Source organism: Populus alba, chromosome 1, assembly GCF_005239225.2.
Source record: "Populus alba chromosome 1, ASM523922v2, whole genome shotgun sequence".
NCBI lineage: Eukaryota > Viridiplantae > Streptophyta > Magnoliopsida > Malpighiales > Salicaceae > Populus > Populus alba.
The window spans coordinates 836,665-965,094 of record NC_133284.1 but is presented as its reverse complement, the minus strand read 5'-3'; the positions used below and the strand labels follow the sequence as shown (position 1 = coordinate 965,094).

The window sequence follows — 128,430 nt, the reverse complement described above, 5'->3', positions numbered from 1 at the left end:
ATGCATGAGATTGAACCAAATCCTATATAAAAACTTTACTTTAATTTATTAATATTTGTATTAGAGACAATTACTTTAAGTTATTAATATTTGTATTAGAGACAATAATGATTTTATTTAAATTATATTTTTATCTTATCATTCTTTATAGAATAATATTGTTTCCGTTTAATGTAATCTATAATATTATGTCCACCTACAATCGAACACATACCCTAGAAAAGTGATCTAATAAACCACGCTGGGAAATCAAGAGGATGAAAATTAATGAAAATAAAGTTCGAATTGTTCCTTTTTTATTATTGATTAATCAATTATAACAAAATTACAGGCAGATGATGCATAGAATGAAGGCAGATCCTGCTAAAGTTTTTTTTTTTTTTGGTAACTCGGGGTGTCCGGCCAGCTTACGCTCACCACAACTATTCATCGGGCTCACTGAACATCCTGCAAGCCCAGTAGGCAGGTAAGACACCGCGGGGGTGACAAGCTGGTACTCTTGAGGATCGAACTCGGGACAGTCGTAAAGCAAGCCTTGCAGTTGACCACTGAGCTATACCTTCAAGTGCGTGTAACTGCTAAAGTTTTGTTTCATATAAAAGAAACATAATAAATAAATGGTGTTATTAATCTGTGTCTTGAATATTTTATTCATGCATGTCCTGTCAAGCTTATCTCTACAAAATTAAGGTGAGATCATTGATGATCTAATCATTTTTAGTATTAGTATTGTAATAATTATTATTTTTAAAATATTTTTTATTTAGAAATATATTAGGAAGTTTATAAGTGAAATACAAAAAGGTAATTTTTGAACAAATTAATTCCACTGAGATTTTTTTCCCCGAAAATTAACTTGGGTAGAAGCCATTCATAAAAAAAAAAAAATCTTATTAACCAAGTTTTGGACCTAAATTAATAGCCTCATTAATTATTTAAAGTATTAAATTACTTCAACGTTTTTATAATAAAATCATAAGCACCATGATTAGGAAATCCCTTTTGTTTATCAAGTTCAGCAACAAATTGAAAAATCCATAATTTTTTCCTATACATAATTTTTTGTGCTCCCTTTTGGTATGTCTCTTTCAAGAGTTCATGCTTTTGGCAAGTTCAACTTCCATATTTTTTTACTTTTTTATGCTTTTATTTTATATGGGAGTTTCTTCTGCATACGTGTTGGGTATAGATTGTGTGCTAATCCAAGAAGAAAAGGCAAAAACAAATTAGTTTTTGTATAGTGCATGTGAAATTAATAAATAAGCTGGAAATTGACCACCAATTTGACCATGGAACGTTTAATGGACGAAAGTGCCCTTTTAACACACACATATATATAAAATAGTTTTTTATTAATTGAATCATGCATGGATAAATTAAGGAGTCAACTTCAGGTTTCATCATGACCAAGAATTTACTTGAGAGGATAATTGTTAAAGATTAGCCCTTTTTATGGAGTAATTAATTATCTTGACATTCAATCAATTAGTATTTAATTAGCAAGATGATATCCATCTAAGTCAATCTATTAATTTATATACTCCAATTTTCTAGACATTGAGTATAATGGTATGTCATGTAAGCTGTATAGTTCCTTAACATTCAAGATATGTATAATTTCGTGGCAAATTTCTTGACATGATTTTCTTGCTAATTAATTTATAGCACGATAACGATGTAATTAAGTGTCCTTTCGAGAATCATTAATTTAATTACGACTATGATTTGTGAATGTGGCTTTTAAATATTTAATTTTAACGGTGTTAATGAACTATATAGTTTAACTACAAATTTAATTGAGTTTAGAGCTAGGATTTTTTGAATTTTCAGGTTAATTAACTCATCATAGGTTTAACAAGTATTATTCAGATTAACCAAAGTATAAACTCGTGAGATTTTTTTTTTCCTTCAAGTTTTCATTCATTTATTATCGCATCTTCCACTCTTTATAGCTTTAAGTACTTGTTTGGATGCTCTCATGGCATCTCTTCCTCGATGCACTTTTTTTTTACGAGTTACAGGCATAATGTTTCGTGCAAGGAATTAAAAACAAACCATCAAATTAATGCTTGTGACCTGTGAGAGGAAACAAAAGGCATTCTTAATTATTTTAAAAAATAAAATAAAAGTTAATATATGCTTGAATGGATGCCATAATAGTATATTTCTCCTATTTTAAATGATCAAGAGGTAGCTGGACGTCCTGGAATTAATATGTGCTTGAATGTTGAGGTACCTATCTTTTCCTAAATGGATGCCTTAAAATTTGGGCATTAATTAATCTCAATGGTAATTAAGTTCATGGATGTGACATTTTAGACTTAATAAAAGGGGTTAATTTGCCATTGGATTAGGGAAGGGATTATAATTCTAGAAGAAAGGCTGCTAGCTCATCTCAGCGATAGCGCAGCCAATGAACCATGACGGTCAACCATGGATTCAAACCTTCTTCCCCAAGCCATGACAGTATTCAAAGCTTAACCCTTGTAGAACCCTCCAGGCCTTTTAAAATTTCGACCATAAAACTCCCTTTTAAATTGCACTCCTTTCTCCCCCAATTCTAGCAGGCCGCTTCTCTTTCTCCTCTCCCTTTCTCTCTATCAAAAAACAACGACGACAGCACTTGTTTTTCTTTCTTCTTTCCCTCAGGAAAAAACATACCAAGAAGGAGGAAATAGTTGTGTACTACTACTTGTGTCATAAAAACATACAATGGGTACTTTAGTTGGTCATGTGGCACCGGGCTTCGCCTTCCTTGCTCTTGGTTTATGGCACCTCTTTAGCCATACCAAACTCCATGCTCAACAACCAAACTCCTACACGTCTTCACCATGGTTCCCAGCTTCAAAATTTAGGTACTTGGAGCTCTTTCTCATCATGTTAAGCAGCTCTCTGTCTATATCCATGGAACTCTTTATTGGTCCTGAAAGGCATCAACCATTTGACTCTGATGGAACCATAGCATCAAACCACCTTCACAACTTTGAACACTCCTCGATATCAATTACTTTCTTTGTTTATGCAGCGTTCGCTATTCTTCTCGATAGAATTGGGCCTAAAGCTCAATATGGTCTCACTCAGCTTCTTGGAGCATTAGCCTTTGGCCAACAACTTTTACTCTTCCACCTTCACTCAGCTGATCACATGGGAGTTGAAGGGCAATACCACTTGCTTCTACAAATTATCATAGTTGTTTCTCTAGCCACCACTCTCATGGGAATTGGCCTCCCTAAAAGTTTCATGGTTAGCTTTGTTAGGTCCGCTAGTATCATGTTCCAAGGTGTTTGGTTCATAGTCATGGGCTATGCATTATGGACCCCTTCTTTGATACCTAAAGGTTGCTTCCTCGACTTAGAAGAAGGACACCTGGTGGTTAGATGTCATGATAACGAGGCCTTGCATCGTGCTAAATCACTGGTGAATATTCAATTTAGCTGGTTGTTGATTGCAATCACCATTTTTGTGATGCTCTTTTATTTGGTCTTGGTCAAGTTTTATGGGGACAAAGCTGAGTACTCAACATTGACAAGGGAAGAAGACCTTCCAGATGACGACTTGGATGATGTAGAATCACAAAAGAGTAAGAAAGTTGGTGACAAGAAGAGTTTTATGGATATTGGAAAAGGCTCTGCACCAATTGACATGGAAAGGTAAGGAAAAGATAGGAGGAATCAAAATTGATGGGCTAAATGTGATTATTAGGTATGTGTACAAAAAATTAATAATTTAGGTTTGTGGTGTCCCATTTTGTTCAATTCAAGCCCTCAACAATGTCTGCTTGACGAAAAACAATGACATGGGAAGAAAAGGTTGTATTGTGTTATTGAGAGGGAATTGGTGTGAAAATTGCTTGGCTTGGATTAATTCAAGGTTTTTAGCTTATAGGTGAGTGGTTAATTTGTGCTTGATTGTTTGTAAAGTGAAAAAAACAAATCGATCGAAATTGAGATGTTATTTTACTTATATCATCCTCAATCCGCCCAGAAATCTTCATTTAATTTGGCCCTACAAATCTCCTTATTTTTAATCAATTTTTAATTTGAGTATTAGACTTCGGATCATGATCGGTTGAAAAATTAGCTTAAAACAGTAGCTTTCACTGACATTTTTGTAGTAATAGAAGTAGAACTATAAAACCCCCTTGTATTTCAGAAAGGTGGCTGTTCCTACCACCTTGCCGTGGACTCAAACATATATACTTATTATACTAAGCAATGTGTATCTTGAAAATGACATGCACTGGCTACTGGAACACACCAAACCCTAAATCCTATATATATATTGCGAATAGACGCTCGCCTTAAGGTGAATGAAGACCTCGAGTAAAATGAGATCTTTTAAAATATTTTTAAAAGTATTTTTTATTATTTTTGAACTTTTTATCAAATAAAAACACCTTTTATTTTATAAAGTATAGTTAATAAATATTTCTTATTTATTTTTACAACTTTTATTAAATAGGGGCTTTGGTTCATTTTCCAAATAGCCCGTGGCCTTTACCTTGAGCCTATAACTTCATTTTGCTAGTATAAGATATATGTACTTAGAGGGAGGGCACATTTATTCTCTTGCATGTATTCCACCATGCTATAGCTTTTTATAAAGGTGATATAGCTAGCCTTATAGGATGTTGATTGCTGGAAGAAATGAACTCTAAAAAAGTAAATAGATGACTAGATTAATTATCTATTTAAAAATATAGTTGTGATTATTTTTCAAAATAATTTTTGTGTTTAAATATATTAAAATGATATTTTTTTAATTTTTAAAAAATTATTTTTAAGATTAATACATCAAAACAATCCAAAACATATAAAAAAATTATTTTTAACAAAAATAAATTAAATTTTTTGAGAACACGGCCGGCTTATAATAGTCTTTAAAATTATGTTTTTTTTTATATATATAGAAAATCTTTAAAAATTATTTGCAAGGTCATTTGTTTCATGTTCAATTACGTATTCTGTACGGTCCTTGACTTGTTTATGAAAATTGTTAGGATCAAGGGACGATGAATGTAGATCCCTTTTTGTCGAAATCATGGATTGGGAAGAAAGAAAGTATTAAATAAAAGATTTATTTAAATGCATGTTGAACATTTATATATAATGCTTCAATGTTCCAGCAATACAATAAGAGCGTTGTTTTAGTTAATTTTATCAGAGGGTCTTCAGATTCTTAGCAATTAAAATGAATTAATCCAATATTTACTTACTGGCTATGTTAATTCCTCAATTATATTAATTATATTAATCATCACTGTAATTATACAAAAAAAAAATGTAAAACTACCCGAAATCATATTATTTTTACAGTATTTTATTGAAATGATTATTTAAGATGGTATCAGAGTCTTAATAATTAAATAATTACAAGATGTAATCTCATTTTTTTTATTTTTTTAATTAAAATTAATTAATAATATAAGATAATAGATGTTTTTTTTTAGTATAATTTAATGGATCTAAAAAAGAATTTAAAACTATCAACAATGTTAATTAACATTCAATTTCTTTCCCAATAACATAGCCACAATGACCCAAATTAACAAAAACTCTTGATTAAGAAAATCTAAAACCTCATTTACCCAAATAAAAAATAAACAGGAAGACATCTTGAATGACACATGAGATATCTTAGCTACCTTTATACGATCACTTGTTAGATTTTCTTTTTTTTTAAGTGTTGTTTTGAAATTTTAATTTTAATTTTTTAAAAAATAAATAGTTAATAAGTTAGTAATTAATTAAGAGTTTTGATGGATCAAATTTAAATTAACTTGAATTTTTAGCTGGATGAACAATTTTTTTTTTTTTTCAAATCAATATAAATTCCAAATCAACTTTGCCGAGCCGGTTATGGTTTTCAAACAACGCTTTTAGGAATTTCTCCAGCAATGATTAAAGGTAACATGACAGGGGCAAAGCTTAACTTCCTTTGCATAAAGATTGACATATTTTATGTTTTTTTTTTCTATTTTTATATGAACCTTTCATTTTTGTATTTTGATTATACAATGGCTACTAATTGTCATCATCTAAACTTCCAATATCCTTCTTATTTTTTAAGTTATTAAATCCATTCCAGTTCATGTCCCAGTCTAAAATCTTAGTCACGTGCTAAACAAGTTGATTCCTAATCCTTCTATAATAGTATCTTATCAAAAAAACTTAAAAGTAAAATAATGCTATGTTAAAAAAAACAACAAAAAGTTATATTAGGTTTTAACTAGATTATGGATTGATTAGGTCGCATTGAGTTAGTATAGAGATGATCATTTTCGGTTTGGTTCGGTTTTTATATATATAAAAAAACCGAATTAAAAAAAAAAAACCGAATCGAAACTGGTTCAAACCGGCCGGTTTCGGTTCGTTTTTTAAGAATAAAAACCACTTCAAACTGGTTTGGCTCAGTTCTAACTTGGTTTTTTTTCTGTTTGGGTTCGGTTTGGTTTTTTTGGTTTCAGGCTTATAAAACCAAAATCGAACCGAACCGAACTAGTCAATTTTTTCAAAATTTTAATCGGTTTTTTTCACGGTTCGGTTTTTTTTGTTTTTTTTTTTCTGGTTTTTCAATTTTTTTACGCACTTCTAAATTAGTGTATAATTTAATTGAGAATCTAATTAAAGTCAGATTTCAAGTTGATAAGTTATCAAGCTAACATACCAGGCTGATTTAATAACATTGTTTCTATCCATTCCATAATTTAGACTTTAAGTTTTAGATTCCCAAATTGAAATTTTTGAGAGTTTTTTTTTTTTGTTAGTCAGTCTTATCCTTCCACAAGTACCATGAAAAAAAGTGAAGGGTAGCTAGGAAATGGAAACACGAGATTGAATGGTCAAAAATTCAATAATAGTGTAGAAGATGTTGCCTGAGAAATGACCAAGATTTACATTAATTCTTTCTTCTCCATAGAGATAAATATCAAGGAAGCTTCTTCCATTATAAATGATCTTTTCCTAAATCAACATCAATGTTAATTGAAAAACATCTATCGGTTCAGGGCCTTATGGTTTTGTTAAGAGAATATCTGGTTGCACTTAATTAATGTCTTATGACATAATTAAGAAATGCAAGAGGGATAAAAAATAATTTTGTTGGGTTAACTTGAGTTTTTGCCTTTCTTTATTTTCTTTTTAAATTTGGTTCGGTTTCAGCCCCGGATCAAGTTGGATTTTAAAACTATGCTCGTAACCATTTGGTTAGTAACACTTTGATACTATATCAAATGATCATCTCAAATTAAAAATTCAAGTTGTTACATGAGATTTCAAGATATAATTTATATTATTCTTTAATACATACTTCTCAAGTAAAAGTTTTTTGAACTTAAAACTTATACAAGCTCATACTACTTTGTAAAGAGAATAAAGGTAATGAGATTCGAACTCTTCAAGACTTTGATATCATGATAAAAAACCACTTTAAATCTAAAAATTTAAGTTGTTATATGAGGTTATAATATATGATTTATATTATTTTATAATAGTAAATTTATGTTTTTTTTCAAAATAAAAAATACAAAAAATATGTTTTCTATATCTCTATAATCTTTGTTTTTTTCTATTATAATCTCTGTTTTTTTCTATTTTAAGTCTTCAATTAAACACAAACACATCTAAGGCTTAATTTTTTTTGGCGGAAGTGGTTTCTTGAAAATCACTTTCCAAACTTTCACGTATTTGTTTTCCATTAGAAAAATGGATCAACAGAAAACACTTTATAGTCAAAGAAAAATTTAACTTGATTTTCATGAAAGTGTTTTTCTTTTATTTTGGGTGGAAAACACTTTTTAAAATTTGTGAAAAATTTAGAAATATCATATTATTTGCTAATTATAACAAATTTGGTCCTCAAACTTTTGATTGCTATATATTTTGTTTTGAATCTTTTTTTTTTTAATTTCACCTCTTAGAATTTGATTTAATTTGATTTTTATATCAACCTTAGTCTTCATTTTTATAATTTTTATTTGCTTTTATCTTATCATTTTTTTAATTGAAAATTTTTATCTATCGAATTTGGTCTTTATTCTTTTGATTATTACTTATTTTATTTGAAATAATTTATAAAATTTTAATTATTGTTGTTTTAATTTCATTATCTTTTAATTTTTTTATCTGTTAGATTTGATCTCTATTATTTTGATTGTTATTTATTTTATTTGAAATAATTTATGAAATTATATTTTTTTTTCAATTTCATTCTCATTCAACTTTTTTAATTTGTAAGGTTTGTTTCTCATTATTTTAATAAACTTTAAAAAAATATTAATACGTTATTTTCTAACTTGTTTTTCATGACATAACCAAACACTAAAAAATATTTTTTAATTTATTTTTCATGACACTACCAAACATCAGAAAATAAACCACTTACCCCAATGTTTATATTTTTCTTAAAATGGGCATGAGGAACACCATCTAATCTCTTAAATGAGGGAGGGGAGGCCTTAAAGTTTCAATTTTGGGCTGCCTCTGGCGTGTAAACAAGACAACCCTATTGCCTCAAATAAAAAATCCTTTACAAATTCAGGCATTCCAGCTCTCCAGAGCCCACAATTGCCCATATCTCTAGGCCTAAAATGGCCTCTCTCTCAGTATTCATTAATGTCTTCTAGCGAATAAACAAATGCTTCTCGTTTGAGCTCTGTTGTTCACCTCGAAAGCTCACTACAAGCGTGAGCTTGATCTGGAAATTGTACTTGAGCTCAAACAAGAGGATGGGGCCCAAGTTTAATAAGTTTGCATTGTGAAAGTTTTTGCTGATGCGATTGGAAAAAAAAAAAAAAACAAGTTTATGAAAAGTTATAAATTGTATTTTTTTTTTAAATCCAAGTTTTTTGCATAATTTAACATGAAAAATAAATTTAAACAATAAAAACCAATCAATTTTTAAAGTTGTGGTTAGTTTAAAAACTACATTGCATTACAATACTAAATGGAACGAACTCGTGCATGATCTGTTTTTTAGACAAGCATGAGACAATTTGGACATGAACAAATAGTTATAAGACTTGATTTGAGGATTCATTAGATCCAAGATTAAAATTGTGGATTAAACGAGTATATTGTAAGTTAGTAGTTTAATTCAAATTTATATTTTTTAAATTCATGAAACATTCAAGTTTATTTTATATTTTAAAAAAATAAAAAAAAAAAAACAATTTTATTTTATAATGAAGTTGAACATGCCTTTTGTTTTTTTATTTTTTTTTATTTTAAATTGATTTGTTTTAGTGTTTTTGGATTGTTTTGATATATTGATATGAAAAGTATAATTTAAAAAATAAAAAAAATATTATTTTAATATTTTATCATGTAAACATTATTTTTTTTTAAAAAAAAACCTTTATTACATTTTTAAATATTATCTTGACATGTTAAATTAGGCTTGTTGATAGAATCATTGAGTTTATATACCAAACCATATTTAATTTTAAGGGTATTTAAAAGTGTAATAGTAATTGATTTTTCAAAATATTTTGCTCATAAATATATCAAATAATTTTTTTTTTTAAAAAAAAAAATTAGTTTAGATATTTATACATTCAAATAATCTAAACACACTAAAAAATATTAACTCAATACAAAGAAAATAAATCGGTCAAGATTCAGGTTTCTTCCAAACCGGTCAAGCCAAGTTACTGCCGGGTTGGTCTCAATAGCCTCCACCTTAGCTTTATCTCTTAGAATTTCGCTGTTCCTCTAGGGTTTGTGTTCTTGCAGTTTGTTTCTTCACAAAAGAAAAAAATGGAATCATACAGTAATTCTCAGGCTGCTTAAATATTCATATAGTAATTTAGTAAACGAAGAAACCCTTAAATGGAAAGCTCAGAATCAGAAGAGCCAGAGAAGAAGAGAACTCACTTGAATTCCCCGCTTTCGCCTACTATGGCTCGTAACTCTACCACTTCTCCTCCCGATAACAAATCGGTAAAAATCTCTCCCCCTTTCTCCATTTCTGTTTCTATTGATGATTGCTTGCTAATTTCAGTTTGTTCAATAAATTTCTTGTACTTGTGATAAATTTTGCTGCTTGTGTGTTTAGAATTTTTGAAGTAATTGGGATTGGTCATGTCAGGGCATGATCATGAATGAAACCCATGATTTTTAGATGATTTAGAGCTTATGAATGAAACCCATTATTTGAAATAATCGCTGTGAATGGTGCAAAAGGATGCTTATAGCTGAACCCTACTGGGGTTGAGCTTTGTTGTTGTTGTGATGGTGATTGATCATCACGTGATAGATTATTGAGGAAATTCGGAGCTTACTCTAAGCTGAGCTGTTGAAGTAATATCGGGATTGGTTTTCTTAGGGTAGATTTTATGAAACTATTGATGAAATCCCTTTAGCTTGTCAAGCACTTATGGTGGAAAAAGGAGTCTTGAAGTGGTTTGTAGATGGATTGTTTGGAAAGATAGAAAATGGAAGGACATTACATGTGAGTAATTGGAAAGGATTTTGAATTATGGGTTTTGAAATGGAAGTCTTTTTTGTCAGTTGGCACCGTTGTTTGTGCTCTCTCATTTTTATGATATGTCAAAGGCTGTCAGATAATTTAATTTAAAAGCTTTGGTTTTTTTTTTTGCTTCCATCCAGGTTGATGTTACAGTTCTTCAATGCCAGAATCAAAAGCTTGTTCAGCAATTAGATGTTCAGAAACATGAATTCCATGGTCTTGAAGCCAAAATTAAAGAACTAAAAGACAAACAAGCTTCATATGATGGCATGTTGATCACAGTGAACAAACTATGGAATCAGGTTTGAAGAGCAATTTTACACCTGTACATTTGCTAATGATTCACTCCATTTTGTTACTGTTGTATTTAATTCTCCTGGTTCTGTTGTATAGTTGGTTGATGATTTAGTACTACTTGGCATACGAGCTGGAGGAGGCCAAGATTTTTTGCAAATCTTGGATCATGCAGATCATTCAGGAGGTATTAATCAGCATTTTTGGTTCTCTTTATGAGATTGTATTTTTGGTCTTTGTCACATCTATACAATCACTAGACTTGAATGTGGGTTTTTAGTTATTTATTTTGCTTGTTATCATATTTTTTATTTTGCATGTTATCATATGTTATATTAACTTGAGACAATCTCTAGGTTCAACTCCACCATGCCCTGCTGAGCAGATATTTCTCTGCAGACTGCTACAGACTGATTCTATTCAAAGCAATGGAAATGACGGAATTGTTAGATCTGTAGAAGAAGCCCTTGCCTCACGACACTCTTCTACTATGGAGCTGATGAAATTTCTTGAAGATACTATTGATGCTCAGAGGGCAAAAACTGAGAGCATAGTAGAGAATTTGAATGGAAAGCTATATACAGAAGGTCAGAAGAAATCTTGATGTGGAGTCCAATTGTTACTTGATCATTCTTCATATTTATTTCATATATTAGGTTAGTCTTTTTCTTCATTGATTTTTTAGTTCTTTCATCAGGAGTTTTAAATTTTTACTTTGTTGCATCTTTGCGATTTTCAGATGCCATCATCCAGTTGTCCAAGATTGATGATATGATGAAAGATGAGGCTAAGAATCTGCGTGAGGTGATTGATGTTCTCCACTCAAAGCATAAGGAATATTCTGATGAGATTCAGACTTGTATAAGCAACCATTCTACAGATCAATCTGAGATTAAACGAGTTACAGGTCTCTGAGATAGGTTTTCAAATCAATTTGTATAAATTTTAAGAATTTTATCAAATGCATGCAATTAAACACAAATACAACTCTAGGATGTAAACTAACTTATTGTTGGTCAGTAACCCATTTCTCCATCTTCTATATTATGGCACATGATGAATATCTGTTGAATGTGCATATGTTTTTCTTATGCTTAAAGGTGATTTGGAAGAGATCATGGCTGAACTTGAAGAAAGTAGAAGAAAACTAGTCAATTTGAAAATGCAAAAGGATGCAGCGGTTGGGATTCATATACCGGCCCCAAGTGCAGTAAATGGAAACTTGTCACCTGAAAAGACTGCAGATAGGTCGAAGCGTTTAAGGGAACTGAGGGATTCCCTTGACGAGACGAAGGTACTAGTTAAACCATCTGTTCATTCATCTCTCGCTCTCTCTCTCTCTCTCTCTCACACACACACACAACACACCAACACTAACTAACTAACTGATCGGATATGCTTTTGAGGAAATGCTGCAGATTCTGGCAGCTGACCGCCTTTCCGAGCTTGAAGATGCACGAGATGAAAATCAGACCTTATCAAAAGAATTGGAAGATCTTGAAGTCTGTAAATATGATTTGATAGGATAAATGATGTACTTGTTTTGCAAAGTAGCTGTTGTTTCGGTGGACCTAACTCATGATATTATTTCTGCACAGAATGAACTCAAGGATGACAAACATATATATTCATCTCGTCTCTACAGTTTAGTAGATGATCAGCTCCAGCATTGGAATGATGAAGTGGAACGATACAAAACACTGACAGATTCTTTGCAGGTTATTTACCTTGTTTTTCCTTTTTCTTCCATATGATTTCGTCACATGTGCTTCTCTTTTAAAAGTATGATTTCAGGCCGACAGGTCTTTTGTTGTGAGAAGGGAGAAAGAAGTGAAAGCAAAAGTAGAGTCAGCAGATGCTGCAAGAAATACCATGGATACTGCAGTGCCTAGGATTGAAGAGCTCGAGCTTAAGCTGCGCAAGTGTATTATTGAAAAAAATGATCTTGAAATTAAAATGGAAGAAGCTGTTCAGGATTCAGGTGATTTTAATATCTACATTTGTTCCCATGGAAGATGTAATTTAAGGGACATCTGGTTTATTAAGATGTTACCTGCTGCAGGGAGAAATGATATTAAAGAAGAGTTTCGTGTTATGGCCTCAGCCTTGTCTAAGGAAATGGGCATGATGGAAGCACAGTTGAACCGATGGAAACAGACTGCACATGAAGCAGTTTCCTTGCGTGAAGAATCTAAATCACTAAAAGCATTGTTAGATGAAAAGGTTCCCTGCTATTTTTTGTATTGGCCATATCCTTTTCAATTATTACAACACAAAAAATGAGAGAAATGACTTGATTTAAATTTCTTCTATTTGCCCTTCGTTTTCTGTACTTCATTCTAAAGGTGGCTTTATAGTTATCTTATTTTGAAGACGGTGGAACATTCACATGAGCCCTTGAAAATGTCTCATGATGAATGCCATTTACTTGGTCAGCCATTTCCTTCAATTGTTTTTTGATTACTTAGTGCATCTATCTTCATTTATTTGTTCAGTTGAGTGGTTGAGCATTCTACATGTGAACTTTCTTTAAGAGAAGATGTGAATGGGGTTTTTGTGTTTCCAGGCAATTTCCTTGTTAGTTGATCTGATGAGCTTGATGAGGAGACTGCCAAGTCACGAGGAGTTTCTATATAAGTGTGTTGTAAATGATTATTGAAAAAGAAGGAACTGCCTACATATTTTTAATGGAAAATAATCTATTAAAAGTGAGCTGTTTTCCTATGGATAAGTCAATACTTGATCCACAGTCTACTAAATATTTATAAAATAAAGCCTGTCTTGTTTTCCTTTACTGTTTTTAGCTAAAACTATTGCTTGTCTGTTACCTTCTACTATCAGTCTCGATTTAATGGGCGTCTTTGAAATTTATGATTTTCATTTCATTGTTGATGCAGACAAATGAACAAAAATGCTTAGCGGGCAAATGTGCTGAACAGGTGGCAAACATAAAATCTCTCAAGACTTTGGTTAGTACTTTATTTTGAACATGATTCCTCTTCATTTCTAATTTACAAAGGCTTATGGTTCTCTCATGAACCTAAACAAATACCTTTGCTTTTCATACCCTTTGTATGAATCAACCAATTCAGGGAATCATATAATTGAGTGCACATGCAAATTTGCGTACTTCTAGACCATGAAGATATAGTTAAGATGAATGCAATATTCAAAGCTTAGGGCAATAATGTTAAAAACATTCATGTGTTATGATACTCATGACTGGATTGACAACAGTTACTGAAGGGTATTAATGTTTCAGATTGAGAAGTTGCAGAAGGAGAAACAGGAACTGCAAATAGTCTTGGACATGTATGGACAGGAGGGCTATGACAACAGGTACATTCTTTTGAGAGTGTGATATCATGCAACCTATTCAACAAGCTAATGGCCTTTGGGTTCTGTATAGTTTAAGCTGAAAATTAGCAAGACATTATTTTCGGTTCTAGCCAATGAAGGCTAAAACACTTAAATTTGACGGACATGTATGGTACAATTTTTTAGTGTCATCATTTAAAAAGGATATTAAAGCCCTTTTAAACAACGGATAATTGTTGCTAAACAGTTTGTTCCCTTCCCAATTTACCTTAGTGACATTATTAATTTGCACTATAGTCCATTAAAGAAACAGAGCATAACTTTCTATTTTTTCACAATTATGTTTACCTGGCAATTCATCTGAATTGGTGAATTAAAAGAGTACCTCTTTACGTGTTTGCTTGTTTGGATTTTTAATTTTTGCAAAATTAAATGGATAAAACCACTTGAGTAACTGCATAAATAAGAAGTTCAGAAATATGATGGTAGCTCAAATATTAATTTGGCTAGTTTAGGATTTTTTTTTTTTCCTGTTTCTTTTGACACATGCCTGATCTTGTTTGTGCTTCACTGAGTCCTTTAAATCTCGTGATTTTAATTTTTGAATTTTGTTGTTTGTAGAAATCTTAATGAAATAAAAGAATCAGAACGTAGAGCTCGTACCCAAGCTGAAGTTCTGAAAAGCGCATTGGATGAACACAGTCTAGAGTTGAGAGTCAAAGCTGCTAATGAAGCTGAGGCTGCTTGCCAACAAAGGCTTTCTGCTACTGAAGCTGAAATAGCTGAATTAAGAGCCAAATTGGATGCTTCTGAGCGGTTGGTTGCTATTGCATCATGAATCTTTTGATTGGCAGGAAGATCTATTTTTTCATTTAGTTATGGTCAAATTTCGCATTAAGTTTACATATAAATTCTCAGTCCCTCATTTTTTGTTCCTGGAGTATTTGCTCATACATCTACTTTTCTTTTTTAAAATAAAATTTGACCCTCTTCTTTTTATAGAGATCCACTAGGAATTGCCTTGCCTGTACCTGACAATGTTCTGCAAACTATTACATGCAGAGATGTTTCAGAGCTTAAAGAAGCCATCAAAAGTAAGGACAGGGAGGCTGAGGCATACATTTCCGAAATCGAGGTATGTTGCTAATGTCTTGTTTGTTTCCCATGAAGCCAAAAGTTCTTGTTACTTCCAGCAATTTTGGTTCCTTAGTACTTTCCACTATTATTTCCCCTTCTAATCTCCGTACTCACCTATCTCACCACCCTGATACTTAATTCTCTACTCATCCAGAACATTGGCCAAGCTTATGAAGATATGCAGACGCAAAACCAACACTTATTGCAGCAAGTTGGCGAGAGGGACGACTACAATATCAAGGTTTGTCTTATAGTTATCTGTCTTTATTATTGATTATCAAAACATTGCTTATTACTTTGTTAATTGGCTGGGGAAAAAATAGACGACCTTCTAGGCAAAGTGGTAGTGAAATTTGCAGTATGTCATGTTCAGCCTTTCTTTGTCACATGCCAGAGGTGGCCAAGCTAGCCCTTCAGTTTGCTGTGGTGGTCGGTTTGGTCCCTCCCATGGCAATATAAGCCTGTCACACCCCTATGCATGCCCTGCCAACTACTGTGAACTGCTAATGCTAACTGCTAGCTTTGTTGAAAAAACAAAGTAGTTTAGTTGAAATGTTGACTTCTGATCTCTAATTAGACTGAGGTTCAAAAATGCAGCTGGTATCTGAGAGTGTGAAGACAAAGCAAACTCAAAACTTTCTACTCTCCGAGAAGCAGGCACTGGCAAAGCACCTTCAACAAGTTAATGTGTCAGTGGAATCATTAAAATTGAGGATTGCTCAAAGTGAAGAGCAGGTAATTTTTGTTTGAAAACATTCTGCAGGATTTGTCTTTTTGTTAATTTCTCTTATCAATTAGATGTTGAATCTTGCAGATGAAGCATTGTTTGATAGAGGCAGTTAGATCTACTGAAGAAGACAGACGTCTTGCAATCAATCTTGAAAGTGCACGGTGGGAATTGATGGATGCTGAGAAGGAGTTGAAGTGGCTTAAGTATGCTGTTTCTTCTTCTGAAAAGGAGTATGAGCAGGTCCAGAAGAAGATAAATGAAATCCAAACGGAACTAGACAGTGAAAGGTGAGGTGCCTTTCTTTTTGACAGTTAGATATGAAACTTCTGTGCATTGCAGAGTACCATGGTGTTTTATACGTTGGATAGAAGACAAGGGCTGTATAGTTTTTGCTCTAGAATGTGATTTTTTTTTTTTTGGAACAACTTTGCCCTGTGCTCATGTAGGTAATTATACTTTGCATTGCATATGGATTATAGTTTTGGTTAAGCCGAATTTTTTGTGGTCTAGTTGATGCTGTATTGGGCTTTTTAAGTAATTGTTTTGCACTTCTTACACTTCACAAGAGTATGTTGTAGTTTATGATTGAAGTTTAATGGTCGGTGAAGGTGTGGTAGGTTCTGTTAATTGTGAGGAGAAAAAATGCACATTAAGCATTTGGTACTGTAACATATTAACTGTATTTGTATTTTTACTTGGCTTTTCTGTGCCTTCTTGCTTTTCTTTGTCTTCTCTTCCCTTTATATTTTTTAGAAAAAGAACTTTCTGCGAACCTAATATCTACCTGACAAGGTAATTTTGCTATGCCAGGAGTGAAAGGAGAAGGCTTGAGGAAGAGCTCATGGAGGTGAACAATAAAGTTGCTGAGCTGACTTCTGAAACTGGTGCGGCTGCAATACAGAGACTTCAAGATGAGATAAAAGATTGTAAAAGTATTCTCAAGTGTAGTGTGTGTTCCGACCGGCCTAAGGAGGTGAGTGAACTTTCTGGCTGTTTTTTATCACCAGATGACCTTGTCATTGTTCTTATAGATGATTTGAAAGGCTGACTTTTTTGGATGCGCTTTATATGCGGCAGGTTGTGATTGTGAAATGCTATCATCTGTTCTGCAATCCATGTATCCAAAGGAATTTAGAGATCCGCCATCGGAAATGCCCGGGATGTGGAACTGCATTCGGTCAGAATGATGTTCGGTTTGTTAAGATATGAACAAGCCTCTTATTTTGTTGTTGAAGTTAGGTTTAGCATTTATTGCTTGTCATAGAAGCTTGATGTCCAGAGTTAATTATCTGATGTGAGAACTAATGGTCTCATGTAACAAGATTGGAGATGAATTTATGTTCCGATGTAATTATTTGACCGATCGTGTGTCTGTAAATATATAACACGAAAAAGAAAGCCCTGGGTGCTTTTCTTCAATAGTTGACTTGTAAATGCTAGATGCCGGGCCTCGGTTTGTTTTGTTCTCATGGCTTTGTAGAGGCATTCCTTGTATACGACATAGATGGTCTAACCATGAGATCAGCTCTTTTATCTCCCACTGTCCAGTCATCAGAACTACGCATGAAATTGTTCAATCTATTGCCCTTTCGAACATTAGATGAAAAGAAATGCATTTATAAATTTGTCGAAGTCAGAGGGAGGGGGGGGGGGGGGTGCCAACTTTATCTATTTCAATGAAGAAGAAACTAAGATCGGCGGTCACACGATCTTCTTTAAGCTGACGTGACATGATTTCCTCGCGTGTTCTCCTAGGACATCCTGTAAGGTACGCAAAATTACAGTGGATCATTCTCTGGCTTTCTTCCCTCTCCTAGATTACCTCCTTGCCATTGAGACGCAGCTGACACAGAAGTTGGAGAAAATGGATCATAAACATGCTGACCTCCGTGGAATGAAGCTGGTCTAGCAGATGCCAAGGAGATGAAAGACTGCTGATTCGGAGCAAATGATTGTCCTCGAGGAGCTATTGGAACTGGATAGTTCTGCTGAAGTTGCAAGGGGTTTCCCGGTCTGGGAGGTAAAGGACCTGTTAAATAGGGTATGTGGGGAGTTGAACTTAAGTTCCTCGACACCATCTGCATGACTGGTTGTCCAAATGAATTTGCATTTGAAAATGCTGGAAGGCTGGGGGGAGGCGAGGGACCAGTAGGGTTTCCAACAAAGGGAACTTGACCCATTTGGTTGCTGACCTGTGGTCTAGGAAACATCTGCCTGCCAGGTAGAGGAGTTGAATTAGGGACCTCAAAGTGGTAAGGTGGTCCTTGAGGTGCTGGCGATTGCATCATGGGTCTAGGAAGTGGACCGTTTTGAGTAGCTTGATGACTGCTAAGCCAGGGAGCTATTTGGGGAGCTGGATTCTGCAGATGATGTGGTTGGAAAGTAAAATCACCAGGACCAGAGTGCTGTATTTTTGCATCTGTTATTGTGGGTGATCTCATGGGAGCAAAATTTGAGGTAGTTCCAGAAAAAGCTCCTACAACTCCTGAAATTGGCGTGGAACCAAGTGCCGGGCTTATGGATGAAATTGGCAAAGGTGCAACCAGTGAAGATTGGATTAGGGTAGGACGATTCATAGAAACACCGTGTGATTGCAGAGAGGATGGTCCCGGTGGGAAGGTTACAGGAGAAACCATATTAGCTGCATTCGGAGGTGGTGCATTGGATGGAAAACCTAGCTGTGGAGCAGTAGGCCATGGACCGGGTGAGGGAACTATAGGAGTTGTTGTTTGTCCCATGTTGACAAAACCTAATGATGCCGGAACACTTGCAGGAGATCCAGGCCACCCAGAAGGGACTAATAGCCCATCATGTGAACCACTTGACGAGGGTTGAAGTAATGGCGGCCTTGCAACAGAGTACAGCCCTGTTGGGTGGGGCTGGCTACCAGTAAAAGATTGAGGCTGTGGAGCAGGCATGGGAAAATTTCTAGGCTGATATGGATTTGAAAAGGCCTGTGCCAGTCTAGGCCCGAATAATGAAGGCATGGTTGAAGAATTGAAAGATGCTGACTGTAAAGGTATAGGATTGTTTAAAACTGGTGCTGAAGAAGTCTGAGGGGAAATTAAGCCCGGAGGTGGATGTAGCGGTGTGGCAGCAGGGAGCCATGAATTTTGATATTGGAACTGGCCTTGTTGAGGAGTAAAAGATAGCACCACTCCTTGGTTTACAGCAGTAGAGACCATAAAAGCAGTAGAGGCCGCCTGATTCTGACTAACATTTGCATTATCCCCAGCCACTAAATTTCCCTACAAAAAAGGTGATGATAGTTAGTCTAAGACCAAATCGGCTGCAGAAGTTAAAAAGGAAAAAAGCATGTACAATCCAGCTGTAAGATGCAAATGGACAACAATAAACAAACAAACAAGTAGTTTTCCGTGATCTTCAGTTCAGTGAAACTCACTGATACTGAGGTGATTAGCAATTCAATCAGGACAACAGCTGCGTCAACTTTCTCAAATGTGTCGGCTGTTACAAGAACACTCAACTCCTCATAAGCAACCTGAGTCTCATTGCCATCAGATGGAGAAATCTCAACCTGGAAAAAAAGTTCAAAATTATGTATACAAATGCCGAACACATTACACTTTTAAGGAAGATATTTTGATACAGATGTTTCAGCAGTTAGATAAGAGTAAAAATCTTATTCGCAAAAAGGAGACTAAAATGAACAGACATTTAGAGGGGGAGCAAGAAGAGCAAGTTTATGGCCAATTATCCTAGGAAGATAACTTCATACTAAGAGGATGTGTTACCTTCTCTCCTGCATGCGCGTTGGAACCATGTACTTGTATTTTGGCTCCAGTTTCCTATTCACAAAATCAGCAATTGAACATGGATAACTCAAACGCACAACTAATATCGAAGAGGCCACCCCACCCTCAAAAGGATATACCTTTTCTAATCGCTTCTGAGTCTCGCTTCCAAGCCCAAATATTAGACCAATAAAATTATATCCAGGATACTCCTTGACCTGCAAAGGCAATATACCATAACCTTACACTTGTCATGATGTAGCAATATTACTCTCAAAATAAGTGATTGTGGCAACAGCTTGGTTATGAAATAAAAGAACACATAGCAGATGGGCGGCATTCACTTGGTGGCTTTAAACAATAATAGCACACAGATTGACCAAAATAAAGAACAAACATGATGGAAGCTCAGTCCAGCTACTGGCGTCCAGCATATCTAGTGCATGTACCCATTCAAAATTTGAAGTAATTTTCTCTTAATATCCGTAGGTTTATAACTTAAAGTCTTACACCCTAGCTGGTACATATGTTATGTCCAAAAAATAGGTAGCAACACTAGCTATAAATAGGAAAGCAAGCAATCATGACAGGTAATAATAAACAAAAATAACAAAAAATACCTACTGCTATACCATAGCAAAGAAATTCCTGCTAATCCAAACTCCTTACCTTATCTTCATTCTATGATAAAATATATATAGGATAAAGCAAGTGTTCATGGTTATTCTCAGGAAAGTTTACAAATTTGTCATAAAACTGCTCTTAGGAAAGCAAAAGGTATGTTTTCATGTGGAGTATGGAAAAGGAGAGACAGGAAACCAAACCATCTAAACATGACTTACAGGGATGGGAACTGTGGTCTCTTTTAGCAAAGGCTTATAATTGGGCGGAGCCTTGTAGCTTGGATTCAATATAAGTATCTCACCTGGAAAATCAAGAAAGATAGAATCAAGCCAGACAAAACAAAATGGAAAAAGTAACATGATTTGATAAGAAACATCAAACATGCCTATAGCTTCCTGTTTTTCAAGTTCCAAGATCTCAGAGTTCTACACACAATAAGTCCGACAATAAGTTCTTGATGTCAAACAAAAGGTAATTGAAGTACTAATAAGGTCAATAGAAGATAAGCATCAATGCAAAACCAAAAGCAACTTTACCTTAGTATGGATTTGTGGAATCGAAGATTTGGGATCTTCATGCTCATTGGAGTCATGTGAGTCTCCATCCCTCCCAGGTTCTGGAATTCCCAATTCCAGTTGTTGCACAATTTGATCCACTCGAATCTGCCCAAAATTTTTATATCACTTAGTGGCACCTGGAATGGGAAGCTTCCATGTCAGCCATTCACACAGAGAAGACTGACATTTTAGCACCCAATGGGAAAAAGGGAAATCTTCAATTGCCTCCAACTGAGCAATATATTCTCCCACAAACTGAGGCGATAAATGCCTTGAAGCCATTTTAAATTTAAGAGATTAAATATTTCAAAAAATGAAAATCCAGGCAGCTAAAAATTGGAAATTAAAAGCTCAAATGAGGGGGTTATAGTCTTCAAAAGAATAGGATAAAAATGAACATATTACATGCGATGAATTCCAAAAGTTTACCTGGTATGCCAAGGCTCTTCCCCTTTTAACAGAAGCATCTTGTGTTAAATCAGGACCCCATTTGGTTTTCCTCTGAACCTGTTCCTGATTGGTACTTTCTCCATTCACTGCATCTTTACTACCCGGCTTTTTACCTCCTTTGACGATGGAAACTAATGAACCCAAAAGTTTATTTTTAGGGATAACAAACCCTGACTTGGCTGCAAATAAAGACACCTTCGGACCACTAGTTGTCAATCCACTGGATGAAGAACTTGTTGCAGTCATCTTAATACTTTGAAGTTCAACTGCAGATGTCTGGTCTACCTTCACACTCATTCCATTCTCTGGATACCTTTGCACCACGAACTAAACATGGCTGCCACAAATATACGAACTGATTATAGTCAAACAACAATATACTCCGGGACATGAGCAACACGTTGTCTATCAATTCTAAATTAAAACACTAAAAAGGATAAAACATCAAATTCACAAGCAAGTCAATTCATTTCTTAAGACACTATAACCTTACAGATTCTAAACTAAATCCTTACCATATATCCACAAAGTTAATAACTATACAGACTATACTCAACTAAAAATTGTTAGATTTGTGTAAGTTACACTTGTTTCAATCAATGGAACTACAAAAAAATAAAAAGATTATCTTGAAAAAAAAAAATCCTTCATGATTCTACAATACAGCATCAAGAAAATATCCAGGTTTCCAAGAAATTCCACATTTTCACAATCCGGGTTTTCTTTCTTGATGTAAAAGGAGAGGTTCAAAAGAGCAAGTAGGAAAATACCAAAAATAAATAAGCATCTCATAATATATATTTAATTAAATTTCGTTTTCTTAATAGAAAAGAAAAAAGCAGAAATTTTGTTAAACTATTTAGCTAACAACAATATTATACCGTTTATTTGCAAAATTTAGAGCCAAAAACCTTCTTCCTTCACTGCTTAATTACTATTTGATTTTCTCAAGGAAAAAAAAAAACCTTGTTTTCCATAGCCCTGAGAAAATATCCACACAGAGTCAAAGGGTACCTTGAAATGGAAGAGATGATTCCAAAAAGGCGGATTACTTGAGAGAGACTATACAGTCTGAGTCACACTGATAAAGCTCGATGCAGAGCTGAACAGACGCACAAGGGTTTTTATAGGTGCAAACTCGAGCTACATCTTCATTTCGTTGGAGACTTTGGGCTTGGACTATGTGAATCATTCTTGATTGGGACAAACTATGGGCCTACAATAATCTTCTTTCCTTAAAACTTTCGGCCCTGTTACTGAAAATGTACCATTAGATGAGAGGTGCGATAATGTGTCATGCATGTCCGGCCCGGCCCATTTTATGGTCCAAAAATAGTTATTGGATCACCAACTCAGCCAATATTAATTATTTCTTTATCGGAACGATTTTGTTTCGTTCTTTTTTTAGAAAAACAAATATTAGAAATTGACCTTATTAAGTTTTTTTTCTGGATTTAACTAGATGTTAAGTATCAAACTCGACAGTTGAATTGAATCTAACCAAATCAATATTTGTTTTGGTTAAATTATAACCCGACCTGAGTAAACTTACTTCAGGTAGAAAATTTTCCGAGTTAACTCGGTTCGGATTTAATAATTATGGTTTCTTGTCAAATGTTTCATGCTATGCTATCTCCTCCATTATATGGTTCAAGACCTAATAAACTGCTCTCATCAACGTAGGAAAATTGAATCCAGGACACTTGCAAGTTAAATCACATTGCTGCGGTGAACCAAAAAGAGAATATTTTACCACATGAACTCGATTTTCATGGACACTGGCAATTTTTAAGGGGAGAAAATGAGCACTGATTTACAATTCGGCTTGTTTTTATGGTTTCTTCGATTACAAAAGCTCTGGATTCCATGATGGTGACAGAGAAACACAAATTCTCAGTTCATCAACTAAATCTGAACCCATGAAACTTCTGATCAACACTGTTCTATCAGCAACTCTCTTCAAGTCACACTAGCACTGGCAAAAGTTGCTCTCGCCCACAAAAAAGGTAAAAAATCCCACGCCAGAGCTCTATTCAAAACTGCTCGTGATTCATGCATCTCACAGCATGGTTTTACAAGAAAAGCAGAAAAAGAACCGTGGGGAGTTTTGCAGCTGCCATTTTCGAGAACTTGATCGATGGTTTATGGGCACTTCCATTCCACTGTGGTTTTGCACCCAGAGAATCAAATGGGCAAGTAAAATGGAAAAAATTCTAGTCAGAGAAGCTTTCATCTGGCTAAACAGGAACACTCCATTCAAGCTTTAAGTGAAAGGGTAGAAGTTTGAAAAGAGCAAACTGCCAACAAGGACGTACGCTGTTGAATACGCCCAGATCACGTATCCCGGCCATGTCTTACAAACCAGTAGAGAGGAGGACTGGCTGACAAAAAACGAGTGGAAACCTGTTATTTATCAAGCAACAGGAACAAAAAGACTCCCAGTTACATTAGAAAACTTGATCCATTTGTCAGAGGCCACAAATTATGCTAGACATGGTGAGTTTGGGTCAGTCTAGCCTGTTCATGCATGACAAAAATTGCTGTGGCTACCTTGAACACCAAGCGCAGAGTACATGGGAGGATGAAGGCAGACAAGCTTAGCTTATTTAATGGATCGTATTCATTCAGGACAGGAGTACATCATCATCATCCCCTTTGATCTTCTGCCTCCTCTGCCTAACATTATTTTATCTTGTTACAAGCATGATCTTTCAAAATATTGTTAATTCATGGACAAAAAACTCAACAGAGCTTACATTATGATACTTGATTCTTTATTCAACAGAGAAACACTGTTATTAGAACCCATGGTACCAAGCTTTGAGATTTGAAAATCGTTGTCTATGATTCTATCATTTGCCAACAAGGGGCAACCAACTCTGCGTATGGATGCAATGATGGCATCTAATGCAATGGGACAACATTAAATTTATAATAAGGAGATAACATAATCAGTAAATTCAAACTGTCATGATTCTTTCACCATACATACAGTACAGCAAGGTGCAGACAAATGGCACCATCATCCTTTGGAAACTCTTGGCTGCGTTGTTGAGTTTTAATTGCTCAAATTGTGCGCTGCTTGCCATCAAGTCTTTGATGATAAAGTTGATGTGAGGCTGCATTGAAAAGGGGCTCTCATATTTCCTTGAAATCTCGAGTTGGCATGGCTGCATTCCCCATGCTTCATCAAGGGGCAATGGTCCCATCGCCAGCTTTTGTCCCATTGGAAGTGTCCATCTGCTTGGGATTATGATAATGATAAGAACATCTTTAATGGGAAATACTATATGTTAAAGAGCCAAATAAAAAAATTGATTTTTTAAATAGTATAAATATAATTTTTTTAATTATATGCATTCCAATGATAAAAAAAGATTTTTTTTAGAAAAGCAATTATATTTTAATATATTTCATGTTAAATTAATTTTAATATAATTATATAACTAATTTAGATATTTTATATATAATATAATTATGATGTTATTAATTATATAAGTTAATATAAGTAATTTATAAAAGTAATATAAATTTAATGAAGTAATATGAAAGTTAAAAGATATAATTTAAAATTTATTTATATGAAATAAAAATTATCACAAATATTAAATTAACAATAAAAAATCTAAAAAATCAAGAGATATAAAAGAGAAAATAGAAAAAGCTTTTAAACAAGTATATCTTTTAATTTCAACTGATTAACACAACCGATGTTATTAATTAACCAGAGAATAATTAATTCTTGTTTTTTTAAATTTGAGAGAAGGGTGAGGCATAATACAAAATTTTAAAACTACAAGTTCTTTCTTCTTGCATTTAAAGAAAATTTCTCCTGTATTTAAAGAAAAAAAAAGTTGTTGGCCAACAGTTATAAAAATAGTTGTTTGCCATCAATTATTTATTTTGACCATTTCTACAATGAAATGTAAAAATGGCTGGCCAGAAAACAAATAGCTAAAATAGCTATTTGTTTGGGTGCTGCGTTGGAATGAAAAAACTAAAAGAATAAAATTTAAAGTACAATATTTAGCATTTGGCTCTTTATTTGCCTCATACGTTAGGAGATGCTCTTAATAGTTTTAAAGTATTTTTTGTTTATAAATATATTAAAATAATTTATTTATTTATTTTTTAAAAATTATTTTTAATATAGTACATTAAAATGTTCTAAAAATTTTAAAAATATATATTTTAAATGAAAAAATAAAATTTCAAAATTTTTAAAAAATATTATTTACACTTTATTTTCATACATGCTTCTAATAATCACTGTTATGGATGTTCTTAGTGCATTTCCAAACATGCTCCTAAATAGTCACTGTTATGGATGTTCTAATGGATGTTTGTGGCCGGTGGCTTTTAATATTTTACTATTATTTTTAGTAGCTATAATTTATAGGTTTTTAAAAACTCGTAATCACACAGCAGTCATAGCTTTTATATTTTTTTTTTTATCAAAATAATATTAAAATAATAAAAACTGAATTTAGATAGATCATGGATCAACCTCCTTGGTCATCCAGGTTAATGTTTTTTATTTAAATTAAAACATGATATAAATCAAACCTCAAATCATGAGTTTTTCAAATAAATTATATGTCAGGCATGATTGAGTTTAATAATTTTTAACACATCTGGCTTTGCTTTAATCAAATCAATGTCGATGAGCTGGAGTCTAGCCATTCCCAGTTCACACCAGTATTCTCAAGCAAAGGCTTGATTATAACAATAAACAACAGTATGATATGATCGAGATTGCATGCTCTCTGGGTTCAAATTCAAATTAACAAGAACATATTAAAAATAAATTTATGATAAAAGACACCATTCGATCATTCAAAAACTTGACCAGGTAAGGATTTAATACACGAAAACTGGTGTGGACAGTGGCGGAGGGAGGGGGGCTAGCAGGGGCCCAGCCCCTGCAAGCAAATGCCCCTCCCTTTATATATATTTATAAATTTAATAAACACAACTTCTTGTTAAATTATAAATTGGCCCCCTAAATTTTTTTTCCTTCTCTGCCCCTGGGTGTGGAGATCATAAATTAAAGTTGATAAGATTATTGTTATCACAACCAACAATTGAGCCAATCTTTGCGGGCAAAGACATCATTTTATGAAATATAAATTAACGTTAATCACGCAAAACTTTAGAAAAAGTTGTGAGGCTAATATAATAGTTTTTTTATCAATATCGACCTCATAAAGCTTCCCACTACGTACAAAATCCAAAACAGACACCACATGAAAAAAATTATCTCGATGAACAATATGTTGATAAGATGATTGATTTTACAATTACCCAACATTATATCAAAACTTGTGATGGGGATAAGAAGATAGTTATAAAACTCGTTTCAAGCCATTACCTCATCCATGACCCTTGTCACCGATTGAATAGATTGATTAGAGTTAATTTAAAATAGTATTATTTTAAAAAATTATTTTGATAAAAAATTAAATCAAATTAACTCTCACTTCATTTAATATAAAACCTGACTTGAATTTTGCGGATTACAAAATTAGCTTATCCAATCAAACCAATTTTAATAAAACTAATAAAAAAAAATGTACGAAACCCCAAAATTTGAGGGAAATCTAATAGCATATTGTATCATTAATTTTGACATAATAACCACTTGCTCTATCAATTCTTGGAGGGAATTAGTTATTTGACATACATGACATGAAATTGATTAAATAAAATAAAAGACTTTATTTATATTTGAAAATAATTTTTTTATTTTTTAAAATAAATTTCATTTTTATATAAAAAAAAAAAACTTATAGATGAATCAAAACAATCTCTTAAAAAATTAAATGCATATAAAAAAAGCTAAAAAATAAATGTTATTCAAAAGAGATTAGATAAACAAAATAAAAGAAAGAAGGGATATTAGTTTAAATATAAATTTAAAAATTATTTTTGAAAAAACAAAATGAAAAAAAAAAAAAGAAAAAAAAAAGTCATGCATTGCTAGGCCTGGCAAGCTAGACATCATGCTTGCCCCATCTAGTAAGGACCCGCGCACGGGCCTACAAGAGTAGGACAACGTGCTTGGACCCTTAATTTTTTTTTTTTTAATTGTTATCCGTCCAAATTTTTCAATATATTTTTGATCAAAAACACTTAGAAAACTTCTCATACAACTTGATAAACTCATTTATGGCTTAAAAATACTCGAAAGAAGTCTTAAAACATGAAATCAACCTAAAAAAATAATCTTATTAGGCTCATATATATTTTTCTAGGCAATTTTAAAGTAAACAAAAATAATACTTAATGTCAACTCCTTTTATTAAATAAAACAACTTGACACTAATATTGATCCTTTTATGGTTGAATCAGTGCTAACATAAATTTTCTCTTTAATGTTGGATTTTAATAACTTTCTCTAAGCTTTCTCAGGCTAAGAACGAAAAAAATTAAAAAAATATAAAGTTTATGACCAAAATTAATTTTGGTCTTAAATTTTAAAGATTAAAAGGAGCCGACATTTATTATTTAGAAGTTATGGAGACTGCAATAAATATTTTTGTCAGACTTTATTAAAACAATGTTAATTTTTTTTTTTAAAAATCAAATTATATTTTAAGTATGTTATAGTTTAACCCGTCGAGTGGACCATGCCACAATAGATCAACTCTTGGCTAACTTTTTCTTGAACACCCAGACTAAGAGATGAATCGGTCAAGTTTCGAGCCAATCCAAGCTAAATTTAATACATGTGATATGAACCAAATGGACAAAATTTTAACTAACAACAACCATAATCTATCACTAACTCTGTCTATAGCATGATGTTAACAACGGCAACAAGACTTTTGAAAATTTGGTTTATAGAGTAATTAGGTTAGGTTTGGTATCCATGTTATCATTATACTTGAATTGAAAATAATGACTAAAATTATTGGAGGGTAAAGTTAGAAACAACAAGACTTTAAAGAAGGAGATAATATTCTTCAAAACTTTGAAAAATAATAATTAAATCATTGATATCCACGTTATTAATTTGGACTCGAAAGACCTGTCAAGCTAGATTAATAATTATCGGCATAATTTCCCCTGTAAAAGCTAAGTTAAGAAAAACAAAAGAAATTGGTTATTATCACATGGGAGGTGGTGGTAAACCTAATTATTTTAGACTTAATACCTTATGTACAGAAGGGAATTCTGTGTCCTATCACAAGGATTCTAGCAATGAAACAGATAAAGCATGCCATGCATTATTTCTTGTCCAACTTTGTCACACATGATGATGCAGGCAAAGAGACAAATTGTGAGCTTGAATAATTTGTTTTTTAATCACAGACTCGATCCATGTAATCACGGATTCATGTAAGAAGAGAGTCCAAGTTGTATCACGGGTTGCCCAAACAAAATAAAGGGATGCGCTCACACCCATCTCTCTTTTGAAAATTGAGCTCGATTCTAGAAAGAAACCATCATCTATAGAGGACAAAATTCCCTATTGGATTGCAAATGTTGGATTCAGGAAAGTAGTCTCTCTTAATTCAATCCAACTATAAGATTCTAATAATTCTTTTCTTTTAGAGTGAAAGATGGCAATTCTTCAACGCACCTTTTGACATTGATATCATAGATTTAATGGAAATTTCGGTAGCAGGGAGCCTTGTTTCGTGCTAGAGCAGCTGTTTTGAAGTTTTTTTTTTTTAAAAAAAAATAAATCAGATTAAATCTTATTTAGATTTTAATCGAGTTCATCGAATCACGGGATAATATGCAGAATCGATAAGTCAACACCCAGTCTAATTCACCATGAAATCCAGCCCAAGTGAAGTATGAACGGGCACCTTTTGATCCATATTATAACAATGGACGGGATCCATTTGAAAGCACACAATGCTTGTCTACATCATGACAAATACCATGTGAATTCTACTTGTAAATTTCATGGTCACTCCTAGCATTATTATTATTTCTTGTCACCACACCATGTACCACCTACCCTTCGCATCCTTTATATTGAGAGAAGCGATCACAAGCTAAGCAAGAAAAAGATTAGCTTTTGAGGTGTCTTTTCGTTTCTTTCAAGGCCAAATACTCCTCTCTCAGAAAATGGGCTCAGAGGGTGTTGTGACTGCTTCAGCAATTCCATACATCTTGGTGCTGTTAATGCTGGTTGGTACTGCACGATCAGACTTCCAGCAAGATAGAACAGAGTGTGCAGACCAGCTAGTAGGTCTAGCCACATGTCTTCCATATGTTGGTGGCGATGCTAAAGCACCCACCATAGATTGCTGTAGTGGGCTTAAACAAGCGTTAGGTAAGAGTGTGAAATGTCTCTGTGTCCTCATTAAAGATCGCGACAACCCTGATCTTGGAATCAAGTTCAATGTTAGTCTTGTTGCTAAACTTCCTAGCTTGTGCCATGCGCCAGTTAATGTCACAAACTGCATCGGTAAGCCCACAAGAACTCATGGATACTGCCCATTGAACTAGAATCAGAAATTTGAAGTGCCCTATTGAGTGTTTTTTTTTTTTTTTTCCTTTTTCAGATATTCTGCACCTGCCTGCTGGCTCACCGGATGCGAAGGTATTTGCAGGATTTGCCAACCTCACCGGAGGAAGTGTTGCTGCCCCAGTTGCCAGTGGTAAATGCCTCTAGTCCTGGACTTAGACATGCATATTTATGGCTTGGTTGCTAAGATTTAAGCTTGTTCTAGATTATATTTGGTGTTGCTGTCCAGCCCTTTTGATTCCTTGTTTGTTTTCTTTAAAAGCGAACTCAACTGGCGGTAAATCAAGCACTGCTGCAGAAAAGAGTGGTGCTGAGAGGCCAGCAAACAGATGGCTTGTAGCAGCAGAGGTTCTGTGTGGATTATTACTATGGACTTTCAAATCTTTTGGTGTCTGATCATAGGTATTCTATGCGTGGCTATGAAAAAATGATCTCCCTAAATATGTTCATTAAATATATGTAACTCAATTTATGGAAAGTTTTCTACTATCTCTGTTGTCTCTTCTGATCCTTCTGTTTTGGAAGAAATTAATTAATTAATTAATTAATTAATTCTCTCTATCTTCTGTGTCTCACACTCTCGCCATTATATTTCCAACTGTCATAGTTATTAAAGGGGAACATGGATTAGATGGAAATGTTATGAGGAGCAGATCATTTCATTAAAGTTTGTGCCCTTTCCATTATTTCAAGAAACTTGGCTTGAACCATCAATTCTCGCATTCAGTGCTCTGGATCTACTAATGTTCGCTCTGTAAAGATAAGGGTCATTTAAAGTTTTCCAGACCAGCTGCAGGTGTTGAGTGATGATTGGATTATTATTTTGTTCTCCGATCAACTTTCGAGTAGTTTATCATTGCAATAACTATGATTCTGGTTAGAAAAGTTAAAAATTGTAATCGTTTCAATTGAGAGTTTTCAGTGGAATGATTTAAACTTATGGCGTGTATATATATATCTAAAAAAGCCTCCCATCAAAATACAGTGCCTGCTTATCCATTGTTGGAATGTTTAGTACTATGGCGGCCTGCAAGCATCAAAGGTATTTTGGAGTGTGGTAGTGGTTATTTTTCAAATAGCTTTTCGTGTCGAAAAACATGTTAATAATGTTTTTTTATTTTTTAAAAATTATTTTTGATATCAGCACATCAAAACGATTCAAAAAGTACAAACCACACTCAATTTTAATAAAAAAAAAAAATTTTGAAATTTTTTAAAAAACAGGTTTGACCGCAATGCTAAACAGGCATGTATGTTCGCTGTGTTCATTGTATCTAAAGGCAATGTACGGAGCTGTCCAACTTTTTCTATATAGAAACATAGAACCAAAAATGGGTGCGCTTGTGATGGGGAAAATGGCTCCATGTACATGACCTTGTACTGCTTCATGACAGATTCATGGGCATGGAGACAGACAAAAGAAATATAAAAATGGATTATTATTACTACTGCTGCCATCTAAAGCACAAGAGACTAGTGATGGTTTATGCATACACGTTTTCGAGACGAAGAGGAAAAAACAGAGGAAGTATATTTCCCTGTCATTATGTTTTGAAAGACAAAAATCCAGTCCACATCTGTCCAACATACATGTATCTTACTCCAACTAAACTAAACATGTTTTTGTTACTTATGTCATGGGACATTAATAAAATGCAATCTAGTAATGATGAAGCTATCAAATAAAATGAAGTTGATGGAATCTTAAATGATACAGTTTAACTGATCAAACTCTAGGTTTGCTTCGTAGAGATTATTGATTGGAGTCTTATAAATCTTAAAGTTTTTAAAGATTTATATAATTATTAATTTTAAAATATATAAGATTAGTTGAAATACTGGTAAGCTAACTTAAAAAATTAATAAATATCTATGATGGTCTGGATTAAATTTACATCATGATGGCAACAACTTTGACGAGGGATTGGTTACCTGTAAGTTTCATATAGATTGATCCATGCATAGAAGATGAAATGATTAGCTTGAGGTTTGATTAATGCTGCGTATTATAGTTCGATTCAATAAAACGAGGCAGATGATTATAATCAGCATTTAATCTAATATAACTATATTATATACATCCTTCTATGTTCTTTAGGGCATATTCAGGCACATGATCCATGTATGTTTTGTCCCCTATACTTTATAGCAATGGGTGTAGCTACAGTTCATCGCGTCGACAATTTTATCATATGATGGAAGCCAATCGCCCAAGTTCATTTACCAAAGGCATTAATGTGGCTCCCTTTTTGTGGATGTCAATACATGTCATGTCATGTCATGCCAGGCCATCTAATCCACTAATTGGACCTCTTGTCCATCCCTACTTGTGGTCCAATTTTTTTTTTTTTTTTATCTTCTCCTGTTTCCTTTATACCATGGTGTTTAAGTACAAAGATGGAGCCATGGGCCTACTCAATAAGGTATGAGGGCCCATCAACAACTACCGCTATAGGGCACAGGAAAAGGGCTCGGCCTATACTAGCCTGGTTCAATGCATGTTACTCAAGCAACAAGGATGGTTGTTTCTAATTTGGCCCTTTAGATTAATGCATCTGTCAGTGAAGTTATCAAACTCAACTCAGATCATAATATTTAATTATATATATATATATATATATATATAAAATAATAAAATTTAATATATAATAAATCAAATAATAAAGTTAGGAAAAAAATAGATTAAAAAAACTAAAAAAAAATCATTACAATGAATAGTATTTTATAAGGTATTAAATAATAAAAGCAATATTTTTTTTTAGTTTTTTTTGTTAATTTTTCAACTTGTAATATTTAGAGTTTGTTTGTTTCTACGTTTTAAAAAGCGTTTTTTTTTTAAAAAAATTTTTATTAACTTTAAATTAATATATTTTTATTATTTTAAAATTATTTTAATGTACTGATATTAAAAATAATTTTTAAAATATAAAAAAAATTTTAATATATAATTCAACATAAAATATTATTTAAAAAACAATCAAAAGAACATTACCCAACTACTTAACACGCTCTCATACCCTAACACTTAGCTGGCTTGAAATTTAGATCTAAAAGCTTTTATTTGTTATATTTTTAAATTTATTATGAACACTATCGTATCAATCTAAAAGCTTTCAAGCACAACCCCCGGGACAGGGAGACTAATAAAACAAAATGTGTGGTGGACCCTCACTGCCATGCCCCTGCGACCTGTAGAGTAGAGTACAATCATTAATTGTACACATCCTCCCACCACCTACCTCACTTGACTCGCGAGCGTTTTGCAAGTTAAGGTCCACCAACGATCTAGCTAGAAGAAGACAATTTTCGAAGATGGATTAGAGCGTGATTATGAGATTTAGAAACAACTGTTTATGCATTTTTAACCTCTAATTCACCAATAATATTATAAAATTTTTGATATATTTTTTTTATTTATTATATATTTGATTAGGTTATTTAAGATATAAGATCATTGTAGGTTGGGTTAATCAGGATATAAAGCATTTTAATAAATTAGAGAACATACCATAATTCTTTAAAAAATAAAAGAAAAGTAAGAGGTTAAAAGTAATTTCTCCTTATTACAATTGCTTTTTTATTGTAAAAATCGATTACTTCAAAGTTGGTACAATCTAGAGCTTATCGATAATCCAAGATAAATCAATATTCTGTGCTTGGCCACGTGCTCTCTTACCTCTTCTGTGTATTTATTTCAAAAGAAGCCAACAACCGTTCCCATCAAGAATATATATATATATATATATATATTTTAAAAGACTTCTAATGAAGATAGCTTCAAGATAGAAGTGAAGGTTGTCAATAAAATCCAAGAGATAGGATACGTGCATCTTTCTCCACCAACAAAACCAAAACTTGTCCATCCAATCACTTCCACTTGTGTTTTTCTAACCTAAATCTCACCTCCTTGCGTTCAATATAGAAAAATTTCATGGTGTTTGAATAAAAAAAATAAATATAAAAAAGAAGAGATAAAATTATATTTTATTTTATTAAAAATTAATTAAAAAAAATCTCTCTTTTTTCTTTTTCCTCTCTTTCTGGTCAAAGCTCGAATATTGTAAGAGTCCTCTAAATATTTTGTACATCGATTTTCATTAAAACAAATTTCAAAGCAGTTTTAAAGATATTGTTAATAACAATTTAATACTTAGAGAATAAAATTTTCTCTGTGTTTTCTCCTATAATATTTTAATTTAAAAATCATAAAAAAAACAAAATAATAATAATAACAACAACAATAAAAAGTAATTTCATTATATATACACTAAAAAAATGATGTTTTTCGGTAAAAATAAAATAATTATAAAATTTCGCTATTTTTTTACTATATAGCAGTAATAAAATTATGATTTTTAGTTTTTTTTAGGTTTTCATGTATTTTTTTTAATACTTGATATCTTTATCATTTTATATTTGATCTATTTATTACTTTTTTTTTCTTATCTTTATTTTTTTAGTTTTTTACTTTTTTAAATTTTTTTTTATTTTTTACACTTTGAATATTTATCACTCCACACTTAGTCTATTTATACCATTCCTTTTGTTCTTATCTTTATTATCTTATAATTTTTTTAAAAAAATATATATTTTTTAAAATATTATTATATAAAGACTAAAAAAAAGTTGTTTCATTATTAGCAATTACAACATTGTTTTATTTTATTGTTACACTAAAAATTAACTTAAAATCTTAATTATTTTTGCTAAAACATATGATCTTTATTATATTTAACATGTAAACATTAATATTTTGATTCATGGTTATATTTTTTTTATTGATATAAAAAATACGTTAATAAAATCTACATATTAATTTTTTTTATACCAGAAAAAAAACTATTCGATCTGCAACGAGTCAAGTTGAATAAATACGTTAATATTTTATTCTTTTTCTATTTATTGTTATAGATAGTTCTTAATGTATTTAATTAAAATAATTACATAATTTTTTTATTTATAATTATATATTAAAAAAAACACATTTAAAAACTTACATATTTAGTTTTTTTTTTTTCCTTCACGCGGCTAAGCGCGGTGAAATATCTGTTTTTTTAATATAAAAATCTTCAAGACGAAATCCAGAGACATGATACAACTCTCCAGGTCCAGGCCCCCAACATCCTTGGAAACACAACGCCTCTTTTTCTTCAAAGAAACCTCCATCTTCTTGCTCCCCTTAATCCAAAACCCATCAAGGGAAACTAAAATTCATGGCAAATTCTCATCTGGGTATCACTCTTTTACCTCTAATTCTCTTCTTTTCTCTCTCAAAAACCACTCTTTCACAAGACCCTCCTCCTACGGTCTTTGAAATCTTGCCAAAATTTGGCCTCCCAAGTGGTATATTACCTAACACAGTTAAAAGTTACAGCCTTTCTGATGATGGTAACTTTACTGTCTATCTAGAGAAGGAATGTTATGTTGAATTTGATTACTTGGTCTCTTATGAGAAGAAAATAACTGGGAAATTGGGTTATGGGTCTATCACAAATTTGAAGGGGATTCAGGTTCAAAAGTTCTTACTTTGGCTCGATGTTGATGAGATCAAGGTTGATTTACCACCGTCTGATTCGATTTATTTTCAAGTTGGGTGGATTAATAAGAAGCTTGATGCTGATCAGTTTAAGACCGTACATTCTTGCCGTGCTGGTGTCTCCTCTGGGTCTTGTCGTGGACTGTGGAAGCAGTTTCTCGAGGTATTTACTTGTTTTGTTTGATCAATATTTACTTTGGAAAAAAAAAAAAACTTCCTTATTAGGAATTTGTGGTTTGTTACTGTTGTTTTTGTTTGTGTCCTGTTCTTAATTTTGTCCTGGATTTTTTGTGGTTCCCCTATTAGATGCTTGTTATTTTGTTTTGGTGTTTGATTGGAATTTCGTTGAGATTGAATTCATAGAATATACTACAAGATTGACAGAAGGAAAGTTGAATTGTTCATTCATAGATTGTTGTCTGTGATTGAAAGTCAACCCTCCTCTTACTAGTATCGCAAGAAGAGGAGGAAGTAGATGTGGAACTTTTAGAATGATTTTGCTTTTAAAGAAGGTGACTTTTGAGCTTTTAGGTGGATGCCTAATTTTTCCAGATTTATTGGATCTTTATGTGCTAGAAAGTTCAATAATCAATGAGGACCTCACGCTACGGAAAATTGTTAGCTGTTTGTTGATCATGATGTTAAACCGGCAGGGCTTATCGACGGGGAGGAATTCTTTTTCCATTCCAATTGATGGTTGTTTGAATTTCCGCTCTTTCAGTAATTGATTGGCTAAGCTTCCTTTGTGGCTTGCAAACGTTAATTTTTCCAGTGTTATCTCTATTGGTGTATAAATTATGAAATTAATGCATGTGCTTGCAAAATGCTATATTCTACTTGGTAATATTAGTGATTAGTTCTTGAGAACTTCTGTTTCCCTTATTTGAAATTATCCTAAGGTGTTTGCTCTCTTTTTTCCCCACAATTCCCAGCTCCCAGCTCCAGATGGCGATGTTCAGATGCTCCTCACAGAGTAGATACAACCAGCCCTTCTGCTGTATGGAAATGTAGCCGAGGGAGCTCGATATCCAAGTAATTAGCGTTCTAGTTTTAGTGTTTTATCTCTCAACTCACAACCTAGAGTCTGGCAGAGTCTCATGTAAACTAGCTGTGGAGTATCCCTCTTCTTATTGAGCTTTATGAACATCAATAAGAAGAGAATGCTGTATGTATATATGTACCTGGACAAGTTCCAAATGTAACATCAAGTGTCTGAACCCCGCCTATTGGAAGTAATAAGAAGGAACTACTTTAGATTATGATTTTGTGATTCTGGATTGGATGTTTGTGCTCAATTCATGTGCCCTAGTTCTAAACTAATAACTAGCTAGGACAGGTCATATATGGATGATTTTTTATGCTGTTTATGACTAAACTTCCTAAGGGGATTGCTAGAGGCAGTCGTGTCTGTCGTGACTGCTCCATCTAGTCCTGTTCATGCCCCACACCGCCGAGCTCTGGACGTGGCACTTCCGAGGAGGGCAGGTGCATTGCCTCTTGTACCAGGCACTTCAAAGTAGCTGCCTTTATCTACCTGGATGGTAAAGAAAATCCAAATATATCCTGAATGCTATGCTGTGATGGTTAATTACCATTGAAATCTTTTAGGATGATGTGTTTTCTGGTGAAACCGTTCATAATTTTTTGGCAGGTTACTAGTTTGCTAGCCCATGTACTGACTTTGTACTGTTGATCAAGTTTTTTCTTTGTAATGTAATAAAAATATTTAGATGATTGAGATTATTATTAAACTTAACTCAAATCAGCATTAAATTTTTTTTTTTTGATTTTTTACATAGCTTGAATTTAAGTTTAAACGGTTAGAGAATTGATTTGATATGATATAATTAATTTGACCGGTTTAAAAATAACTAAGATAAATAAAAAAAATAAATTAAAGATAAAATTGGTAAAAAGAACTTTTCGAATTAACTTTTTAAAATCATGTAGGAGTTATCATGATATAACCTAACATGTCCAAAAATAAAAGATGAACACAAAAACAAACCTATTCAATTTACTTTTGATCTAATCTAGATTTAAAATTAAATAATATAAAAAATTATTTTAATGTAACTCAATGTCTAAAAATAATCTAGAAAACAGTTAAAAAAAATCAAAGAAGAAAACTGAGAAGAAAAATAAAAGAAAAAAGGGCTGAATTAAATAAGAAAGAGCTTCACTGTTAGCTTCTTCTTTTTTTTTAGCATGGAAGGTAATTTCCGTGTCTCTTGAAGGAATCGAATCGGTGGAGTATTGATAAGAGCAACTTAAGTAATCAGATGCAGAACTTTCATAAAGTATTAAATAAAGAAAAGATGGATACATCTGACCTTTTCATACAATGAATTTGGTTTCTCTTCACAAGAGAGGTCCATTGATCCTCCATATACAGTCAACTCCCATTTCATCCCGTTTTAATTTTCATAGTTCAAAACTATTTGTTTTTCTTTTATATATATAATTATTCGATGAGAAGAGATATTATCGGATCAATTTATACGTCAATGGAGATTAAATTTCTTATTCAAATAATTTTAAAGACGCAACTCTTGTATTATTATCATGCGTTCAAAATTTTGTGAGGATTGGAACTCGGGAAAAAAAAGAGAGTATATATAATTCCTCGAAGCCACGCTACACAGATTTCTCTTCCCATTCTACCCATCACAACCCTCTTAAATTACCACCATCACTTCTCTCTCTGTCTCTCTGCATTGACAATGGCTTCCTTCAACATCCTCACTCTCTCTCTCTACCTTCTCTCTCTACTCCTCTTATCAAAAACCCGTCTTTCTCTCTCCCTAACCACCTCAGATATCCATGATCTTCTTCCTCAGTATGGCCTGCCACGTGGCTTACTCCCAGACAACGTGGAATCCTTCACTCTACCATCATCTGATGGGTCTTTTGAAGTCAAACTTAAGACCCCGTGTTATGTTCACTTTGATGATGTTGTGTACTATGATAAAGTAATCAAAGGGAAGATGAGTTATGGCTCTGTGCATGACGTGTCAGGGATTCAAGCAAAGAAGCTCTTTGTTTGGTTGCCAGTTACTGGGATTGAAGTTAGCAAGGCTGATGATGGTATGATTAGTTTCTTTGTTGGCCCGATTTCCGAGGAGTTGCCTGCTAAGCAGTTCGAGGATGTTCCTGCTTGTAAGAAGAAGGTTGGTGGGCTAAGGACATATTTGGAGTCGATGTGAAGGTAAAACGTTGTGATCTATAGGATTTTATTTCTCTGAATTGTTTAAATTTATGGGTTCTATGTTTGTTTCGAGATGCTTGAGTTTATTGAGAATTGATGGGAATTGTAAGTTAAAGCTAAGGAATTTTTGTTTAGAGGTTAGATTTAGCAGTGGTGATTAGGGGGTTCCCAGATAATTTAGGGATGATCAAAATCCACATGGAGCCGTGGGTTCCTTTTAGGTTTCAGCAGACAGTTTGATGATCGCTTATTCTAAAAGGAAATTTAGAAGCTTTCTTGTCGTTGGTCTGATTAGATTTTGGGACTTATAGATAGGATATAATTTTATGAACCTATTAGTTAAAGTTGTCGAATTTCGATTTAGAAGTTAATAATTTAGCTAGAGATTCAGGCATCATCAATGAATTTCTTACAGAGTCATGCGTGGATTCCTTCTTGTTTCCAATAAAAAAAAAAAGTGATGGTCACGTATTCTACCTTATATCCGCTGTCACTCGCTCTGAAAGTAAATTGTAGAAGCTTTGTAGTAGTAGGTGTGGTTTGGTTTTGGGACCAATAGGTGGTTAAGAGTTTCAAGCATTTGATTGACATTGATTGTACCTTGTTATCAGCCTTGTTAAGAGTTTTTGGTGAGATTGCAAGAAATGGTTTTTAGAAGAATCGACCCCTTTCTATACTTGCAGTAACGTGCGACTCGCACAAAGTTGCGAGCAGAAATTAGCATGAAACTGGAGGAAACAAAGAAGCTTGATGCTTGTAACAAGGGAGGGAGGGGAAATGGTTCTTTTAGCTTGGTGTATTAGGACCATTAACAACCTACACAAGGTTTGGAGTTTTCATTGAGCAAACTTTTTAGAAAACAATGTCAATCAGCAAATCTTTCAATGTGCAATTGTAATTTCTATTGGTGGTTGACACTTGAAAGCAGGAAGGGGTGTTGCTTCCTCTTTTCCAAAACATTCTCAACCATCAAAGTTGTGTTTAATTTCGAGAATTGTGATGAATCCAGAAGTTTGAGCATCCTCGAAGGGGAATTGTAATGTTTTTCTAGCGAAGAAAGTCGTCAATGGATTCTTAGTTTATGGTTTGTGTTGACAAGCTGCATGATGATCTAGATAGAATCTGATCTCGTTTTGCTAATATTGTTCGCATACCACCTCAACCGATGCCAGTTTTTCCAAATTTCATCAATAATTATTTAATTTCAATCATCTATTGATCTAATATGTCATTTATGTCGAAAATCGGAGGCCAAAAACTTATATTGCTATACAATCAACAATGAGAGATGTGATTTTGGTTTCTTTTAGAAGTTTTGCAGTTCCGACTTCCAATGGATGCAATAACCGAAAGTTATAATATTACAAGTCACATTCTGTGAAGTTTTTCAAGGACTAAAAAAGGTTTCATGCTCTTGTTGCAGGTGGAAGCAGACCAAATCTTCGCTTGCGTTGCCTGCTCACTCTGAACTTTGAAGTTCTCCAGCTTAATCTACATCTTTGAGAAATTGTCAAATTTATGTAATATGGATTGTAAATAAATGCTGCTCTTCAATATTTCTGCTCAGGGACTCACCTTATGCCGAGCAATGATTTGGATATGCATAAATACAGAAACTATGGATGAAATAGTTGTTCAAACTATTGGGATAATTCTCATTAATCGCATTGTCCTCGTATGAAACGTAAGGGTAAATTTAATCTTAGCGAGTGAGAGGGAGGCAAACTTGAGATTCTTTGAGCTAGGTTTTAATTTGAATGCGAAATACGTGTGACTTGATGGTTTTGAATTGTCCAGTGTGGCTAACAAACATGGAAGGCAACTCGCTAATTCTCTTTTATGCTTTTATGTCAAGAAAGGGCAACATATTTTCGGATAAATTGTGCGATAAGCACGACATAGAAGTAAATTTTTTTCTGGTGAAATAGGATAATTTAATAGCTGAGCATTTTCAGTTTAATCTGGTTTTGGATCAAAATAAACAACCAAATTGTTTTTTTTTTTTTTTTTTTAGTTTTGAACTGAACCAAACTGAAAATCGGTTCAAACCAATTACTTTTGGTTTGGTTTGATTTTTTTCCCTTTCAAACCAGTTCAAACCGAACTGCAATGCCAAGATGTCATCCTCTAAGAATCAACAACGTTGTTCTCTTTGTTATAACTTCTTGCAAAGAAAAAAATAATTGCAAAAAAACAGTATCAATTCTTAGCAATTATTGATTTTTGTAGACACTCTTTAGTTTCTAGACCCAAAATAATCCTTCTCTGGCAATCAAGGTGGGATCTGTTAAAAGCTATGATCTATGAAGGAGAATCAAGTAAATCAATGGAAGAATCATCAGCGATTCATCTCTGACATGGCAAGTTTGAGAGATGAGAGACATAAAGCATGGAAGATTAGAAGAGAAAAAGATAAATTTTACTCAAATGTTGAAAGGAAATATTAAAGCTTTACATGTAATTTTTACTTTTCCTTCACGTTGAGAGATGAGAGACAAAGAGAGCATTGAGGTTGTGAATGAAAGGACCCTTCAATGTAAAAGCATTCAAAGACTTAATGGGAGGGGAGATGGAAGTTGTGTGCAAGGGAAAGAAATGATAAAGGTCTGCTAGGGTTGTTGGCTAATGGGAGGGGTGGCTCGCGCTTGGTTTATTACTTTTTTTATTTTTTTCATTTTTAAACCGAACCGGTTCGGTTTAATTCGGGTTGGCCGGTTCAGGCACACCAAAACCGGAAACCGAACCGAACCAGACATTTTTCTAAATATTTTAACCGGTTCAATCGGTTTTTACCAGTTCAGTTTTTTTCGGTTAATTTTTTTTTGTTTTCTCGGTTAAATCGGTTTTTCGGTTTTTTTACTCACTCTTAAATTTAACCGACTTAAAATTAGTTAATTGATTTTAAAAATAACTAGAAAAATCTTAAATTGCCAAAACTGGATGTCTTTTACAAGATTTTTAATTTCTAAAAATTCTAGATTTCTAAATATTCTATGGTACACATAACGACACAGTGACTACTATAAAAAAAGAAAAACAAAATTTGAAAATTCTTGTAAAATTTTGAGCGTGATCCAATAATCAAATCAAAAGTTATGATTTTTTTGAACTATTATTCTAATCAGATCTCTTTTTAAACTTAGATCTATGTTACTGGTCCATAAATGCATGTACTAGATATTTGCGTAATCTATTTGAGATAAATTTTCATTTAGTTGTAGCAGACTTATATATAACTATTCAAAATCATCTATTATTGTGTAAATAATAACTTTTTAACATTTTAATTGAGGTCTATTTTTAAGTTTATAAGTTGAACAAAAACAATTTTGACTCATGAAACATATTTGAAAGAAAAACTTCATAAAATTATGATTTTCATGTGTGTGAAAGAATTGATTAGCTAATACAATTAGATCTAGCATGTTAACCAATTAAGGCTGAAGATTAGAGTTCAACCATGTCACGCTTCAGAAACATTATATTTAAATTAATGTTACTATTTTAAAAAATAACAACTATCTTGTCCTGTTTAAAAATAAAAATATTTATTAAATATTATATGTTTAAAATGCAACATGATAAAATTATGCCATTTCATTAAAACTTTTTGAAACAATACTATTATGCCAAATTTTCACATTTATCGTGCTATTATTTTTTTAATAAAAAAATCCCATGTTTTGCCGGGTCCGCAGCGGATCTCTGCAGCCGTTGTTGTGTTCAGCAGGGCCTGAAATTGATAGACCTGTATCCATTATAAATCATAGAGAGGGCTCTCTCTATTTCATGAATTCACTTTCACGCAAGGCCTTGACATAGAGAAGTTGAAAATATATTATTAACCAGCATTTAATTCCTTTAAGCCATTTAACAGCTAAAAAATAATAATTTAATCAAAGGACTAAATTATAATTTAATAAGATAAAAGGGTTCAGTTATTTTCTTATTGAAAATAAATAGACTAATTTATAATCAGCTTTATGTAGAATTCTTCACCAAAAAATCTGTCATTATCACCCTCCAAGATCCAACGTCAATATAGTCACTACAACATTTAATTCCTCGAAACCATGCAAATGCAACACAATTTTATTTTTTTTTTTCATTTCTGTTTAGAATTCTTCAAAAACTTTTTTTTTTTCATCGTCACAGTCCAAAATCCAACGGTCTAATCACTTCAACATTTAATTCCGCTAAGCCGTGGAACACAAGTTTCCCTTCTTATTCAACCCTTCACAACCCTTTTACATTAGCACCTCACTTCTCTCTCTGCATCGACAATGGCTTCCTTCAACACCCTCGCAGTACTCTCTCTCTACCTTCTCTCTCTACTCCTCTTATCGAAATCCCGTCTTTCTCTCTCCCTAGTCTCCTCAGACATCCATGATCTTCTTCCTCAATATGGCCTGCCTCGTGGCTTACTCCCAGACAACGTGGAATCCTACACGCTACCATCATCTGATGGGTCTTTCGAAGTCAAACTTAAGACCCCATATTATGTTCACTTTGATGATGTTGTGTACTATGATAAAGTAATCAAAGGGAAGTTGAGTTATGGTTCTGTGCATGATGTGTCAGGGATTCAAGCAAAGAAGCTTTTTATTTGGTTGCCAGTTACTGGGATTGAAGTTAGTAAGGCTGATGATGGTATGATTAGTTTCTTTGTTGGTCCGATTTCCGAGGAGTTGCCTGCTAAGCAGTTCGAGGATGTTCCTGCTTGTAAGAAGAAGGTTGGTGGGCTAATCACAGATTTGGAGTCCATGTGAAGGTAAAAAGTTGTGTGATCTATAGGGTTTTTATATTTTTCTGACTTGTTTGAATTTATGGGTTTTATGTGTTTTGTTATGATATGACTGAGTTTTTTTCGTTCCTTGTACTTTGAGTCGATGAGTTCTCCTGTTAAATTATGGTTTATAAGTGAATTTGCAAAGAAGATTGATGGGAATTGTAAGTTGAAGTTGAGGAATTTTGTTTTATAGGTTCAGATTTAGCAGTGGTGATTAGGGGGTTTCCAGATAATTTAGGGATGATAATGGAATCCATATGGAGCCGTGGGTTCCTTTTAGGTTTCAGCAGAGAATTTGATGATCACTCTTCTAGATCATCTTTCAATGTGCAATTATAATGTCTATTGGTGGTTCATTTGAAAGTTGAAAACAATATTTGTAATGAGCAAATCGTTCAAACGTTGTTTCCAAAACATTCTCAACCGTCAATGTTGTGTATAATTTCGAGAATTGTGATGAATCCAGAAGTTTGAGCATCCTGGAAGGGTAATTGTAATGTTTTTCTAGCGAGGAAAGTCGACAAATGGAGTCTTAGTTTATGGTTTGTGTTGACAAGCTGCATGATGATCTAGACAGAATCTGATCACGGTTTGCTAAGATTGTTCTTATACCACCTCAACTGATGTCTGTTTTTCCAAATTTCATTATTAATCATTTAATTTTCAGTCAATCATTGATTTAACATGTCATTTATGTCGAAAATCGGAGGCCAAAAACTCACTCGCATTGCTGTACAGTCACCAATGAGAGATGTGATTTTGGTTTCTTTTTCAAGTTTTGCAGTTCCAGCTTCCAATGGATGCAATAGCCACAAGTTAATTAGATTCTATGGAGTTTCTCAACAACTTAAGAAGGTTTCCTGTTCTTGTTGCAGGTGGAAGCAGACCAAATCCTCTCATGCGTTGCCTGCTCACTTTGAACATTGAAGCTCTCCACCTTAATCTATATCTTTGAGAAATGGAAGCAAATTTATGCAATATGGATTGTCCTGTATCGTTTAGTAAATAAATGCTGCTCTTCGACATTTATGATGCTGTGAATGTTATGTGCTTTCTGTTACAGTTTTATTTTATCCTCAGGGGCTCACCTAATGCTGAGCAATGATTTGGATATGCACAAGCACAGAAACTATATATGAAGGAAATAGGAGCTCAAACTGTTGGGGATTAGGCCTCAGGGCATGTCTTAAATACTGTTTTCCAAAAAAAAAAATGTTTTGAGATACTGGTTTGTGAAATTTCGAAGATAAAGGTTAAATCTGATTAGGTCAAAAAATATGAATTGATCTAGTGATCTAAACTATGAATTGACTTAATAATTTATTAACTTGAACTCAACAACTCTAGTTATTTAATTGGAGCTGGTGAGTGTTAGGTATTGTTGGTGAGTACTTGATTAATTTTTAGTTTTTTTACTACTAGTACATCAAAGTTATAAAAAAAACAATAAAAAAAACATAAATTTTATGTCTTTTTAAATAAAAAAATAATTCAAAAAACACATAGATATAGGTTGTGATGCAAAAACAAACATTGATGAACCAGATTCCTGGACAAACATGGAAGCAACTTGCTAATTCTTTCTTTATCTAGCGTGTAAGCAGGACCTGCAATGTATAAGAAAGGGCAGCATATTGTGCTGGGTCTGCAGTGGATTTCTGCAGCCTTTGTTATGAGACAGCAGGGCCTGAGATTGATAGATCTGTATCCATTATAAATCTAGACAAGTCGAAAATACATATTATTAATCAATTATTTTTCTTACAAAGAGAAAAGGGTGGCAATCACAAGCATAAGGTTGCTCTTCATAGTCAACTTGCACATCTAAACACTCAAATTCAAATTCTTGGCTCGCCTTTTAGCTAGTTTAACTTGTGCTTCTACAACAGGATCCTTCCTATAAAATACAAAGGTTTTGCTCTTTCCTCGTCTTCTTCCCAAGGTAATTCTTTATTGTTTAACATTACTTTATTAATATATATTATCGAATAATACCTTGTGGAACATGAGGATAAAAAGCATAAGAGCAACTTTTGCTGATGATTTAATCAAGCATGCCTTCTCATTGTTTCCTTTTCACTTGTCATTTTGTTATCAAGCAAATCTTAACACTCTTGCCAAACCTCAGTTGGAGTTTCCTTTGCTTTGACCCTTGTTAAAAACATGCTTCAAAGTGTAGATTCCTACGCCTATATATACAAGATTATGCTCTCTTTCTCTAACCATCACACAGGGAATTTCATTTCCCAAGCACATCTCTCTCTCTCTCTATACCTCTCTTCTCTCTAGCTAGAACCCTTCTTGACAAACCAAGCAGCCTACATGGAAAGCCATAAAGAAGTTGCTAAGCATGATGGTCTTAACATTGATGACAGGAAAAGTGATGGAAGGAGGAAAACAAGGATGCGAAACTGGTTGGTTGTGGAGGACGGTTGGGATGATATAAATGAAAAGGCTGAGGCTTTCATTAAGAACTTCCGCAATCAACTAAAGATTCAACGCCAAGATTCGCTTAAGCGCTTCCAGGAGATGATCTCCCGGGGAGCTTAAAAAAAATTGATCAGTTGTTGTGTAGTATGTCAGGATAAATCAGAAAAATTCTATTGTACGATAAAATGAAATTAAATGTAATGATGTTGATCTATAATGTTTTATTGTGAAGGATATATATATGTTTTACCCTATCTTTGATGCTTCGTGCTTGGTTGCTTCAACTCTTTGTTTCGTCTTACAGTATCAGTATCCGATATTGAATACTCTGACATGTATATGAATACTTTGTGATGAGTCCCAAAATCCAACATCTTTTAGGAAAAAGGTTGATATCAGTATTGGATAATTGACTAATTTCTTAGTTCAAGTAAACTTATCTATTTTTTATAGTTAAGATATCTGATGATTTGATACAGAAAGCTAGATGATTGATAAATAGTAGAAGGTGATATTTGGTAAGTCAGATATCTGGTAGTAGCTGAAGGAATTAGCAATTTATATAGAAATGTAATAGAAATGAAGAAGAGCAAAGAGTATAAAGGAAGAAGAACAGAGAATCAAACTGTTAGTATAGAAGCAGAAGACGAATTCTAGCACTTTTGTATATTTGTTTTTACTTAACTATTACATTCATTATTCTCTATTTATATATGCAGCATAGGAAGATACTATACGGAGAAATATGCATGCTAACAGATTCTCCTTTAACAAATAATGCTAACAACTTTGTAACAATATTAATTGCTAATCTTTTAACACTTGGCAGCATTAGGATCGTTGATATCTTTACATGCTCCCTCAATCACAGGCTGGGAGGAACCAAACATGAGATTGGAACAATGATGCTGAAATAGAGAAATGGAAAGGCCTTTGGTGAGGATATCAGCAAACTGATCACAAGAGGAGACATGTTGAACTAGTAAATCACCCATGATAACCCGCTCTCTCACAAAATGATAATCAATCTGAAGATGCTTCATCCTGGAATGGAACACTAGATTGGAAGCAAGGGAGATAGCAGAAATATTATCACAATGAATTAAAGGTGGAAGAAGTAAAGGAATATGAATGTCACATAGGAGCTGACGAATCCAGGCAAGTTCAGCAGCAGTGATTGCGAGAGTGCGATATTCAGCCTCCGTAGACGGATGAGAAACAATATGTTGTTTCTTAGAAGCCCAAGAAATAGGACTGGAACCAAAATACTCAAGAGAACCAGAGACAGACTGATGGTCATTAGGATCTCCAGCCGAGTCGGCGTCACTGTAGGCCTGCAAATGAAGAGGACCAGGACGAAAGTGAAGGCCAAGATGTAGGGTACCTTTGAGATATCGTAAAATACGTTTGACGGCGACAACATGAGAAACCATTGGATTATGCATGAACTGGCAAGCTTGATTCACCGAAAAGGCAATATCAGGCCTGGTGAAAGTGAGATACTGCAAGGCTCCCATAATGCTCCTGTATTGCTGCGGATTAGAATAAGGCTGGCCATCATCCTTGAGCAAGTGATGATGAGGAAGACAAGGAGTAGCATAAGACTTGGAATTCTGCAAATCAACCCTGGCAAGTAAGTCAGTGACATAGCTGGTTTGAGATACAAATAATCCAGTAGGCAGATAGGAAATCTGCAGCTCCAAAAAATGATGCAAGGGACCCAAATCTGTGAGGTCAAATTCTTGAGACAGAGCGGTAATAACAGATGAAAAAAGGGAGGAATGGCTGCCAATTAGAATGATATCGTCAACATAGAGGAGTAAGAGCAGAGTGCCATGAGAAGAGTGCTGAACAAATAAAGAGGAATCAGCAAGAGATGCTTGAAACCCCAAGCTGGGTAAAAAACTTGTGAAGCGCTCATTCTAGGCACGAGGAGCCTGCTTAAGACCATACAAAGACTTCCTCAGTCGGCAAACAAAATCAGAGGGATGAGCCTTACTAACAAAGCCCTGAGGTTGTGTCATATAAACCTCCTCATGAAGAATGCCATGCAAGAATGCATTCTTCACATCAAGCTGCCGCAAGGACCAATGAAAGTGAGCTGCAAGGGCAAGAACTAAGTGAACAGTGGTGGGTTTCACCACAGGGCTGAAGGTTTCTCCATAGTCAATACCCTCCTCTTGACTAAACCCCTTAGCCACTAACCGAGCCTTATGGCGAGCAATAGAACCATCAGCATGCTTCTTCAGCCGGTAGACCCATTTACAGCCAACAAGATTTCTGTCAGGTGGCAAAGCAACAAGGTCCCAAGTACCTTGGGCATGAAGGGCCTCAATTTCTTCCTGCATGGTTGATTGCCATGCAATAGTGGCAGAAGCAATTTTGAATGATCGAGGTTCAACCTGTGAAAGATCAAGAGACTGAACAGTGGCAGAATATGCCTTTTTTTCTTGGAAATGCCATTCTTAGACCTTGTAGTCATGGGATGAATATTAATAGGGGAGAGAGGCAGAACGACACACAATCGCTCAGGGTAGAAATTTGGATCCAAGGGAAGAGGAGAAAGGGCAGGGGAGTGCAAGTCAAATGAGGGCTGTGAAGACATACCAGTGGACAAAGAAGGTAATGATGCAGAATGAGGAGAAACAAGAGGCAAAACAGAGTTAGTAAGAGAGATAGATGGGGAAGAAGGAGAGACAACATGCATATGCAGAGAGGGAGATACTGCTGGCAGAGGCACAAAAATATAAGGAAACACTGATTCATCAAAGAGTACATGACGAGAGACAAAGATGCGATTGTTATGAAGAGAAAAACAAATGTAACCTTTATATTGGCTGACATAGCCCAAAAAGATGCATGTGGAAGTTTTAGGCTGTAGTTTATGAGTGTTATAAGGCCGAAGTAAAGGGAAACAAGCACAACCAAAGACACGCAAGTGATGGATGACAGGAGAGGAACCATACAGCAAGAAAAAACGAGATTGCAGCTGGAGAATTTTACAAGGAAATCTATTAATCAAGTAGATGGAAGTAGCACAAGCATGAAACCAAAATTTAAGAGGTAGATGGGCAGTTTGTAACAAAGTGATGACAGTTTCCACAATATGGCGATGCTTTCTTTCAGCGAGACCATTTTGTTCAAGGGTATAGGGACATGACATTTGATGAACAATGCCCTTGGTAAGAAGATAGTTTTTGAAGTTGGTGCTAATATATTCACCACCTCCATCACTTTGAAAGACCCGAAGTGTGGCAGAAAATTGAGCAACTAAAAATGTATGGAAATGGACAAAAATAGAATAAACCTCTCCTTTATTGATCATGGGAAAAATCCAAGTATACCGTGTACATTCATCAACAAAACTAACATAATATCTAAAGCCATCAATAGACATTACAGGTGCAGGACCCCAAACATCACTATGTATGATTTTTAAAGGGTGAAGTGACTTAACTGCTGGATATGGAAAAGGAAGCTTGGTAATTTTGCCCTCTAAACAAGTGGTGCAAACTGACGTGGTAGGATCTGAAGTGAAGGGAATCTGAGACTGAGTGAGAAGAGTGGACGTGATGCTATTAGAGGGATGACCAAATCTCTTGTGCCAAAGACCTGTTTGAACCTGTTGACCAAGATAGCAAGATTGTTTATGATAGGAAGCAGAGGTAAGTTGAAAATGTGTGTGGGAACTAGAAGAAATAGAAAAAGGAATAGGATATAAACCGTGACTACACAGTCCCTTGAGGAGGACATTCCCCGTGAATTTGTCCTGAATCCAAAAACCAAAGTCATCACAAATAAATCGACAATGATTATCTTTACACAGTCTATAAACTGACAGTAGATGCTGAGATAGCTTAGGAACATGCAACACTTGGTGTAATTGTAATGAGCATTGCGGAATAGGCAAAACAGAAGAGCCAGTACTAGATATGCTCAAACCTGAACCTCCGGCAATGGTAATAGCATTAGGACCAGAGTAAGGAGTAGCCTCCTGAAGTTGAGAGAAATCAGATGTCATATGAGTTGTGGCGCCAGTATCAGCCACCCAAAATGGTTCAGGAGGTGGAGGTGGAGGAAAGGTGGCAACCATAGCACTAAGATTGTTGGAAGGAGGATGACCTTGATAGGAGAAGTTGCCTCGATGATAACATTGAATGGCAGAATGTCCAAACTTCTAGCAAATTTGACATTGAACAGAAGAGGTTGGGGCTGAGGTTTGGTTGTGACGTTGATAACAATCGGCAGCAACATGACCTCTCTTACCACAGATTTGGCAAGTAGTAATATCAATTCCAGAACCAAGAATACCAGGATTAGAGCTTGGTGGAGCAGGAATGTGTTGAGCAGGATAATATCGTTGGCCAGATGGGAAAGTATGGCGGCCTCTACCGCGACCCCGAAACTGAGAGCCTCGGTGGTGAAAATAACCACCAGTGTTATGACCATTAAAACCACTCGGATAGTCGTTAAAACCTCCATGGAAGCCAGAGGAAAATTGAGAAGTAGGAGCTAACTTGAAGGTGGAAGAAAGAGGATTAGAATTCCCTTCATCAAGAACCAGAGCCTTGCCTTGAGAGACTTGATTCTGAACATGCATAGCAGAGACAAATGAAGAAGATGAATGGGTCTGCTCAATAGCAGCTTCTTCAGCAAGCAACTGAGACCAAAAATCTTTAAGAGATAACACATTATCTCTGCCTCGAACCATACATCGGAATGTGTTATAGTCAGAGGAAAGGCCATTGAGATCCAAGATCACAATATCCTCATCTTCAAAATAAACTCCTACAGCAGAGAGATGATCACGGACATCTTTGATTTTCTGCAGATATTGAGACACCGGTTCTGAACCTTTCTTGATAGTTTGAAGTTCACTTTTCATCTGAAAGATACGTGCCTTGGTTACTGTAGAAAAACGATCCTGCAATTGAATCCACATATCCTGAGAGCTGATGCAGCCAATGATATAAGAAATGGTAGTAGAAGAAAAAGTGGCAATAAGTAGCTGCATAAGTGCTCTGTCATGCATTTTCCAAATTTGATGATCATCAGATTCAACACCCTCAATATCGGAATCTGTATCAAATCGACTTGGACATTTTCTGGTACCATCAACAAATCCTAGAATTCCATGACTCTCAAGAAGAATTTTCATTTGAAATTGCCAGATGAGATAGTTTGTATCGTCAAGTTTCACTGTTATAGCAGTAGAGATTGCAGGAAGCAGAGAAGTGATAGGAGATTGAATAATATGAAGTTGAGAGCTAGTCACCATTTTAGAATGTAGAATGTAAGAGAAAGTAGAAAATTAAAGATTATAATGTTCGGTGAAGTAATAGAAAAACTGGAGTTTTTTTGAAGAAGAGAATCTGTTAGGCAATATATCAAATACCTGATGGGCACATCAATAAGTACACAAGAATTTTATGAAAAGGATGAGAATAAAGCCAGAATTTAGACGTCAATGGCCACAAGATCAAGAGTTACACAGCTCTGATACCATGAAGGAATTAGCAATTTATATAGAAATGTAATAGAAATGAAAAAGAGCAAAGAGTATAAAGGAAGAAGAACAGAGAATCAAACTGTTAGTATAGAAGTAGAAGACGAATTCTAGCACTTTTGTATATTTGCTTTTACTTAACTATTACATTCATTATTCTCTATTTATATATGCAGCATAGGAAGATACTATACGGAGAAATATGCATGCTAACAGATTCTCCTTTAACAAATAATGCTAACAGCTTTGTAACAATATTAATTGCTAATCTTCTGACACTTGGCAGCATTAGGATCGTTGATATCTTTACAGTAGCAAGTGACGCTTGGTAAGTCAAGCGACTAGTAGTTGGTATATGCAAAAGGTTCCCTTCGATAGATGTGGAGAATCTTCGATAGTAAAGTCAGTAACTTTGTTGAGAGAGAAAGTACAATGATATTTTAGATATATAAACTATGAAAATATTCATGCTAAAAATATTGTTAATAAAGAGATTGTGAACCTTTGAGTTGAATGATTCACAGTCTATTTATAGCCTATAAATCTTATCATTTTGTAAAAAGAAGGGGCTGGATTATAACTTTACCTTCATAATATGTTGAGCTGTATCCAACTCAAAATAATATGTATTGGATCAATATAAAATAATAAGAGACTTGCATGGGGTCCCGACAATATCCCTGGTAAGTGTTGGGCACGAGTTCATTAGAGGTGAGAAATGAATTCAGGCATGCTGCTTAGTCCTAAGCATTTTGGGCTGGGAGTTTGCCTCGAGCCCACAAAGATATTGACCGTGTTATCTCTATAATTTAGTACTATAACCTGGAATTTTATTTTTGATCCACGCTATACATAACAGGTTTTCTCTGCATCGATCATCAGTTGATCAAGTGGTTTAAGAAATTCAATCGACAGGTTACAACTAATCTCTAAGCTAAATACATCCTTAAAGTACTGTTTTCTCCCACTCTTAAGGTTGCTTTTCATAGTCAGCTTAATTACACATTTAAGAACTCTATTAAATTCTTGGCTCTTCAATTAGCTTGTGTGCTTGTGCTTAATTCTATCATAAGATCCTTCGAATAAGTATAAAGGTTTTGCTCTAACCTCACCTTCTTCACAGCTCACAAGGTGATTGATTTTTAAAATAATACTGCGTGAAACATGAGCATAGAAAGCATAAGCTAAAAGGAATTAAATAAAAAAAGGTTCCCTCTCAAGCAACTTTCCTAATAATTAAATCAAAACAGCCCTTTAATTGCTTCTTTTCACTTGTCGTTTTGTTATCAGGCAAATCTGAACACTCTTATCAAAAATTGTTCGAGTTTTTCCTCTGCTTTGACCCATGTCAAAAACATGCTTCAAAGTGTAGATTACTATGCCTATAAATTCAGGATTATGCCCTCTTTCCCTAACCATCACACTAGGAATTTCATTTCCCGAGCACATCTCTCTCTTTATACCTCTCTTCTCTCTAGCTAGAAGAACCCTTCTTGACAAGCCTAGCAGCCTGAATGGAACATCATAAAGAAGTTGCGAAGCATGATGATCTTAACATTAATGGCACGAGAAGTGATGAAAGGAGGATAACCAGGATGCGAAACTGGTTGGTTGTGGAGGACGGTAGGGAAGATATAAATGAAAAAGCTGATGCTTTCATTAAGAACTACCGCCATCAACTAAAGATTCAACGCCAAGACTCGCTTAAACGCTTCCAGGAGATGATCTCCCGGGGAGTTTAAAAAATTTGATCAGTTGTGTGGCATGTCTGGATAGATTGGAAAAGTTTTATTGCTAGACGAAATGCAATTGTAATGATGTTGATCAATAAAGTTTTATAAGGAAAATATTTTACAGTTTCTTTGATGCTTCTTTGCCGAGTATTCGTGCCAATAATGTTGGCCTAGAATTCTACTTAAATAGAAGAGAAATTTAAACATGTTCAAATTTAAATTTTAAATATCGATAACTTAAAATTTAAATTGACTATATCTTGTTGTGGTGTTATTTTTTATTATTAAAATAGCTTTTTTGTCTTAGAGCTGCGTTAGTGTTGATTCGGACAAGTTTGGTCGCATCAACTGAATTTATTATAAATCTAGTTGAGTGAACTGAGTTTTATCGTATCAATATTGTGTTTGATTCAACTAATTAAAATCAAGTTTGGCCACTCAAACCAACCTGTTACTCCGGCCGAGTTTAACAATTATGAGTTCAAACATCACCCTGCAACATTTCTATAAATTCTACAGCGTAATAAATCCTGATACAATCATGCTTTAGTTAGAAGACTAGGAATGGAAGGAGGGCATCTAAAACCAACTAAAATATTGTATCCTCTTATAGCTCAATGTTGCTCTCTATATTTTTGCATGAGCGGATCGGAAGATACTGCACTGATTCGATTCTTGCTGCCATTATGCTTCCAATTTTTAAAATCGTGGGCACATCAATATTCTAAAAAGTTTTAAAATGTTGAAAAATGGCAAGACAAGAACATTTTAAGAGATGTGTGAGCTGTTTGTCTCTACGCAGGCAGATCGAAATGATCAAGCATGGGTTACAGCTAAAGATGATGTACATGACCCAAACTCACAATTAGCTGTGGAAATTGCTTAATTACTTATCAGATGCTTTATTCCATGTTGGCTGCTGCATGATGCTTTCTGCCCTCCAGTTTTTGTCTAATTAGTGATGGAAACAACTTTTCTTCATACTCTGCAGGTTTGTTTTGGCTTTTCCTGGTTGTGTTTTGTTTCTTTCTTTAGGCTTTCTGCTTCTTCTTTATGGTGTTTGATGTGTTCTAACTTTCCAGTTTCATTTTCAAGCTCAGGATTTTTCTTGGCAACATCAACTTGTAGGAAGATTCTCTCAACTAATATGAACAAACAAGAGAATCCTAGGAACATGGACTGACATTTTCTTTTGTCCCTAAAGTAAAAATATGAGTTTTCATGCAAAAAAAAGAACAGTTCTTTCTCATGATCATGTCATTTGGTTTAGCAGATTCCCTCAAATAAGCCTCTTGTGACTGTGATTCTGATCACGTCTTTAATCTGACCTCATCTACACATGGGAACCAAAATGCTTTGTAGAAACTGATGATACCCACTATCCCACATCATCTTCCCTCCGCCCCGGCGTAGATAGCTTGTAGATTTCATTATTTTATTTTATTTTTATTCGAGTAACGCGTTTTGTGGACAAAACCCACCATGAGATCACGTAGATGGGCAATACCTTTGGAGGAGGGCCAACCGGTTCTTTTTTTAAACCCCCAAATGAAAAACCAAGTCATACGAGTTATATTGTCATGGAACAAGTTTAACTAGTGATTTTGGTCCTAGCTATGTTCTTTGTTTGTCGTTATCAAAACGTAAGAATCTGGTTGCTCTTCTAAAAATAACTTAGAATCAATCTTTACAAAACGTGATTACCCATAGTGAACAGTTCCTTTTTCCAGCTAGTGGACTATAAAATATGGCGATACTGTTAGCTTTTCTTCCAAATATTTTAGGCTTTCTAATAAGAATACAGAACACCGAGACTTCTCTACCCTCATTTTTTGCTTTTATACAAGCAAAACTCGTGTTTCTAAGTTAGATTACCTACAAAAAGGTTGTGCTTCTTCGTTATCGTCACAAGACACAAGCTCTTTTACCACAGAACGTCTCTTCAGCCTTTCTTTTATCCTCTCTCTCTATCTCCCTATAGGCTTGAGCTATAATGGAGTTTGATAGAGAGATTCCTATTCACGGCAGCAATGAAGTGAACAAGGGGGGTGATGCAAAGAGGAAAGGGAGTGCAGGGAGGCAGAGAATGACTGAGGACGAGGGAAGAGATATCAATGACCTGGCAGACACTTTCATCAAGAACTTCCATAATCGTCTGAAAATTCAGCTTGGCGATTCAATGAAGCCTGTAAGGAGAAGATGACACAAAAAGCTTCAACCATATTTGCCATTAGCATATTGGAAATGTTCTAGCAGAAAGCAATGTTTCAGCATTGGTAAAAGATATAAGCTATGAAGATGAAATCATCTCCAGTTCTTCATGTAATAGACTTCACACTACTATAATGAAAGGTTCCCTTCCCAAATTTCCAGGGTCTGGATTGATCTAAACCAGTACCTGATTGACGTTAATGGTGAAACTGAAAGTATTAACTGGCCAGTTTTATGATCAACTAAGTTCTAGAAGGCTAATAATATACAAAGCAGATGTTGATGATGCGCATCAGATCCATCTTTAAAGTAGCAGAACAAATGGGTAGCATAGTTGATCCATGGCAATTGAGATGTAATCTAAGTATACATTGACTCGTTCCAAATAACCCCATGTACACTCTCAAAGCATACTAAAGATTACATGCTACAAGGAAAGATCCCACCACAAAAGGGACTTGGCCATAGAGAATGACTTGGATTTACAAGTATCTGCTTTCTCTTCATAAATGCAAGGAAATGGACTCATATATCACTGAAGCCAACAGTGAATGATCTTACTAGGAAGTTGTTGGCTTTGTACATCACAAAAAGCACCACTGCTTCCTGTATCAATCTTAGATGTGAATATGTCGTTGGATATTTTAAGCTCGTCAACTTTCACTTCCAAATCTCACAATATGTTGTGAGAACATCATAACCAAACCCAAGACAGATTACTGTTGATTCAACTTTGGCAGAAGTATAAATAGCAGAACATGAACAGAGAATAGGCAGCTTTCTGGTGTAGGAAGAGCAGGTCCTAATGATCAATGAACTGCGATTGTGATTATCTAGCATGATAAATTGAAGGAAATGCTGATAGTCTACAACAAGCAATAGCAAAAATGCATCTGGCTCTCATGCTTGAAGCACCTGACAGTGCACAATGTGACTTTTCAAACCTCGGCCAGCTATACTTGACAATATATTTGTAACAAGAGTCCTGAGATGACCTCTCCCGGCTATATTCTCCCAAAGGTGAGGGTTACTCTCTACACGTTTGTCAGGACTGGAAACATCAACCAGGCTAACACTCATGTTGTTCCGCACAATGCAAAGCTTCCCATTGAGAGGAACAAGAGCAGCTGCCTCCAGAGCATGAGAACTCCCTTGATGGAGCTTGCTATCTATAAATTTGTTCCATGTATCTGAGGCTTCATCATAAACCCTAAGCTTGCAGCCATCCCGGCAATCCAGGGCATAGAGATGTCCATCTAAACTGATGCTAGGATTGCGCCAACCAGCAACCATTCCATCACTGATTGGGGTCCAGGTACTAGTTTCTGGATCGTAGGCTTCACTCATCACCTCACGGTGGGACCCAAGACCTTTTAGAAACCACTTCCCATCATAAACCACACCTATGAAAGGCACCATAGCCGTGCTCATATCTGAAATAAAGCTCCACCGGTTCTTGTTAGGGTCATAAACCTCGGCTGAGCGGAGAGTCCTTTGGATTCCTTCACACTCTCCACCAGCCACATACAAGCAGTTATTTATGACGCAAGAACCAAAGAAATGACGCTTACGAAGCATATCTGGTGCCCTATGCCATTTATTTGTCCGGACACTATAGAAAATGACTAGTCTCATAGACCCCCTTAGTGGATCCTTTCCTCCAAATAAGTATAGGTGGCAACCACTTAGAACAGCACAACCAAAACCAAGGGCCCCAGAATATTCACGAGGAACAGGTGGAAGTGGTTGCCAGATCTGATAGACAGGATCAAAAGCATTCCACGAGATTTTTCCATCACGATCTCTCTTGATGACATAAACCCACTCCTCTGCCATTCCAAGACTTTTCCTAAGAGAATAAAAGTAGTTCCCAGCGAGGAGGCGGCACCATCTCTTACAAACTAGACGGAGCTTTCGATGTTCAGCTCGAGGAACTCGAATCAGACATGCAATGGCCAGATCATCAGGTAGACCAGGAAGAAGTGGTGGTTGGACTCGGGTCCTCTCCCTGCGTGAGGTCTTGCTCTTGTGTGCATTAGGATTGATATCAGGCTGGATACAAAGTTTTGATCCTGGAACAAACTTCCTTGCCTCAGCAACTGTTTTTAAACCAGAATCTACTTTGCAATAACATGATGCGGACTCAACCTGCAAAACAATTCATGTTAGAATGCAAAAAAAGTTTCATATATGAGCACATTCTGCAGAAATATACACCATTATTCCTGCTTACATGATTATACTTTCTCACACACAACATTTAGTTATTGATCGCAGATAGTGGATGTCATCATTCAAAAAAATGGAAAAGCGTGTAATTTACTTAACACCAACAATTTGTACTAAGGATCACATTACAAGCATCATTTAATCACATCAGCAATAAGAAAAATCTTAGTGCCAGAGTTATAACAATAGAGCCCATAAGGAAACAAAACGTGGTCTAACATGTGGAGTAACAACTTTTTCTTTATCTTCAGTTTTCCTTCCCAATCCAGTATACAAGGTTATATATCACCACAGAGAATTGTCTTTGAAAAATATAATTCAATCCACCTCCAGTAAATCTTAATCCCAAACTAGATGAGCTTATGTTTAATCCCAATCCTTTTCTTCCATTTGTTCTTTATACAGTCCATTGTTCTGTGGATTGCCATGATACTAAATCCCTCTTTTACAATTTCAATACATGTCATTTCCAGTTTACCTATCTCTTTTACTCCTACTACTTAAATCCAAACAATGATTTGCACTGGTGCATCCATAATTTTACATCTAATATGGCAAAACCATTTCAAATGATCCCTTCCCAAAGTATCTTCAAGGGATGCCACCTCCACCTTCATTTGAATGTACTAATATCTTATCCGATCATTTCACGTATTTCCACACATTTAATTTTTTCTCTATTCTAGTCAGATATGTTCATGAAGGCTTTTGATCTTACATGGCTTTAGCTAGGTTTCACATAGCCCATTGTAATCTACACAAGCTGATAGATCAACACTGTGACTGTAGATAGTACAATGTTGAAAAGTTGCTTTATTAGCTTCCTTTTCAGATTTCATGGAGAAAGAGCGTTTGGAACATTTCTCAAATGGGCAGAATCAGAGATTCAGCACATAACTGCAAATTACTTTTTAGTGCACCATTTTCTGAAAGTTCATCAACTTTCAATTAGCGTAGTTCAAGCGTTGACATTTTTTAGCGGCCAGATCTTGCATGGAGCTTTTTAAGTGACACTATTCAGGCCAGGAAAGGATGTGGCTCTTGTTCATTCTTTCCCATTCTAAATATAAACAAAATGATTAAGATAGAGATAAAACTTGCATCAAAGATAAAGTGTCTAACTTTGGTCATCAACAATCAAAGACATGCTGGTTCCAGATAAACATTATTGTCCTTGAAGTATGGCCTGAGTTCAAGGCAATGTCTTGTTGACATCTACAAGAACGCAAACAATCCAGCAAGTAGTGAAGCCAGGACCTATGGATAGTCCCCAAATTATTCAAACATTGAAAAGAGCTCAGACAATGCACCATTATAACAAATCCTACATTATAGCTGTATTCTCTCAAAAAAGTTTGCATTCATAAGCTTATATCCACTCTAAATGCAAACAAATTGCACTTTCTATCTGACAAAACTTCCAAAATCATCATCCAAAACTTAAAAGAAACATTAAACAGTTAGATACAGTAGTGATTATTTTGCACAGCAACCTTAAACAGGGATAACATAGACACCCAAGATAGAGGAGGGAACCCAAGTGACAAAAGTCAGAAGGGGGAAGCATCCCTAACTAATGCTTATAAAATTCAACATTAATCCCCAAAACAATTGTTATTACTGATAGAATTTGATCATGGCATCTACAACAACTTGAACAAGGAATGACCATCAAAGCAAATTGATAAGAAAAAAAAAAAACACATTCTCAAACATGCAGGCCCTAAATTTCCAAGAAATTTATTCTAGGAAGCATAATTAGCAAGCCATTTTCATTTAGGCATCATCAAAGGCAATAAAACAAAAACAAAAAAAAATGCAAGCAACCAAATTCGAAGCCTCACATACCTATCAATAACCCCCCAAAATTTGCTTCAAGTCACAGAATTCAAGCATTCTATCTGGGTATCTTCTAAACACCAAAAAAAAAAAAAAACCCAGCAACCAAAATGCAAACACAGACTAAACCAATCAATTACCGAACATTAAAATCCAAATAATTCCCTCGAAGCCTTCACATTTATCTCATAAATTCTTCAAAAAAACAAGAAAAAAAATGACAAAAAAGGCATTAAAAAGATCAAGTCAGCTTACTAGTGGAGCTTGAACTCTAAACCCTCTTGGACCATTTGATGACCGATGATGCTCCATCTTTTGCATCAGAGATTCATAGAAAGATTAGAGCTTTAAAGAAAAGATAGCTCCTTTATGAGACCAAACAGATCAAGATAGCCAAAATTGAGAGATTCAAGAGCTAAATCTGACACCAAAGAGAGATAACAAAGAGCTTGTGTTTTGTTGCTGATATTGTTGTCCCTTTTTCACCTTCTAACAAATGCAAACAAAGAAACAGGTTACAAACTTTGTTGTAGCTAACAAAACATGAGAGCACCACTCTCTCTCTCTCTCGCTAAAACTCAAACTCTCTCTCTAAAAATCAACTCCTCTCTCTCTCTCTCTCTCTCTCTCTCTCTCTCTCTCAGACCACAGTGAGAGTTTGTTCTCTTAACATTAACAGCTGGTCCCATTGAGTTCGACAACTTCTTTAATTTACATGGGCTTTGTGAATCTTGTCTTAACAAAGAGTTGATTTTCCATTTTTATTTAATGCAATACTATTTTTCTTTGTTTTATTTATTTATTATTATTTCTTTTAGATTTGACACTTTTTTTTTTTTTTACAGTAAGATCATTTTTTAACAATATCATCATTTCAATAAATCTGAGTCACTAATTTGTAATTTTAACGTAAAATTTAATAATGGATTTCACTAATCTATTAACTTTATGTGTATTTTCAAAGTTTTTTTTGTTTTTTTATTTTATTTTTAACACTATTCCCGAACTTTCATGCAAAGTTCAAGATTAAATAAGTTAAATTGACTAAACATGAATTAATCTAAAACAACATTGTTTGAAGAATATTTTAAAATTAAAGTAAAATCAAGTTTTAACTACATCATTTGAATTATAAATTAGCTTATTAATCAAACTGATTTAATTTGAAAAGAAGGGGATAACAAGCCACAGAGCTAAACTATCCGACAAAACCCGCCGGACTAGCAGGTTTAATAGCACTGCTATGGCGTGGAACAAATATACTTGGCATCATTTATGGTCAAGTTTGACAAAAACTTCTACCTATTTATTTAACGATTGATGTTGGATTTGTAAGAAAAAAAAATTCAATTTTTCAGCTGGCAAGATAGAAGGAGAGGACAAAGGGCTCATAGTGGGGTCTTGTTATTGCTTGATCAATGACTGACTACATGCATAGGTCAAAACCCATTTCAAGGGGCACAGGATTTTGATGGTATGAGAATTGGGATCCATCATTCTCAATGGATTAATGGAGGAATCAAACACCTTTTTAGATTTTTTTGTTTCAAATCAATGCCCCCATCTACTCAAAGTCTATAGTATTGATGGTGTTCTTCTTGTTTTTTTGATGAGGTACCAGCACTTGTTTGAAAAGCTCAAGCATGTTCATCCTCCACCTGGGTGTCATTTCATCATGGAATTATAATCTTGATAATAATTATTTATTAACAAAAAAATGTTTCATCAATTAAACCCAAGAATACTCATTCACAAACAAGGTTGCCTTTTATTTCTATTAGAAATTCCAATTTAGTTTATTCACTTTAATTTATGAAAAGGTTGGATTTAGGGTAGAATATAAAATTGTGTACATTTCACTGACAGGGGATAAATGGGTACGTAGATGTATGTAAAAAAGACAAATTGGTGAGCAAGAAATGATGATAAAAAGTGACTATGGGGACGTGGATGTGTGAGAGCGATGTGTTGATTTCAAATGAATGATTGACTGAATTTTCTTCATCGATGCCTTGGAAGTGCTTCCATACCAACCCTAAAAGACCCTTCAAACCTAAGGGAACATTCCCACGAAGCTGTGTCAGATAATATCGTAGTGGTTTAGTGGGTTTTTTTAAAAGTATTTTTAATTAAAAATATATTAGATAATATTTCTTAAGAACTTTTTATTTTTGTTTTCAGCCATCATATAAAACCATTAAAAAACATTCCCTTTGTATAAACAGAGAGTCCCTTCAATTTCTTCAAGATGCATTACTATTTATATATATATGTGTTTGTGTGTGAGATCCATTCTGGATCAAATTTAAAACTTGATGTTACATCATCATCTATGAATATGAATCAATAGCTGGCGTTATAAACGCTCATAACTTTGATATAGTAAAGTCTCAACCACTAATTTATGGCTTCACCGTATTTTTAAAAATTTTAAATTTTTTTTATTTTTTTTAAATAATTTTTTATATATTTTCAGTAGTTTTAATGTTTTAATATTAAAAATAATTTTTAAAAAATAAAAAAAAATTATTTTAATATATTTCTAAGTAAAAAATATTTTGAACCATCATTCTTACCAAACATGTTCTAAATAAAAGTGAAGAAAAATATCCTCTTTAAGGTATACATGCATTAACGATGGGTTTTATCTTTGAACCTTTGACAACACATCTTATTAATTGCATTAACTTGAATTATATTGGTTTTGATATGTGAGTGTGAAAGCTTTAATTTCAATATATCCATTTGATAAATTTGAAAGTGTGTTATTAAATTCAGCTCGACGAATTTATCCAAAACTTGATTTAAGTTGGCTTTTAACAAAAATTGCATGGAAATTGATATGGTTAAAAATTAATTTGAATTAAAAATATTAAAATAATATTGTTTTGATTTAAAAAATTTGAAGAGCGTAGTTTTAGATTGAGTTAGTTAATCCATCCAATTCATTACTCGAAACCTAGCTTGAGTCAAATTTCAATAAAAACTATATGGAAATTTAACATGGTTAACCTGATGGATCAACTCACAATTGAGAAAGAAAAAAAAAAAACTTGTTTGATTTTAAAAAAAAATCAAAATGATATTGTTAAAATCTTTTTTGACTTTAAAAAATTTAAAATGATGCTGTTATGGATTAATTTAGCTAATTCAGATTAACTTACATATCGCTTGACTCAATCCTTGTATAATGTTTAATAACTTTACAATAAATATAATCTCGAATAAAAAAAATGAGAACTTGAAAGATAGTTGTAACTTATCATAGGACCATTCCCCATAGGAAATGTGCAACCACTCCAAAGGGTGTGATGATTTGCAGAAATGGCATAATTTTCTATGGTGTCATCATCATCGGTAACTGAAACCCATCATACAAATATTTTCTCAATCCACCATATCCATATTCTTCAAGTCTATTTTAAATCCCCAAATTAAATTAACCACACAATGAGAAAAACTTTCTTTGGAAAATGAATGAGATTCGACATGGAGTTTCTTTCAATGATGTCAAAGCATTTTGTCAATTCGTCACTCGCAGTTGATTTGCCCACGCTTGCCTGTTTCTGTGCCTCGATCTTCAATTCGTCTAGCTTTGATCTTTGGCTATGGATTCTTAGTCAAAGTAGCTTATAATTGCGCATAGCTTTCAACATCATTCTCTCTTTGAACTTGTCCTAATGTGGAGCGTGGGATAGGAAGCATGTAATTATTACCACTTCTTCATAATTCATACCATTCATTAAGTTTAATTGACTCTAGATGATATTTATTATGCGCAAGTTGTTATGTTGGAAAGATGGGACAAAAATTAAACCATCTTTGATGCGAAATTAAATTAAATAAATTTATCGACTATATAATAATGAAGTTTTTAATGAATATATCACTGTACTTGCAGCCTCTTGTACTTTCTTTCAAGTGCAATTTAGCACAAGTGAAGTTTTCTAACCATACCATGTTCAATCACGTTATGATACAAACATTTTTAGTTGGAGGGATGTAAATATAAAACACTGATGTTTGTTTTTGCTATCTCTGTCTTCTTTTTTTAATTATTATGCTAAAGTGTACAAAACCCTAACCCTAGTAGGCTGCTAAAGATGGCGAACATTGACGTACATATTTTGGTGTACTTGCCCTTCTGGCTCATCTTGCATATGTCAAAAGACGATTAAAAAAGACTCTACACATATTGGATGAGGCATCTGTTTCAATGGCCCTCCTCTTCTTTCTCCTAAAAAACCAAAAACACAACTGCTCCATCTCCTCCGTTTTGGACCCATCTTACACATGACACAACACACTGACATGCATGGAGTTTATTTTTCTTCTCCTCTCTCACTTTTCTCGCGTAGCCTGTCACAAGTCAATTTTTGAGAAATTTATTTCATAGATAAATTAGGCAACGTCGTTTAACAGCTTCACATCAGTCCTGAGGCAACAAAGACAGCTAAAAAGTGAAGCAGAAGAAAATCCCATCTAAGCATATTTCATGGTGTAATGCTGCGAGTAAAATCCCGTAAACACCATGAACACATTCTGTGGCATCATAAAATTCTTAGCAATAAATCATAGACCGATTTGTTAATGCTAACTAAAGATTAAAATATAAAGCTGTAAAATAGATGCATATTAAAATCGTAAAAAGAAAGGTTAATGTAGTAATCAGGATAATAAAGGTGGAACTGTCAAAACTGGAAAATTTACCACCTCGATTACAGAAGTATGAATTCATGGACTGATTCCCAGATATTTGAGCAGGGGAGAATTCAAGCATATTCATGTTCCAAGAAAGCTTAGTATTTATTTCAGTGACCATCAAAATATTACAAAAGCCTTTTCAAAGACTCCTTTCAAAGGGGAAGAAGGGAAACTTGAGAAACAGCAGGACTAGATGCCTCAACAATACGTCCCCTCCAACCAGGTCGAAAAGAACATGCCTAAGAGATTAACACAAATGACTGAAAAGAAACCCTATGCCCTCCCCCACCACATACTCTACAACCCTTCAACAGCCAGCGAAGTTTAAAGTGAAGAGAAAACAGAAAAAAGAAGGGCACCGATTAATACCTATTCTATTAGAACTTTTTTCACCATAAGCTACCAAGCATTGTACATCTCTACTCCTGCAGAGCACCAACCCCAAACTTAGACCCCCCTCTCAGTGATAGTTACTTCTAAGAGTATAGTAACGACGATGGCTAGAGACAGCTAACTAAAAGATGCAACAAAAATGAGAAAATGGTCCCCATGAAAGAAGGGAGCAGTCCACAAACACTAGACACCGAGTCCTGTAAATGCTTAAAATGGTCAATTGTTTAATCCCAGGCACTGGTCCCCCCAGAACCATAGCCTCCACCACCATACCCGCCTGAAGCCCCTCCATATCCACCGCTGCTTCCTCCACCATAATAATCTGAATTGCCCCTATTGGAAGAGGAATCCCTCCGAAAGTCACGGCCACCAAACCGACCTCCCCCAGAACGACGGTTCTTCCCTCCAAAGGAAGCACGAGCTGCATAACGAGAGAGCCAAGCAGGTACTTCTTGATTTGCTTCTTGCATTAGTTCAGATAGTGGCCTTGCCATTGATGCATTGCCCTCATTGAAGAAGGCAGTTGCCAGACCAGATTTTCCAGCTCGTCCTGTTCGTCCGATACGATGGACATAATCATCAATATCATTTGGGAGATCAAAGTTAACCACATGTGCAACACGAGGAATATCAAGACCACGTGCTGCAACATCAGTTGCTACCAAAATTGGTGTGTTGCCAGATTTAAATGAGCGCAAGGCCTGTTCTCTTTCCTGCATGTTTTAGAAACAAATTTATCAGAGTACTGCATTACAAATATAACAATAACTTCAAATATGTAACAATCCAATAATGAAAGGAAAAAATCAGAAAAAAACCAAGAACAGGTATGAAGTGGGTTTATCTAGGAATCAAACTTATTTCATTTCCAGCAGTGGTCTGGTATGTAATTACATAACATCTAGATGTTTGATTTGCTACTACTATTGCCCCCACAGCAGCCTTTTTATCAGCCAAAAGAAAGAAGAAAACAAGTCTTAAAGATTTTGGAAAAAGGAGGGGACGCATCCCCTCACCACCCCTCCACATGCCACAGTTAATATAAGTTTACAACTGCCAATCACAAACCCTGGCAACACCAGACAGACACCAACCACCCCTTCCCAAAAAGACAAACATTATAAATTCTGTCCTGAAGCACCCAGTTCAGAGGTGTATCAGTCTGCCACCTCCATTTCCAGAAAATGTCCTCAAAATTCCGACCAACAAACACTTTCTCTGATGCTTTTTGTTGACAAACGAGAACCTTTCACAAGCTATACTTTACCAAATTCTTTCAGTCATTCAATTTGTCTCACTAAGACTTCCATTTATAGTTTTGGTTATAACTATCTAGGAGCTTGGCACTTATGGTTGATCTTATTTGTCAAGAATAACAAGCTCCATCATCAAAGACAATTAAATAGGAAAAGTTATGAATGGAAAAACAGCAAAGTCAGCTGGCAATGAATGCCCTGTCATCCAAAATAATGAAAATTTTCAAACCCCATATTCTAATGACGTTTTTTTATTGCTCTAGAAAGTATTTTAAGAAGTCTGCTTTTGCAATCTTTCTTGTTTTTATTTTGTTACCATTAAGGATGTCACTGACGAGCACTGATTGCCCACCTAATCCCATCACAAGACCAACAGCTACATAAAGGTCCCAATCAAATATTTCAGCAATCAGAATCAAGATCACGAGATAAAATGTTTTAATTGAAATAGATACCGTGAATGAAAGAATACTACAGCAATGACAAAAAATAATACCTGTTGTGATCTATCACCATGTATGCTAGTAGCAGGGAAATTATTAATGCATAGCCAATGCTCAAGTGAATCAGCACCCTTCTTAGTCTCCACAAATACCAATGTCAAAGCTTGCTGAAATATTACATAATATATGCAACAGTCAATGGCAGATACTAACAAGGAAACAAGATTTTTCTAATGATTATTTATCTGTGAAAAAAGCTTATCAAAGATATATCAGGGCATGCCACTAACAAGCAAAACATTCCCCATTCGCTAGTAGCAGGAGGAGGAGTTGGGAAGCAAACATTGTTTTTGCCAGTGTTACCTTGCCCTGAACACCATTTGCCCGCTGTGCATAAAGGAGATCCATGAGGTGACTTCTTTTGTCAGACTCCTGAACAAATTCAACTCTTTGGGCAATCAAATCTGTACTTGAGCCCACTCGTCCAACAGCCAAAAAGACATAACTTGCCAAAAAGTCAGAAGCTAGTCTCTGCATAGCAACAAAAGGTTGGAAGGTATCACTATTATAGAATTTTGAGCATCATAAGCAAATCTGACACCATATCCAAGGTGCTTGTGCATCATCTAAGGTGCTTGTGCATCATCTACATCTCAAACCAAATTCTGCCTCATTAAATGTTGAAAAGATGATGCAGTATACAAGACCAGAAGAGAAGATTTGAAGCATTATAGGTTTGCATGTGTTTTGCTAATTCACGGATATAACACCTATTAGCCTATCGAATTTAACAACATACACAGAGTAATTACAGGAATTCTCAATCAAATTTCAGAAAATCAGTATCGGCAAGGGTTTCTTGTTTTGGTCATTAAATGCAATATTACCTAAACGAAACCTTTTTTCTTATCAGCAAAGCAAGCATGTCAATCAGAGTGCAAAGATAGCCCCCACCTTCCATACACTTGAGGTATTCAAAGGAAGTCGAAGCATATTTACTTCTAATTATTTGTGCATCTACTACCTCACATAAGAAGAGCAGGTTTAATACAGGAATGTTTCTATACAAAAGCCAAAAAAGCTTTGGGACCTCTCAAATTAGTAATGGGAGCATTCTACTTCTAAAAGAAACTTTAAGGAGCATAAAACAGACCTGTATCTCTTTTGGAAAGGTAGCACTGAACAGCATTGTCTGTCTTGAACCAGGTGGAGGCATGTCCATTTGTTCCACAATTTTTCTTATTTGAGGCTCAAAACCCATATCCAGCATCCGATCTGCCTCATCTAAGGCCAAATACTTGATCATCTGCAATGAAACCCTTGCCCTCTCCAACAAATCTACCAATCTTCCTGGAGTTGCCACCAGAATATCAACACCTCTCTCCAGTTCTCGCAGCTGGCCACATAAATATCAACATTTAAAAATAGAATTATTGTGGAAAGTGGCAAACCTAATATCACTGTATAACACCATTTGATGGCATGTTGCTCATTGGATAGCAGATTCTAACAGTTGTATTCAAAACTTTACCAGATAGCACCACTAGTATTGCATGTAAAACAGTACAGCTTCCATTATTTTCCAATCACAGAGTCAAGAAACATGCAGCAGAAAATGTGACTTCTAGTTGAATATATAAAATTGAAATGAAAGCAAAGCCAGGTCGCTAGAAACAAACAAAAGAGACAATATCACTGGGGATTGGGGGGGTGTAAGTTTGAGATCCAAGAAATAGCTCGGATAAAAACAGCATAACACATCAGCATTGATAAGGTGCACATTAACAGGTAGAGGGAAAACAGATTCAAATCTGACTTCCCAAAAGAGGTCATTGTTTAATTTCACAAAGGAAAAGAGTAATAAGTATAGTTCCAGCTACAGAATTAAAGTCCAGCTGACAGTATAGGAAAGTATGGCTAATCAAGGAATGATGCCAGGAGCCAACATAATCAGTTTCAAAAAAGAAATTAAGAAAAATTGCAGGCACCAGCATCGCCAACTAATACAAAACCTGTTGGTGAATTGGTGCTCCTCCATAAGCAACAACCACTTTAACACCAGTTTGATATGAGAATTTCTTAGCTTCCTCATGTATCTGCAATCATAACCACAACATATTAGGTTTCTTCACAATAAGTAGCACAGATAGAAGCATATCATATAAACAGCCAATTAACAAAACCCACCTGCATTGAAAGCTCTCTGGTTGGAGAGAGAATAAGAGCTAGCGGGTACACAGTTCGTGCTCCACGAAGTGGCCTTTGTGCACTCTGATCTTGCATTTTCATAATTCCACTAATAATCGGGAAACAGAAAGCAGCAGTTTTCCCAGAACCAGTCTGGGCACAGGCCATCAAGTCCCGGCCTGTAAGAGCGATTGGAATGGCATGCCGCTGCACCGGCGTGGGCTTCACATACTTGCACCTGCGGATGTTCAGATTCAACGCCTCACCCAAATCGATCTCTGCAAAGGTATTTACAGCTGGTGGCACATTCTCCCCACTTGTCTCAACTGGAATATCTTCATACGCATCAAAATTAATGCCAGTATTCTCTTGCTCGCTAAATGGCTGCTCTGTTTTGTCATCATCTCCAAAAGGATTTACTTCCCGATCTCTCCCACGATCCCAGCCACCTCTGTTTCCCCACCCACCAGATCTCCCACCACTACCACCATACCCACCACGGAAATCATTTCTTGGAACACCCAAGCGCGATCCACCACCATACCCAGAATGATCATTACTCGACGCAGGCCCACTATGAGCAGCAGCTGGTGGGTCTGAGGATGGTGCACGGTTACGGAGATGTGGAGGGACGTATGTGGATCGGGAAGGGGCAGCTGCAGAAGTAGTACCTACACTTCCAGTGTTAGCAGAAGAACCAGAATTTATGTTCTCAGCTGCAGAATTTGCAGCCAAATCTGCCCATGAATTCTTCTTATTCATCACAATTCTTCACCAAAATGCAAAAACCCCAATACTTTCCTTTTTGAAAGATTTCAACTTCAGTCAACACAATTCACCCTTGCAATTTTTCTATTTTGATCTCACAAACTTCAATTTAAGCCCTGAAAAAACCATAAAATCTATCATATTCTCAATGTTCAAAGCATATGCTCATCACATACAACAAAACAACAACAACAACAACAACAACGAGAAAACTACAACAAATCTAACAAAATCACCAAAACTCATTCAAAAATCCTTTTTTCTACACAAGACGAAACAAATTCAACCACAAATTTCACCAAATTAAATTCCTCAAACTTGCTTTCTTTTTTTATAACACTCCGTCATAACAAACAATAAATCAATCAAAATCTCGATCTTCATCACATTTAAACCATACGAAAATCTAACAGCTAAATATCAAACACAATCTGATAAAAAAACAAAAATATAGAAAAAGAAAAACCAATTCCCGAAACAAATAAACCTATCAAATCCTCAAAAACACAATCATCATCTTCCATGCAAACAATGCAAAAAAAGAAAAAAAAGGAAAAAAAAGGAAAAAACAGACCCTACAGAAATAAAACACCTGATCTGCTTCATCAACAGCCAAAATTTAAAAGCAACAACTCTATTTCAAAAAATCCAACCTTTCGAGCGAAAGAGAGAGCGAGGAAACGGAGAGGCGAGAGGGGAGAGAGATTTGAAGGAAAGGATGCGTTTGGAATGGAGAGGATCGAAGAGAAGGAAGAAACCCTGATAATTAAATTAGATAAATAAATGAAGAAGAGAATAATATTTTTTTTCCTGGAAAAGAAATCGGAAATACAAAAATATCTTTTGATGGGGGCTGTCTGTACACCCTCGCTGGACAAGTGAAGGTTTCCCTCTCTATGTATTCTTGTAAGCAGAGTTTTTTCTTTTTTCTTTAATTTGTTTTTTGGAGCGTCTCATCTCGTCTCATGATTTTCATCGGGTTAATTGGGTCATGAATATTATTTTAAAACCTTCTCTAACCCTACACGTCATTTTAGATCGTAGTCTATTTAAGTTCAAGTTAAAAAATATATATAAATAATAATAATAATTTGATTTACCCAATTAAAAACAAAGATTCACTTAATTGATAGGTCATCAACCCTTAATTTTTTTTTTAAAAAAACAAATTGATAAAAAGAATTTTAAATTTTTAAAAAATTATATTTTGAGATTGATTTAGTTTAACTTTTTAGACTTACGACCTCGAATCTTCATATAGATTAAGTCTTAAGATTATAATCATAGGTTAATTTATTAGTGGTGTTATGATGTATTAAACTATTTAGAAGGTATTTAAGAGTGTGACAGCGGTTATTTTTTGAAGTGTTTTTTACTAAAAAAATATATTAAAATTTTTTTTATTTTAAAAAAATTATTTTTAATATCGGCATATCAAAATGATCTAAAAATAATAATAAAAAAAATAATTTAAAAAAATAAAAACTTTTCAAATTTTTTCAAAAGAGCTTTTAAAATACAAAAACAAATAGGGCCTAAAAACATCTTTTTTTTAATACATTAAAAATGCATTATTTTTTTTATTTTTAATATAAATTCATTAAAACGGTTTAAAAACATTTTAAATTTATCATTTTAAACTTTTTAAAACAAAAATAAAATAAAAAACACTTTAAAAAATATACTATAACATAAAAATAAATATTTAATAAATCAAACAAGTTTAATTAAGTTAATTTTTAATTTGATTAGATATAAAATTAAATCTAAGTGAGTATGTTACTAAGGGCTGTTTGAAAATTTGGTTATAGTTATTTTTTTTAAAGTGCTTTTCATACTGAAATATATTAAAATGAAATTTTTTTTTTAAAAAAATATTTTAAAGATAAATGTATTAAAATAATTTGAAATATAAAAAAAATTTAATTTTTAATAATTTGTTTTTGAAATTTTTAAAAACACAACATTCCCAAACGTCCAGTAAATTAATATGCGAACATTATCGAATCTTCCTTGTCTTTTTTGTTTTTTCCATTAACAACAATTAAGATTTTAAAAAGATTTATTAATCTCAATTGTAATTGATGCTAAGAAATTGAAAAAAATAATAATGGAGAAAAGATCGGGAGGGGGGGGGGGCTCTTACAAATAGAAAAGGGAGATTTTATCACTATCCCTTAAATTTGAGAACAATTGCCAATTACTTTTCAGAGTCGTGATCTATTACAATCCAACAACCATTCATGTTCGTTATTTTGTTGGTTCATATAATTAAAACTCTCTCGAGTTATCTCAAAGGATGTTGATATTAAAAAGATACTAGTTACTGTTTTAAAATAAATAAAATAAGATAAATATAAGACAATATTTGGTTATTGTAACATATATATATATATATATATATATATATTATTCTAAAAATATAAAAATTCACTCTTAAACTTTCATAGAAACATATTTATTTTATATATTTTCAAACAAATAAGTTTACATCTCTATTATTTTTGTTTTTTTAAACTAAATAAGTTTCTGTTTCAATTATCTTTGTTTTTTCTATTTCAAAAAAATAATTAAACACTAATTATATATCATAAAAACAAAGAAAAAAAAGTTATTGTATACTTCTATTTCTATTTCTCCGGTCAAATACATTTTTTTTATATACATTTGCCTATCTTCTTTTTATACAGTGGGACATTAACAAGACTCAACTATAGAATAAATATTCTGAAATAAATAACATTTGTTTATAGTTTAAGGATAAAGCTGTCTAGTTGTAAAAATAAGGGACAATTATATAATCAATAAACAAATGGAGGACTTATTTGCATATTCTCCAATTATAATCTAATCAAACAAATAGGTAAAAGCCATGGGCATCTCTCCACCGCTCCCTTCTTCCCCACACTCTCTCTCTGGAATTATTTTTTCTGTTTCTCCCTAGAAAAAAAGAAACATTCTAAGAGAAAATTGAAATCTAAGGTTTCAATTTTTTGATATAAATTTGGGAGATATAATCTCTGGATCTCTAATTGGAAAGTAATTAGTGGTTAAACCTAAAAAGATTGATAAAAATGAGCTTGGATTCGGTGGCTACAAACACACATGGAAACCTTGATGAGGAAATTAGTCAGCTCATGCAGTGCAAGCCCTTATCAGAACAAGAGGTAACCCTTTTTCTCCATAAAAAGTTTCCATTTTTATGTTTTTTGAGATGTTTTTTCTTTGATTTTTTTTTGGTGGGTTTTGGGAGTTTTGGAGCTGCTTCTGGGATAAATGGTGTTGATCTCGTTGGTTTTTTGGGGGTTGAAATTGGGGATTTGTAATAAAAATACTTCATTTCGGTGTTTTTTTGGGAGATTTTTGGGTTATTATAAGTGTTTGACGTCAGTTTTGGAGAAATGGCGTGGATCTGTCCAGGTTTGTGAGGGTTAAAGTTGGGAATATGTTGTTATTTTGGGTTCATGGGCGGTGTGATCTATGTTTTGAAGTGATCGTGGAGGGTTTGAGATAGATTTGGGGAGGTGATTGGAACAGATCTGTTAACTGGTTTTGGTTTTTGATTTTTTTCTTATGATTTATTCAAGTTAAGGTTTCAAATTGGGGAAAAAAGTATGGATTTTTGTTTGATGGGTTTTATTGATTGGAAGAATTCTTCATAGTGTGGAAGGTTAAGAGAACAGAGTATGTTGCTCTTTGCTTATTGGATTATACTGCTTAAGCTGCCGTAATTGAAATTTGGTTCGTTGTGGGGTTTTCTAAATCGGAGCGGATACTTCGAACTTGTGCTTTCTAGATGTATTAATGAAGTTGGATTCTGGTGGGTGTCATGGATCCATTATTTTGGTTTGAAGTGGATGCTAAGATGTTCGAGTCTAGGAGTAAGTGTGCAATGTTAATGCTTGTTTTAGGAGGATTGCTTTCAAAACTGGGAACACCTAGATTATTCTTTGGGGATATTGTTTTCAATGGAAATGTTTATTACGATTCAGGTAAGGGCATTATGCGAGAAAGCTAAGGAGATTTTGATGGATGAAAGCAATGTTCAGGTACTCTACTCTCTTATGTTGTTTGTTTTTTCTGTTATCAGAGCATAAGTTCTAGGATTTTTTATATGCCATTTTTATGTTGCAGTTCAGTATCCAACTTTTGCTATCTATTCTGCAATGCAAGCTATGAGCTTTTTAGGACTTTGAAATCCACTGAGTTGTAATTGACTTTCTTTGGTTGTACATCTTGCAGCCTGTTAAAAGCCCTGTTACAATCTGTGGTGATATCCATGGTCAATTTCATGATCTAGCTGAGCTTTTTCGCATTGGCGGGAAGGTAAATTTCTGATTGAGCAATTTTATGTTCTAATATTTGCAGACATGGCGATTCAAATTAATGCCAATTGTTATCTCCTTTCTGAGTTTTCTTCTTATTGCTGTAAAGGTCACAATCTTGCATTTGTTTTTAGCTAAGGAGATACACATGGAGTCACTTCACTGCACTTTCTTTCCTCCTTTTCTTTAGCTTCTATGGAGACCATTGCAATAGCAAGGGATCAACCTTCCCTTTCTCTATCATCTGTTAGTTTTTCTAACATTTACTGGAAATGCAAGGATTTCTAGTTGAGGTTCCTTTGACTGCTATTTATCATCATACATGGTGTATATCTGACAGTGCCAGTGATGCCACAACATTACACTTTTTACTATTTTTAATTTCTATTTCTTTATCATGCTATCATCTAAGGTATTAAGCTTCCACCATTTGTCTTGTGCTCACCTAGTTTGGTATTGTTCACTTGTGCATTTTTGTTTGCTGTAGTGTCCAGATACAAATTACTTGTTCATGGGAGATTATGTTGACCGTGGCTATTATTCAGTAGAAACTGTAACAGTAAGTACTTCCATCTTTCTGTTTTTCCCCATGCATTTCAACTTCAATGTCTCCCTTCTCCTTTGATGTATCTATGCCCATTGTAATAGTTTGTATTTTTAGAGATGTCCATGGAACTGTATGTATGCCAAAGTTTTTCTGGTTTGAATTGAAAAAACATATAAATTAAGCTGTGTTGAATGGAACACTTCTAACATTCTCTTACCTATACACAAATTTTGATAAACTTTGGCCTTAGTTTGGTTGAGTCTCTTAACTTTTTAGCAGCGAGACTGATTGAATTTTTTTTATCAGCTCCTGGTTGCCTTGAAAGTGCGTTATCCTCAACGGATTACTATTCTAAGGGGAAATCATGAAAGTCGTCAGGTATGCTTCCAAATGTATTTTGCCAACTGATGCTATAATTTGTTTTATCCTAGGTTGAAGGGTCATTAATTGATTATATTTGCAACTTAATGCGGTGCTGTTCTTGGCAGGGTGTAAACTTTTAAGACATCTAAACATTTTATGATTTCAATTCTTTCATACCCTAGTTTTTCTCAGCATCAAATCCATTGGGCTGATTATGGATGCTTGTTCCCATTTCAGATTACTCAAGTTTATGGTTTCTATGATGAATGCCTGCGGAAGTGAGTTCTTCTGAATCCTTAGTCTAATGGAATTACATCCTAACTTTTAAGTTTGGAATCCTACAGTCTTTGGTTTGTAGTTCCCTCTTAATGTTTCTTGTGTACAGTATGCATAAACATAAATTTTACTTTCTTACAATTGTGACCTGGATATGATTTTATAAATGACACAGATAAGGAAATGGGGTTGCTTATAGAATCGAACAGCTATAACAAAAAAAAAAAAAGAGAGAAAGCAAGAGGAAAAAAAGGATTACAATGAAGTTTTTCTCAAAGCATGGGAAATCAAAGTTAGGCTGAACAAGAGATACTTGCATAGTGCAAACTGAAACTCTGGACATACCGTGTGTCTATCTAAGTTGCATGTTAGTGCATTAGGTGACTTGTGGAGGGACTTCTGTGTTTTTAATTTGGACGACTGTTGCATTGGTTTGTAACATGTTTTATATGCATGAATATAAGTTGTTACAGAGAATTGGAATTCTCCGTGCAATTTCAACTCTACACTTTATATAAAAAAAAGAAAACTACAACTTTTTGATGAACCTGGCAAAGTGCACTAGCCTGTAAATGAAAACTCTACCCTCAACCCCCAGTCCTTGAAATTGAAAGGAAGTGGACTTGATGATAGTTATAGACTTTTTGACTAGTTGGAAAACAGGCTTCCAAGAACCTTCTCCTCTCAGATCTTCCAACTTTGTATATCATGTTATTCAAATGGTTTTATACAATTCTTTTGGCACAAGTATGTACAGAAAAGATAAGTATCTATGGTGTTTGTTTTTTTTTTGCAGGTATGGCAATGCTAATGTTTGGAAGATCTTTACAGATCTGTTTGATTATTTTCCACTGACAGCATTGGTGAGTGCTGGGTAAAAAAAATATCAAATAACAAATATTTTTACCACCAAGATAATTGAAGAAAAAAAAAAATACCAAATTTGCATTTTCCTTTTTGGATGTACAATAGATTTTACTTTTTAGTTAGGACACTTAATGTGGATATGGTGTCATATATGTATTTTGTTCTCTTTTGAAGGTTGAGTCGGAAATATTTTGCCTCCATGGTGGATTATCGCCCTCCATTGAAACCCTTGATAACATTCGTAATTTTTGATCGTGTTCAAGAAGTTCCCCATGAGGGTCCCATGTGTGATCTTTTGTGGTCTGACCCTGATGATCGCTGTGGTTGGGGGCATCTCACCTAGGGGTGCTGGATATACCTTTGGTCAAGTAATATACTCACTCCACTCCCTTCTTTTCACCCATGCTCTTAGTTTTTAGCAGAACAGAGTTTTCTTCCTGGGATGCTTACAGATATTGTTTCTGTAGGACATATCTGAGCAATTTAACCATACAAACAACTTAAAGCTGATTGCTAGAGCTCACCAGCTGGTTATGGAAGGATACAACTGGGGCCATGTAACTACCTTTGATGCTTTTCTTTTGGTGAATTTCTTGCTCTGGTTTGCAAATTTCATCTGATTGATTGTGCTTTTTTTCTCGTGACAGGAACAAAAGGTGGTTACTATCTTTAGTGCACCCAACTATTGCTACCGCTGTGGCAACATGGCTTCTATTTTGGAAGTTGATGACTGCAAGGGTCACACATTCATTCAGGTTGGTGTCTGATGCTAGAGCACTCCATGGGTAATGTCACATAAGTTAGGCTCAAAATAATATCTTCAAAATTTGTTTGCAGTTTGAGCCTGCTCCAAGGAGGGGCGAGCCAGATGTGACCCGGAGAACACCAGATTATTTCCTATGATTGAAGCTGGTCTTGAGATGCCGAATCCTTCCAGCCAGTGCTTTGTGGCTGGTTCACTTATTGAGGGCATTTTTCAAATCTAAGAGCATAAATTCACGATGATGGTGGGTGGGGTGGGTGGCAGAAAGCATGAATAACGGGCAGGTGGAGCTTCCTTGATTCAATTGGTTTGCTGATTATGCTAGAGTTTCCATAAGAGGAAGCAGTGGAGTGGTGACCAAATAGCCGCAAATGTACCATTTCCAGCAAACAATGCGGCATCTTTTATTCCTTTGCCTTGATTCTGTTTTTGTTATCTTATTCCTTTTTGTAGAAGGATGGTTGTTTCAGGGTTGGGTATGTGTAGAGAGACAATGAGTTGACTTAAAATGGGTGCTTTTATATTTTTTTCTAACCAAGTGTTCCAGTAGGTTCCTTAACATTTCTAGATAATTTTTGATTGCACATTGCATACGAAAGCTGAACCTGAATTGAATTTAAACCCCCCCTTTAAGTTTCCCATGACAGTTCATTACAAGCTTTGGTTGTGATTTTCCCGCGAAACATAGACTTGCTAAGCGGTTTCTCCCTATCATCTTCTCTATGATAGTTGCCTTGATCATGGATTCTCAAAATATTGATTATGTCACCAGTGCGAAGTTCCGAGAAGTGTTGTCTCCCTCTACAAATATTGAAGCAAAACAATCAGTTTACTCATTTACTGTCTCTGTCAGCTGGCTCCTGCCCTTGAAAGGTTGTGGAGAGCTAAAGTGGCGGTTCCTTGATATTTTGGATTGTAATTGATGGATAAGAGACTGGTGGTTTGTGCGAGTGGACGGTTTATGCCATTTATGGTGCGGATGGATGATTGCCAGTACTTGTTTGATAACGAAAGGCAGGCGGTTTGAAAGTGTTGAGGCAGCACCTCAGGGCAAATGGCATCTATTGTTTCTACATTTAACTAGGATTCTTTCGCAATGGGTATGGTCATTTTCAATGCCCACTGAGCTTTGAATCTCTTGCAAAATCGCCAACCTTAAAGCGTTGTCTATTTTTAGATAACCCCAAATAGGGAAGTCTACTCTAATGAAGGCCAAAAACCTTAAGATACAAAGCTATAGCATGTAATAAATCTTCTTTTTCCTTCTTTAGAACCCAATTTTGTTTGGGTATTAATGTTAATGAATTGAAATGCTTTCAGATCATATAATTATAATTATTTAATATATTTTTCCTTTCATCTGTGTGCTTAGGCTTAGTGCCAGGAGAGAGTTCGAACCCAAAACAGGATATGGATGCCATAGCAGCATGTCTTCTCTGCTGTGAGCATATAGAGAACAGCATATCGTCTGATAAATGCCTCAGAAGTTTGACACCTGTAGTGCAAGCAATTTTTGAGCAAGGGTCCTAGTTTTGAAAACTGAGAAATGTATGTGCAATTTAGTTTCCATGAAAATTCTAGTTTTACCAGAGAATTGAGAACCTGATATAAGCAATAAACCAATCTTACAAACATTCAAACTTTGACGATTTCCTCTATGATACACCAAGCATAATCTTGTTTCACTATTCACTCCACTTCTCCACTGTTTGCTGTCATAACTCCCCCACCTTAGGGCTGCTGACAAAATCTTGATTTACTGAAGGATCAAGCTAGACATTGATTGAGCTTTTGTGTATGCCAGGGTTCCAACATAAGCTCGTCTTGTGAAGTTATCGTAATCTAGTAGGGATGACCACACCTGCAACAAATCACAGACCAATGTGTCAGCATATGAAAAATCTTAAGGTACAATATAGGTTAAAGTTGGAAGTGTTGCAAATTTATCATTCAAGTAATGGAAAGTTTTCAGTTCATACTGGCCACCGGCTAGCCTTTTCAAGCTTTGAAGCCCCTTCTTCTGCAAGGTTGAAATAGAATCTTGCCCTTGTTATCTGTTCTTTCATGAACTCTCTCCATCCATCAGTGACTTTTCTTGCGAAAACATCTTGGTCGCATTGTTGGATTTAACAAATGAAAATAGAAAAAAGAATGAAGAACGACTTCTGCAGAATGCACTGTTTTATTGATATTGCAGCATAATGAAAACATTGAACAATAGAAAGCTTTAAAGGGAAGCAACAACAACATTATCTCCTGCTGTTACGTAACAGAAATCAAAGGATAACATTCAAATAAAAGGATTATATCAATCCTAACAGAATTTGACTAATTCAAATAGCTAGTGTTTTATTCAAACTAAAACTAATGACAGCTTCCATGAATTCCACATCAGCTGTTTCTTCATCAGCAACTTCTTTGTCAGCAACTTCTTCATCAACAGCTTCTGAGACATAAACTCAACACTACTCTTTGGCTCTGAAGTTGCAGACTCCAAGTCTTTGCCTAAAGAATTCAAACTTAGCTTGAGGAAGCGGCTTGGTCAGAATGTCAGCATTTTGATTTTCTGTTTTGCAATAAACCAGCTGTATTTCACCTTCTCTTTGAACTTCTCTTAGGAAATAGAGTTTCAGTTTGAAATGCTTCGTTTTACCATGGAAAACAGGATTTTTTGCAATTGCAATTGCAGCTTGATTGTCTACAAGGATTTGTGTGCTTTCCTTTTGCTCCATCTGCAGATCACTCATTAACTTTCTAACCCAAATAACCTGATTCACAGCAGCAGTGGCAGCAACATGCTCTGCCTCAGCTGTGGATTGAGCAATAACTTCTTGCTTCTTTGAACTCCACGAAAAAATGGCAGAACCAAAACTAAAACAATAACCTGAAGTGCTTCTCATATCATCAACACAATTTGTCCAATCACTATCAAAATAGCCATGGAGAACAGAATTTTTGACTTGACAAAACTTCAATCTATAGTCAATTGTTCCCTTAATATATCTGACAATTCTTTTTGCTGCCTGAAAATGAATCTCACTTGCACAATGCATATACCTTGAAAGGATACTTGTAGCATTCATAATGTCGGGTCTTGTTGCAGTAAGATACATCAAGCATCCTATTAAGGTCCTATAGATTGTTTCATCAATCTTTGCAGCTCCATCTTCTTTGCAAAACTTTTCCTTTTGATTCATTGGTGTTGCTGTTGATCTGCACTCTTCCATGTTGAACTTCTTTAAAATCTCTTTGGCATACTTTTGTTGACATATGAAGATCTCATTTTGCTTTTGCTGGACTTCCATGCCGAGAAAGAAAGTCATCTTCCCCAAGTCAGTCATTTCAAATGCTTTCTTCATTTCTCTTTTGAACACATCAATCTGATTCCTGTTACTTCCTGTCACAAGTAAGTCATCCACATAAAGAGAAACCACAAGCAATTCATCATTGAATTTTCTGAGATAAAGTGTAAATTCACTTAGACTTTTTGTAAAGCCTAAGTCTAGCAAATGAGCATCAATCCTGCTGTACCAAGCCCTTGGTGCTTGCTTTAAACCATAGAGGGCCTTTTTCAGCAAATATACTTTCTCCTCTTCTCCTTGAACAGCAAAACCTTCAGGCTGCTCCACGAATATTTCCTCCTCCAAATATCCATTTAGAAAAGCAGATTTGACATCCATTTGATGTATAGTCCAGCCATGTTGAGCAGCAAGTGCAAGCAACATTCTTATAGTATCAAGTCTAGCAACAGGAGCAAAAGTTTTAGAAAAATCTACCCCAAACATCTGAGCATATCCCTTGACAACAAGTCTTTCTTTGTGTTTATTTATAGAACCGTTAGCATTGAACTTGGTTCTATAAACCCATTTAACTCCTATTGCCTTTTTATGTGCAGGTCTGTTTACAAGCAACCAAGTCTGATTCTTCTCAATCATCATAAGGTCCTCCTTCATTGCAACCATCCAATGTTGATCTGCAGCAGCTTCTTCATATCCTGCAGGTTCAATTAGTGCCACATTGCAACTCTGATAGATATCAGAGAGCATTCTGATCTTTGTAACAGGTTCATCATTAACATCAGCATCATCAACATCAACATTCTCCTCTTGAAATTCAAGCTTATTTTTCTCCCAGTTCCAGCTTTCTGACTAAAAAAATTGGATGTTTCGGCTAACAATCACTTTGTTGTCTTGTGGAAGATAAATCCTGTAGGCTTTGGATACTAAGCTGTAGCCTACAAAGATTCCAGGTTCTGCCTTCTTATCAAGTTTGTCTCTTTTGACCTGTGGAATGTAAGAGAAACAAAGACAACCGAAAGTTTTTAAATTTTGCAACTTTGGTTTATAGCCATACCATGCCTCAAATGGTGTCTTCTGTTGCAGAGCTTTTGTTGGCAATCTGTTCAGAAGAAACACTACTGTATTTGCTGCCTCAGCCCATAGATTCTTTGGCAAACCTTTGTCATGTAATAGACATCTTGTCATCTCCATAAGTGTTCTGTTTTTTCTCTCAACAACTCCATTTTGCTGAGGAGTATATGGTGCTGTCAGCTGATGTTCAATGCCTTCATTTTCACAGAATTTGTTGAATTTTTCTGAGGTATATTCTGTTCCATTATCTGATTTGATCACCTGCATTTTGTGTGTGCTTTGTTTTTCCACCCATGCTTTGAACTTCCAGAAGATATCAACAACCTCAGATTTATACTTCATGAAATAAATCCAGCATATTCTTGTATGATCATCAATGAAAGTAATGTAATACTTACTGTCGTTTAATGATGATATTTTCAGAGGTCCTCCCACATCAGTGTGCACTAGTTGTAGTTTCTGTGTAGCTCTCCAGCTTTTATTGCGTGGGAATGGAAGTCTTGTCTGCTTCCCATACTGTTAGGCTGCACATATTGGAAGATCTTCTTCTAAGTCAGGTAGGCCTTTCACAAGATTGTTGTTTTTCATAAAGAGTATAGCTGCATGATGAAAGTGCCCCAATCTTCTATGCCAAAGCATTGTACTGCTATCTTCTTCATGTACTGCTGCTTGTTCTTCTTCTGTAAAATTCAAGGCAAAGCTTTTACTTTGCATCTGAATTTTAAATACTTCCTTGTTTTGTGCATCAGTAATCAAGCAAAATTTGTCTTCAAACAACACCTTATATCCCTTCTCAAGCAGCTGACCAACACTCAAAAGATTTTGATTAATTTCAGGAACATATAAGACATCAGAAATTAATTTTAAACCTGTGTTGCCTTTGATTGCCACGGTTCCTTTACCCTTTACTGCAAGATATGCCCCATTTCCAATTCTTACTTTGGAAATAACTGTTCTGTCAAGCCTTTTGAAAAGCTCTTTATCATAGGTCATGTGGCTGGTACATCCACTGTCTATCAGCCAACTTTCTGTTGAGTTATTAGCAACAAAACATGATGCTACAAACAGTTGTTCATCTTCAGGTTGTTCAGCAACAGTTTTGACTTCTTCTTGTTGCTGTTGTTGTTGTTGAGATTTGCATACCCTTCCAATGTGTCCTAGCTGTCCACATCTGTGACATTTTATATCCGGCCTCCACCAACATCTACTCTGTGGATGGTTGGATTTTTTGCAGTAAGAACACAGAGGAAATGTTGTGTTGCTGCTGCTGTAATTTCTGTTTCTTTGTTGTATGTTGTTCTGTGATTTTGCAAAAAATGCACCTTCCACAGAACCTGCTTGCCTCATCATCCTTCTTTGTTCTTGAGCCTGCAATGCATTCAGTAACTCTGCCAAAGTGATACTTGATACATCCTTTGAGTTTTCTATTGATGATATTGTAGCTTCAAACTTTTCAGGAACTGTAACAAGAATTTTCTGAACAATTCTAGAATCAGTAAATTCAGTGCCAAGAAGTCTTACTTTGTTTACAATGTCAAGAAGTCTGTCAGAGTAAACTTTGATTGTTTCTGATTCATTCATTCTTTGCATCTCAAATTCTCTAATGAGATTTAAAACTTGCATGCCCTTCACTCGTTCATTCCCTTCATATTCCCTTTTGAGAAAGTTCCATATCTCATTTGCTGTCTTCAGAGTCATGATTCTGGTGAAGATTGAAGACGAGACAGCTGCAAAAAGGCTAGCTTTTGCCTTTGATTTCTTTTGCTTACTCTCCTTATAATTTTTCATTTGAGCTATAGTTGGATTGTCAAGCAAAAGAGGAACCTCATATGTGTTTTCAACAGCTTCCCACTGATAATTTGCATCAAGAAAAGCTTCCATGCGAACAGCCCAAACTTGATAGTTTGTTCCATCAAATACTGGTGGTGCCATTAAATTTCCTGGGGTTTCTGAATTCATTTTGTTTTGATTGGTTTTTTTAGAAGAATGGTAAGTGTTTAGGGTAAGTGTTTAGGCTCTCTCAGTCTCACAGATCTCTCAAGAAAAAAAATGGGCTATACCAATCTGTTGGATTTAACAAATGCAAATAGAAAAAAGAATGAAGAACGACTTCTGCAGAATGCACTGTTTTATTGATATTGCAGCATTATGAAAACATTGAACAATAGAAAGCTTTAAAGGGAAGCAACAACAACATTATCTCCTGCTGTTACGTAACAAAAATCAAAGGATAACATTCAAATAAAAGGATTATATCAATCCTAACAGAATTTGACTAATTCAAATAGCTAGTGTTTTATTCAAACTAAAACTAATGACAGCTTCCACGAATTGCACATCAGCTGTTTCTTTATCAGCAACTTCTTTGTCAGCTGCTTCTGAGACATAAACTCAACACGCATAGCCCAAACTGTGCAAGCTCATCTTGCGGTAGATAAACTCTCCCTCTCAAAGCACTGAAAGAAAAAAGACTGAACTAAGTTAAAAGATTCAAACGAGAAAAATGAATGGAAGTTGTACGGAAAAAATAACTTACTCCTCTCCCACATCTCTAAGAATGTTTGTAAGCTGATTTCCAATACCCAAGCACAGTGCCGCATTATAATACTTTGAGCAGAAGCTTCAGATTCTGCAGCTATTCCCATCACTGGAACGCTCATTAGGCCGACTGTGCCCGCAACGTAATAGCAATAAAGATAGAGCTCTTGAAAATTATCATAACGGAATCTTGTCGTATCCATTCTCATACCTTCAATCATGCCTCTAAAAGGCTGTGAGATGATAAAAAAAACTCTTATCAGATTGAGAACATACACTTTGCTAGGAATTAATCCACCTAGTAAACATTCCAAGCACCTTAATGTCTAAAGGGAACTTGGAAATTGTATCAGTAAGTGCAGCATCGAGCATGTCATAGGGGCGTCCATCAAAGATGTCTTGCAGCCTCTCTTCCCACCTATCAAGAACATCAGTGCTCATGGGCACTGCATTGGGTCCATCGACCAGTTCATCTGTCCGCCTGCACCATACTGCAGAAAACATTTCAGTTGCGGTAGAACAACTTTCATAGCAGTTTACTTCTTACGTACATCTCTTTGCTTAATTCATCTCTAGTGTGACTGTGAGGATCAACTGAATTGCTTCTTAGATCTTCTGAACTGAATATCTTTTCAAGTAATTTCTTGGAACTATAAGTAATTTGGTAGTATTGTCTTTGAAGGACTAATTTATCTATTCTGGGCTTTAATCTCTTACCATAAATTGCCCATGTGGCTTTCTGTCGCTCCTCTGTCATCAGCCGAGTTCCTGCATCGAGAGACAATGACCATCATTATTTTGCCACACAATTTGTGATGACATATAGAGGCAAATTAAATGATTTGATAAATCATAAAACAGGTTGGAAACCTGTGCTGATGGGATCTGGTAAGCAATCAAGCATGCATCGATCGAAACGACGAGATAGTTCTCATATCATCTAGAAATCCTTGAATCATGACATCTAGAACTATACATGTAATGAACAATTTGAAAGGGATATGAATGTTACCTAGATAGAAAGTCTTGGCATATTCGGCGCAAATGTTTCTGCACCTTTCATAGGCTTCTTCAAGAAACACTGGATGGAACTCCGGCTTTCTACAGATATCTTGCTTGCTTAAGCTGTTAGCCTGAGACTGCCTCTCAACAATTTCATGTACTTGAAGATCAGTATGAGGAATTCCTTGTTTTAATAGCCGAAGAAAAGCACGTTGGCTTGATCTCTTACGAGCTGCGATCACTTCAGCTCTTGCTCTTGTAACCAAGGATTTTGAGCGCAAGAACTTGCCATTATCTGCCCCATTGCAAGGCTTAGACGAAAGTGAAAATGTAGAACACATCCGGAAACGTTTAACGATTCTTCTCGGGTACGAAAAAGCTCTCTAGAAGAATGATAAAATGGCTTGAAAGGATCTAGAACTTCCTTCAAAACATCAGAAAACGTTACCTAATAACTTGATCATGATATTGCAATATCGACCAGCTCAAACATTTATACTCTCTAGCAATGTTAAGTCAATTAACGAGCTGTCTCTCTACCTTAATTCCTCTCCTTTTCAATCACTTTATCAAAAGGAAATTGATGATAGCATCATGCAAATTGCCAACCAGTTTCAGCTTACTAGAATTTTCAAGCAAAAAATGGGGGATTATTCAAATGGCTTGCTCTTATCAAGGACAGCAGTTTGCTTTACAAAATCATGACAACTTGTAGTTTTTTTATTTTTATTTTTCAGTAAAGACATGAGTCCCTAATGTGGTGTTTAGAGAATATTGGGTGTTACGAAGATGCTAGATTTTGTCCAATACCAACCTATCCAAAACTTTGTTTAAGACCATGCAACAAGAATCTTGATCACCTTGATGCCTCCCTACACCCTTCGATTCTATTTATGTCCTGAGGTGATTATGCAGGAAGTTTTACAGTATAGAAGTAAAATAAAACCCTCCCCCGTGAATGAACTAATGAAATGATAGGTCATGTTGACGTCCTCTTCCAATTATGGAGGCCATGATGCATGCCAGTTGGACTAGTTCCATGTAGTGCTTCCTTTGGGACATCTCAACATCAGGATTCGGTACATCTACAAGGCTGAAAGTTCCTGTTTGGACCTGTGCATTGATGTGATGCACCCTATGTAAGTTGAGACTTGAGACCATCTTTGCTTTGGCTCAACCGAACCAGCACAGCGAGGTGCTGAGAAAGTTCACTAAATCCATCGGGATCTAACCATACTTGCCAAAACTAGAAAGGAAATTTGATAGGTAAAAGTCAATGTAAGAGACAAAGTGTGATCTGAAAAAGGAACATCTTGGAGACCGGAAAAAACAATGCCGAACGGCTTTGATTGGTTGTTCCAAAGCAATGAGCCAAAAGAAAAAAAAGAATATAAATGATTAGTGAAAGATAATTTTTCTCCAAACCTAAAATAGTATAAAATTCATTCGGTTGCATCACTAGAACAGCTTAAAATTCAACAGTAAAATTCAATCGGTTTTCACCTCTATGGCAGTTTTAAAATTCAATTTAGAAATCGATTTAAACAAAATTTGAGTTACAAGTGGGGGGATTAACTCGAATTAATTTTTTAATTTGTTTTTAAAAAAATAGATCAAATGACATTATTTTAATAAAAAAAATAAATAAATTGAGGTTTGAGTTTTAAAAAAACTAGGATACTTCTTATTTTTTATTTTTTTAACTCAGATTAATCTAAATCTTAGATTAATCACATCCTCAATCAACCCGCTAGGAATTTAAGTTTTATAACCAGAATAAAATAATAAAGCTGGCTATAGACCAGCAAGTAAATGGTACACAAGAAAGAAAGAAATAAAGTAGCCCAGGAACTTCATGAACATGAACTCTTAAGAAGGCTTGCTGATCTTAGAGTTTGATTTTTACGGAAAACATAACTCCTTCTACACTTGAATAGGAAAAGTGGGTCAAGTAGGTGCTTAATCATTCTTATTAATGGTAAAATGATGATGGCTGTTTTTAATAGCGATCAAAGCCAATATCAAGAGGTCAAATACACTAGTTTTTCTAGTCTATGAGTTAATATAATATGGTCAATTTAACACAGCTCTTTCAACTTCATAAGGTTTGAATGCTCATTTTCAAATATATTCATCAGTAGCCCTAACCACAAACAGACAAGGTGGGTGGTTCTTACGAAACCTCCAAAATTCCCACTGCAAAACAATGGGCTGCAACTGTTCTGTTTAAATAGGATTAGAGATGTAATAATTTCCTGGCAACAAAACAAGATTATAAGAGATTCTATAAACATCCCACCACAAAATAGTTGCTACTGTTCATCAACAAAAATACCATTCAATCTACGGTGATCAGATTATAGAGACTCGTGTTGTTAATGTGGCTGCAAGATTTCAACTCAATCGAACCACGACGACGACTTTTTTATCTCTCACTTTATGACGCGGCAATCTTGCAAGAAACAGTGAATTAACGCGGAGATGAAGCCCTTAAGAAGCTTCCATGTGACTTCTGGCTAGGTTACTAGCTAGCAATTACTGATTTAGATCTTCATCGACTTCAAAAGGAGAAACAAGTAACAGCTCTTTTCATTTGTTTTCCAGATATCAAACCAGGTAACAGATTTTCAATTACAGAGAGCAGACAGAAGGGAAGGGTAAATCCTACTCTTGTGTATGTGATTAATTTTGCTTAATCCTATCCTTGCGGTTGTGATTAGTTTTGGCACTGACATCAGTACGTACTGATACGCGGAGGAAGCACAAAGAGTGGTGGTCATGGAAATAGAAGAGGAAGAAGTGAAATGGGAGGCAGCGGAACCCCAGAAAGCTCTTCTGACGCTTGGACTACGTAATCGACGAGAACCTGAGCACCCCCTCAAGCACACGGTACAATTTTCTCTTCATGCGGGTTGGCGGCGCCTTCAAAAGTCGGATATCAAGCACACGGTATGTGTGTTAGCTCCTTTTTTTTTTTTTCAGAAATGTTAACAAACTCAGGGGCTGTTTGGGATTGCGTTTGAAAAGCGCTTTTCATAAAATTTGAATATTTTTTTTTTTAGCTTGGAAGTAATATGTTTTTGATGTTTTCAAATCATTTTGATGTGCTGATCTCAAAAATGATTTTTAAAAAATAAAAAAATATTATTGGCATGTTTTTCTAAGTGAAAAGCACTTTGAAAAGCAACAACAACCACACTCCCAAACACCCTCTCAATATACTACGAGAAAGCATTACCATAGGCTTAATAGTTCACACCAACTAAAATTACTGTTCTAGTCAAATTCTCTTTCAATTTCATTCTTATACGTGATGCTATTGATATTTTATATGTTAAAATTTTCTCTTCTTTTACCGATTCTTAAGATCTTTGGTACAATTTAAAAATTGAAATAGAGGCTAATTTAATTAAATAAAATTTAAATTTATATTATAAAAAACAATTGTTACGAAATCTGGATCAGTTTGGTAGATCATTTGGTGTAATTTTAGATATTTCTAATCTATTAATAATGAGTGTTTTAATATTAAAAATGGATATAATGAGGTTATTATTAAGATGTTGTTTATTTGGTGTTTTCAAGTGAAATAAAAATTTAAAAAAATAAATTTTTAAATTTTAAAAGCTAGGAATATCCTAATTTTTTAGCTACCTGAGATGGTTAAAATCTTAACTAGTAAATAAGATGATGTGATTTGTTTACACGTACATATGAAATGAATGACATATTATTTGTTTTATTTAAAAATAAAATAAAAAGAAAAAGAAGAAGATCAGGCATGAAGCTGAGATGCCTAGCCTCTTTCTATAGCTCTTTAGTTTTTTTTTTTATCAAATTATTATTTTTTTTATTAAAATGCACTATAAATAAAATAGTATTTAAATTAAAATTCAAATTTACCATAGTTTTTAAATAACATAATAGTTTTTTTTTTAATTGTAATATTAACAATTACTTTGAGTCACATGATACCTAATATGCATCTCTGGTTTGTGGTATTGGCATCAATCTTAGATCCTAGCATACTGAGGAAACTCTTCAACTTTCCTATTATTCGTTGGTGCCTAACGGGCTGCTGGTTGTCATTAAGCGATAATGATTTGCGCCGGCTGGAAAAAGTACCTTCAATTCGTGTCTAACCTGTTAACATCTTAAAATTTTATTTAATAATTAATATGATTTTTTAATATAATATTAAAATTATAATAATTAAATAATTATGAGTTCAAATCATAATATTTTTGTTCTAATTAATAAAATTAAACAAATAATTTTTACTTAAAAAAAGATATTAAAAAATAATATAAATTATATTTTGATTTTATTAAAATTTTAAGTTGAGATGGTTTTTAACCTTTGATTACCTTAAACTTTTGATTTTCAGCATTTCCCGATTTCCACCATAGTTGCATGAAAAATATTTAATGTTTTGATAATGCAGTTGCATGAGCTAGCTTCGGGGAATAACCAGACTGTTCCAGAATTTCCAAGGGAGGATCAGGTCTATGCTCTTATTCATTTGAAAAACTTTTGATTTTCAGAAATTTCTAATTTTCACCTCGACTTCCATGAAAAATATTTGATGTTTTGATGATGCATGCAGCCTGAGTTACGTTCGTGGAATGACCAGCCTCTTCAAGAATTAATTGCAAATAAAAATTTAACGGAGAAGGTCTATACTTTATTTCTTTTGAAACTCTTGATTTTAAGAATATTCCAATTCCCACCACGACTTCCATGAAAAATATTTAATGTGTTTTGATAATGCAGTTACCTTCCTTAGCTTCGCGGAACACGCAGCAGCCTCTTCCAGAGTTACAAGCAAATGGTATGTTGCTATTAAGACTTTAATATTATATTAAAGTGTAGTTTAATAAAAAAAATTTAAGTTTTAAGTGAGATTCAATATATAATTTATAATATTCTTTAATATTTAAGATAAATCATGCATGAAAGTAAATTATATATCAAAACACATGGAATTCTTTTTTGTCTGTCTTCTTTTTGAAATAATTCTTCGAGGGTTGATATCACAACCTATATAAGGATATTTGGCCAACTTTGCAGATAATCGTCTTGAAAATCTTGATCCATCTGTCTTCCGCCAAGACGACTCGAAGATAGAGTTACCTTCGATGAATGATAATGATGTGAACCAGGTGATATATACTTAGTCAAATCTTGTCTAACTTCTTTTAATCTATATATAGTAGTAGATGGGATAATCTCACATTATGAGTCTCTGCCAGTCATAATTGTATTGTTTTGTGTATTATCAATTATCTTACATTAATTATATCATAAATCAATTAACAGCCTTGTTTACAACTAACTACTTTCTTGTATAGGAAATATCAAAATGGACTTTGCTGATGACAAACTTAATCCTAGAGATTGCATCTGCGGTTTTTGACCAGATGGGTTATGCATTAATTGGCATGGTCTTGGCATTTGTAGCTTTGCTTCTTGCTGCCGTTGAACTCATGCACATGGTTCCAAAGGAAAGAATTAAACGGGCGGGCATGAGGCCAATATTGCCTTGTACTTCCGCAACTACAAAGCCTGTTGGCACTGTTGTTGAGTGTTTTGGATTGGTTGGTGCTGTTTGGCAATGTGTTTATTCGACTGTGGAGTATACGTATACTCGTCAGGAGAAAGATAATCCAATTAAGATGTGTCTTCTACCTTCCATTTTCTTATTATGCGTCGTGATTTCCAAATTATTAGTTGACAAGAGATCCATTGACGAGAGTTCTTAGCAATGGTATTTTCTTTCGAACTAGAAGAAATTGCTAGTATTGTGCTCTAAGGACTCTTTTTAGTGGAATGTGTCAAAGCTTTTGATTCCTAGATTTTCTTATCGAAGACCGAATTAACTTGCAATGCAAGACACTATTTCAGACAGTGAGCATGAGTAGATTTTCAGCTGAAAATGTGTATTCATGTTACTTTCCATTCTATAAGGTTGCGTTTGGTTCGTTTTTAAAGATAGAAACTGGAAATGACGTCTTCCAATAACCGAGGAAATTACACATGCCTGCTCATTCCGTTGTAGAAACTGGAAATGTTGAACACATCTTGCAGCTTCAGAAAACTATTCTCAGACAGTAGGTTAGGTTCGAATAGAAGTAATAAAACTAGCTAGCTACCTCCATAATAACAGAAAATTTACATCTCCATAATATCTATCTTCTAGCTATAAAATTTACATGCATTTACTAATAACTTGTTTAACAGTGATGTTGGGTTGCTTTTCAAATAACTTTTTGTATCAAAATATATGATAAGATGTTTTTTAATGTTTTTAAAATTATTTTTAACATTAGCACATCAAAATAATTTGAAAATATTAAAAACATATTAATTTAAAATTAATAAAAAATAAAAATATTTAATTTTTTAAAATACAAAAAAAAAAAAAAAAAGAAAGGATTAAATCGCATCAATAATATGCTGTTTTTGGGACCTACTAGTATTGGAAAATCTAGATTCTGAAGAGGAAGAGGGTGCCGCATCTTATATGAGACTCTTTTTTTTTTCCCGTCAAATTTAAAAATCATAGTAATCAAACCAATAGAAAATTTTTATAATTTGACCTAAAATTGGATTTCTTGACAAATCAAATTGAGAGTTGACCCGACAGACTATCTTTAAGGATTTTTTTTAATTATTTATTATTTTTTAAAATGACAACTTTATTCTTTTCCTTAAGACAAGCGACAGAAACAGAATTGAAACTATTTAAAACACAGGGATCAATCAACAAAAGCGTTTGTAGTCCAACGTTTAGGATAATTGCCTTCCAGGCAATCTCGGCGGCCATAAGGATGCCGGTGGATAGTGACACGACATCCTTTCCATTTTCAGGTGAGAAAAACCCACTTTACTAGGCGTCACTCATTTTCATCGAAACCCAGTTTCATAGGCATAAATGGTGCCAATACTACATACAAGAAAGAAAACCCAGCGTTCCAGCCTGGAGTTCTTTTGGAGTCAACACCGAGGGAGCTATACTTCATCGCTAGAAAAGTAAATCCTACAGCCACTGCCAAGCTTGATATTGGACCCTGAAGTCCTCCAATTAGACAAGGAAGGGCTTTTACTCAACAAGGGGGATGGATCAACGCCAGATAATTCAGAAACGAGCCAGCAGAACAGGACTCCAAAATCACAGGTGCCACTTGTGTCTATGAAGCATAAGAGTATTCCAGCATTAGGATCGCTCGGACACGAGCTATAGACATTAATCGTATGTAGTTTAACCTTGAACAAAGACCCAGTTTACTTGGCGTCACTCATTTTCATAAAAACCCAGTTTCATAGGCGTTCCAGCCGGGAGTTCTTTTGGAGTCAACACCGTCGCCCTAGCCATACTTCATCGTGTAGGGAATTCCGACCGGTGATGTACAAATCTTTGCTCTCGGGAGGGCAAGCACATTAACATAATATTTAACGTGGTTCGGCAAACCGCCTACATCCACGGGAGAAGCCATTTGATTATATAAGGAGAGAACAAGATTTACAACAATAAAGAAGGAGGAATTATTCCCTCTTTAACAACTCTCAACCTCACTCTATTTCTCTCTTCTCAGTGCTGCAATGGCAGCTACTGCTGGCTGCCTTGGCAGCCCACTCTCTCCTACATTTCTCTCATATTTGGCTCTACTTTCACTCTCTCTCATTGGTATCCTCTATTTATAGCAGAGGTAGGAGACAATCCTCTCCAACTTTGGTCAATTATGGCAACCACTGTCATTACCAAACGGCCACCGTCCTTGCAGCCATGTTTGACGCCGTCATGCAGCCATGGTTGACGCCGCCATGCAGCTAGCAGCCATCATCTTTGACAAGGCAGCCACATAATTGGCAATATTCCAACACATCGCTAGAAAAGTAGATCCTACAGCCACTGCCAAGCTTGATATTGGACCCTGAAGTCCTCCAAATAGACAAGGAAGGGCTTTTACTCAACGCCAGATAATTCAGAGACGAGCCAGCAGAACAGGACTCCAAAATCACAGGTATCACTTGTGTCTATGAAGCATAAGAGTATTCCAGCATTAGGATCGCTCGGACATGAGCTTTAGACATTAATCGTACGTATGCAGCTTAACCTTGAACAAAGACTGAGATCTTCTGGTGTATGTAAGGAACTTTTCTTGTGAAGTTTCTGCACAAACTTTCAGTTCCGTGGCTGGCAAAAGAAGTCTAAATTTTCGCATAGCCCTGAAAATCTTAAACGGAAACTCATTAGTTTTATGAACTAGGAGTTCATAGCCAAACTCAGCAATCATGAACACAGCTTAATTTAATTCTATGTTAATAAACACGGAAGGGATTGCACGAGGCATCATAACAAAAATGTCTTCCATTAGCAATTTGCTTCAACTCCATGTCCATGCAATTTGACTATGTAACGGTAATTAGTGAGATACAGAGTTTGGTTTGTAGTACATAAGTTACCACATATGCTCTTTGATGATCCAAATGGTTTCTTTTAGTCCACAGGTTCAGGAAAACTTAAAAAAAATCTGTCAAGAGTTTGCATTTAAGAAGAAAACAAAGAAAAACCATTAATGTCAGGAAGCAACATAATCACATATCATAAGAATGAACTGCTAAATAACTAACTATGCAAGGCTATAAATATCATTTTACTAGTATGAGTTGCTGGGATTACTGGATGGTGTTTCCTTTGATTCTTTGGGAAGATATTATTGTGATTTATAGCAAATGTTACCTGCTTTAGAGAAATAGACTCCATTGCCGTAGCTGCAAAGAAGGGGAGGAGGGAGGAGATATTTCATATTATAGAATGTAATTATATAGGAAATATTGTAGTCATATTCTTATATGGTAATCTCCACCTTTACTATTGTATATTGCCTTACTCATATATATAGAAAGAGTTGGCTAACCTATTAGGTCAAGCCTCCTAATTATTCTCAACTTGGTATCAGAGCCTCCTAATATTTTCTCTCTTTGCAACTGGCCCTAATTTTCTCTCCCATGGACTCTCCTCCTGCTGCCGTTGCTCCAACCTCTCCCTCCACCGGTGATGCATCATCACCGGCCAGCCCTCTTCCTGCTGCTGGCTCTACCGTTCCTCTGCCTCTTATGGGAACACAATCTCCAATGGTTCCTCTATCAAACACCCACCATGTTGTGTCGTTGAAACTTACGAACACCAACTATCTTTATTGGAGAATGCAGATGAAGCCATATCTCCTTGGTCAAGGTGTTTTTTAGTTTGTTGACGGCTCCTTGCCGTGTCCTCCATCTCATATGATTGATGCTTCGGCTGATTCTTCTTCTGCCATCAGCCCCTCTTTTCTTCGTTGGAAGCAACAAGATCAACTTATTTTGAGTGCTCTTCTCTCCTCTCTTTCCGTGGATGTGCTGCATCTTGTCGTCGATTGTTCTACTTCACATTGTGTTTGGCGCACGCTTGAGAAGGCACTTGCCTCTCCATCTAATTCTCGGATCATGCAACTACATGGCTCCTTTCAAGACCTTCGGCAAGGTGATGCATCGGTTAGTATGTATATGGAGCAAGCCAAATCGTTATTTGACGAATTGGCTGCTGCTGGTCGCCCAATGTCCCTTGAAGATTTCAATCTCTATGTGTTTCGTGGACTTCGCGGTGAGTTCAAAGACTTGGTAACTAGTCTCATAACCAAGGCTGAACCGCTATCGTATGCTGATCTTCATAGCCATCTCCTTACCCATGAGTTTCTGCACAAGAACTCTTTTCACTCCATGGCTGTCGGTTCATCCTCTTCATCACTGCTGTCTTCTTCTTCTCTGCCGCAGCAGCCACCATTGCTGCCAACACCTCCGAATTCTGCTTATTATGCCATGACTAATCACAGCCGAAACAGGGGACGTTCTAGAGGTAATTGGCGCTCAAACACCAACCGATTTCAGGCCCCAAACAGAGGTCACTCCGCTGCAGATTGGAGGCAAAATCAGTGGCAGAACAGGCGCACCTCTACTGCAGATTTTCGGCCAAATCAGGGGCAGTGGTCTGGACATGTCCGCTGCCAATTATGTTCCACTCCTGGCCATTCAGCTCTTCAATGCTATCAGTTTCGCAACAGCACACAGCAGCCCTTTGCTCACCTTGCTGTTGCGAATGATTCTGCTGCAACGACTTGGTTTCCCGACACCGGCGTGAATCAACATGTGACGTCTGATCTTGCAACTCTAACTGATTCTGCTCCTTATCTTGGTAATGATTTCTTACATGTTGGTGATGGTAAGGCCCTTGACATATCCCATGTTGGACATACTACTTTATATTCCCCCAAACGCTTGTTTACATTAACTAATGTTCTTCGTGTGCCTCACATTACCAAACCGTTGTTATCTGTTCAGAAATTCTGTCGTGATAATCATGTTTATTTTGAATTTCACGATTATGTGTTTTATGTGAAGGATCTCGTCACCAAGGAAGTTCTTCTTTCCGGTCGGAGTCATGATGGTCTTTATGTTCTCTCCGAGTCCTCGGCTACGTCAGTTCCTCAAGCTTTTTGGTCTCCTTGCATTTCCGCGACTGCCGACTTGTGGCATCGTCATTTAGGTCATCCAACTCCTCGCATTCTAAATTTGTTAGTTTTTGATAATAAAATTATTTGTACGTCTAAACGATCTTTTACTCAATGTCAAGCATGTCCTTTAGGCAAGTCATCCCGTTTGTCATTACGACCGACGGGTCACAAAACTTCTACCCCACTTGAATTAATTTTTAGTGATGTTTGGGGCCCTGCTCCAATGTTTTCTTCTGATGGTTTTCATTATTTTGTTATCTTTGTTGATGCGCACACTAAATATATCTGGTATTATCCGCTTGTTGCGAAATCTGATGTATTTTCCATGTTTCAACGTTTTCAGACACTTGTTGAGCGTCAGTTTTCTCTTAAAATTAAATCTGTTCAAACTGATTGGGGTGGTGAATATCGTAAATTAAATACATTTTTTCAAACAATTGGTATTCATCATCGATTAATTTGTCCTCATACTCATGAACAAAATGGCACAGTTGAACGTCGTCATAGACATATTGTCGAAACTGGCCTAACCCTCTTAGGACAGTGTAATGCCCCATTGCGTTTTTGGAACTATGCTATGGAATCATCGGTCTATCTTATTAATCGCATGCCTACTCATGTTCTTCAAAATAAATCTCCTTTTGCGTGTCTGTTTTATCGCACTCCTGATTATAATTTTCTACGCACTTTTAGGTGTCTTTGTTTTCCATTTTTACGTCCATATCATGCTCATAAATTAGATTTTCGGTCTTCTCCTTGTGTGTTTTTAGGCTATAGCTTGTCTCATCTTGGTTATCGGTGTCTTGATTTAGAGTCTGGTCGTGTCTATGTCTCCCGTCATGTTCATTTTAATGAATGTGTCTTTCCTTTTCAAAAGTCTGAACAGGTAACAACACCCCCGGTTCCCCCCACTCCACCTACCTATCTTCCATCACTGCAACCCCCTTCCTGTTTTCAGCCTCTTCCTTCCCAACTCGGCAAAACACACAACTCACCTTTGCCCCTTGCCGCAACCCCCCAGCTTGCTCCCCTGCCCGTTGATTTAGCCGACCCTGCCTCACCACCCCACACAGCCATACTATCACCACATGCTTGTCTTTCCAATGATTATTGTGCAGGAACAGGTTCTGACTTGCAGGATTCAGTTGCGGCACAACCCCGCACCTCCCCGGCTTCACCTCCTGGTCTGCAACTTTGTGTTGATCTCTCCTCTTATCCTCTTCAGCACATTCCAGGTACATGTGTTGCTACTCCATGTCCCGCTGCTCCTAAACACCCCATGGTTCTTCGTCCGAGACAGCCCAAGACAGCGCTGATCACCACCACGACAGCCACCTTTGCTGCTTCCTTCAGTCGGGTATCTTCTCCTCCCTCGCATGAGCCACTTATTTTTCCTGATGCTAACAGATATGAGGCGTGGTATAATGCTATGCGAGAGGAAATTCAGGCCTTACGCGCAAACAGAACATGGACTTTAGTGCCATTTCATCCGTCCATGAATGTTGTTGGTAGCCGATGGGTCTACAAAATTAAATGCAAATCTGATGGTAGCATTGAGAGGTATAAGGCGCACCTGGTTGCTAGGGGCTTCACTCAGCAAGAAGGTATTGATTACTCAGAAACTTTTAGTCCTGTTATCAAACAGGCAACAGTCCGCTTAGTGTTCTCTATTGCAGTTTCGAGTGGTTGGAAAATTCATCAGCTTGACATTCATAATGCATTTCTAAATGGAGTCCTTGATGAAGAGGTTTACATGAAACAACCTCCAGGTTTTGTTGATTCTGCACTCTGATTAGTACTTAAAAGTGCATGTTTATCAAGGTTTTATATCATCATTTTGCACTTGAAGTATCAATAACTCCTTAACTAAAGTATGTTTTATAATAACAAGTTTGATATTATAAGATACCTTAATTTATGGTAAATGCTCATTTTAAATGCAGGACTATCACATAAATAAAAGGATTGATTGATGAGTTTAAGCATTGAAAGTTAAAGGACAAAGAGATGGCTAAACTTAGAAAAGAGATATCGGTGCAGTCCAAACCGGAACAGTGCTCGGTAATTGGCTCATATCTGGAGCTCTAGATCTCGGATTTAGGTCCATTTTATATGGATGGAAAGGTAAAACATAGGCCTACAACTTTTATTTGGACACCAAGATCTAAGAAGGCCGTTTTCAAGTCCAAAATATAGGAACAACGAAGAAGTCCGAAGCTGTCCTGCAGCCCAGACACTATTTAGTGTTCAGCCCATATCTTGAGTTCTAGAAGTCCAAATGACCTCATTTTTTTTTTGTTGGAAAGCTGAGACAATTTCCTAGAACATTCCTGAGTATTCTGGGCAAATTATGATGTTAGCAATGACGTCTTGTTCAGACAAGAAGATAAGGATTGTTATCAAGTCAAGATATGGCCACCTACTCATCAATTAGTCAACAAATCAATAGTTCCAAATTTTGGCCTATAAAAGGAGGCACTTACCATGTATTGAGGCATCTTGGTTTCCAGATCAAGATCATGCTCTTGCTTTCTCTCTTTGTATTGCTTATGTTTTTCTTTCATTAATATTAAGTTTATGCACTTCATTTCCTTTCGTTTACTTAGTTAACTTCTTTCTCATCTATGTTCTTACCTTGTTCATTTATGTTTCTTTCTTTCATTATGTTCAGCTAAGTTAATTATGTCAAGGTGAAAAGGGTACACTAATGGTGTAAGAATAAGTATAATATAAACTTAACATGGACCTTAACGTTGGATACTAACATGTTTTATATTTGTTATCTTGTTCACTTTTAATACTTTGCTTGTTAAATGGTTAATCTAGATTTATGTTGTATAACACTTGGTACAACAAATACTTGGCACTTTCATAGCTCATACTGTATGGTATAACCGACACCTGAGCTGTGAAAGGAACTTGATTTGTTGTTAACATAAGTTATAATCATGAATGCCTGCCAACATTTACAAGTATTAGCTTTATTCGAATAAGATAACTAATGTAATCATGTTAACAATTTATAATCTGATTGGAACCTCCTTTATGTGTGGTTTCCAATTGAGTAATAAGAGTTTATATTATACTTGTTTGAAGTACCATTAGTGGATCCTCTAACCTTGACATTTATTTTTATCGTTGTTTAATCCTTAAATTAATCTTTCAACTCAAAGTTCTCATTAATTTCTTCATCTTCTGCTTTCATTATTATTATTATTATTATTATTATTTACATTCTGTTTATATTACATAATATATATATTTTATCTTTTCATAAACTCAGTATATAGGATGGAAACCTGTGACCCGATCTTTAGATCATTCTCAGGTATAACAACGCCACGTACTGAGTATAATAGTTATTATTATTGTTATTATTATTGTTGTTATTGTTGTTGTTGTTGTTGTTGTCTTGTTATTTATAATTTATACAATTAACCTCTCTGTGGTTCGACCCCGGTCTTGCCGGGTTATTTATTACTTCGACACTCCTGCACTTGGGAGAAGACATCAAGCTTTTGGTCGTGTCAAGTTTTTGGCGCCGTTGCCGGGGAGGTAAATTCTTGTATAAATTATAATATTTAATTTATTTTCTCTTTTCACTTTCATTTTATCTATTTTTGTTTCCTTTGTTTTGTTTGTTTCTTTTCTTCTATTTTCTTTTCTTGCTTTTATTCTCTTCTTACACGTGCATGAGAGTTTGGTCACGTACATTAAGTGGTAGACTTTGTAGGGTATCCTCATCATTTTCAGAAAATATGGCCGAAGAAGATAATCAATCGCTTCATAATGAGAATAATGAGAATAACCGTATGAGAACACTTAGAGACCACATGAATCCCACAAGAACAAGTGCACCCTCATGCATAGTTTTCCCTCCTGATGCATCTCATTTTTATTTTAAGCCAGGCATTATTCAACTTTTACCATCTTTTCATGGCTTAGACTTAGAAAATCCATACTTGCATTTAGGGAATTTGAGGAGGTCTGTAATACATATAATGACTCAAATTGTAGCATGAACACCATTCGATTAAAGCTTTTTCCTTTTTCATTAAAAGATAAAGCTAAAACATGGCTACAAAATTTGAGACCGGGATCCATTCGTGCTTGGGATGAAATGCAACAACAATTTTTTAAAGAAGTTTTTTCCATCTCACAGAACAAACTCTTTCAAAAGACAAATCATCACTTTCACTCAAAAACCAGGAGAAACATTTTACCAATGTTGGGATAGGTATCGAGATTTACTTAATACTTGCCCACATCATGGTTTTGAAACATGGAGATTGGTTTCACATTTTTATGAAGGTTTAACACCTAGAGATAGGCAAATGGTTGAATTGATGTGCAATGGAACTTTCGAAGATAAAGACCCTAATGAAGCAATGGAGTACCTAGACTTGCTAGCCGAAAATGCTCAAAATTGGGACACCACAGGTACTTATGAGGCACCAAATAAAACTCAACCTCATACATCTAGTGGGGGTATGCACAACCTTAGGGAAGATCATGACGTCCAAGCCAAGTTTGCATCTTTAGCTAGAAAAGTCGAGGCATTAGAATTAAAAAAGAGTGGTCAATTAAAATCTGTTCAAGACATTGTGTGTCAAATCTGTGAAACAAATGAGCATGCAACCAATGATTGTCCAACTTTGCCTTCTTTCAAGGAATGCCTCCATGAACAAGCCCATGCTTTAAACAGTTTCCAAAGACCCAACCATAACCCATACTCACAAACATATAACCCTGGTTGGAGAAATCACCCAAATTTTAGTTGGAAGAGTGATAGCAACAATGCACAAACTTCACATCCACCGTTTCAAGCACACCATAATTTCCAAAATTCTCATGGATATGCACCTCCTTATGCTCCACCTCCTAGAAGAAATTTTGAGGAATCATTGCATGCATTCATTGAAAAGCAGGAGACAATCAACACTCAACTTGCTCAAAGCATGACTGATTTTAAAGATGCTCTTGCAAAATTAACATCTGCTCTCAGTTTCCAAGAGAAAGGTAAGTTTCCTTCTCAACCACAGCAAAATCCAAAGGGGCAATACAATGCAAATGCAAGTAGTTCTGGAAGCCAACACATGGATCAAGTCAAATCAGTCATCACTCTTTGTAGTGGTAAGGTTATTGAAAAACCTATTCTTGAACCTTGTGAGAAAGATGATGAGTCTATTTCTGAGGGTAAGGAAGGGGTTGAACCTGAACATTGCAAAGAGAAGGTTGATTCCCCGCCAGCACTTCCATTTCCTCATGCCATGACCAAACAAAGGAAAGTCAATCACAACTCTGAAATCTTTGAAACTTTCAAACAGGTAAGGATCAATATACCTTTGTTGGATGCTATTAAACAGGTTCCTTCCTATGCTAAATTTTTGAAAGATCTATGCACTGTGAAGAGAAAACTGAATGTGAAAAAGAAAGCCTTTTTAGCCGAACAAGTAAGTGCTATTCTTCAAAACAATAATGCTTTGAAATATAAAGACCCTGGTTGTCCTACAATTTCTTGCTTTATTGGAGAACATAAAATTGAAAGAGCCTTACTTGATCTTGGAGCTAATGTGAATTTACTTCCATATTCAGTTTTTCAAAGTCTTAATCTAGGTGAGTTAAAACCAACTTCTGTAACTCTTTTACTCGCCGATAGATCTGTAAAAGTACCTAGAGGAATAATCGAAGATGTGTTAGTACAAGTCGATAAATTCATTTATCCTGTGGATTTTATTGTCTTGGATACGCAACCTGTTGAAGCATGTAATTCATTTCCTATTATTTTAGGACGTTCGTTTCTTGCAACTTCTAATGCATTGATTAATTGTAGGAATGGACTCATGAAGTTATCTTTTGGAAACATGACATTGGAGATGAATATTTTCAACATTTGCAAGCAACCTGGAGATGATAATGATTTACAAGAAGTAGATCTTATTGAAGAATTAGTTCATGATCAACTTGAATCTACTTTGAGTAAAATTGAGTTGGATGAATCTGAAGATTTGCAAATGATTTATTCTCAGGAAGAAATCATATATGAAAAAGGCACCAAAAATATTGATGCTGATCTTGTGTCAAAAGTGACAACAGATTTGACATCTGACATCCCACCAATCGATGATCACTCTCCTGACGAATCTTTACTTTCTCTTAGTTCAATGCCTTGGTTTGCTAAAAATATCAATTTTCTTGCAACAGGAGATTTGCCAGCTCACTTGAGTATCGAAGACAAAGGAAAGTTTTTGAACGAAGTGAAGAACTTTTATTTGGATGACCCTTACTTATTCAAAAATTTTCCTGATCAAATATTTCAAAGATACATTCCCGACAATGAGGTAAGTAGTGTCATTAAACTTTGTCATTCTGAGGCGTGTGGGAGTCATTTCTCGTCGAAAAGGACGACTGTAAAAATCTTACAATCTGGATTCTATTGGCCCACCATGTTCAAAGACACACATGTGTTCTGCAAAACTTGTGAAAATTGTCAAAAGTCAGGATTTATTTCAAGACATAAGGAATCTTTGGATAATCTTTTATTGACTTTTGCAACATATCCTGGTGGCAATGTGCATTGTGCATTTCATGACTTATGACACAATTCCATAAAGAACATGATCGACTTAGTCTTGGGAATCTAACTAAAAAAGACCCTGTTTGCCAGTTTTTAAGAAAACTGGATGGGAAGCCTATCCCCGACCCATAGAGGGCGTTTAAGCCGTTCTTGACGTAAAACCAAGGGAAGATGTGAGCCACAATCACAACTACCTGAACATACATGCTTTGTCAAAATAAAGTAAAAAGATCACTTATATGATTTGAGCCTTCATCTGTGAAACCTTGTGCCTTTTGGTTTTATTAATAGCATATTATTTTGTTTTGTTACTTCTTATATTTGTTTTAAGTGTGTTTCAGGTTTGTCATTATTCGCTGTTTCAGGTGATGTCTTCTATACTTTATCTTTCTACCTTAGGACATTGAGGACAATGTCTCGTTTTGGTTGGGGGGAGAGGGTAGTAGTTAAAAAAAAATAAAATTGACTTGCTAACTGTTTTTTGCTATTATTAAAACCATTTGACAAAATTGTTATTTAGGATGCAGAGTGATTAGTACTTAAAAGTGCATGTTTATCAAGGTTTTATATCATCATTTTGCACTTGAAGTATCAATAACTCCTTAACTAAATCATGTTTTATAATAACAAGTTTGATATTATAAGATACCTTAATTTATGGTAAATGCTCATTTTAAATGCAGGACTATCACATAAATAAAAGGATTGATTGATGAGTTTAAGCATTGAAAGTTAAAGGACAAAGAGATGGCCAAACTTAGGAAAGAGATGTCGGTGTAGTCCAAACCGGAACATTGCTCGGTAATTGGATCATATCTGGAGCTCTAGATTTCGGATTTAGGTCCACTTTATATGGATGGAAAGGTAAGACAAAGGCCTACAACTTTCATGAGGAGCCCAAGATTTGAAAAGGTCGTTTTGAAGTCCAAATGAAAGGAACAACGAAGAAGTCCGAAGCTGTCCTGCAGCCCAAACACTACTTAGTGTTCAGCCCATATCTTGAGTTCTAGAAGTCCAAATGACCTCATCTTTTTTGTTGGAAAGCTGAGAGAATTTCCCTAGAACATTCTTGAGGATTCTGGGCAAATTATGATGTTAGCAATGACGTCTTGATCAGACAAGAAGATAAGGATTGTTATCTAGTCAAGATATGGCCACCCACTCATCAATTAGTCAACAAATCAATAGTTCCAAATTTTGGCCTATAAAAGGAGGCACTTACCATGTATTGAGGCATCTTGGTTTCCAGATCAAGATCATGCTCTTGCTTTCTCTCTTTGTATTGCTTATGTTTTGCTTTCATTAATATCAAGTTCATGCACTTCATTTCCTTTCCTTTACTTAGTTAACTTCTTTCTCATTTATGTTCTTATCTTGTTCATTTATGTTTCTTTCTTTTCATTATGTTTAGCTAAGTTAATTATGTCAAGGTGAAAAGGGTACACTAATGGTGTAAGAATAAGTATAATATAAACTTAACATGGACCTTAACGTTGGATACTACCATGTTTTATATTTGTTATCTTGTTCACTTTTAATACTTTGCTTGTTAAATGGTTAATCTAGATTTATGTTGTATAACACTTGGTACAACAAATACTTGGTACTTTCATAGCCCATACTGTATGGTATAACCGACACCTGAGCTATGAAAGGGACTTGATTTGTTGTTAACATAAGTTATAATCATGAATGCCTGCCAACATTTACAAGTATTAGCTTTATTCGAATAAGATAACTAATGTAATCATGTTAACAATTTATAATCTGATTGGAACCTCCTTTATGTGTGGTTTCCAATTGAGTAATAAGAGTTTATATTATACTTGTTTGAAGTACCATTAGTGGATCCTCTAACCTTGACATTTGTTTTTATCATTGTTTAATCCTTACGTTAATCTTTTATCTCAAAGTTCTCATTAATTTCTTCATCTTCTGTTATTATTATTATTATCATTGTTATTATTATTATTATTTACATTCTGTTTATATTATATAATATATATCTTTGATCTTTTCATAAAGTCAGTATATAGGCTGGAAACCTGTGACCCGATCTTTAGATCATTCTCAGGTATAACAACGCCACGTACTGAGTATTATTATTGTTGTTGTTGTTGTTGTTGTTGTTGTTGTTGTTATTGTTGTCTTGTTATTTATAATTTATACAATTAACCTCTTGTGGTTCGACCCCGGTCTTGCCGGGTTATTTATTACTTCGACACTCCTGCACTTGGGAAGAGACATCAAGCTTTTGTCGTGTCAAGTTTTTGGCGCCGTTGCCGGGGAGGTAAATTCTTGTATAAATTATAATATTTAATTTATTTTCTCTTTTCACTTTTCATTTTATCTATTTTTGTTTCCTTTGTTTGTTTTGTTTCTTTTCTTCTATTTTCTTTCTTGCTTTTATTCTCTTCTTACACGTGCATGAGAGTTTGGTCACGTACATTAAGTGGTCGACTTTGTAGGCTATCCTCATCATTTTCAGAAAATATGGCCGAAGAAGATAATCAATCACTTCATAATGAGAATAATGAGAATAACCGTATGAGAACACTTAGAGACCACATGAATCCCACAAGAACAAGTGCACCCTCATGCATAGTTTTCCCTCCTGATGCATCTCATTTTAATTTTAAGCCAGGCATTATTCAACTTTTACCATCTTTTCATGGCTTAGACTTAGAAAATCCATACTTGCATTTAAGGGAATTTGAGGAGGTTTGTAATACATATAATGACTCAAATTGTAGCATGAACACCATTCGATTAAAACTTTTTCCTTTTTCATTAAAAGATAAAGCTAAAACATGGCTACAAAATTTGAGACCAGGATCTATTCGTGCTTGGGATGATATGCAACAACAATTTTTAAAGAAGTTTTTTCCATCTCATAGAACAAACTCTTTCAAAAGACAAATCATCACTTTCACTCAAAAACCAGGAGAAACATTTTACCAATGTTGGGATAGGTATCGAGATTTGCTTAATACTTGCCCACATCATGGTTTTCAAACATGGAGATTGGTTTCACATTTTTATGAGGGTTTAACACCTAGAGATAGGCAAATGGTTGAATTGATGTGCAATGGAACCTTTGAAGATAAAGACCCTAATGAAGCAATGGAGTACCTAGACTTGCTAGCCGAAAATGCTCAAAATTGGGACACCACAGGTACTTATGAGGCACCAAGTAAAACTCAACCTTATACATCTAGTGGAGGTATGCACAACCTTAGGGAAGATCATGACCTCCAAGCCAAGTTTGCATCTTTAGCTAGAAAAGTCGAAGCACTTGAATTGAAAAAAAGTGGTCAATTAAAATCTGTTCAAGACATTGTGTGTCAAATCTGTGAAACCAATGAACATTCAACAAATGATTGTCCAACTTTGCCTTCTTTTAAGGAATGCCTCCATAAACAAGCCCATGCTTTAAACAGTTTCCAAAGGCCCAACCATAACCCATACTCGCAAACATACAATCCTGGTTGGAGAAATCACCCAAATTTCAGTTGGAAGAGTGATAGCAACAATGCACAAACTTCACAGCCACCGTTTCAAGCACACCATAATTTTCAAAATTCTCATGGATATGCACCTCCTTATGCTCCACCTCCTAGAAGAAATCTTGAGGACACATTGCATTCATTCATTGAAAAGCAGGAGACAATCAACACTCAACTTGCTCAAAGCATGACAGATTTTAAAGATGCTCTTGCAAAATTAACATCTGCTCTCAGTTTCCAAGAGAAAGATAAGTTTCCTTCTCAACCACAGCAAAATCCAAAGGGGCAATACAATGCAAATGCAAGTGGTTCTGGAAGCCAACACATGGATCAAGTCAAATCAGTCATCACTCTTCGTAGTGGTAAGGTTATTGAAAAACCCATTCTTGAACCTTGTGAGAAAGATGATGAGTCTATCTCTGAGGGTAAGGAAGGGGTTGAACCTGAACATTGCAAAGAGAAGGCCGATTCCCCGCCAGCACTTCCATTTCCTCATGCCATGACCAAACAAAGGAAAGTTAGTCACAACTCTGAAATCTTTGAAATTTTCAAACAGGTAAGGATCAATATACCTTTGTTGGATGCTATTAAACAGGTTCCTTCCTATGCTAAATTTTTGAAAGATTTGTGCACTGTGAAGAGAAAATTGAATGTGAAAAAGAAAGCCTTTTTAGCCGAACAAGTAAGTGCCATTCTTCAGAACAATAATGCTTTGAAATATAAAGACCCTGGTTGTCCTACAATTTCTTGCTTTATTGGAGAACATAAAATTGAAAGAGCCTTACTTGATCCTTGGAGCTAGTGTGAATTTACTTCCATATTCAGTTTTTTCAAAGTCTCAATCTAGGTGAGTTAAAACCAACTTCTGTAACTCTTTTACTCGCCGATAGATCTGTAAAAGTGCCTAGAGGAATAATTGAAGATGTGTTAGTACAAGTCGATAAATTCATTTATCCTGTGGATTTTATTGTCTTGGACACGCAACCTGTTGAAGCATGTAATTCATTTCCTGTTATTTTAGGACGTCCATTTCTTGCCACTTCTAATGCATTGATTAATTGTAGGAATGGACTCATGAAGTTATCTTTTGGAAACATGACATTAGAGATGAATATTTTCAACGTTTGCAAGCAGCCTGAAGATGATAATGATTACAAGAAGTAGATCATATTGAAGAATTAGTTCATGATCAACTTGAATCTACTTTTGAGTAAAATTGAGTTGGATGAATATGAAGATTTGCAAATGATTTATTCTCAGGAAGAAATCACGGATGAAAAAGGCACCGAAAATATTGATGCTGATCTTTTGTCAAGAGTGACAACAGATTTGATATCTGACATCACACCAATCAATGATTACTTTCCTGAAGAATCCTTACTTTCTCTCAGTTCAATGCCTTGGTTTGCTAAAAAATATCAATTTTTCTTGCAACAGGAGATTTGCCAGCTCACTGGAGTACCGAAGACAAAGGAAAGTTTTTGAACGAAGTGAAGAACTTTTACTTAGATGACCCTTACTTATTCAAAATTGTCCTGATCAAATATTTCAAAAAATGCATTCCCGACAATGAGGTAAGTAATGTCATTAAACTTTGTCATTCTGAAGCATGTGGGAGTCAATTCTCATCAAGAGAGACGACTGCAAAAATCTTACAAAATGGATTTTATTGGCCCACCATGTTCCAAGGACACACATGCATTCTGCAAAACTTGTAAAAATTGTCAAAAAGTTGATACTGGTCAAAAAGTTTTGCTTTATAATTCTCAACTCCATTTATTTCCTGAAAAACTAAGATCAAGATGGAGCGGTCCATTTATTTTGAAAACATGTGTATCCTTATGGGGCCCTTGATATTGAGAATCCAAAGAATGACATGTTTTGAAGGTAAATAAACATCGTTTAAAAGCTTACTTTGATGAGTTTCCTAGTGAAAATGAATCCATTGGTTTGAATAATCTTATTGATAAAGGTTGATTATTTTGTTTTTCTCACATTTTTTTTGTTGCTTTTTAGTGTGACTGTTGTTTTGCTAGTCTCTCACCCCGGTCAAATGGCGGATAACGGTACTCCGTGACTCTTAAGTCGGTTCTTTCAGTTTCCCAAATAACTGATATTTGTATATATTTGTACAATTCTCTGCTCTTTCTCCCTTCTTTGAATATTTTCCCCAATTCTAATTTTAAAATGGACACCACTCTTGAAAAGTTGAAAAGGTATTTTCCCGCTCTGCCTCAGAATGCGATTACAAAAATTTACCGTGCTAGGTGTGCAAGATTGAGGTTGTTAATGAATCATGGAATTCCTGAAGATATTCGCTGGCTAATTGAAGCAAAGGTCCGATTATCAGGTGAGTCCTCCAATTCTTTCATTTCACACATGCCTGGAACAGGTAAAAGTACTTTTGCAAAGAAACGTCGTGCAAAACGACTAAAAGTCTGTCACAGATGTGCCAGATGGACTTGTAATGCAACATGTCGTTCTTTAGGAATGGTATCTGTAAACCGTGAAGATAAGATACAATTCATTAAGGATGGCCTGAGTAAGGGGTCTTTAGATAATCTTTTGTTGACCCTTGAGACGCATCCTAGTGGAGATGTGCATCGTGTAATTCATGATTTATGGCCACAATTCCATAAAGAACATGATCGACTTAGTCTTGGGAATCTGACTAAAAAAGACCCTGTTTGCCGGTTTTTAAGAAAACTGGATGGGAAGCCTATCCCCGACCCATAGAGGGCGTTTAAGCCGTTCTTGGACGTAAAACCAAGGGAAGATGTGAGCCACAATCACAACTACCTGTACATACATGCTTTGTCAAAATAAAGTAAAAAGCTTAGATTAGATTTGAGCCTTCATTTGTGAAACCTTGTGTCTTTTGGTTTTATTAATAGCATAGTATTTTGTTTTGTTACTTCTTATATTTGTTTAAGTGTGTTTCAGGTTTGTCATTGTTCGCTGTTTCAGGTGATGTCTTCTATACTCTATCTTTCTACCTTAGGACATTGAGGACAATGTCTCGTTTTGGTTGGGGGGAGAGGGTAGTACTTCAAAAAAAAAAAAAAAATACTAACTTGCTAACTGTTTTTGCTATTATTAAAACCATTTGACAAAATTGTTATTAGGATGGCAGAGTATGGAATCAATTTTATTGACTCTAGAGACGCATCTTAGTAAGTTTCATTACCAAGGTCTATCATAATACTTCTTGAAATATTCAGGTTTTACAAACTCTCACATTGTTATCACTTGATTCTGCTCTTATACTCATTTAACAAGTATTATTAAACCTTCATTTTCCACACACACACTTTAACATATGATTGTGGGTTGCACATTGGATTATTACATTAATTATGTTCTTTTTGTTGAAGGTAACAACTAAGGGAAAAGGATAGTATATAATTTGCAAAAAAAAAAAAAAAAAAAGAAAAGAAAAGAAAAGAAAAGATAGTATTGATGATAATAAAACGTGGATAAGTTTGGTTTCGTAGCCTCCCTAACCTAAGCAATTAAGCCGAAGGGGTGTTTTAACACCTAATACCCTAAAGTCAACTGACTTGGGAGCTATTTGGCCCAAAGCTTGTTACATGGGTTAAGGAGAAAAGCTTAAGGGAATCAAACATTGCACTATCTACGTATCAGTATCTGCAACCCGAGTTGTTAAGCTCGTAGGGGTGTCTCAACACCTAATGCCCTAAGATCAACTGGTTCTGGGAGTCATTAGCCTAAAAACTCGTTACATGGGTTAAAGATACATTGTGTTTTTAAGTTGTATGTGTAATATAAATAAAAAGAAAAAAAAAAGAAAAAAAAAATAATAATAATCCAACCCAAGGAAGTTCACCTTAAACATTTGAACATAATATTGTTTTCTTCCAACAAAAGCCCCATCATCTATGTTTTCATTGAGCACACAAAAAGAAGGTTTATTAATATCTTGTTTACGAAGTATGAAGCAGGAATATAAATTTAATGAGAGTTTGTTTATCTGGATAGATTAATGGAAGTTTGAATGATGAATGCCTTGCTTTGTGGAACTTGCAAATTGTTTCTCTATTTTAACGCTTTAGATTACTAGGGACTAGTAATAAGCTGGTTGGGGGGTGTGATTAGTACTTAAAAGTGCATGTTTATCAAGGTTTTATATTCATCATTTTGCACTTGAAGTATCAATAACTCCTTAACTAAATCATGTTTTAATAATAACAAGTTTTGATATTATAAGATACCTTAATTTATGGTAAATGCTCATTTTAAATGCAGGACTATCACATAAATAAAAGGATTGATTGATGAGTTTTAAGCATTGAAAGTTAAAGGACAAAGAGATGGCCAAAACTTAGGAAAGAGATTGTCGGTGTAGTCCAAACCGGAACATTGCTCGGTAATTGGATCATATCTGGAGCTCTAGATTTCGGATTTAGGTCCACTTTATATGGATGGAAAGGTAAGACAAAGGCCTACAAACTTTCATGAGGGAGCCCAAGATTTGAAAAGGTCGTTTTGAAGTCCAAATGAAAGGAACAACGAAGAAGTCCGAAGCTGTCCTGCAGCCCAAACACTACTTAGTGTTCAGCCCATATCTTGAGTTCTAGAAGTCCAAATGACCTCATCTTTTTTTTGTTGGAAAGCTGAGATAATTTCCTAGAACATTCTTGAGGATTCTGGGCAAATTATGATGTTAGCAATGACGTCTTGATCAGACAAGAAGATAAGGATTGTTATCTAGTCAAGATATGGCCACCCACTCATCAATTAGTCAACAAATCAATAGTTCCAAATTTTGGCCTATAAAAGGAGGCACTTACCATGTATTGAGGCATCTTGGTTTCCAGATCAAGATCATGCTCTTGCTTTCTCTCTTTGTATTGCTTATGTTTTGCTTTCATTAATATCAAGTTCATGCACTTCATTTCCTTTCCTTTACTTAGTTAACTTCTTTCTCATTTATGTTCTTATCTTGTTCATTTATGTTTCTTTCTTTCATTATGTTTAGCTAAGTTAATTATGTCAAGGTGAAAAGGGTACACTAATGGTGTAAGAATAAGTATAAATATAAACTTAACATGGACCTTAACGTTGGATACTACCATGTTTTTATATTTGTTATCTTGTTCACTTTTAATACTTTGCTTGTTAAATGGTTAATCTAGATTTTATGTTGTATAACACTTGGTACAACAAATACTTGGTACTTTCATAGCCCATACTGTATGGTATAACCGACACCTGAGCTATGAAAGGGACTTGATTTGTTGTTAACATAAGTTATAATCATGAATGCCTGCCAACAGTTTACAAGTATTAGCTTTATTCGAATAAGATAACTAATGTAATCATGTTAACAATTTATAATCTGATTGGAACCTCCTTTATGTGTGGTTTCCAATTGAGTAATAAGAGTTTATATTATACTTGTTTGAAGTACCATTAGTGGATCCTCTAACCTTGACATTTGTTTTTATCATTGTTTAATCCTTACGTTAATCTTTTATCTCAAAGTTCTCATTAATTTCTTCATCTTCTGTTATTATTATTATTATCATTGTTATTATTATTATTATTTACATTCTGTTTATATTATATAATATATATCTTTGATCTTTTCTTAAAGTCAGTATATAGGCTGGAAACCTGTGACCCGATCTTTAGATCATTCTCAGGTATAAACAACGCCACGTACTGAGTATTATTATTGTTGTTGTTGTTGTTTGTTGTTGTTGTTGTTGTTGTTGTTGTTATTGTTGTCTTGTTATTTATAATTTATACAATTAACCTCTCTGTGGTTCGACCCCGGTCTTGCCGGGTTTTTTATTACTTCGACACTCCTGCACTTGGGAAGAGACATCAAGCTTTTGGTCGTGTCACAGAGTATGGAATCAATTTTATTGACTCTAGAGACGCATCTTAGTAAGTTTCATTACCAAGGTCTATCATAATACTTCTTGAAATATTCAGGTTTACAAACTTTTGCATTGTTATCACTTGATTCTGCTTCATATACTAATTTAACAAGTATTCGTAAACCTTCATTTTCACACACACACATCAACATATGATTGTGGGTTGCACATTGGATTATTACATCATTTATGTTCTTTTGTTGAAGGTAACAACTAAGGGAAAGGGATAGTATATAATTTGCAAAGAAAAAAAAATGATAATATTGATGATAATAAAAACGTGGATAAGTTTGGTTTCGTAGCCTCCCTAACCTAAGCAATTAAGCCCGAAGGGGTGTTTTAACACCTAATACCCTAAAGTGAACTGACTTGGGAGCTATTGGCCCAAAGCTTGTTACATGGGTTAAGGAGAAAAGCTTAAGGGAATCAAACATTGCACTATCTACGTATCAGTATCTGCAACCCGAGTTGTTAAGCTCGTAGGGGTGTCTCAACACCTAATGCCCTAAGACCAACTGGTCTGGGAGTCATTAGCCTAAAACTCGTTACATGGGTTAAAGATACATTGTGTTTTAAGTTGTATGTGTATATAAAAAAAAAAAAAGATAGAAAAAAAAAATCCCAACCCAAGGAAGTTAACCTTAAACATTTGAACATAATATTGTTTTCTTCCAACAAAAGCCCCATCATCTATGTTTTCATATATTGAGCACATAAAAAGAAGGTTTATTAATATCTTGTTTAAGAAGTATGAAGCAGGAATATAAATTTAATGAGAGTTTGTTTATCTGGATAGATTAATGGAAGTTGAATGATGAATGCCTTGCTTTGTGGAACTTGCAAATTGTTTCTCTATTTTAACGCTTTAGATTACTAGGGACTAGTAATAAGCTGGTTGGGGGGTGTGATTAGTACTTAAAAGTGCATGTTTATCAAGGTTTTATATCATCATTTTGCACTTGAAGTATCAATAACTCCTTAACTAAATCATGTTTTATAATAACAAGTTTGATATTATAAGATACCTTAATTTATGGTAAATGCTCATTTTAAATGCAGGACTATCACATAAATAAAAGGATTGATTGATGAGTTTAAGCATTGAAAGTTAAAGGACAAAGAGATGGCCAAACTTAGGAAAGAGATGTCGGTGTAGTCCAAACCGGAACATTGCTCGGTAATTGGATCATATCTGGAGCTCTAGATTTCGGATTTAGGTCCACTTTATATGGATGGAAAGGTAAGACAAAGGCCTACAACTTTCATGAGGAGCCCAAGATTTGAAAAGGTCGTTTTGAAGTCCAAATGAAAGGAACAACGAAGAAGTCCGAAGCTGTCCTGCAGCCCAAACACTACTTAGTGTTCAGCCCATATCTTGAGTTCTAGAAGTCCAAATGACCTCATCTTTTTTTTGTTGGAAAGCTGAGATAATTTCCTAGAACATTCTTGAGGATTCTGGGCAAATTATGATGTTAGCAATGACGTCTTGATCAGACAAGAAGATAAGGATTGTTATCTAGTCAAGATATGGCCACCCACTCATCAATTAGTCAACAAATCAATAGTTCCAAATTTTGGCCTATAAAAGGAGGCACTTACCATGTATTGAGGCATCTTGGTTTCCAGATCAAGATCATGCTCTTGCTTTCTCTCTTTGTATTGCTTATGTTTTGCTTTCATTAATATCAAGTTCATGCACTTCATTTCCTTTCCTTTACTTAGTTAACTTCTTTCTCATTTATGTTCTTATCTTGTTCATTTATGTTTCTTTCTTTCATTATGTTTAGCTAAGTTAATTATGTCAAGGTGAAAAGGGTACACTAATGGTGTAAGAATAAGTATAATATAAACTTAACATGGACCTTAACGTTGGATACTACCATGTTTTATATTTGTTATCTTGTTCACTTTTAATACTTTGCTTGTTAAATGGTTAATCTAGATTTATGTTGTATAACACTTGGTACAACAAATACTTGGTACTTTCATAGCCCATACTGTATGGTATAACCGACACCTGAGCTATGAAAGGGACTTGATTTGTTGTTAACATAAGTTATAATCATGAATGCCTGCCAACATTTACAAGTATTAGCTTTATTCGAATAAGATAACTAATGTAATCATGTTAACAATTTATAATCTGATTGGAACCTCCTTTATGTGTGGTTCCAATTGAGTAATAAGAGTTTATATTATACTTGTTTGAAGTACCATTAGTGGATCCTCTAACCTTGACATTTGTTTTTATCATTGTTTAATCCTTACGTTAATCTTTTATCTCAAAGTTCTCATTAATTTCTTCATCTTCTGTTATTATTATTATTATCATTGTTATTATTATTATTATTTACATTCTGTTTATATTATATAATATATATCTTTGATCTTTTCTTAAAGTCAGTATATAGGCTGGAAACCTGTGACCCGATCTTTAGATCATTCTCAGGTATAACAACGCCACGTACTGAGTATTATTATTGTTGTTGTTGTTGTTGTTGTTGTTGTTGTTGTTGTTATTGTTGTCTTGTTATTTATAATTTATACAATTAACCTCTCTGTGGTTCGACCCCGGTCTTGCCGGGTTATTTATTACTTCGACACTCCTGCACTTGGGAAGAGACATCAAGCTTTTGGTCGTGTCACAGAGTATGGAATCAATTTTATTGACTCTAGAGACGCATCTTAGTAAGTTTCATTACCAAGGTCTATCATAATACTTCTTGAAATATTCAGGTTTACAAACTTTTGCATTGTTATCACTTGATTCTGCTTCATATACTAATTTAACAAGTATTCGTAAACCTTCATTTTCACACACACACATCAACATATGATTGTGGGTTGCACATTGGATTATTACATCATTTATGTTCTTTTGTTGAAGGTAACAACTAAGGGAAAGGGATAGTATATAATTTGCAAAGAAAAAAAAATGATAATATTGATGATAATAAAAACGTGGATAAGTTTGGTTTCGTAGCCTCCCTAACCTAAGCAATTAAGCCCGAAGGGGTGTTTTAACACCTAATACCCTAAAGTGAACTGACTTGGGAGCTATTGGCCCAAAGCTTGTTACATGGGTTAAGGAGAAAAGCTTAAGGGAATCAAACATTGCACTATCTACGTATCAGTATCTGCAACCCGAGTTGTTATTAGGATGGCAGAGTGATTAGTACTTAAAAGTGCATGTTTATCAAGGTTTTATATCATCATTTTGCACTTGAAGTATCAATAACTCCTTAACTAAATCATGTTTTATAATAACAAGTTTGATATTATAAGATACCTTAATTTATGGTAAATGCTCATTTTAAATGCAGGACTATCACATAAATAAAAGGATTGATTGATGAGTTTAAGCATTGAAAGTTAAAGGACAAAGAGATGGCTAAACTTAGAAAAGAGATATCGGTGCAGTCCAAACCGGAACAGTGCTCGGTAATTGGCTCATATCTGGAGCACTAGATCTCGGATTTATGTCCATTTTATATGGATGGAAAGGTAAAACATAGGCCTACAACTTTTATTTGGACACCAAGATCTAAGAAGGCCGTTTTCAAGTCCAAAATATAGGAACAACGAAGAAGTCCGAAGCTGTCCTGCAGCCCAGACACTATTTAGTGTTCAGCCCATATCTTGAGTTCTAGAAGTCCAAATGACCTCATTTGTTTTTTGTTGGAAAGCTGAGACAATTTCCTAGAACATTCCTGAGTATTCTGGGCAAATTATGATGTTAGCAATGACGTCTTGTTCAGACAAGAAGATAAGGATTGTTATCAAGTCAAGATATGGCCACCTACTCATCAATTAGTCAACAAATCAATAGTTCCAAATTTTGGCCTATAAAAGGAGGCACTTACCATGTATTGAGGCATCTTGGTTTCCAGATCAAGATCATGCTCTTGCTTTCTCTCTTTGTATTGCTTATGTTTTTCTTTCATTAATATTAAGTTTATGCACTTCATTTCCTTTCGTTTACTTAGTTAACTTCTTTCTCATCTATGTTCTTACCTTGTTCATTTATGTTTCTTTCTTTCATTATGTTCAGCTAAGTTAATTATGTCAAGGTGAAAAGGGTACACTAATGGTGTAAGAATAAGTATAATATAAAACTTAACATGGACCTTAACGTTGGATACTAACATGTTTTTATATTTGTTATCTTGTTCACTTTTAATACTTTGCTTGTTAAATGGTTAATCTAGATTTATGTTGTATAACACTTGGCTACAACAAATACTTGGCACTTTCATAGCTCATACTGTATGGTATAACCGACACCTGAGCTGTGAAAGGAACTTGATTTGTTGTTAACATAAGTTATAATCATGAATGCCTGCCAACATTTACAAGTATTAGCTTTATTCGAATAAGATAACTAATGTAATCATGTTAACAATTTATAATCTGATTGGAACCTCCTTTATGTGTGGTTTCCAATTGAGTAATAAGAGTTTATATTTATACTTGTTTGAAGTACCATTAGTGGATCCTCTAACCTTGACATTTATTTTTATCGTTGTTTAATCCTTAAATTAATCTTTCAACTCAAAGTTCTCATTAATTTCTTCATCTTCTGCTTTCATTATTATTATTATTATTATTATTTACATTCTGTTTATATTACATAATATATATATTTTATCTTTTCATAAACTCAGTATATAGGCTGGAAACCTGTGACCCGATCTTTAGATCATTCTCAGGTATAACAACGCCACGTACTGAGTATAATAGTTATTATTATTGTTATTATTATTGTTGTTATTGTTGTTGTTGTTGTTGTCTTGTTATTTATAATTTATACAATTAACCTCTCTGTGGTTCGACCCCGGTCTTGCCGGGTTATTTATTACTTCGACACTCCTGCACTTGGGAGAAGACATCAAGCTTTTGGTCGTGTCACACTCCCAGGTCATGTATGTCGATTGCATAAATCTCTATATGGGTTAAAACAGGCTCCGCGGGCTTGGTACACTCGTCTGAATGATTTTCTATTATCCATTGGTTTCCGTGCTTCTAAAGTGGATACCTCATTGTTTATCTTCTCGGTTGGTAGTGACATTTGTTATCTTTTGGTTTATGTTGATGATATTCTGCTTACGGGTAATAATGGAACTCTGCTACAACGACTTATTCAGCTACTGAGCTCCAAATTTAAACTTCGGGATTTGGGTGATGTTCATTATTTCTTGGGTATTGAAGTGCAGTGTACTGGTCTGAGACTTATGCTTTGTCAACATAAATATACACTTGATATCCTCACACGAGCTGGTATGTTATCCTGTAAACCAGTTGATACTCCTATTTCGGCATCCAAAGCCACCATTATACCGGATCCATTGTTTTCTGATGCTACTCGTTTTCGGCAACTTGTTGGTGCTCTCCAATATCTCACTTTCACACGCCCGGATATTTGCTTTGCTGTTAACCGGGTCTGTCAATTTATGCATGCTCCTACAGAATCCCATTGGGCTGCCGTGAAACGCATCTTGCGTTATCTCCGTGGTACGGCATCACATGGTTTACATATTACTTGCAGCTCTTCCTTTGCTTTACACGGTTTTACAGATGCAGATTGGGCAGGTAGTATTGAGGATAGAAAGTCTACAGGTGGTTATCTTGTGTTCTTTGGTCAGACGCCAATTTCATGGAAATCGAGTAAGCAACGCACTGTTGCTCGTTCTTCGACGGAAGCTGAGTACAAAGCCTTAGCCGATGGCACGACTGAAGTTATCTGGTGATTAGTACTTAAAAGTGCATGTTTATCAAGGTTTTATATCATCATTTTGCACTTGAAGTATCAATGACTCCTTAACTAAAGCATGTTTTATAATAACAAGTTTGATATTATAAGATACCTTAATTTATGGTAAATGCTCATTTTAAATGCAGGACTATCACATAAATAAAAGGATTGATTGATGAGTTTAAGCATTGAAAGTTAAAGGACAAAGAGATGGCCAAACTTAGAAAAGTGATGTCGGTGCAGTCCAAGCCGGAACATTGCTCGGTAATTGGATCATATCTGGAGCTCTAGATTTCGGATTTAGGTCCACTTTATATGGATGGAAAGGTAAGACAAAAGCCTACAACTTTCATGCAGAGCCCAAGATTTGAAAAGGTCGTTTTGAAGTCCAAATTGAAGGAACAACGAAGAAGTCCGAAGCTGTCCTGCAGCCCAAACACTATTTAGTGTTCAGCCCATATCTTGAGTTCTAGAAGTCCAAATGACCTCATCTTTTTTTTGTTGGAAAGCTGAGACAATTTCCTAGAACATTCTTGAGGATTCTGGGCAAATTATGATGTTAGCAATGACGTCTTGATCAGACAAGAAGATAAGGATTGTTATCTAGTCAAGATGTGGCCACCCACTCATCAATTAGTCAACAAATCAATAGTTCCAAATTTTGGCCTATAAAAGGAGGCACTTACCATGTATTGAGGCATCTTGGTTTCCAGATCAAGATCATGCTCTTGCTTTCTCTCTTTGTATTGCTTATGTCTTGCTTTCATTAATATCAAGTTTATGCACTTCATTTCCTTTCTTTTACTTAGTTAACTTCTTTCTCATTTATGTTCTTATCTTGTTTATTTATGTTTCTTTCTTTCATTATGTTTAGTTAAGTTAATTATGTCAAGGTGAAAAGGGTACACTAATGGTGTAAGAATAAGTATAATATAAACTTAATATGGACCTTAACGTTGGATACTAACATATTTATATTTGTTATCTTGTTCACTTTTAATACTTTGCTTGTTAAATGGTTAATCTAGATTTATGTTGTATAACACTTGGTACAACAAATACTTGGTACTTTCATAGCCCATACTGTATGGTATAACCGACACCTGAGCTATGAAAGGGACTTGATTTGTTGTTAACATAAGTTATAATCATGAATGCCTGCCAACATTTACAAGTATTAGCTTTATTCGAATAAGATAACTAATGTAATCATGTTAACAATTTATAATCTGATTGGAACCTCCTTTATGTGTGGTTTCCAATTGAGTAATAAGAGTTTATATTATACTTGTTTGAAGTACCATTAGTGGATCCTCTAACCTTGACATTTGTTTTTATCATTGTTTAATCCTTACGTTAATCTTTCATCTCAAAGTTCTCATTAATTTCTTCATCTTCTGCTTTTATTATTGTTATTATTGTTATTATTATTATTATTATTATTATTTACATTCTGTAATATATCCTCTTGATCTTTTCATAAACTTAGTATATAGGCTGGAAACCTGTGACCCGATCTTTTGGATCATTCTCAGGTGTAACAACGCCACGTACTGAGTGTTATTGTTGTTATTGTTATTGTTGTTGTTGTTTTGTTGTCTTGTTATTTATAATTTATACAATTAACCTCTCTATGGTTCGACCCCGGTCTTGCCGGGTTATTTATTACTTCGACACTCCTGCACTTGGGAGAAGACATCAAGCTTTTGGTCGTGTCAAGTTTTTGGCGCCGTTGCCGGGGAGGTAAATTCTTGTATAAATTATAATATTTAATTTATTTTCTCTTTTCACTTTTCATTTTATCTATTTTTGTTTCCTTTGTTTTGTTTTGTTTCTTTTCTTCTATTTTCTTTTTTCTTGCTTTTATTCTCTTCTTACACGTGCATGAGAGTTTGGTCACGTACATTAAGTGGTAGACTTTGTAGGGTATCCTCATCATTTTCAGAAAATATGGCCGAAGAAGATAATCAATCACTTCATAATGAGAATAATGAGAATAACCGTATGAGAACACTTAGAGACCACATGAATCCCACAAGAACAAGTGCACCCTCATGCATAGTTTTCCCTCCTGATGCATCTCATTTTAATTTTAAGCAAGGCATTATTCAACTCTTACCATCTTTTCATGGCTTAGACTTAGAAAATTCATACTTGCATTTAAGGGAATTTGAGGAGGTCTGTAATACCTATAATGACTCAAATTGTAGCATGAACACCATTCGATTAAAGCTTTTTCCTTTTTCATTAAAAGATAAAGCTAAAACATGGCTACAAAATTTGAGACCACGATCCATTCGTGCTTGGGATGATATGCAACAACAATTTTTAAAGAAGTTTTTTCCATCTCACAGAACAAACTCTTTCAAAAGACAAATCATCACTTTCACTCAAAAGCCAGGAGAAACATTTTACCAATGTTGGGATAGGTATCGAGATTTGCTTAATACTTGCCCACATCATGGTTTTGAAACATGGAGATTGGTTTCACATTTTTATGAAGGTTTAACACCTAGAGATAGGCAAATTGTTGAATTGATGTGCAATGGAACTTTTGAAGATAAAGACCCTAATGAAGCAATGGAGTACCTAGACTTGCTAGCCGAAAATGCTCAAAATTGGGACACCACAGGTACTTATGAGGCACCAAGTAAAACTCAACCTTATATATCTAGTGGAGGTATGCACAACCTTAGGGAAGATCATGACCACCAAGCCAAGTTTGCATCTTTAGCTAGAAAAGTCGAAGCACTTGAATTGAAAAAAAGTGGTCAATTAAAATCTGTTCAAGACATTGTGTGTCAAATCTGTGAAACCAATGAACATTCAACAAATGATTGTCCAACTTTGCCTTCTTTTAAGGAATGCCTCCATGAACAAGCCCATGCTTTAAACAGTTTCCAAAGACCCAACCATAACCCATACTCGCAAACATACAATCCTGGTTGGAGAAATCACCCAAATTTCAGTTGGAAGAGTGACAACAATAATACACAAACTTCACAGCCACCGTTTCAAGCACACCATAATTTCCAAAATTCTCATGGATATGCACCTCCTTATGCTCCACCTCCTAGAAGAAATTTTGAGGAAACATTGCATGCATTCATTGAAAAGCAGGAGACAATCAACACTCAACTTGCTCAAAGCATGACCGATTTTAAAGATGCTCTTGCAAAATTAACATCTGCTCTCAGTTTCCAAGAGAAAGGTAAGTTTCCTTCTCAACCACAGCAAAATCCAAAGGGGAAATACAATGCAAATGCAAGTAGTTCTGGAAGCCAACACATGGATCAAGTCAAATCAGTCAGCACTCTTCGTAGTGGTAAGGTTATTGAAAAACCTATTCTTGAACCTTGTGAGAAAGATGATGAGTCTATCTCTGAGGGTAAGGAAGGGGTTGAACCTGAACATTGCAAAGAAAAGGCTGATTCCCCGCCAGCACTTCCATTTCCTCATGCCATGATCAAACAAAGGAAAGTTAGTCACAACTCTGAAATCTTTGAAATTTTCAAACAGGTAAGGATCAATATACCTTTGTTGGATGCTATTAAACAGGTTCCTTCCTATGCTAAATTTTTGAAAGATCTGTGCACTGTGAAGAGAAAACTGAATGTGAAAAAGAAAGCCTTTTTAGCTGAACAAGTAAGTGCCATTCTTCAAAACAATAATGCTTTGAAATATAAAATCTCGGTGCACCGAGCCACACAGGATCAAAACCCAGAAAATCACAGCCGTCCGATCAACCTGCAGATCTAGCCAATCACAGCCATCCGATCGTTTCATCCAAGATCCAACGGTTAACATCCTTCAGCGGCACCGGTACACCATATACGCGTCCGCACCGTAGCCAATCTCAGAGCATCTCTCTCCTCTTGCCGGCGACTCTCTCTCTCCTCCGATCTCCCGTCATCGGCCGTATCAAACCTCCGTACCACCACATAAAGGTTCCTCACATGCTGTAAAGTAAAACCCCGGTGGTTTTCATCGTTTTCACCGCCTCATCTGGCCGGAAAAAGGCCGCGATCGTCGCCGGCCACCGAAGCTTCAAGGCGTTGACTCTCCCTCCTCAGCCATCAACGGACGTCGAGACCACCACCAACAGAATCCTCGGCCTCAGATCTACTAGAACCGACTATCGATTGGCCAGAAATCTCGCCTGAAAATCTCGCCGCCACCAACAGTAGCCACGCGTGAGCCACACGCGCCGCCAGTGGCATTTTCGTAAATTTCTGATAAATCCGAGGGTATTTCAGTCTTTTACCTATACTGTGGTGCTCAAGTAATTTTTTTTTTTATTTCTAACATTTTTGTTATTTTGTATATAAATTTTCTTGCATGTTGTAAAATAAAAAAAATAAAACAAAAAAAAAGAATAACAACGCGGGTCCAACACCGATAGTACTTAAAAGTTTATTAAGGTAACTCAGACGTACTTCTCCTTTATAGGGTTAAACGTCAATATTTTAGACAAGTCTCCTATTTTTAGGGACTGATGTCATTTTTAATGTGTCTCCTATTTTTAGGGACCGACGTTAACCATAAAAAATAATAAAATTGCAAATAAGCTCAAAATATAATATCATTTGAAACAAATAAAAAACACACAAGTAAGGGTAACCTTTCTTTTGAAAGGATGTTTTAAGGGTGGTGTCTACCTTCCCTTAATCATAACTAACCCAGTACCTGAATCTCTGGAACCAGTGTCTAATTTGGGATTTCTAGTTCCCTCAAATTACTAGATGGCGACTCCAATAAAATTTTCATTTCAACCAATCAAAACAAAATCTTTTTGTTAAATAAACAAAAATGATATGGAGCCGTCGCCCGACGTCGTGTATCGACAGAATGGCGACTCCACTGGGGATTTAGGGTTGAACCAACTGCTTGTGTGTGCTTTTCATTCTTTTTATTGCTATTTATTTTTTGAGTATTTATTTTATTTGCACTATTTATTTTATGCAATATCAATTGTAAATCAATTTTTTTTTAATTACACATGCATGCATGTTATTTATTTGTGTATTCACACACTTCACAATAAACCCATAAAAGCTCTGGACCCGAGCTCGTCCTTTTTAAGACTAGAAAAGAAAGATTCAGGTGGCAAGTGTGACTTATGTCCACTGATGCTCATTTGGACTTTCGCTTGGATTGTAACTCACCCTATGCAACGGGTATTGTGGAATTTTCTTCCCATACTCATGTTGTATAAGGTTAAGAGACTGATTACCCCATGGGTAATTCGGGCAATCTAAGAACCAAAGAAAATCTTTAAGATTAGAATCAACTGAGCCAAACCCTATGAGCTAGATCCTATCCATTAGGATATACCTTTTAGGACACAAACAAATATCAATGCATTAACATACATGTTCATATACATTTCATATTCTCATTAAATCTCCACCGATCCTCATAGGAAGTGTGAGATTAAAAAAAAAAACCATTACTATTGAGGAATTTTTGACCAGATCAGAATTGAACCAACATGATGAAAGGGATTGTTTGCCATCAGAACATGGCATAAAATTTCTCCCCTAAATCGGTTTAAGTCCCTGTAGGTTTGGAGTCCTCAGTGAGAACTTTTTTTTAAGAGAATCTGATCTGGTCTGTTCCTCGTCATAATTGTTTTTAAAAAAAAAATTTGAAACCAATAACAAGCATGCATAAACCATATGACATTTTGCATTCATTGATGCATTTCATTTAGTTTACTTGCATTCATTCAGGGGTTGAAATATAGGTCCCCCAAGAGACCATAAAATTCATTACACTCGATTACGAAGGAAGATCATGGAGAATGAAGAAAGGGCCCATCTAGAGGCTCATTATCAAAGAGAGTTGGAGAACATGAAAAACGATATAGCACGACTTACAAGTCTACTCGAGCAGGCCCTAGTAGCCAAGTCTGGGGAAGGTACCTCTACTCAGCCAGCAGTTGCAACTCCATCTATATCTATGCCAGCAACTCCCTTTGTATTCCCGCCTCAAAATTTAGGGGCAAATCCCTCTTCATTTGAACAACAGTTCACTGCCACTGTTCCACCAGTACAAGTGCCAGTTACTGTAAACCTGGCAACTGATGACCCACAAATCATGAAGTTCTTTGAAAATATCGATTATGATAAATTGACCGCTCTGGAAGAAAGATTGAAGGTAGTCGAAGGGGCAGACTTATATGATCCTGTTTATGCTGCAGAAATGTGTTTAGTTCCAAATGTAGTTGTACCCAAAGAATTTAGGGTACCAGAATTCATCAAGTATACTGGAACTGAATGCCCAGTCACTCATCTTAAATCTTACTGCAATAAGATGGCAGAAGTAGTGAATGATGAGAAACTTCTCATCCATTTCTTTCAAGACAGTCTTTCTGGATCGACATTAAGCTGGTATACAAGGTTGGATAATACTAAGATCAGAAAGTGGAAAGATTTGGTAAAAGCCTTTGTGGAGCAGTATAAATTCAACATGGAGGTAGCCCCGGACAGGTCAAGCTTATTAGTCATGGAGAAGGGCAACAAAGAGACTGTCAGAGAATACGCTTTGAGATGGCGTGAAAAAGCATCTCATGTGCAACCCTCTTTGTTAGAAAAAGAAATGGTCACTCTATTTTCTAACACTTTTAAATCTCCATACTTTGAACACCTTGTGGGTAGTTCAGCTCAGCATTTCTATGATGCTGTAACTATCGCTGAGAGAATAGAACAAGCGATAAGAATAGGGAGAATTTCCCTTGGGAGCATCTAAAGCAGATATGAAGACCTTGAGAAGGCTAGCCATGTAATTTTACCTGGATGGAGAAATTCTATGTAAAAGATCATTCAATGGCATCGTACTAAGATGTCTAGATGAAATCGCAGCTAAGGTAATATTGCAAGAAATTCATGAAGGAATTTGTGCAACTCATGCAAGGGGGCATATGATGGCTAGACAAATGCAACGATCTGGGTACTTCTAGATGACCATGGAGAAAGATTACATCGATTATGTCAGAAAATGCCATAAATGTCAAGTGTACAGTGATAAGATAAATGCACCTCCATCTCCTCTGTTTAATATGACATCATCGTGGCCATTTGCAATGTGGGGAATAGATGTGATTGGGCCAATCAACCCAAAGGCCAACAATAAATATCAATTTATCTTAGTAGCCATTGATTACTTCATAAAGTGGGTGAAGGCCCATAGTGAAGAAAGTAGTTTCCGGAGGGGCTCTGTTGTTAACTAGGATGGATGGAGATGATTTACCTAGGCCTGTGAACTCTGATTCTGTGAAAAAGTATTCTGTATGATGTGTTTCATCCAATCAAATCAATGAAGTTTTGGCTAGGAAATTCCCTTTGCATATACCTCACCAAAAAGCTCATGCATGATCTCAATTGCTCAACAATTTGATCTTTCAAACTTTTTTTTACAGGAGAATCCATTCTTCTTAAATGAGTTTTTAAAAGAACTGATTTTGTTTGTGATTTCAATGAAATAAATCAATGATTTTGTTTGAAATAATGTTCAGAACAATTCTCTTGAAAGAGATGACCAAACAAGTCCAAAACATGCAATTGGAACAACTATCACTCCAAGATATTAGTTATGTCTTGGATCCACATTTTATCAGCATGAATAATGGTTGGTAGTACATTAGTTTGTCATGGACGCGCAAAACATGGTATCTTACATATCCAAAGCATTACGTTGGATATGGACAAAGTTTATTGGTTTTAATTGATCTTACTTGAAATGAGGAAAGGCCATCTTTGATATTCCCTTCACTTTCTTTAAAATTATCCTTTGCAGTCCCAATTTGAGCTGAGTCTATTTAAAGCCTTTTCTTTCATGAGAACCTTAACTAAGATCACACCCTACACTAGGGGGCAAAAAGTGAAATATGATTAAGGAAATTGTCTTGAAGGCATGTGAGCTTATAAAGAAAGTTTGACAACAAAGAATTCAATTAAATTCCAAACAATTGAGAGAATTCCTAACAAATATGGGAATAACAAAAAAGAAAACAGAAGTTCCTCATTTGGAATATTTAGCATCATTTTTGTTGTCAAGGTAGCAAAAGAAAATGCCAAGACAAGATAATAGTGATCTATAGTTTATAAGCCCTTAAACACTTTTTTTTGAGCTTATGGAATGCTCTTTCTTTTATAGCCTTGAGCCATAAAATACATTACGTGCCTTTGAAGTCCTTTCTAATCAAGTAAGCGACCTGGATCAATAAATGGCGTTCTCAAAATATAAGAGACTTTTCCATAAAGAGTCATGGCGTAGCAAATAATTACTCGTTATTATTAATGCTGTTAAAAAGAGTGTTTCTAAAGATAAAAGGCAAATTGTTTCTTTTCTCTCAAAACACCTTCAAGCAATCGCTTGAACACTTTGAAAACCAAAGCAGAAGGTCATCTCATCACTTACCTTCATCTTAGATTACTTTTACCAAAAGATTTGACATAAAAGCCCCAGAATTGCCTGAACATTGTTATAAACAGACATTGAGAGTTTCAGTTTTCGTGAACAAAACAGATCTTTTGAAAAATCATTTTTGGAAAAAGGTTTTCTTTGTAAGAAAAATGAGCGTATAACACATTATGAGGCACCATTAGAAAACCAGAGATTCTAATGACAACAAGAGCAAAGGAGGAAATGAAATGAGGCAGTTAATTCTCCAGGGGGCAGAGAAGCAGTTACCAGATCCTTAACGACAAAGAAATTTGCTTCCCTAGTGGAAAATACACGTGATAAACTGTGGGCTTCTTCTAGCATGAGGACTGAAATAGTATGATTTCCAGTATCTATGAAAGGAGATTATTGACTCTTACAGTATGATCAGTTAGACAACAAGACAACTGATACATCTTCAGTAAGAGAAATGCAGATGAAATCTCAGGACAATGTCGAGCCACGGAGAAGCTAATTCTCTCAGTGAAGTTACCAATAGAGAAACGTGCAGTGACTGTTGGGAAACTCAAACAATGCTTATCTTATAAAATGGACAACATGGGTCAGCTTGAGTAGACTTGAAGTACGCGTAAATCAAAACAACTCACTCAAAGTCAAGATCCTCAAACAAGATGAACGGGGATCTATATTTCAAAAACAGGTAAGATGCATTGCATATCATCTCACTTCACAAGCATCGCATATTTGTTTTGCAGATATCTCTCGAAACAAAACTCCTCACGGGATCCAACAAGACACAAGATGAATTGAAGTTCTTTTAAATCATATCAAATGTGGCAATTCCATAAAAGCAAAATTCATGAATAAAGACGAGAAAGATGGATTTTTATTCATGGGCATAATGGTTTACAAGTACAAACGTTAAACACTGCGAGGACGATTAGGGATATTTTCAGCTCGCTGATGATCCATCATTACTCGAAATTCCTCAAACTGGTTAATTATGCGTTCCATCTGTTCCTCGAACTCGAGGTGTCGTGTGTTAACATAGTCCCTCCAAAAGTCAACACGTGCATTGAGTTCTTCGTTTCTCCTCTCCAAGTCGTTTCTGTAACGTCTCTCATCATGGAGCCTTTTCCTTAAATTCTCAATCTGATTATAGAGCTCAGGAATTTGAGTATTCAACTCAAGTCTCCTGGCATGAAGACGCTCCACAACGTTCACCAAAGACGACGTAGCTCTGATACTGAGAGCAAGTGACTGATTCACTGCTTCAATATCGGTCCTGGCTGCCAGTATTAATTCATCACGAGTGTCGCACCCCAAAAAAAATCTGGTTCGCGGCATCGGCTGGCGATTTTTCGTCTCGTTGCGTAATGTTTGAATTTGGTTCGTTGGAGTCGCCACCTAGTAATTGATTTCGGGCTACTAGGAAACCGGATGTACTGGTCTTGTCAGAGATTCGCGGGTAAGGGACTGGTTGTGGTTAGGGAAGGTATTAGCACCCCTAACGCACCCTACCTTAGGTAAGCTGCTTCGTGGTTTTGACGTGTTAAAGAAGTTTTAATAATTGTCTTTTCATCGGAAATTAGAAATATCACTTACGTATAAGTTAATAATTCTTAACCGTGATCCAATCAAAATATTAAATTCTTCTTTAATATCTGCAATTTTATCATTAAAAAAATAAAAATATATATAAAAAAAAATAAAACACATACAAACACACACATTCACTTTCACTATTTTTATTTCTTTTCTTTTCTTTTACATCCATATTTACAAAATACAAATTACAAAAAACTAAAAACTAAACAAATATTACATTAAACCATTTGGAAATTACAAAAATGAACCAAAACAAATTCAGGAACAATTCTGGGCTGCCTGAACAGTAGCGGCGCGTGGACCCCACGCCCCGCCGTGACTGGCGGCGCGTGGGCTCACGCGCCGCCCCGAAAATCAGGCAGCGTGAGGGGGCTGTAATGCTTCCTCCTCCCTTCGATCTCTTCACCTGCAAATCCAAAAAAACACACAGCAAGGGCAGTCGATTTTAAGTTTTTCTTAGTTTTTCAAATCTGTTTTTTTGTTCTTTCTTTCTCCGCCGTCTTCGATCTGCTCCTCTTTCTCTTCTTCTTCGTTGCAGATCAGTCCGTGGGTTTCTTCTTCTTCTTCTCCTCTGCTTCAGGATGGCAGATCGGGCGGTGCCTGTGGCGGTTGCAGCCGATCTATGGACGGCGCTGCTGGGGTTGCTGCTGTGTGGTCTTCACTCCGGTCGGTGGCAGCAGTGGCTGCTCTGGGTCGCAGCAGAGGGAGAGGCTGTCTTGGGGCTGCTCTGGGTCGCAGCAGAGGGGAAGGCGTTGCTGCCTGACCGCCGTGAGTGAGAGAGGGGCTGCTGGTGGTGGAGGCGTCTGTGTTGTCGGCTGAGAAGAGTGAGAGCAGAGATGGACGCCGCTGCTGCTGCTGCCGCCGCTGGGGGCCGAATGGAGGAGAGCAGATCGACGATTGGCTGGGGAAACCGGAGGAAGAGGGCCGGCCAGGGGAGAGCGGCTGAAGCTCGAAAAATAAAAATTCGGAGGGGGTTTTGGGGGGCTGTTTGGCCGGGGTAAAAAAAACCAAGGGTGGGGGACGGTGCTGACGGAGAAGAAAATGGGAAACGACGGGGTAAAAATGTAGGATCAGAAATGGTGGGGGGTCCTTGGCTCTCTGGTTCTGGGAGAGGAAAAATCCAAGGACCCCCGGGGATAAAAATTCAAAACCAGTAAGGGGGGCGCCGCCGGCTGGTTTTTTTGTGAGTGGAGAGAAAGAGTGGGTTTTTAGGGTTTGTTGTGTTTTTTCTGAATGTGTCAAAATTACCCCCTCTTGTTTGAGTTAAAGACCAGTATTTATAGGCAAAAATGTTGCTAGGTTTTTCAACTTGGTCCCTCAACTTCTTTCTTTTTTGTAAATTTTGATTTTTCTTATTTTTTGTATTTTTTGAAACGAGCAATATCAACGTCGACTCAAAATGTAGAAAATCAATGATTTAAAAATGACGCGTGAAAAGTCGAACACGTTTGAAAATCTTTTAACAATTTAAATTCTTTTTAGACGACGTTGAAAATGCTAAAATGATGAAAATATATCAAAAAAACATATTTTTTTGGATTTTCATTGTTTTTCTCCATTTTTGGATTTTTTTGAAAATATATCAAAAACATGGGTCAAAAATTGGGTAGCAACAACGAGGAAGGATCATGTCTCTAGCCACGGCTATAACAATATCTTCATTGTCCATTACAGTATCCTCTATTGTAACTGGACGACCATTCACTTCAAAAGTAGTACGCCAAACTACAGGCTCTGCCGCAGGAGCAAGGTTTGGATTAGCATTGGAAGTAGAGGAAGACATGGTTAAAACTTCAAAAGTTAAGAACTCTAAGAGTATTGAAAATGTGAGAAGTTGATGATGTCTTTTGCCCGATACCGCGTGATTTATAGGGAATTTGCTCCTGCCATCATTTTGAATAGAAGCTCAGATCTCAGCTGTACATATAAGACTTTCTTGAGCGTCGTCTTTGAGATTGATTTGCAAATCAGATCTCAACTGTACATATAAAACTTTCTTGAGCGTCGTCTTTCAGATTGATT

General features: G+C 35.2%; 9 protein-coding genes, 1 long non-coding RNA gene, 1 other non-coding gene and 2 pseudogenes across 21 annotated transcripts; 8 read left to right on the top strand and 5 right to left on the bottom strand.

Annotated features, from left to right (window-relative positions):
- Positions 1–2,425: 2,425 nt before the first annotated feature.
- LOC118049767 (uncharacterized) lies at positions 2,426–3,963 on the top strand. The gene has a single exon (XM_035059865.2). It carries the CDS (start codon positions 2,713–2,715, stop codon positions 3,652–3,654), a length of 942 nt encoding a protein of 313 aa, XP_034915756.1. The 5' UTR covers positions 2,426–2,712; the 3' UTR covers positions 3,655–3,963.
- A 5,660-nt stretch (positions 3,964–9,623) lies between these two features.
- LOC118049768 (E3 ubiquitin-protein ligase BRE1-like 2) lies at positions 9,624–17,413 on the top strand. 5 transcript variants are annotated; one of them, XM_073407194.1, is made up of 19 exons: positions 9,624–9,938; positions 10,608–10,769; positions 10,861–10,948; positions 11,118–11,348; positions 11,501–11,668; positions 11,862–12,055; positions 12,168–12,263; positions 12,360–12,479; positions 12,556–12,742; positions 12,824–12,984; positions 13,659–13,730; positions 14,024–14,100; positions 14,701–14,895; positions 15,142–15,214; positions 15,371–15,457; positions 15,814–15,951; positions 16,031–16,233; positions 16,757–16,919; positions 17,024–17,413. In XM_073407194.1, the coding sequence occupies exons 1-19, from the start codon at positions 9,828–9,830 to the stop codon at positions 17,153–17,155; spliced, it is 2,658 nt and encodes an 885-aa protein (XP_073263295.1). In that variant the 5' UTR covers positions 9,624–9,827; the 3' UTR covers positions 17,156–17,413. The 5 variants fall into 5 exon arrangements, with proteins under 5 accessions (XP_073263295.1, XP_034915758.1, XP_073263296.1 ...); XM_035059867.2 differs by having other exon boundaries at positions 9,625–9,938; positions 12,180–12,263; XM_073407195.1 differs by lacking the exons at positions 9,624–9,938; positions 10,608–10,769; positions 10,861–10,948 and having other exon boundaries at positions 11,277–11,417.
- A 129-nt stretch (positions 17,414–17,542) lies between these two features.
- On the bottom strand, positions 17,543–22,504 carry LOC118049769 (uncharacterized). 4 transcript variants are annotated; one of them, XM_035059872.2, is made up of 9 exons: positions 22,347–22,504; positions 21,312–21,669; positions 20,862–20,987; positions 20,711–20,750; positions 20,544–20,626; positions 19,842–19,919; positions 19,702–19,755; positions 19,350–19,484; positions 17,543–19,194 (listed from the first exon to the last, which is right to left on the bottom strand). In XM_035059872.2, exons 2-9 carry the CDS (start codon positions 21,627–21,629, stop codon positions 17,725–17,727), a joined length of 2,304 nt encoding a protein of 767 aa, XP_034915763.1. In that variant the 5' UTR covers positions 21,630–21,669; positions 22,347–22,504; the 3' UTR covers positions 17,543–17,724. The 4 variants fall into 4 exon arrangements, with proteins under 4 accessions (XP_034915763.1, XP_034915762.1, XP_073263297.1 ...); XM_035059871.2 differs by having other exon boundaries at positions 20,544–20,750; XM_073407196.1 differs by lacking the exon at positions 22,347–22,504 and adding an exon at positions 22,214–22,235 and having other exon boundaries at positions 20,544–20,750.
- A 6,790-nt stretch (positions 22,505–29,294) lies between these two features.
- LOC118049771 (non-specific lipid transfer protein GPI-anchored 6) lies at positions 29,295–30,757 on the top strand. 2 transcript variants are annotated; one of them, XM_035059879.2, is made up of 4 exons: positions 29,295–29,757; positions 29,855–29,950; positions 30,080–30,219; positions 30,425–30,757. In XM_035059879.2, exons 1-3 carry the CDS (start codon positions 29,415–29,417, stop codon positions 30,211–30,213), a joined length of 573 nt encoding a protein of 190 aa, XP_034915770.1. In that variant the 5' UTR covers positions 29,295–29,414; the 3' UTR covers positions 30,214–30,219; positions 30,425–30,757. The 2 variants fall into 2 exon arrangements, with proteins under 2 accessions (XP_034915770.1, XP_034915769.1); XM_035059878.2 differs by lacking the exon at positions 30,425–30,757 and having other exon boundaries at positions 29,297–29,757; positions 30,080–30,306.
- A 4,142-nt stretch (positions 30,758–34,899) lies between these two features.
- LOC118049772 (uncharacterized) lies at positions 34,900–36,612 on the top strand. The gene is made up of 2 exons (XM_035059880.2): positions 34,900–35,516; positions 36,286–36,612. Exons 1-2 carry the CDS (start codon positions 35,031–35,033, stop codon positions 36,328–36,330), a joined length of 531 nt encoding a protein of 176 aa, XP_034915771.1. The 5' UTR covers positions 34,900–35,030; the 3' UTR covers positions 36,331–36,612.
- A 694-nt stretch (positions 36,613–37,306) lies between these two features.
- On the top strand, positions 37,307–40,223 carry LOC118049773 (uncharacterized). The gene is made up of 2 exons (XR_012169846.1): positions 37,307–38,561; positions 39,985–40,223. It is a non-coding gene; the product is annotated as an uncharacterized lncRNA (long non-coding RNA).
- A 2,425-nt stretch (positions 40,224–42,648) lies between these two features.
- Positions 42,649–44,429, top strand: LOC118049774 (uncharacterized). The gene is made up of 2 exons (XR_012170638.1): positions 42,649–43,332; positions 44,226–44,429. It is a non-coding gene; the product is annotated as an uncharacterized protein (transcript).
- A 2,166-nt stretch (positions 44,430–46,595) lies between these two features.
- On the bottom strand, positions 46,596–51,058 carry LOC140954662 (uncharacterized). Its single transcript, XM_073405050.1, has 6 exons — positions 50,047–51,058; positions 49,620–49,920; positions 49,504–49,549; positions 49,181–49,402; positions 47,718–48,182; positions 46,596–47,627 (listed from the first exon to the last, which is right to left on the bottom strand). The coding sequence occupies exons 1-6, from the start codon at positions 51,056–51,058 to the stop codon at positions 46,596–46,598; spliced, it is 3,078 nt and encodes a 1,025-aa protein (XP_073261151.1).
- A 4,378-nt stretch (positions 51,059–55,436) lies between these two features.
- LOC118049775 (F-box/kelch-repeat protein At1g55270) lies at positions 55,437–59,958 on the bottom strand. Its single transcript, XM_035059886.2, has 2 exons — positions 59,554–59,958; positions 55,437–57,378 (listed from the first exon to the last, which is right to left on the bottom strand). Exons 1-2 carry the CDS (start codon positions 59,617–59,619, stop codon positions 56,131–56,133), a joined length of 1,314 nt encoding a protein of 437 aa, XP_034915777.1. The 5' UTR covers positions 59,620–59,958; the 3' UTR covers positions 55,437–56,130.
- A 4,125-nt stretch (positions 59,959–64,083) lies between these two features.
- On the bottom strand, positions 64,084–70,012 carry LOC118049776 (DEAD-box ATP-dependent RNA helicase 37). The gene is made up of 7 exons (XM_035059887.2): positions 69,703–70,012; positions 68,282–69,165; positions 68,107–68,190; positions 67,248–67,490; positions 66,458–66,625; positions 66,148–66,261; positions 64,084–65,108 (listed from the first exon to the last, which is right to left on the bottom strand). Exons 2-7 carry the CDS (start codon positions 69,041–69,043, stop codon positions 64,620–64,622), a joined length of 1,860 nt encoding a protein of 619 aa, XP_034915778.1. The 5' UTR covers positions 69,044–69,165; positions 69,703–70,012; the 3' UTR covers positions 64,084–64,619.
- Positions 70,013–71,924: 1,912 nt separating this feature from the next.
- On the top strand, positions 71,925–76,724 carry LOC118049777 (serine/threonine-protein phosphatase PP2A-3 catalytic subunit-like; annotated as a pseudogene).
- Positions 76,725–77,564: 840 nt separating this feature from the next.
- Positions 77,565–85,261, bottom strand: LOC118049810 (phytoene synthase 2, chloroplastic-like; annotated as a pseudogene).
- A 1,087-nt stretch (positions 85,262–86,348) lies between these two features.
- On the top strand, positions 86,349–90,036 carry LOC118049778 (uncharacterized). Of its 3 annotated transcripts, none has more exons than XM_073407231.1 (7): positions 86,349–86,716; positions 86,821–87,049; positions 88,545–88,604; positions 88,707–88,775; positions 88,874–88,931; positions 89,171–89,262; positions 89,452–90,036. In XM_073407231.1, exons 2-7 carry the CDS (start codon positions 86,879–86,881, stop codon positions 89,860–89,862), a joined length of 861 nt encoding a protein of 286 aa, XP_073263332.1. In that variant the 5' UTR covers positions 86,349–86,716; positions 86,821–86,878; the 3' UTR covers positions 89,863–90,036. The 3 variants fall into 3 exon arrangements, with proteins under 3 accessions (XP_073263332.1, XP_073263333.1, XP_034915782.1); XM_073407232.1 differs by having other exon boundaries at positions 86,349–86,757; positions 86,839–87,049; XM_035059891.2 differs by having other exon boundaries at positions 86,349–87,049.
- Positions 90,037–128,430: the final 38,394 nt, after the last annotated feature.

What these genes read in the sequence shown, in the direction of transcription:
- LOC118049778 (XM_073407231.1), top strand. Translation starts at nt 86,879, where the DNA reads ATGGAAATAGAAGAGGAAGAAGTGAAATGGGAGGCAGCGGAACCCCAG. An exon ending in AGTCGGATATCAAGCACACG is followed by an intron (nt 87,050 to 88,544) that starts GTATGTGTGTTA and finishes TTGATAATGCAG; the next exon opens with TTGCATGAGCTAGCTTCGGG. An exon ending in TCCAGAGTTACAAGCAAATG is followed by an intron (nt 88,932 to 89,170) that starts GTATGTTGCTAT and finishes CCAACTTTGCAG; the next exon opens with ATAATCGTCTTGAAAATCTT.
- LOC118049772 (XM_035059880.2), top strand. Translation starts at nt 35,031, where the DNA reads ATGGCAAATTCTCATCTGGGTATCACTCTTTTACCTCTAATTCTCTTC. An exon ending in TGTGGAAGCAGTTTCTCGAG is followed by an intron (nt 35,517 to 36,285) that starts GTATTTACTTGT and finishes CACAATTCCCAG; the next exon opens with CTCCCAGCTCCAGATGGCGA.
- LOC140954662 (XM_073405050.1), bottom strand. Translation starts at nt 51,058, where the DNA reads ATGGTGACTAGCTCTCAACTTCATATTATTCAATCTCCTATCACTTCT. An exon ending in AAGCTATCTCAGCATCTACT is followed by an intron (nt 49,550 to 49,619) that starts GTCAGTTTATAG and finishes TTTTGGATTCAG; the next exon opens with GACAAATTCACGGGGAATGT. An exon ending in ATGTTTGGGGTCCTGCACCT is followed by an intron (nt 48,183 to 49,180) that starts GTAATGTCTATT and finishes GATCTTTCACAG; the next exon opens with GTTGAACCTCGATCATTCAA.
- LOC118049769 (XM_035059871.2), bottom strand. Translation starts at nt 21,629, where the DNA reads ATGAGTGTGAAGGTAGACCAGACATCTGCAGTTGAACTTCAAAGTATT. An exon ending in GAAGAGCCTTGGCATACCAG is followed by an intron (nt 20,988 to 21,311) that starts GTAAACTTTTGG and finishes AATTTTGGGCAG; the next exon opens with ATTCGAGTGGATCAAATTGT. An exon ending in AGACCACAGTTCCCATCCCT is followed by an intron (nt 19,920 to 20,543) that starts GTAAGTCATGTT and finishes TTGCCTTTGCAG; the next exon opens with GTCAAGGAGTATCCTGGATA.
- LOC118049771 (XM_035059879.2), top strand. Translation starts at nt 29,415, where the DNA reads ATGGGCTCAGAGGGTGTTGTGACTGCTTCAGCAATTCCATACATCTTG. An exon ending in TAATGTCACAAACTGCATCG is followed by an intron (nt 29,758 to 29,854) that starts GTAAGCCCACAA and finishes TTCCTTTTTCAG; the next exon opens with ATATTCTGCACCTGCCTGCT. An exon ending in TGCTGCCCCAGTTGCCAGTG is followed by an intron (nt 29,951 to 30,079) that starts GTAAATGCCTCT and finishes TTTCTTTAAAAG; the next exon opens with CGAACTCAACTGGCGGTAAA.
- LOC118049767 (XM_035059865.2), top strand. Translation starts at nt 2,713, where the DNA reads ATGGGTACTTTAGTTGGTCATGTGGCACCGGGCTTCGCCTTCCTTGCT.
- LOC118049775 (XM_035059886.2), bottom strand. Translation starts at nt 59,619, where the DNA reads ATGCAAAAGATGGAGCATCATCGGTCATCAAATGGTCCAAGAGGGTTT. An exon ending in TTAGAGTTCAAGCTCCACTA is followed by an intron (nt 57,379 to 59,553) that starts GTAAGCTGACTT and finishes ATTGTTTTGCAG; the next exon opens with GTTGAGTCCGCATCATGTTA.
- LOC118049768 (XM_073407194.1), top strand. Translation starts at nt 9,828, where the DNA reads ATGGAAAGCTCAGAATCAGAAGAGCCAGAGAAGAAGAGAACTCACTTG. An exon ending in AAGCATTGTTAGATGAAAAG is followed by an intron (nt 12,985 to 13,658) that starts GTTCCCTGCTAT and finishes TTGTTGATGCAG; the next exon opens with ACAAATGAACAAAAATGCTT. An exon ending in TTGCTCAAAGTGAAGAGCAG is followed by an intron (nt 15,952 to 16,030) that starts GTAATTTTTGTT and finishes TGAATCTTGCAG; the next exon opens with ATGAAGCATTGTTTGATAGA.
- LOC118049776 (XM_035059887.2), bottom strand. Translation starts at nt 69,043, where the DNA reads ATGAATAAGAAGAATTCATGGGCAGATTTGGCTGCAAATTCTGCAGCT. An exon ending in CAAATGGTGTTCAGGGCAAG is followed by an intron (nt 66,262 to 66,457) that starts GTAACACTGGCA and finishes GTAATATTTCAG; the next exon opens with CAAGCTTTGACATTGGTATT. An exon ending in ATGGTGATAGATCACAACAG is followed by an intron (nt 65,109 to 66,147) that starts GTATTATTTTTT and finishes TAAAACATGCAG; the next exon opens with GAAAGAGAACAGGCCTTGCG.